The sequence below is a fragment of the Rutidosis leptorrhynchoides genome, chromosome 6, assembly GCF_046630445.1.
Source record: "Rutidosis leptorrhynchoides isolate AG116_Rl617_1_P2 chromosome 6, CSIRO_AGI_Rlap_v1, whole genome shotgun sequence".
NCBI classification, from domain to species: Eukaryota; Viridiplantae; Streptophyta; class Magnoliopsida; order Asterales; family Asteraceae; genus Rutidosis; species Rutidosis leptorrhynchoides.
Window position 1 is genome coordinate 15825835 of NC_092338.1, and position 144179 is coordinate 15970013.

Sequence of the window (144179 nt, forward strand, 5' to 3'; positions counted from 1 at the left end):
ATTTTACTTTTGTTAAAACAAAAGCAGGAAGTTTTATTATTTCTTACGTATTAAACAATCCATACTTGATCTAACAATATTGAAGTTTGAACGGAGTAACATTTTTTTAGTTTTATTTTACTTTTGTTAAAACAAAAGCAGGAAGTTTTATTATTTCTTACGTATTAAACAATCCATACTTGATCTATCATTGTGATTACCATATCAAATTATCCACCAATTAATTAATGTGAAGGAACACGCGATTAGACCTGGTCAACCTCAATTAATTACTTTCATGAATTTTGAATGATCAATAAAGATTAAAAAATTACCTCAAAGTCAGACACATCATCATCCCAATTATATAATGAATCGTCATTCCACTTATAGCGAGTACCAAAAAATGGGAAAACTAATTACTGTAATCTACTTATGCTTCCATGCATTATCTACATGCATCATGGCAGTAGACACCTTAACCATAAACCGGACACTTAAAGATGGCGAAACCATTGTTTCAGCAAACGATTTCTTCGAACTCGGGTTCTTTAGCCCTGGCAACATCACCCAAAACCGATACTTAGGCATATGGTACAAACGGCCAGCAACAGAACCCGTTATTTGGGTTGCCAATAGAGAAACTCCCATTAGTAACAGATCGGGTGAGTTGACTCTAAACCTCGTGGGTTTATTGGAGCTCCATGACTCGACCACCAACCGAACTATCTGGTCATCTGATTTAACAAGGAACACTAGAAACGCGGTTGCTCAGTTATTGGATAATTCAAATTTTGTGATTTTTGATAGTCAACATGGGCCTGGAAATTACATTTGGCAGAGTTTTGATTATCCAACAGATACCATCATGCCGGATATGTTATTCGGATGGAATATTGAAAGAGGTGTAGTCACAAATTATACCTCTTGGAAAAGTGATGAAGACCCTTCTCAAGGCCAGTATACGGTTTACATGGATTTTAATGGGCTCCCACAAATATTTCAAAACATTGGAGACGATATTCAATATAGAGCAGGATCTTGGAATGGACTTCAATATAGTGGCAGCACGAATAACCAGCCAAATCTGATATACAGAAACTGGTTTACGTATGATGAAAATGAAATTTCGGCTGTGTTCGTATTGCAAAACAAGTCGGTTCTTACTAGGGTAACTCTTAGTCCACAGGGACACATGGAACAATGGTATTGGGTCAACCGAAGCCAAGGATGGTTTGTGTATGCACCACTGATAAAGGATAGTTGTGATCGATACGCGTTGTGTGGAGTTTATGGGAGTTGTGACATCGAACAGTCGCCGAATTGTGGGTGTCTAAGTGGGTTTACACCTAAAAGGCCCGATCAATGGGACATAGCGGATTGGTCAAGCGGTTGTGAGAGGAAAATAGCTTTAGATTGTGGTGTTGGGGAAGGGTTTCGGAGGTATTCGTTTATGAAAATACCGGACACCCGAAGAGCGTGGTTCGATAGAAATATGACACTGCAGAATTGCAAAGTGAAATGCACAAATGAATGTAATTGTACGGCTTATGCAACTTTGGACATCAAACTAGGTAGCGGTTGTGTGTTATGGTACGGTGAGTTGATCGATATGAGAATACTTCCTAATAACGGACAGGACATTTTCATAAGGATTTCCGCTAAAGAATTAGGTAAACACGCGTTTCTTCTTATTATTTCACTAGCTAGAGAAAAACATAAAAATGCAAGTTTGATTTATGTGACTCGAAATTCATTTAGATCAAACTATTTTTATATTGTTCACAGAGCAAGATAAGATTGGTTCACAAAGCAAGAAGAAAGTTCGGGCCATTGCCATCCCTGTTGCTTTAGGATTAATCACTGCAGTAGGAATATGTATTTTGATCATTATCAAAAAGAAGACTGCAAGAGGTAAGGTTTTATTCAAAATTCATCATTCCATTTGCAGATTCACGAGTTAAGTTGTAATCATACGTTCTTGTTTTTCTTGGGACACATGGTACAGATGTGGTAACAAATGTTTTCGACCTACCATTGTTCAGTTTCTCCCTATTGCTTACAGCAACCAACAACTTCTCAGAAGAAAATAAGCTTGGTGAGGGTGGTTTTGGACCGGTGTATAAGGTACTACTAGTCTTCAAACACTGAATTTGAATTGTAATTATCGTTTTTGATAAGCTTTTAATGGATATAAAATACTGAAACACAAAGCTCCTATCAGAGAGTTACAAACAGCTGTAATCCTATCTTAGTAGACTAGAGAAGCCTATTTCTAACTACAAAAACACTTTGAATTTCGTTGATAGTTATATGTATTTGAAACAGGTTAATATCTTGTATCTTTTCTTTCTAACAACTAGTACATCTAAAAAGCTTATTGAAATGAGGTTATATACCTGATCTATTGCTTAAAATAATATAAACCTGATCGAAGGGATTTTTGGAAGACGGGCAAGAGGTTGCGGTGAAGAGGCTCTCTAGATGTTCAAATCAGGGAGTTGAAGAGTTCAAGAACGAAATTTTATTCATTTCCAAACTTCAACATCGGAATCTTGTCAAGATACTAGGATATTGCATCGAAGGGGAAGAAAGGATATTGGTTTATGAGTACATGCCCAACAAAGGCCTCGACTTGTATATATACAGTAAGTCTTATAAGATGACATATCATATGTTTTCAGGTTTAGAACAGGGCCTTATGATCGATCTATCCATATATGTTGCAGAAGACAGAAGTAAAAAACTGGATTGGCCCCAACTATTCCATATTATCAATGGTATCGCACGAGGTTTACTTTATCTTCATCAAGATTCTCAACTACGTATCATACACAGAGACCTCAAAGCTGCCAACATATTGCTTGATCATGAGATGAACCCCAAGATATCAGATTTTGGTACTGCAAGAACCTTCATTGAAGATAATGCCAAAACAAAAACGAAACATTTGGTTGGAACATAGTAAGCTCTTTTATAAGGGATTTTAAGTATAATATATTTTTATGAAAATGTTTATATTTTTACATAACTCATACTTTGATACAGTGGATACATGTCCCCAGAATACGCAGGGAATGGGATTATCTCCATAAAGTCAGATATTTTTAGCTTTGGTGTTATATTGTTAGAGGCTGTGAGTGGGATGAAAAATAGAGGATTCTGTCATGAAGCACACAGCCAAAACCTTCTTGGACATGTAATATTAAAGAAGTCCTTGTTTGAATTGTGATAATCCGATTATATATGTTGCTTTTTCGGTTGCCTAAATTTATAACAAATACTATCAAATTTGTAGGCTTGGAAGCTCTATAAAGAAGGGAAGGTGTTGGAACTGTTTAATGTATCTACGCTCCAGTCAAATCAGATATCAGAAGTATTACGGTCGATCCAAGTTGGTTTACTATGTGTTCAGCACAACCCAGATGATCGACCCAACATGTCCGAGGTGATTGCAATGTTGAGTGGCAAAAGCCGACTGGCAGAACCAAAACAGCCTGGTTTCTTTATAGAACAGAGTTGTGAGAGTTCAACTGCAGTAGTAACACCAAGCACGAACAATGATGTCACATTCACAATTTTAGAGGCTAGATAAATACGGAGTATATCAATACACAATCTAGGATTCATAATTCATTCAATTGTAGCATATATGCATAAATACTGGGTAATTAATGTATATACTAGCGAATTTAAGATTGAGAAATGAAATCAATTTGTTTAAATCGAATGTACCTCTATATTCAGTCGCATGATGCTACGGTGTTATTCTTGAATAGAATTTGGATGCAGAGTGGGGCTTCAACCGCACCCCCATTTCACCCCTAGACGCCGTCGCGGCCACTGATGGTCCGCAACTTGCTTTCACCCCCAGCCCCCTATGCTATTTCCTTTTCGTTTTTCCTTTGCATTTTATTGTAGGTCGTTTTGATCCATAGCTCCGAATTTCGAGGCCCAATTGAAGGTCATATTTAGTTTAAAAGTCAAAGTCAAAGTTGAAGGTCTTCGAGTTGAGACAGCAATTCGAAAAAAGAAAAAAAATAGGACAAACCGCTTTTGATTGATTGTTTGTTAACGGATAGACTTCGAAAAAATACATGATTTTAAAAAAAAAAACGGTGACTAAATCGGAACTACGAGTCCAAAGGTACGACCATTCAAAATTCAGTTCTAGTGCATCAAGCACATGCCATCACGCATCATGCGTATTGCGTTATGCGTGAAAAGAGGTTATTTTTGGAATTACAATTTGTAATAGCACACAACAACAACAACAACAACAACAACAAAACTCAATCCCGCACCTGCGAGGTATGGGGAAGGTGAGATGTAGCGTAGAAAAGAAGTCATTTCTCTAACCACGAGTCGACAAAAATTTTCCAACCACATGAAGGGAAAATCATTCCTCTCTCTCTACCCCAGGGTTAAACATTTTTTGGAATTACGGCCTTTTGACCAATTTTCCTTGATTTAACATAGGTTATAAAGTGACATTGGGCTTTTAGAAAAATAATGGACTAAAAATGAGTTTACAAGACATTTAAATCAGTTCTTTTTATTTAAGAACTATGTTGGATGGCAATAATACAATTTTTTTTTAATATTGTTTTTTATTTAAGTTCGATTATTAATATATTTTTTAATGATAATTTTGAGTTATAAATAAGGAACTTAATTATATGTGAAATGATCAAACACATCTATGAGCTACGTTTAACATTATTCTTTATTTAAATATTATTGCTTTTATTGTATACATATTTATGTAAATTGAAATTTTCCAATGACAGTCGGCTATTTTACTTCAATCACATTAATGTATTACTAATTTTTGCATATTTTTTTTTTTAATTATAATCATAAAAGATGTCATTCGAAAACTTCTCATCCATTTACCATATGGTGTTTTAGCAAAATATGGTACGGGCACTGGAGAAGGAGACACCGAGCATAGGGAGAATCAGAATGGGAAGATCGAACCGAACATACGCGCAAAGAAGTCATGAAAACACCATTTACCATAGGAAAACCATTTGAAATCCAACCTTACCACAAAACTTAAAACCAACAGTTGAGTATTGTTTGAGGTTCTAACCACTAATAACCAACCGGCAACGTCGACAAAACACGCAAAACTGTTAAAACTAACATTAGGAAGAACCCAAATTTTCGGAACACGTAAAAGAAATCGTGAAATAATATACTTGAATGTAATTCAACCCCAAAAAGTTAACTCAAGTGGTTGAGGAACCCAAGCTATTCTAAGCAGCATAATATTTAGCTGCATTGTCGATGTGGGATGAGACAATGCCCCCTGATAATACACCCGATCCGTATCAAATACCTCTTTTATTCAGATAAAAGACATATTTTGTGCAAATATTGATAAGAATCGACACCGTCTAGAAGCATGATCCGGGAAGGATGCAAGAACACAGACAACTGGCACTACAATCCGTGAATGAAGGGTGTCTGGAAGATATCCAGATAGAGAACACCTTGAAGGAACACTTGAAAGTCTAGGCAATGTTTACATATAAGCCCTTCAACTTGCTCTAAGGGTCTAGGCTATCCGATAGCCTACATACGGATGCCAACATATCTAAAGCTATGTCTACACATAAGCCCTTCAACTTGGTCAAGTGTGTAGGCTATCTGGTGGCCTGCACACGGACACCAAAATATCAAGGCAATGGCACACAAGTGGAGTGTCAGTGCCACGTCAATCTATAAAATTAAGAAAGTTTGTTACGCCAGTTTGTTACAACCATGAAAGGAACATGTGTCACGTCATCAATTCCTCTCACAAACTTTTTCGTCTATAAATAAGACATCTTATATGACAACCCGGAAATTTCCGACTAAATTTAAACCTAACTTCGACTAGTTCCGCCGACTAACGAACAATTATTTGTAAATAATTACGCATTAATTTGATATATTATTATTATTATAATTAATATCCTTTTTTAAACAATATTATTATTAATATTATTATTATTATCAAAATTATTATTATTATTTATCATTTATTATGATTAATATGATTAGTAATATCATTAACATAATATATATCATTAACATTATTATTATTAGTATTATCATTTAAGTATTATTATTATTATTATTATTATTATTATTATTATTATTATTATTGTTACTAATATTATTATTATTAACATTATATAGTTATCATTATTAATAATGATAATTTAACATTCTTATTAAAATTATTATTGTTATTGATATTAACATATTATTATTAATATCATTATTAAACTTGATTATCATTAAAATTATTATGATTAATATTTATTATTAATTCTATTATTATTATTATTATTAGTATTTTTATTATTAATAGTATTATTATTATTAATTAAAAAATAAATTAAGAAGTAAAAAAAAATGTACTAATCATATATTTTTTCAATCTGCTTTTAAATTTTTTTCTTTCTTTTAATCCAACGTGATCATCCAGCTTTTTATTATTATTATTTTTTTATTATTTTTTCTCCTGATTAAATAAACCTGTCGCCATTTTTTTTTTATTTTTTTTTCAAATCATTGACTGCCTTTATTTATTTATTTGATCGTGATTCATTGTTGACAATGAGTATAACACAAACAAAATATTGTTAGTTGATCATATTATATATATATATATATATATATATATATATATATATATATATATATATATATATATATATATATATCCTACTGCAATTGTTGAATCAAAAACAAAAATATATATTTTTTATCCATCGTTACCTATGTTCTATAACTTTTCAGTCAAAAATCGAATTCGAATCTGAAAAACAAAAATTAATTAATAAAAGAAAAAATTTGGGCTCGATTTGAAGTGATGTAGTTTTGTTAGGAATATTGTAATCAAACTTTCTCCAAAATTTCAGCATTCAATTCCTAAAAACGATTACGAATTTCTGAGTCAAAGGTTCTAATTTCAAAATTCAAACATTTTGTTCTTCGAAAAATTTGAATTCATTTTGATGTTTTATGTTAAATTAATGATTCAGATAGTTTCTAATAATCATTTGCAACTTAATTCATGTTTTAATCGTAATCCAAAACGGTCTAGATTTTAAAATTCAAGTTTTAAGTTCATTCTTTTTTTTTTCAGCGACTGCTGCTCCTTATTTTTTTTCGATTCTGTTATTTAATAACAATCACAGTTGATTGTTTCAAATTCTATATCACATCTTAATTAAATTCTAAAACTTGGTTTTGAACTCCCCTGGTCGAAGTAATCTTGTGAAGAAGAAGAATAAATAGAAACAGATTAATTACTGGTTATAAATAATAAAAGGGAGGTATAAATCAGAAAAACTAAACTGGCGGAGTGGTAAGGGGTGTTAGCGGGTGAGCGAGAGGCACGGGTTCGAGCCCGGCTTGGGGCATTTTTTTAAAAGGATTATTTGAAGGTAGTTTTCTTATTATTATTATTTATTATGATTTTAATTATTATTATTTTATTATTATTATTATTATTATTATTATTATTATTATTATTATTATTATAACTATTATAATTATTATTATTACTAATAAAAGTTACCATGTATTATTAACATAATTTAAATTAATATTATAATTACTATTATTATTGTTACTACTAAAATTATTATTACTAGTATTATTAGTAGTATTATTATTGTATTATTATTATCATTTTAAAATATTATTATCATTATTATGATTAGAATTATTATTATTATTATTATTTTGAAAACAATACAAATTATTATTATTATCATTGTTATTAGTATTAGTATCATTTTATATTTATAAGTATTATTATTAATATTATCATTATTATTACTAATATGACTATCCTTATTAGTATTATTATTATTAAAAGGTATTATCATTATTATTATTATTACAAAAATTAACATTTTTGCTATCATCAAAACTATATTATTATTATTATTATTATTATTATTATTATTATTATTATTATTATTATTATTATTATTATTATTATTATTATTATTATTAAAACCTTATTATGATTATTATCATTTTTACTACTATTGTTATTACAAAATAATACAACTCTTTATTCATTATCAGTATTAAAATTATTTTATCAAACAAATACTTATACATAGAATATATATATATAAGTATATATATATATATAAGTATATAACAAGTGAAATAATATATATAAACTTATTCGATTACAAGTATATGTGTTAATATATATACTTGATATAGGTTCGTGAATCCGAGGTCAACTCTGTACTTGTTCAGTGCCATCCTATGCATATTTACTACAAACTATCATATCGTATCGTGAGTTTTCATAGCTCCCTTTTTATATATATTTTTGGGCTGAGAATACATGCGCAACTTTTATAACTGTTTTTACACGTTAGACACAAGTACCAACTATTAAACTGTGCTATATCTGGCTATGTCCTGCAAGTCCCCACTGTGATATTTTTAATTGCTTTTACATAACGCATTCTTAATTATTGGGGGTAGGCCTATCGGGAGTAACGTCCCCGATACATTTGACCAAGTCATCGTATTACTTAATAATGATTCAAACCGACAAGGACGGTACAATTTGTCACGGGGCAAACTTTGAAACTGTTTAGTCTAAATATCACAAACTTGGCACTACTTTTAGATCCCTGCGAGATCTACTTTTTAAAAATCTTGTGGTCTATATCTATTACTGAAATCATTATTTATGACAAACCTATGAACTCACTCAACATCGTGTTGACTTTTTAAGCATGTTTATTCTCAGGTACTTAAATATTGCTTCCGTTGTATATCTGCTGCTTTGATGATGATTTCTTGCCATGCTTGGAGTCTTCATGCATTACTTACCAATTCATTTAAAAACATTTAATGTTCTAAATACAATGTAATCTATTTATCTTCCATTGCAAAACTCAATAAAACGTCTCATACAGAGTCGTTCTCGTTTTTACAACTGTGATTTGATATAATTAGTCACAAATACCCCATGCCCTATTTGGGGGTGTTAACAGATTGGTATCAGAGCTGGTTTAATGCCGTTTTTGCGGGTTAATCGTAGAGGGGGTTTTCACAGTGTTACCTGTGACGAAGCATTGGCTCTTACTCCTTGCGATCCTTTTATGGTTGGCCAAATAACAGCAGTGACGCGGGCTGTAAAATCAGAGTCTGAGGTACGCTCAGTGGTCACCAAGGTGGTTAGCCGACACGGCACTTTGGGAATAAATCCCCAATCTGTTGTTAACAGATTGGTATCAGAGCAGTATTGTTGTAGAGAACCAGGATTGCATTTTATGTGTGACTTATACAACTAGGTACCTTAGCAATGTAGGACTACAACTTTCCTTAACCATAGTGCCTTTAATTGTTGCCTTTAATTGTTAAATGCTACACTATACCTTAGAAACTTTACTTATTAAATTCTTTAATCTTCCTTAGAATGCCAAGCCAATCTAAGAACTCTGCTCACTTTCCTAAGTACTATCCAATTCCGCCACCACATTTAAATGGGACACCATGATTTCTGAAATTCTCGACATTCCTTTGTCATCTATCATGGTTTTGTGTATCACATACGTATTACATGAAATGCTAACCATGATTCTTGAAATCTCTACTATTCATATTCATTACTTTCAAAATCTTTGCTTTCTCGTTATTTTTGATCATTGAATTTTCTTGACGAGCGGCGTCTACGAAACTCTAGAATGGAAGAGTTTGGATTACCGATTTAAAGGATCCTATAGCTCAAGCCCCTAGACCTGAATAGGCCATTACGAATTGAAAGTCTTTAATCGAATGATTATCTGATTACATACTTATCATTTTTATCTCGACACGTCATACTGCAATTATTGCATAAATGGAGTATAGACACATCATATCTTATCACATTTTATCATATCTATCCCAATAAACTTTGTCTAACACTTTTTCTAAATTTCCTCCGTAAATTACGGAAATATTTTTGCTATATATACGTATTCAAGGAAACGAATATATCATTCAATATTCAACACCCATTTCATATCAAACCGTAATTCCAATAACATAATATGGATTACTCACTTGATTCCTCAAGCTCCACAGGCAGCGTAACCGGAACGAACGAACCAATTAGTCATCATCTTTTCTGGATGAATTGGGGATGGGTTCGTAGTCGACTTAATTAATGGAGAAGAGAAGAAGGAGATCCCTTCCACTCATCAAATTGTCCTATTGGCGAAGAAACTGAAGCGCTTACCAGCGAACCTGTTCGGAACACCATTTTCATCCTCATTTCCAGGATATCCAGCCACGAGTATATAATATCTAGAATTCTAGATCTTATTCATCCTCTTGTCCTAACCGCCAATCATCCCGGAATAATAGCAAAAGTCAACGAGCTTCGCGTTCGAGTGGTGGCTCTAGAGAATATGGTGCAAAATCTAAGAGCATCAGCAGCATAACCAGCACCGACAGCACCACCAGTATCAGCAACAACAACATCAGTACCAACTACAACATTCGTATCCCACGCCTCAACATCACACTCAGTACCTCAAACATCAACATCATAAGCCCCATAGATACCAAGGAATATTAGTAATAATGAGTTAAGATGTATTGACTCATTCTTCGTGAAGAATTATATATGTATACTTTGTATATATATATATATATATATATATATATATATATATATATATATATATATATGATTTGAAACAATAATAAATCTTGTCGTACTAAGCTATTCGTGTGAATCTTAACTAGTAAGTACTACTTGGTTAATTCATATCACTAATATGCTATGATGTACACCCTTCGTTAATGACTTAACAATCGTTAATCACTGCTTCAACACAATAAACTTCATTTCATAATAAATCAAGTGTAACAACGAAGGTATTGATTCATAACTTCATTAGAGAAATATTCCGCGACGATTATGTAATCTCTAAAGTTTTGGAAATTATTTATTCTCATTTCAACCGTAAATCAAATGAGCTTAATATTATATTAACTCATTAAATCCATGATTACATCTGAAGAAAAATATATATGTACGTATATTTTCATAAAGATTGTAATTAAAAATTCTTTTATACAAACTGTTAATTGTGAAAATATTTTAACAGGTAGGTAATACCCGAGAAATATTTATATCTCACATTAATATGTTACATTGTACATTCTTCAATTCTGATTCAACGATCAAATTCAAAATCCTTGAAAACACCTTAGAACCATAACCAACGATTCAGATTCGTTAACATTGATAATGCTGGCGAAGCAGCAAAAGCTATAGATGGTCTTAATGGCCAAAAGCTTGATAATAAATAATTGTGTGTTAGAAAAGCTCAAAAGAAAATCTAGTACTGGAAAGCAGATTGAGCAAACCATGAAGGAGACCGTGGACAAATCACAAGGACTAAACCTGTATTCAAAGAATCCAGACGATTCAGTATCTGCTGAAATCCTTAACGAATACCTTGCTCCTTACTTACCTTAAATTCTTACAGAAGAATTTTCATCATTATCCTTCGACTTTAAATATTTTGGAAATTCTAAGATATCATCGTATCTTTCGTTATAAATATCTTCGATATTTCTGAAGATATCTTCATAACTATTTTTGTCCGCAATTAATTATCTCTTTGCGATATCTTTATCACATCATAAAGAAAACTGTTTTAGTTTCTATATTCTGTAAATTTCAAGTATAAATTATGAATGAATTCTGGAGAAGTGTTGAGAATTGAAGCACGAGTTAGTATAATATAATTATGTCAGGCCAACGTGATTATATTACAGTAAGTCATGCTAAATTTTAATGGAAGATGATGATTCATAGAATTTATAATCATCATTTGCCATGTTACATAACTCTTTCATTCTATTTAACCTCTAAACATATCAAGAAAATATTTTTCTTGATGATTCAGTCTTTTTCGGATATTCTGGTAATTTGACAAATCAAATCGTGCTGTTACCTTTTGTTCTGCTTTGTATATTATGATTATTCGAAACTTCATACCTACGAATTCTGGACCATTATTTGCTTTACAAAAGCATGAAGCTTCGACATATAAGGGAAAATATAAAGTCCGATAACGACATCAAAATTATAAACCGTGTATATCAATGCGTATAGCAATATAAAGACACGGGAGAACTAAAAATACAATAAAACCAAGAGCATAGTAGAAGTAAACCGACTTTTCCAGCGACAGATGAAAAAGAAGCACGATAGATATAAAAGTCAGGACTATATCCAGAATTAGAACTGGATGAAGCATATTGACAAATCTTTTGGAAGTACGAATCGAGAAAGAAAGTATAGAAGTGGTGAAGATAATAAAATGGAAGAAGCTAATTTATAGCAAAATTCCAGACACAGCAATCCAGGCAATTCACCGCATTTAATTAAAGAAAATCTCAAATTCCTTAATTACCGGAGAATCAAATCTTATAAAGAGTACGAAGATTTTCTTTAAATTCCTTGAATTCCGAAAATCAACTTTAGCTATGTCAAAAGTTAAGACGAACATTTAATTTCCTCATTTCACTCTTTTGTGATAGCTTCGCTTATACTCTTCCTATAATCGAATTGTTTTATCCATACTATTCAAAGGTGATAAAACTCTATTTTTCAACTCATATTCATCATTAAATATTCTTGTTGTCAACAATGACGATCTCTATCAAATTTCATGACTATAATTTTCATGAACTCCTCTCTGTTTTGTCTGCCTAAATATTGCGGCATAAACGCTCAACGTTTAAATAAGCTCAATATTATTCATAACACATATCGTGTATCCAATTTACTGAAATGACTTGTAAAATATCATCAATCCTTTTTGAGAAAACCTAATCGATGACACTCTCGTTAATCCTTTAGATAACCTCCGCATTAATGATAAAATGCACTTCATAGAAGAACCTGTAGAAATTATGGTTCGTATGATTTAAACTCTTGAAACAAATCAATATTCTATCCGTTGGAATTCTCGCAAGGCCCCGAGTATACCTGTGAACGTGAAAACCAAATAAAACGAAAATATCCTCACCTGTTTTCAAACAACGCCGACTGATGGCAGCAACTAAATTTCGGGACGAAATTTCTTTTAACGGGTAGGTACTATGACAACCCGAAAATTTCCGACTAAATTTAAACCTAACTTCGACTAGTTCCGCCGACTCACGAACAATTATTTGTAAATAATTACGCATTAATTTGATATATTAATATTATTATTATTATTAATATCCTTTTTTTAAACAATATTATTATTAATATTATTATTATCAAAATTATTATTATTATTTATCATTTATTATGATTAATATGATCAGTAATATCATCAACATAATATATATCATTAACATTATTATTATTAGTATTATCATTTAAGTATTATCATTATTATTATTATTATTATTATTATTATTATTATTATTATTATTATTATTATTATTATTATTATTATTTTTGTTACTATTATTATTATTATTATTATTATTATTAACATTATATAGTTATCATTATTAATAATGTTAATTTAACATTCTTATTGAAATTATTATTTTAATTGATATTAACATATTATTATTAATATCATTATTAAACTTGATTATCATTAAAATTATTATGATTAATATTTATTATTAATTCTATTATTATTATTATTAGTATTTTTATTATTAATAGTATTATTATTATTAATTAAAAAATAAATTAAGAAGTCAAAAACAATGTACTAATCATATATTTTTTCAATCTACTTTTAAATTTTTTTCTTTCTTTTAATCCAACGTGATCATCCAGCTTTTATTTTTTATTTTTTTTATTTATTATTTTTTATTCTGATTAAATAAACCTGTCGCCAATTTTTTTTATTTTTTTATCAAATCATGGACTGCCTTTATTATTATTTTTTTTTATTGTGATTCATTGTTGACAATGAGTATAACACAAACAAAGTATTGTTAGTTGATCACATTATATATATATATATATATATATATATATATATATATATATATATATATATATATATATATATATATATATATATATATATATATATATATATATATATATATATATATCCTGCTGCAATTGTTGAATCAAAAATAGAAATATATTTTTTTTATCCATCGTTACCTCTGTTCTATAACTTTTCAGTCAAAAATTGAATTCGAATCCCATTTCAAAATCCTTTAATGTAGTTTTGTTAGGAATATTGTAAACAAACTTTCTCCAAAATTTCAGCCTTCAATTCCTAAAAACGATTACGAATTTCTGAGTCAAAGGTTCTAATTTCAAAAGTCAAACATTTTGTTCTTTGAAAAATTTGAATTTGTTTTGATGTTTTATGTTAAATTAATGATTCAGATAGTTTCTAATAATCATTTGGAACTTAATTCATGTTTTAATCGTAATCCAAAACGGTCTAGATTTCAAAATTCAAGTTTTAAGTTCATTTTTTTTTTTATTTCAGCGACTGCTGCTGCTTATTTTTTTTTTCGATTCTGTTATTTAATAACAATCACAATTGATTGTTTCAAATTCTATATCACATCTTAATTAAATTCTAAAACTTGGTTTTGAACTCCCCTGGTCGAAGTAATCTTGTGAAGAAGAAGAATAAATAGAAATAGATTAATTACGGGTTATAAATAATAAAAGGAAGTTATAAATCAGAAAAACTAAACTGGCGGAGTGGTAAGGGGTGTTAGCGGGTGAACGAGAGGTCACGGGTTCGAGCCCGACTTGGGGCATTTTTTTAAAAGGATTATTTGAAGGTAGTTTTCTTATTATTATTATTATTATTATTATTATTATTATTATTATTATTATTATTATTATTATTATTATTATTATTATTATTATTATTATTATGATTTTAATTATTTATTATTATTATTAGTATTATAACTATTATAATAATTATTATTACTAATAAAAGTTACCATGTATTATTAACATAATTTAAATTAATATTATAATTACTATTATTATTGTTACTACTAAAATTATTATTACTAGTATGATTAGTAGTATTATTATTGTATTATTATTATCATTTTAAAATATTATTATTATTATCATTATTATGATTAGAATTATTATTATTATTATTATTTTGAAAACAATACAAATTATTATTATTATTATCATTGTTATTAGTATTAGAATCATTTTATATTTATAAGTATTATTATTAATATTATCATTATTATTAGTAATATGACTATCCTTATTAGTTGTATTATTATTAAAAAGTATTATCATTATTATCATTATTACAAAAATTAACATTTTTGCTATCATCAAAACTATATTATTATTATTATTATTATTATTATTATTATTATTATTATTATTATTATTATTATTATTATTATTATTATTATTATTATTATTATTATTATTATTAAAACCTTATTATGATTATTATCATTTTTACTACTATTGTTATTACAAAATAATACAACTCTTTATTCATTATCATTATTAAAATCATTTTATCAAACAAATACTTATACATAGAATATATATATATATATATATATATATATATATATATATATATATATATATATATATATATATATATATATATATATATATATATATATATATATATATATATAACAAGTGAAACAATATATATAAACTTATTCGATTACAAGTATATGTGTTAATATATATACTTGATATAGGTTCGTGAATCCGAGGTCAACTATGTACTTGTTCAGTGCCATCCTATGTATATTTACTACAAACTATCGTATCGTATCGTGAGTTTTCATAGCTCCCTTTTTATATATATTTTTGGGCTGAGAATACATGCGCAACTTTTATAACTGTTTTACACGTTAGACATAAGTACCAACTATTAAACTGTGCTATATCTGGCTATGTCCTGTAAGTCCCCACTGTGATATTTTTAATTGCTTTTACATAACGCATTCTTAATTATTGGGGATAGGCCTATCGGGAGTAACATCCCCGATACATTTGACCAAGTCATTGTATTACTTAATAATGATTCAAACCGACAAGGACAGTACAACTTGTCACGGGGCAAACTTTGAAACTGTTTAGTCTAAATATCACAAACTTGGCACTACTTTTAGATCCCTGCGAGATCTACTTTTTAAAAATCTTGTGATCTATATCTATTACTGAAATCATTATTTATGACAAACCTATGAACTCACTCAACCTCGTGTTTACTTTTTAAGCATGTTTATTCTCAGGTACTTAAATATTGCTTCCGCTGTATATCTGCTGCTTTGATGATGATTTCTTGCCATGCTTGGAGTCTTCATGCATTACTTACCAATTCATTTAAAAACATTTAATGCTCTAAATACAATGTAATCTATTTATCTTCCGCTGCAAAACTCAATAAAACGTTTCATATAGAGTCGTTTTCGTTTATACAACTGTGATTTGATATAATTAGTCACAAATACCCCAGGCCCTATTTGGGGGTGTGACATCTTAGGTCGTTCGTTGGACACAATTCAATCACTACGACATTAGAGTTCAGTCCACTTAGATATTAATCTACTCAGTCCCGTTAGGTTACTCCGATTGATTGTTTTACACCCTCAAGAATCCAACTTCCGATCCTCGGAGTTAAAACAATCAATTAGTCCTATTTTCTCAATTTAAGCAATCAAAGTTGTTACTATAAGTTTTAGGGTTGATCACTTCCCCCTCCCCCTCCCCCTAACGAGGCGTAGATTTACTGAGTAATGTAACCAAATTCAAACTCAAAAGTTAACTCAAGAGGTTGAGGAACTCAAGCTATTATAAGCAACATAATATTTACCCGAGCAACCCGAACCTACAAAACAAAATATATCGACCAGCGGAACACGAAGTAATGTAACCAAAACCAATACAAAAAACCAGCAATCACGGACCGACAACAGGGAGTCTGTAAGACCCAAATATTTATTGCACATAATGTATTTATGGTGTACGATGTGTGTATGAAGTGTACGAAGCATGTACGTGTTGATTGCTCGAACGTCGAAGAAAAACTGGACGTTGTTTGAAGTAACAAGAAGTGTACGTACCTTTTCGACCCCAAATAAAGTTTAAGTTGATGTTTCAAAACCTTACCATTGGAAAGGAAATCTTATTACGTTTCCAACGATATTTGATTCATCGAAAACGGAGCTACGGTCGAAAAGTTATGGCCAAAACGAGTTTCTGAAATCTGACCTGCTTAATGGAGCGGCGCTCCACCATTTGGCGCGGCGCGCCGAATGGGTCTGATGCAATTTTTCAGCCTTTTTTAAAGGGTAAATGAAGGGTACTTTGGTCTTTTCACTTGGGGCCGGTTTGGGGTCATCAAAACTGATCCAAAACCTTATCCTAACTCATTTCCTCCTCTTTTCTTCACTCTCACACATATCAAACCCTAGAGAGAGAGTGAGTGGTTCTAGAGAGGGAATTGGAGGTTTGGGCAAGAAGAAGAGTGATTCGGGCCGGGTCTCAAGAGTTAAAATTGTTCTCCTCGTTCACGGCTACGTTGTAGTAGTGTTGGTATGTTCTAACTCCGAATCTAATTGTTAAAATTCTTGTTCATATTTAGGGATTGAACTAGTTTGAGTTATAAACCCTATTTCTCATGAATTTGGGGGTTTTACTTTATGTATTGTGTATGTAAACCCGATTATTGTGGGTTTAGGGTTTGAGGATGAATTTGGTCATGGTTTGGGTGTTTAATCACTAGTTGGTAAGTGTGTTAGTGTGTAGAAGTTTATAAGAACATGTTTGTATGACAAATGGGTGTTAACCTTGATTTGGTGTCAAACTAAGTTATGAGGTCAAGAATTGATGAACCGAGTATTTAAAAGCTTGATTAAAGTGTTAATTAGTATTTTGGAAAGTAAATCACTAGCCGTTAGTGATTAAAGATGTTTTTGGGACTTATGTCAAAATGGGTTAACTTTGATGGGTCAAAGTTGGTAATGACACTAGTTTTGGTCAAATGAAATGAGATTTGCAAGTGTTAATTGTGTCGTTAAGCACTAAACACTTATTGAATGTTGAAAGAATTGTAAATGGGTTAAGTTGACCAAGTTTGTAAGTTTAAGCGTTGAAATGGGTCAAAATAGTAATGTTGACCTAGTTTGGGTGAAATGGGTATGAATTACCCTATGTTGTGTTGATCTAAGTTAGTAGACTTTAAATCACTAGCTTTGGTGATTTGACATGTGTCTTGGCCAATTTAGGACGGTTTTTGTGTAGTCGAGTTATTTAATACAAATTGGGTCATCAAATGCTCAAGTGTAAGTAATGTGGCTAGTTCCACTAGTTCGTGTATTGAAAGTGTACTTAATGTATTAGGTACATTGCTTTGAAGTTCGGAAGTGCATAATCATCATCCTTGTGTCAAGGTGAGTGGAATAATTATGCGTATGTGTATATAATGTATTTATTTGTGTTGCATGAATGTGGCATTGTCGCGTTGCTTAAGACACCACATTGTAAAGAAGTGGATGTCGCGTTGTTTAAGACACCACACACATGGTAAAGAAGTGGATGTCGCGTTGTTTAAGACACCACAATGTAATGGAGGGGATGTCGCGTTGTTTAAGACACCATCCATCGTATTGAATGGCATGTGGAATCGTCGCGTTGTTTAAGACGCCACATTGTAAAGGGTGAGTGAGTCGCGTTGTTTAAGACATCACCCGGGGGATTAGTGACTACGCGTTGATTAAGTAGCACTAACGGATGTTATGAACTCCAACGGTCTTGTATGTACCGTTTCCCTTGTTCGAATTGGTTAACCAAGGTTATGTGAATTATGTATTGAAGTATTTAATTATGAATCGTATGCTATTGTATTATTAGCTACTTGTGGAATGTGGATATTGGTATATGCATATTATTGTTGCATGATTGTCGAATTATTGATCCCGCGTATGAGGTTGTGTAAGTGATGCAAGTAAGTAGATTATATATGTGTATGTATAATTATTGCATTCACTAAGCGTTAAGCTTACCCCTCTCGTTGTTTACCTTTTTACAGGAATTGTTGTGAAGCTAGCTAGTTGATAGACTAGTTGCGTAGGAGCGCTTGGGCTCGATGGGGGTAGCTTTCGGATATGCGGACGCGGATTGGGGATTTGGTAGTCCCCGCGATTATGCTCTTGGTATCGGGTTGGGTTTTAGAGTCCTAACTCGTCTAAATGTAAATTGGGATAGAAACTTGTATTTTGTACGAAAGTCGTAAAACGGCCAATGTGGGCCCCATTTTGTAAAAACTCGTTTAATGATTGGTTCGTGTTAGTTTTATACATATGAATGTGTGGTGAAAAGCGTTTGGTCTAAATATGTCGGGAAGAGGTCTATCTTTTTCGCATTTAAAACATTTTCGGACAGACTGTTTTGGCGCGCCGCGCGGCCATTATGGCGCGCCGCGCCACTTGCTGAATAAATAATAAATTTTTTTTTTTTGTCGTATTTTTGGTATAACGAAGTCGGGTTGTTACAAGTGGTATCAGAGCATAGTCTAAGGGAATTAGGTGACCTTGGAATAGGTGCCTAGTCTTAGACATTTGACGGATGTGCGTTATTTGCGGGACTTGTCGGAATACGGGTCGGTTTGAGATTTGTTAGTGCCTTAGAGTAGGTGACTAACTAGGACTTGTGATTATCCAAAGCGTGATTATGTGGGGCCTTATTTCGTGTGTAAATTAGTGCCTTAGATAACTAGTGCCTAATGTAAGTAGGCGAACTTGAATGTTGTTAGTGATAGTCACCTAGGTTGTAGGTTGACTTGTGTTGCGGTGTACTTGTGTATATTAATTATTATATTGTATATATGTGTATATATATATACAGGGATCTAGTTGTGCGGTGTCCTAGGGACGAATCTATTGGAGAGATTCGAATAATTGGCGGTTTTGAGTGATCAAGTTCGCGGTAAGGACGTTGGTCATTCGGGTACTAGGAGTTATCGCGTGTTATTTTGTGTGAATGTTGCGTCAGTCCGGGTAAGGTACTTTGCGTGGACATGTGAAAATGGTAAGGTACGCATTTGTAATAATGACCGATCACCATTATTACGAAAGTGTATCTTGACATCAAGCATGACATGACGAGTACCGAACGGAGGAAACGTGGCATGGTTGGGGTAGATTCGGGATAAATGAGGAATCTTTATTGGTTCCTAGTTGATAGTGTCTCGGGTGATGTGCTTGTAGTCACATCGGGTTCGTTGCGAGTCGAGAAGTGTTACGGTGGATTCGGTTAGTTAAGTGAGTGAGCCAACTCACGAGTTTGGTGCGTGCTTAGTCACCCTAAGTAGTGGGTGCACTGTTGAGATTGTTATTGGTTTTAGTTACCCATCGTAACTAGGATGACCGATTTACGTGTGCGTGTGTGCGACGAGGACTTAAATTCCGTAATGGAATACGACAAGTCTAATGATTGTAGTTTGAGTTACACTCGGTAGAGTGTGTGGTTAGAGAATCGCGTTAGGATTCTTGTTGTATGTCGCCTTGGAATTGGCGAATCGATGAATCTTTGGGTCATTAAACTCATGGGAGTGGGACCCGTGTGACGGTGATCATGTAGTGCGTTAGCGTGTTATAGATTATAGGGTAACATTCCTAACGGAATATTCCTTGTTGTAGTGGTTGCGCCGATGTGTGAAAGGGAGTAAGACTTGGTGTTCCCGAGCATCTCTTTAGTGTTAGATGAAAGGTTTCGTTAGGCTATATCGTTTGGCCTTGTGGAAATTGCGGGTAGCATGTGATCGGTAGAAACTTTCTATAAGACAATAAACCGTAAGGTTTTTTTCGGGTAGGTAGGACTTCGGGTCATTGTTGTGGTGAAATGGGTGACGTCGGGTGTATGAAACCCAAAGATCGAGTTTCTAATTTCGGTAGATTGTGGTGGGAGTCTGCATGACACTGCGTCAGGTGCCTCCTTATACCTGCTAGTGTAATGTCAAACTCCGTTAGTGGTGTGATCACTTTGTGCTTAGGGTGACCGTGAGATGCCCTTGGAAGCAGTGGAGATTACAATAGTGATCGACGTGTGATTGTAATTCGACGGTTATGAAAGTCGAAGTTTAAGAGCATTTTGGTAAATACTTCTTGGGAAGTGACGGATGAGCGAAATCTTGTTGCTCTTAAGTGTTAGACAAGTGGAGACGACCGGTGAGCTGGTGACGGACTTAAGGGTCAGTTAAACCGAAGGATTAGGATGAAGTGTTGATATTGCGGTCGATGCAATTATTGTGTCAGATTGGTCACTCTTCTCCATGAGAGTGAACAATTGTCGGTAAAGGTTCGTTGAGTGAATGGTCTGGTGATCTCGACTGAGATGCACGACTGATTTATCGTAGTGACGTATGCTTAGGCATAGAGACGTATGTGGGACTTGGTGGAGTTCGCTTTGCGAACGATTAAGGCAGTCGATTGTGATTTGGGGTATGAAGGCGCGAAGTCGTCGCGTGTACGACATCTCTGGTAATTTTTGTATGACGGCTCTGAGAGCCTAGAGTGAATTTGCAGTGATTCAGTGTTTATGATTAGTGAAGGGAATGATCATGTGTGTTGTGGAATGGCAGTTCCGCGGGATGTTATCATCTTTGCGGTAAGAATGCGGAGCTAAATCCTAAGTGGGGGAGTTTTTACTACCGCCCAAGGAATCTCCGGTGGTGTTAGGTCAAGTGAAGCGTAAGTCTTCTTGTATGAGGTGGTCGTGCAGTACCAAGTGCGGTATGAGACCAAGTGTGAAGCTTGAGATGATGGACGTGGGAGAATGTAACTGTCGTTGCAGGTGCTCTCGTGATATAAACTTGGGTTGGTGCGAAACTTGGATAGTATTGTTGAGTGAGTACGAGTTATGCATGGTGGTGGGTACTGTATTTTCCCTGTCGGGAAACGTGATTGTGGATATTGTCAGTAGATTATTCCACTTTATGGATGATTGTGAGGTGGGGAGTGCCGGTTCCGATTGTCTCACATAGAGACGCGCGGTTGTTGTTTGTTTGCGAGGGTGTTTTCCCTAGTAATGCGACCCGTTAGTTGTATTATAATGTCAAGACCATCCTTAACGGGCGGTTTAGGTAGAAGGGTTCACCCGGCGTTGGTGAATATTTTTGAAGGTCGCGTGACGAATTGCGAATTGTTGGGGTAATAATTCACCGTTGACAGGATTCTAGTACGCAAATAGTTTCCATGCTAGTACTAGGGGCCGTTTTGTGTGGTCGTGTTGAAGGTTTAGGGGAGAAACTCTGTGTCGAGTGTTGATGTTTCGTCTAACTCATGGTGTATTATCGTCGTCCTGGATTAATCCAGTGGCGGATGGTCGTGTGCGGATTAATTTATGGGAAATTCGTGCCCCTAGTGTGATTAGTGGGCGATACCGAGATTTCTTCGTTGAAGGAATGTAGCTTGTTGCGAGTTGTAGCCGAGAGAACTCGAAGGAATGTATGGTGTTTTCAATATTTCCTAAGTGGGTAGTTTGAAAATTGGGCGCGTGGGATATCGCTTGTTGCGGTAATGCACGTTAGTGATTAATAGCGTGTGGTGAAACTTCGGATTAATGGAAATCGTTATTGGAATTATTGCGGACATCGAGTTGGATACATGTCAAAAGACCGTAGAGTGTAGGTCCGGATTGGTTAAGTGGCGAAGATCACGAGGACGTGATCGAGTTTAAGTGGGGGAGAGTTGTAAGACCCAAATATTTATTGCACATAATGTATTTATGGTGTACGATGTGTGTATGAAGTGTACGAAGCATGTACGTGTTGATTGCTCGAACGTCGAAGAAAAACTGGACGTTGTTTGGAGTAACAAGAAGTGTACGTACCTTTTCGACCCCAAATAAAGTTTGAGTTGATGTTTCAAAACCTTACCATTGGAAAGGAAATCTTATTACGTTTCCAACGATATTTGATTCATCGAAAACGGAGCTACGGTCGAAAAGTTATGGCCAAAACGAGTTTCTGAAATCTGACCTGCTTAATGGAGCGGCGCTCCACCATTTGGCGCGGCGCGCCGAATGGGTCTGATGCAATTTTTCAGCCTTTTTTAAAGGGTAAATGAAGGGTACTTTGGTCTTTTCACTTGGGGCCGGTTTGGGGTCATCAAAACTGATCCAAAACCTTATCCTAACTCATTTCCTCCTCTTTTCTTCACTCTCACACATATCAAACCCTAGAGAGAGAGTGAGTGGTTCTAGAGAGGGAATTGGAGGTTTGGGCAAGAAGAAGAGTGATTCGGGCCGGGTCTCAAGAGTTAAAATTGTTCTCCTCGTTCACGGCTACGTTGTAGTAGTGTTGGTATGTTCTAACTCCGAATCTAATTGTTAAAATTCTTGTTCATATTTAGGGATTGAACTAGTTTGGGTTATAAACCCTATTTCTCATGAATTTGGGGGTTTTACTTTATGTATTGTGTATGTAAACCCGATTATTGTGGGTTTAGGGTTTGAGGATGAATTTGGTCATGGTTTGGGTGTTTAATCACTAGTTGGTAAGTGTGTTAGTGTGTAGAAGTTTATAAGAACATGTTTGTATGACAAATGGGTGTTAACCTTGATTTGGTGTCAAACTAAGTTATGAGGTCAAGAATTGATGAACCGAGTATTTAAAAGCTTGATTAAAGTGTTAATTAGTATTTTGGAAAGTAAATCACTAGCCGTTAGTGATTAAAGATGTTTTTGGGACTTATGTCAAAATGGGTTAACTTTGATGGGTCAAAGTTGGTAATGACACTAGTTTTGGTCAAATGAAATGAGATTTGCAAGTGTTAATTGTGTCGTTAAGCACTAAACACTTATTGAATGTTGAAAGAATTGTAAATGGGTTAAGTTGACCAAGTTTGTAAGTTTAAGCGTTGAAATGGGTCAAAATAGTAATGTTGACCTAGTTTGGGTGAAATGGGTATGAATTACCCTATGTTGTGTTGATCTAAGTTAGTAGACTTTAAATCACTAGCTTTGGTGATTTGACATGTGTCTTGGCCAATTTAGGACGGTTTTTGTGTAGTCGAGTTATTTAATACAAATTGGGTCATCAAATGCTCAAGTGTAAGTAATGTGGCTAGTTCCACTAGTTCGTGTATTGAAAGTGTACTTAATGTATTAGGTACATTGCTTTGAAGTTCGGAAGTGCATAATCATCATCCTTGTGTCAAGGTGAGTGGAATAATTATGCGTATGTGTATATAATGTATTTATTTGTGTTGCATGAATGTGGCATTGTCGCGTTGCTTAAGACACCACATTGTAAAGAAGTGGATGTCGCGTTGTTTAAGACACCACATGGTAAAGAAGTGGATGTCGCGTTGTTTAAGACACCACAATGTAATGGAGGGGATGTCGCGTTGTTTAAGACACCATCCATCGTATTGAATGGCATGTGGAATCGTCGCGTTGTTTAAGACGCCACATTGTAAAGGGTGAGTGAGTCGCGTTGTTTAAGACATCACCCGGGGGATTAGTGACTACGCGTTGATTAAGTAGCACTAACGGATGTTATGAACTCCAACGGTCTTGTATGTACCGTTTCCCTTGTTCGAATTGGTTAACCAAGGTTATGTGAATTATGTATTGAAGTATTTAATTATGAATCGTATGCTATTGTATTATTAGCTACTTGTGGAATGTGGATATTGGTATATGCATATTATTGTTGCATGATTGTCGAATTATTGATCCCGCGTATGAGGTTGTGTAAGTGATGCAAGTAAGTAGATTATATATGTGTATGTATAATTATTGCATTCACTAAGCGTTAAGCTTACCCCTCTCGTTGTTTACCTTTTTACAGGAATTGTTGTGAAGCTAGCTAGTTGATAGACTAGTTGCGTAGGAGCGCTTGGGCTCGATGGGGGTAGCTTTCGGATATGCGGACGCGGATTGGGGATTTGGTAGTCCCCGCGATTATGCTCTTGGTATCGGGTTGGGTTTTAGAGTCCTAACTCGTCTAAATGTAAATTGGGATAGAAACTTGTATTTTGTACGAAAGTCGTAAAACGGCCAATGTGGGCCCCATTTTGTAAAAACTCGTTTAATGATTGGTTCGTGTTAGTTTTATACATATGAATGTGTGGTGAAAAGCGTTTGGTCTAAATATGTCGGGAAGAGGTCTATCTTTTTCGCATTTAAAACATTTTCGGACAGACTGTTTTGGCGCGCCGCGCGGCCATTATGGCGCGCCGCGCCACTTGCTGAATAAATAATAAATTTTTTTTTTTTGTCGTATTTTTGGTATAACGAAGTCGGGTTGTTACAGAGTCACTGAAAGATCCCAACTCTCCCTAAAAATACCAATTGTGGGGGACCGACAAAAGCCTCTAACCATATATTTTTTTTTATTATTTTTACGAAAAACGAATACTCATATAGAAACGAGGACGTTTCCAAAAGAAACGTCCTCAACAGAGAATACAAAAGGACTATGGGAAAACGAGAAGGCTCGCGCCTAAAACGCAACTAACTAAATAAAATAACATATATAAGCGAACATCCCTAACATCCCAAAAAATTTTATAAACATATTAACCAAATAAAAAACTAAATAATAGACGAAACTGCAAGGAACGAAACCAACCAAAGAAACACACAACGGACCATAACAATCAACCTCGAAGACCCGCCCTATTCAATTTTTCATTTACGACCGTCTCTTCCAAAGAGTTTTTCCCGAACCGATTCTCAATCTTGTAAGATAACAAGCTAGCGGACCCATCACTAGGTGCGCTTCCTCGACCAACGGTGTCATTATATCTCAGAATGTCGCGAAAACCACCGCGGATATATTTCCTCTCCCAATTGCCTATGAGCCACCATCTCTTCCATTTTGAGGGCCCATTAACAAGTTTTGAATTTCGTCTCGGTAATTCAAGTCGTCGATGTTATCTTTAAGTTTATAAGCATCTGATGTGGAAGCCTCGATCGCCTTCTTTCTTTACCTCAGTTAACCTCGCTAAGTAAACATCTTGGAACATCCGTATTCAAAACATACCACACTTTACAAAAATCACAACACGAGGGAACCTCGCAATCACAATACCATCTACAACTACGACCAATCAAAATCGGTTTTGGCCTTTCAACTTTCGATTCAACCTTTCATTTTGCCGACAATTCTTCATTCTTTCTCTTTTTCCCCTTCTTCAAACAATTCTATCCAACCGCAAACATAATGTTGTTAACATTCGACTCTGACTCATCAAAAGAAACCATTGACTAAATCCTTACTATGTTCACTTGACTTCGAATTAACTTTGGACATTTTTTTCATATCCCCGAAACTAACTCCTTTGTCAATTGCTGAAACTACTTTCGCAACCTTAGATGCATCAATACCACACACTTTAAAAACCCCACTGCCACTTTTAGTTAAAGCCCCAATATTAGTATTCTTAGTCAAAAGAAACCATAATTAGCCACTGACTTACCATATCCATTCACACACTTTACACCACAATTACAACTACAATCAATATAATTACTGGAACCATACATAACAGGAGGGTCACAACTCACAAGAAATACCACAGTTCGATTCAGATACATTCGCAACAAAAACATTTTGAGGGGCGACAACTTCAAACTGTCTTCACCTGATCTGGCCAAAAATACCCCCATCAGAACAGTCATTAAACATTTGCACAGACCCGAATCTCAAACCCTATTTACTTGAACATGGAGAACCTAATTTGTCCAAGACAGTCTTCACCGAAGGTTGTAAAACATGCCGATTCACCAAACTATCTGTTGTCAATCCGCTAGTCATCACAAAGCGATTTGTCGACTCCATCAAGGGTAACCACATCAATGCCTTGTTTGTCTTCATATCATTTAATGCAATACAATAGGATAATAAGATACATAAAATAACATTGTGTTGTAGTTCATGTGGTAGTGGTCTGTCTTTCTTAGCGTAAGGTCAGGAGTTCGACTCCCTTGGGGTGCAGCATTGCCCACAAGGTTGCTCATTTACCCTTGAATTTCACCCAAGCGTGTCTTCCGCACATCGCGTAGGAGATGAACGCGTGGGTGATTAAATTCCCTAGGTGATTCCGTACTGCTGTTAAAAAAAATAAGATACATACAATATAAATACAAAATAAATTATACATACAACGATTTTGACATAATGTTTATCTTCATTTCAATTAATGTAGTAGTTTAATTTAAGATATAAACACAAAATAAATGATATATACAACTATTCTGACGTCAAGGATGTAGACATGTAGGGAAACAAAATAATGCCAGTCAAAGCTAAATCTCAAACTCCACTTAATCAGAAAATGGTTATCCGCTTATGAAACCAAAAAAAGTATATTAAAAAATGTACAAACACATGTATGGAAACTGATATAGCATGAGAGGTTACCACTCAAACTATTTCAGTTTCTCTTAATCCCTTTAATACTTTATCTATCGAATCATCAAATCATATGATTAACTCAAGTCATGAAATACAAATTTATTTCTAACAGTTACTATATGTGCTAACTCGCGAGTCATATCATACGATTGACTAAGTCATTTTATACAAATTTATGTGTTAAAGTTTTTGTAATCCCAAAGACACTATTAAACCGTGGGATATGTGGTTGTTGTACACTAGTATTGGAAAAAAAAAAAAAAATGCCAGTCCATTTGCTCCGTATGCTAAATGAATGCAGTGATAAGATCATTATTACGAAAAAGACATTCAACTATTCAAGTATCACTTTTGTTTTATTACTAGTTAACTGTCACTAGCGCTATAAGAATGTACAAAATCATTTGTTACAAATAACCAACGCGATGATTCCATTTCTCGTGTTTTGTTTACTTTTTTCTACTGACAATAGCTACGCTGCTGAACTCGACACCATTTCAAATTCACGTTTCTTAAGAGATGGAGACACGTTGGTCTCGACAACGGGCATATTCGAACTGGGATTTTTCAAGCCTGATAACTCCGAGAACAGGTATCTCGGTATTTGGTACAAGAACATTTCTGTTAGAACAGTTGTTTGGGTTGCAAACAGAAACCAACCGGTCACACGTGTAGTGACCCGAACTTTTCCATGTTTATATATATTAATTGAGATTGATATTTACATGATTAAATGTTTCCAACATGTTAAGCAATCAAACTTGTTAAGACTTGATTAATTGAAATATGTTTCATATAGACAATTGACCACCCAAGTTGATCGGTGATTCACGAACGTTAAAACTTGTAAAAACTATATGATGACATATATATGGATATATATATAGTTAACATGATACTATGATAAGAAAACATATCATAAAGTATATTAACAATGAACTACATATGTAAAAACAAGACTACTAACTTAATGATTTTTAAACGAGACATATATGTAACGATTATCGTTGTAAAGACATTTAATGTATATATATCATATTAAGAGATATTCATACATGATAATATCATGATAATATCATGATAATATAATAATTTAAAATCTCATTTGATATTATAAACATTGGGTTAACAACATTTAACAAGATTGTTAACCTAAAGGTTTCAAAACAACACTTACATGTAACGACTAACGATGACTTAACGACTCAGTTAAAATGTATATACATGTAGTGTTTTAATATGTATTCATACACTTTTCAAAGACTTCAAGACACTTATCAAAATACTTCTACTTAACAAAAATGCTTACAATTACATCCTCGTTCAGTTTCATCAACAATTCTACTCGTATGCACCCGTATTCGTACTCGTACAATACACAGCTTTTAGATGTATGTACTATTGGTATATACACTCCAATGATCAGCTCTTAGCAGCCCATGTGAGTCACCTAATACATGTGGGAACCATCATTTGGCAACTAGCATGAAATATCTCATAAAATTACAAAAATATGAGTAATCATTCATGACTTATTTACATGAAAACAAAATTACATATCCTTTATATCTAATCCATACACCAACGACCAAAAACACCTACAAACACTTTCATTCTTCAATTTTCTTCATCTAATTGATCTCTCTAAAGTTCTATCTTCAAGTTCTAAGTGTTCTTCATATATTCTACAAGTTCTAGTTACATAAAATCAAGAATACTTTCAAGTTTGCTAGCTCACTTCCAATCTTGTAAGGTGATCATCCAACCTCAAGAAATCTTTGTTTCTTACAGTAGGTTATCATTCCAATACAAGGTAATAATCATATTCAAACTTTGGTTCAATTTCTATAACTATAACAATCTTATTTCAAGTGATAATCTTACTTGAACTTGTTTTCGTGTCATGATTCTGCTTCAAGAACTTCGAGCCATCCAAGGATCCGTTGAAGCTAGATCCATTTTTCTCTTTTCCAGTAGGTTTATCCAAGGAACTTAAGGTAGTAATGATGTTCATAACATCATTCGATTCATACATATAAAGCTATCTTATTCGAAGGTTTAAATTTGTAATCACTAGAACATAGTTTAGTTAATTCTAAACTTGTTCGCAAACAAAAGTTAATCCTTCTAACTTGAATTTTAAAATCAACTAAACACATATTCTATATCTATATGATATGCTAACTTAATGATTTAAAACCTGGAAACACGAAAAACACCGTAAAACCGGATTTACGCCGTCGTAGTAACACCGCGGGCTGTTTTGGGTTAGTTAATTAAAAACTATGATAAACTTTGATTTAAAAGTTGTTATTCTGAGAAAATGATTTTTATTATGAACATGAAACTATATCCAAAAATTATGGTTAAACTCAAAGTGGAAGTGTGTTTTCTAAAATGGTCATCTAGACGTCGTTCTTTCGACTGAAATGACTACATTTACAAAAACGACTTGTAACTTATTTTTCCGACTATAAACCTATACTTTTTCTGTTTAGATTCATAAAATAGAGTTCAATATGAAACCATAGCAATTTGATTCACTCAAAACGGATTTAAAATGAAGAAGTTATGGGTAAAACAAGATTGGATAATTTTTCTCATTTTAGCTACGTGAAAATTGGTAACAAATCTATTCCAACCATAACTTAATCAACTTGTATTGTATATTATGTAATCTTGAGATACCATAGACACGTATACAATGTTTCGACATATCATGTCGACACATCTATATATATTTCGGAACAACCATAGACACTCTATATGTGAATGTTGGAGTTAGCTATACAGGGTTGAGGTTGATTCCAAAATATATATAGTTTGAGTTGTGATCAATACTGAGATACGTATACACTGGGTCGTGGATTGATTCAAGATAATATTTATCGATTTATTTCTGTACATCTAACTGTGGACAACTAGTTGTAGGTTACTAACGAGGACAGCTGACTTAATAAACTTAAAACATCAAAATATATTAAAAGTGTTGTAAATATATTTTGAACATACTTTGATATATATGTATATATTGTTATAGGTTCGTGAATCAACCAGTGGCTAAGTCTTACTTCTCGACGAAGTAAAAATCTGTGAAAGTGAGTTATAGTCCCACTTTTAAAATCTAATATTTTTTGGGATGAGAATACATGCAGGTTTTATAAATGATTTACAAAATAGACACAAGTACGTGAAACTACATTCTATGGTTGAATTATCGAAATCGAATATGCCCCTTTTTATTAAGTCTGGTAATCTAAGAATTAGGGAACAGACACCCTAATTGACGCGAATCCTAAAGATAGATCTATTGGGCCTAACAAACCCCATCCAAAGTACCGGATGCTTTAGTACTTCGAAATTTATATCATATCCGAAGGGTGTCCCGGAATGATGGGGATATTCTTATATATGCATCTTGTTATTGTCGGTTACCAGGTGTTCACCATATGAATGATTTTTATCTCTATGTATGGGATGTGTATTGAAATATGAAATCTTGTGGTCTATTGTTACGATTTGATATATATAGGTTAAACCTATAACTCACCAACATTTTTGTTGACGTTTAAAGCATGTTTATTCTCAGGTGAATATTAAGAGCTTCCGCTGTTGCATACTAAAATAAGGACAAGATTTGGAGTCCATGTTTGTATGATATTGTGTAAAAACTGCATTCAAGAAACTGATTTCGATGTAACATATTTGTATTGTAAACCATTATGTAATGGTCGTGTGTAAACAGGATATTTTAGATTATCATTATTTGATAATCTACGTAAAGTTTTTTTTAAACCTTTATTTATGAAATAAAGGTTATGGTTTGTTTTAAAAATGAATGCAGTCTTTGAAAAACGTCTCATATAGAGGTCAAAACCTCGCAACGAAATCAATTAATATGGAACGTTTTTAATCAATAAGAACGGGACATTTCAACACGTGCATCACCCCTTATGTTAAAGATCACCGATTCCGGAACTTTAGCCCTTTCGAACAATAACAGCATCGTCTTGTCATCAAACACAACTGTCACATCAAAGAATGCAACTGCAAAGCTTCACGATTCCGGAAATCTAATGTTGATGGACGAACGAGAGAAGGTGATGATGTGGCAGAGCTTTGATTATCCAACCGACACTCAATTACCTGGAATGAAGATAGGGAGAGATTATTCGAGAGGTATCGAATGGCGTTTATCGTCATGGAAAGGTAGTCGAGATCCAGGTATAGCCGTATAGGTGAGTTCACTTGGGGAGCCGACACACTCGGTTACCCTGAAAACAAACTAAAACAGCGTTCGTTGGTTAAATACCGAGGCGGACCATGGACTAATCAGCGGTTTACTGGAGTTAACCTGTTCAACAAGACCGTAAACTATTCATGGGTTGTAGTTTTAAACGCTAAGGAGGCGTTGTTTACTTATATCATTGAAAATAGTTCTTTGTTAACTTGGGCAAGCGTAAACACAGCTGGGCAGTTAGAAAATTGGGTGTGGTTAGAAGAAGCTAAAAAATGGCACCTTAGTTTTTCGTTACCTGGTGACGTATGTGATAATTACAACATATGTGGGGCCTACGGAAGCTGCAATTTTAATACGATCAAACAGTCTTGTAGTTGTTTGGATGAAAAAAGATTTGTGCCGAGAAACGAAGAGGGTTGGGACGTTGGTGATTGGTCGGGTGGGTGTGTTAGGCGAATATCGTTGGATTGCAGAAATGGATCAGAAAGGTTTATTAAGTACTCGAATGTAAAACGACCGGACACAGAGAGTACCTGGTATAACATGAGTATGAGTTTGGTTGAATGTGAAGCAAAATGCTTACAGAATTGTAGTTGTACGGCTTATGCGAATCAACAAACTAGTTTGGTAGGGAAAGATTGCTTGATTTGGTTCGATGATCTTATAGATATTCGTGTGTTTGCAGAAGTCAACCGCGGTCAAGATATCTTCGTAAGAATGGCTTCATCTGAATTAGGTAAAAATGTAAAGGAAATTATCTTTTGCAGTCCTGTTTGTTGATTTTTAACCGATTTTGTTGCTTTGTTATATACCATACAGTTGTTGAACCAGTTTCCAAAAAGAATGGAGACACACGCGTTAAAATCGTCTTGCTTGTAATCATTCCCGGGATTGTTCTTATAGTCTGCATCTCTACATGGGTATCGTACGCACGTATAAAAAGAAATCATTTTGAGCGAATAAAGGAAGGTAAAAGATTCTGATCAAGTTAGCTCTAAAACGGTCCTAATTAAGAATATTAGATTATTAAACTTCGTTGCTATTCTACAACATTTGTATCTTTTTTTTTAAATATATGCAGGGGAAATCTTCAACAGCCAAGATTAAGCCATGGAGTTACCATTATTTTGCTTCTCTACGATTGCTAATGCCACTGCTAATGTAGCGACCCCGACAAATCGTCAAGTGACGGCGTCGGCTACGTGGGTCCCATTACCTGATTATAAGTCTTTAAGATAACGTTTGACCAAAATATGTCGCCTTCATTTCAAAATAAAGATTGTTTCAAAGTTTACAAGAATTGTTCAACCAAAGTTAAGTTACAACGTTATAAGTACGATTGAAATCTAGGCGACACGGTTTAAAGTAAAGTCAAAAGACGCTCCATGAAATGCATGTATACTCGACATCGGATGCAAGTATCAAATAGTAAGCGGAAGCATGTTTCACATATCGTGCAAGACCTGAGAAAAACATAGAAATCTGTCAACGAAAACGTTGGTGAAATCATAGGTTTAAGTAAGTAAGTACAAGTGAACCACAAGGTTTGCATCAATGAAATAATAGTAATACATTCCAAAAGTTTATTTCACGAACACCCAATTATCAAAGCTTAACATTCCTTCCATTGTATACCCCATCACTTAGTGCTAGAACAAACACTGATTCTCGAAAATATATTTCATCCGTAGACGGTAGCGAACCGTCAAAGATGAGGGTTGTCAACCCATATGGCAATATAACATAAGTTCTCGCTTACACCCGGCAAGTGTAACTAATGATAATCGAATTGAGGATTTTTGTTCTAAACTCGTATGTAGAATGTTTGTTTTCCCGTTCTTGTGTTCACTTAGTTCAAAAGAATCGTTTATGTTTTCTCATCCCAATATAAGTTCAAAAAGAGTAAAAGTGGGACTATGATCTCAACTCGAGTGCACGAGTATAAAGGTACTTCAACAAGTAAACGTGTGCATGAAAGTTGCTTAGCCTTGACCTAAACAAGTAAGTTATATCAATTAACCGGTTACGACACAAGGTCGGGCGAAATGTGTTCAATTAGTCCTATGGCTCGTTACGACTCGATTAAGTATAGCATGTGAATCACGTTGTCAAGTTTCATACAAGAAACAAGTATAAAAGCATGTTAGAATGATTGTATAAAAGTTTGGTTAAGTTTGACTAAAAGTCAAACTTGGTCAAAGTCAACGAAAAAGTCAACGCGTTCGGGTCGGGTGTCCGACAATTTTCTCATGATGAGAAGTCATATACGAGCATAATAGTCAAGTTTCATGGTAAACGGGGTTATAGTAAAGCGGGAAACATTTTTGTGACATGAAAAACAAAGACAAAATGAGCTGGGCAGTATGCGCGGCGCGCAATGGGTTGCGCGGCGCGCACCCAAGTGTAAATCCTGGTCAGAACTTAACCACGAAGGCAAACATCTGGGATTTCTAATTCTGCGCGGCGCGCGGGTATATGCGCGGCGCGCAATACCTGGGAAACATGCAGTTTGCAGAAAAATGGTCCAAGTCACGAACCAAAACTCAAATTAACATATTTTATGAACCGAAAACATCCAAAATGCATACTATATATCGTTGGAAAGGTAATTTGACAAGGAAAACAACTAAACACGTTTCATCAAACAAAAACACCAATTTCAATAACCGAAAACTCGTCAATTGATCAAGAAAGGTTTATTTTCAAAGTTTCAAGTTCGTAAAACGTATTTTATGATTCGGGAATCCAATTTACACATACGATATGCCGTTTCGAAGGTAATTAAGCATACATTGCATCTAAACACTTACTAACAACATTAACAAGCATTCAACGCATCAAAAGTTCATTTCAAAGTCTAACAAACCCTAACCAAAATTCACAAAAATCAATAATCGGGTTTTTGAAGTTTTCTTAATCAACCTACGCATCAAAACGAAGCTAGTGATACTAGTAACACAATTAAAACATGAACTTTAACAATCAAACAACATTTAATCTTCCAAAATGCAAGATTAAGCAAACCCATTTCAAAAACTCAAACTAGTTACTCCAAACCACAAATCGAGCAAACAAAACATATATTCATGTTACACACTAGCCATAGACACTAACTAACACAATTTCAAGTATATAAAACGAATTTGGAGAAGTTTAGTGTTTTAGAAATGTTACCCAAAATGGATGAAATTGGTACCAAATCGAAGAGGATGATGAGAGGATCACGAATATGTAATTTGTTTTGAAGTTTGATTCCCGATCCGAATTTAGATGATGAATTATGTTTGTGTTCTTGAGAGAAAAAAGAAAGAAAGAGGGAGAGATGGAGGTGGTTGAATGGTGGTGATTGGGGTGGACTAGTTGACCTAGTCAACTAGTTTGCCCCGTGTCAATTTTAGTCCCTCGAGTTTAGAAGCGGGTGCGGGATTTAACCGATCGAATATTTTTAAAACACAAGTTAACGAGAGATGTTATAATTAAATGACGGAATTATTATGAACGTTAGTCGACGGAAACTACGAATTTAAATAACGAAAGGTATTATTAAAAAAAAAAGACGGTGTTAAAAATAAATTTAACGGAAAAAGGCGGGATGTTACATTACCTACACCTTAAAAGAAATTTCGTCCCGAAATTTAGTTGGAAGTAGTAATCGATACCTCTCACTCGAGACCGGAGATGTCAATGCTACGAATAAGTGAAGGTACGTTCTTGAGTGTTCTCATGAATTTGGATTTTTACGATCCCCGGTTTCAACTGGTTTTCCTACGAAGAGAAGTTTGTCTTCAATAGTTGGTGCATTTAGAAGAATTGCACGTTCCTGTTCCGCAGGACACGTTTCTATTTTTGTTACACGAAATGTAAGGTAAACGGAAACTTAATTGAGTCGGAAGTTCTAAACGGTAGGAAGCGGTTCCAATACGCCCCAAGGTTTCAAAAGGTTCAATATTGCGGCTATAGCCTTTCTCGATTCCCAAAATGGATTACACCTTTCCAAGGTGCGGTTTCTCAATATTACGCGGTTACACACTGGGATTTGTGAGGTTTTCATCTAAGTTTGGTATAACTCTTTTGGCGACTACGAATCGTCTCGAGCCCTCCTCGGATTTGAATGATTTCAATTGTTGTTTCTTGATGGAGTTCAGATTTCGGTGGTTGATGCTTTGGTTAAATGAACAGGGGTATGACATTAGCGGTCATATAGGGTTTCGGAAAGTGCTGCGTTAATATACGAGTGATAGCTGTCGTTGTAAGAGGAACTACTGAAGGTGACAATACCAGTCTGTAACATGTCTTTCGAAGACGTAAATCGTTCGCTTGTTCGGTTCGTCTGTTTGTGGGAGATACGCGGTACGTATGTCCAAGTGGGTTTCCAAGGTTTCTTGCAAAACTAGAAGCGATACGAGTATTTTGATCCGAGGTAATTGGCAATGGTACACCGTGTTAGAATAGGATCTCTTAAGATATGTTTGAACAAGTCAGTTAGGGTTCGAAAAAAAAATGTTCGTTAGGACTATTCACCCTCGTGGCGAATACTAAGGTAATATGAGGAATTTCTCTATCCATGGAGAAATGTTACAAGGAGTTTCTTTAAACGGAAATGCGAACGGTAAAGATAGTAGCGAAATGAGGACTTAGAATAGGATGAGTTTACATCTCGAGGTTGCCATAACGTGCCTCTAGTTGTCAAAAGTTGAAGTCTGAAAGAGAAACGAGGTAGTACACGTAGTTGTATAGTTCGGGGTTGAATAATAGTTGACCGATTATCAGAAACACAAGGGCGTTAAGTCAAAGAAGAGTGAAGTATCGTTGGATTGTGTGTTATCTTAAATCCCAGTAATATCAGACGGTGACGGTGAAATAACAGAGGTAGGTAGTGTGGTACGGGATGACGAGAAAATTGATCGGATCCACAATTTAGTATTCGAATTCTTCGTGCAAAATAACGAATTTCAGTTATGTTGATTTTTGAGGCGAGAGAGTATGCCTTTCGGCGTTCAAGTAGAAATATTTCCATGTTTGAGTTCCATCTAGTGCTATACGAATTTAGCTAGGAAGGTTGGTGTGAAGAATCACGTTCAAGGCTCAGACATGAAGAGGTTTAAAGTTTTCCTTAGTGAGTTAACGAGTTTAAAGGTCGTGTAACACGAGAAAAGTCAGAAATGAATCTTCGGTAAAAATAGACGAGATCTAAGATTTTACGAATACAAGTCTGAGTTGGGAGAGTTTCCTGATTACATGTGGCTCGATTTCGAGATTGATTGTAATGCCTTGACCATTAACATCATGGTCAAAAAAATTGGATTTCGTTCAACAGAAATTCTCACTCGGAGAATTTGGTATAAAGTTGCTCTTTTCTCAAAAGTTCGAGCGTAAGATGGTGATGTTGTTCGTTTTCCTTCTTTACTTAAATAAGTTAAGATGTCATCTATAAATACGATAACAGATTTGTCTAGATAAGTTGCATACGTGGTTTAGGAGGTTCATGAATACGGACGGAGTCCTAAATAAATCAAACGGTACTAAGAGAGATTTACAACTAACGTTGTGAGTTCGGAAATGGCTTAGGAGACATCGTCTCCCTTAACCCCCAATTGGTGATAACCGGAACGGAGGTCGATTTGGAATACACACGAGTTTCACGCAAATAATCATGAGGTCATGGATACGAGGAAGTGGGTATCGGTTTCCAACCGAAAATTATTTAGTTCACAAAAATCCATACATAATTGTAGGAAAGAAAGAAAGAAAAAAAAAAATTTTCTCCTTAACGAATAGGTTTTGAGCTCCTTAGTTCTTTAGGTGTCAAGTCATAATTCTTAACGTATATCCTCTGATAAAATTTATAGGCACACAATATATTCCGTTGGTCACTTAAATTGCCTAAGTAGTGTCTAGGGAAAAAGTGGAGTGCGAAGAGCACGAGTCAAAGACTTGGTTATAAAACGTCTAACGGTAATGAAATCGAATAAGTATGAAGTATACGGTTTGTTGTGAAGAAACGTACCCGTTACTAGTCCATCGTCGTTCCGGGCATCCTAGGTGTCGATGTTGAAGGTTCAACGGCGTGCGTTGGGGTTGATTTTCTTATTTGGGCACACATTCCTAAAATGACCCAGTTGGCCACATTCGAAGCAAGCACCCGTTCTGTGTGCGTTGGGCATCTTTCGAGCGACGGGTCCTTGGCGCCGGTGGTGAAACCTGCCACATCCTTCAAAGTGATGCTTGTTGAAATGTCCCGTTCTTATTGATTAAAAACGTTCCATATTAATTGATTTCGTTGCGAGGTTTTGACCTCTATATGAGACGTTTTTCAAAGACTGCATTCATTTTTAAAACAAACCATAACCTTTATTTCATAAATAAAGGTTTAAAAAAAACTTTACGTAGATTATCAAATAATGATAATCTAAAATATCCTGTTTACACACGACCATTACATAATGGTTTACAATACAAATATGTTACATCGAAATCAGTTTCTTGAATGCAGTTTTTACATAATATCATACAAACATGGACTCCAAATCTTGTCCTTATTTTAGTATGCAACAGCGGAAGCTCTTAATATTCACCTGAGAATAAACATGCTTTAAACGTCAACAAAAATGTTGGTGAGTTATAGGTTTAACCTATATATATCAAATCGTAACAATAGACCACAAGATTTCATATTTCAATACACATCCCATACATAGAGATAAAAATCATTCATATGGTGAACACCTGGTAATCGACATTAACAAGATGCATATATAAGAATATCCCCATCATTCCGGGACACCCTTCGGATATGATATAAATTTCGAAGTACTAAAGCATCCGGTACTTTGGATGGGGTTTGTTAGGCCCGATAGATCTATCTTTAGGATTCGCGTCAATTAGGGTGTCTGTTCCCTAATTCTTAGATTACCAGACTTAATATAAAAGGGCATATTCGATTTCGATAATTCAACCATAGAATGTAGTTTCACGTACTTGTGTCTATTTTGTAAATCATTTATAAAACCTGCATGTATTCTCATCCCAAAAATATTAGATTTTAAAAGTGGGACTATAACTCACTTTCACAGATTTTTACTTCGTCGGGAAGTAAGACTTGGCCACTGGTTGATTCACGAACCTATAACAATATATACATATATATCAAAGTATGTTCAAAATATATTTACAACACTTTTAATATATTTTGATGTTTTAAGTTTATTAAGTCAGCTGTCCTCGTTAGTAACCTACAACTAGTTGTCCACAATTAGATGTACAGAAATAAATCGATAAATATTATCTTGAATCAATCCACGACGCAGTGTATACGTATCTCAGTATTGATCACAACTCAAACTATATATATTTTGGAATCAACCTCAACCCTGTATAGCTAACTCCAACATTCACATATAGAGTGTCTATGGTTGTTCCGAAATATATATAGATGTGTCGACATGATAGGTCGAAACATTGTATACGTGTCTATGGTATCTCAAGATTACATAATATACAATACAAGTTGATTAAGTTATGGTTGGAATAGATTTGTTACCAATTTTCACGTAGCTAAAATGAGAAAAATTATCCAATCTTGTTTTACCCATAACTTCTTCATTTTAAATCCGTTTTGAGTGAATCAAATTGCTATGGTTTCATATTGAACTCTATTTTATGAATCTAAACAGAAAAAGTATAGGTTTATAGTCGGAAAAATAAGTTACAAGTCGTTTTTGTAAAGGTAGTCATTTCAGTCGAAAGAACGACGTCTAGATGACCATTTTAGAAAACATACTTCCACTTTGAGTTTAACCATAATTTTTGGATATAGTTTCATGTTCATAATAAAAATCATTTTCTCAGAATAACAACTTTTAAATCAAAGTTTATCATAGTTTTTAATTAACTAACCCAAAACAGCCCGCGGTGTTACTACGACGGCGTAAATCCGGTTTTACGGTGTTTTTCGTGTTTCCAGGTTTTAAATCATTAAGTTAGCATATCATATAGATATAGAACATGTGTTTAGTTGATTTTAAAAGTCAAGTTAGAAGGATTAACTTTTATTTGCGAACAAGTTTAGAATTAACTAAACTATGTTCTAGTGATTACAAGTTTAAACCTTCGAATAAGATAGCTTTATATGTATGAATCGAATGATGTTATGAACATCATTACTACCTTAAGTTCCTTGGATAAACCTACTGGAAAAGATAAAAATGGATCTAGCTTCAACGGATCCTTGGATGGCTCGAAGTTCTTGAAGCAGAATCATGACACGAAAACAAGTTCAAGTAAGATCATCACTTGAAATAAGATTGTTATAGTTATAGAAATTGAACCAAAGTTTGAATATGATTATTACCTTGTATTAGAATGATAACCTACTGTAAGAAACAAAGATTTCTTGAGGTTGGATGATCACCTTACAAGATTGGAAGTGAGCTAGCAAACTTGAAAGTATTCTTGATTTTATGAAACTAGAACTTTTGGAATTTATGAAGAACACTTAGAACTTGAAGATAGAACTTGAGAGAGATCAATTAGATGAAGAAAATTGAAGAATGAAAGTGTTTGTAGGTGTTTTTGGTCGTTGGTGTATGGATTAGATATAAAGGATATGTAATTTTGTTTTCATGTAAATAAGTCATGAATGATTACTCATATTTTTGTAATTTTATGAGATATTTCATGCTAGTTGCCAAATGATGGTTCCCACATGTGTTAGGTGACTCACATGGGCTGCTAAGAGCTGATCATTGGAGTGTATATACCAATAGTACATACATCTAAAAGCTGTGTATTGTACGAGTACGAATACGGGTGCATACGAGTAGAATTGTTGATGAAACTGAACGAGGATGTAATTGTAAGCATTTTTGTTAAGTAGAAGTATTTTGATAAGTGTATTGAAGTCTTTCAAAAGTGTATAAATACATATTAAAACACTACATGTATATACATTTTAACTGAGTCGTTAAGTCATCGTTAGTCGTTACATGTAAGTGTTGTTTTGAAACCTTTAAGTTAACGATCTCAATTAATGTTGTTAACCCATTGTTTATTATATCTAATGAGATGTTAAATTATTATATTATCATGATATTATGATATATTAATATATCTTAATATGATATATATACATTTAAATGTCGTTACAACGATAATCGTTACATATATGTCTCGTTTCGAAATCCTTAAGTTAGTAGTCTTGTTTATATGTATATAACTCATTGTTAATATACTTATGGAGATACTTACTTATCATAATCTCATGTTAACCATATGTATATCCATATATATATATCGTCATGTCGTTTTTACAAGTTTTAACGTTCGTGAATCGCCGGTCAACTTGGGTGGTCAATTGTCTATATGAAACATATTTCAATTAATCAAGTCTTAACAAGTTTGATTGCTTAACATGTTGGAAACATTTAATCATGTAAATATCAATCTCAATTAATATATATAAACATGGAAAAGTTCGGGTCACTACACTTGTGGCATTCGTTACAAAAAGGTAGTTTTCCGGCATAGCTTTTCTTGTCGTTGGAGGTAAAAGGCTTCTTGGCGGGGTTGTTGTTATTGTTGTGGTTGCTTGATTGAGAGGCTTCCCATGTTCTTTTGTTGTTACTCGGGTGGTTCTCGACCATTGGTGCCGGTGCTTCCATTTCATTCACCGTTTCTAAGGCTTGGCGGGCCATTGTTAAAGCCTCTTGTAGGTTAGTGGGTTGAGATGTCATTACCTTGTGTTGAATGCTCTTAGGGAGGCCATCCATGTAAAGTTCGACTCTTAGGGGTTCAGGAGTCATGAGATTTGGACACATCGAGACTAGTTCGGTAAACCGTTGATTATAAGCTTCGAGGTCATTTCCGACTGTTTTTAAATTCCTTAGACCCTGTTCGAGCCTTCGAGTTTCGTCGCGCGGAAAGTATTCGGTGATCATTCTTTCTCTTAATTCGGTCCAAGAGAGTGTGTGGGCTTCATCGCTCCCCACCAATTGTACATACGTGTTCCACCACGAGAGAGCAATGCCGGTGAAGGTGAGGGTGGAAAACTTGACCTTATCTTGGTCTCGACAACCGCTTGTGTTAAAAACGGTCTCCATTTGTTCAAACCATCGGGTGAGAGTAACCGGTCCTCCGGTTCCATCGAAAGTGGGAGGATTGTACTTCATGAAGTTCTTGTAGGAGCAACCCTCGATTGAATTACCGGCTCCATGATTGTTGTTGTTAGAAAAGTGATCGGCCACGGCCGTACCCACGGCGGTGGTTATCATTCGTTGAAGAGCTTGTTCTAGAGTTTCGAGAGGAGTATTGTGTTGACCTTGGTGAGCCATTGTTCCTTCATGAGACAAGAATATCGTTGGTTAGTATTTTCAACAATACTAACCGGAGTATGGAAATAGGATAGAGAGGAAATTTTTCCTTGACTCGCCTTAAATTCTTTACGTCATAATGTCGGAACGTCCATGTGAATCACCGTAATATAATCCCGGAAATTATATTACCCTGATTCTCATGTGCATTTAACATTACTTCATAAAGTCAAGGTGGCGCATCAACAAAATTTATCAACGTAAGATCAAGATCAAATACGAGTTAGATATGATAGAAGAGTTCGAGTATAAATGCACAATTAGTCAAATAATTCCTACTTCAGTCTATATGCCGGTTGTAGTCTAGATTCACCTATGTACCCTATGACTCGGGGTGGACACAAATGAACTCTAAATCCCTACAACCAAGGCTCTGATACCACTTGTAGCGACCCCGACAAATCGTCAAGTGACGGCGTCGGCTACGTGGGTCCCATTACCTGATTATAAGTCTTTAAGATAACGTTTGACCAAAATATGTCGCCTTCATTTCAAAATAAAGATTGTTTCAAAGTTTACAAGAATTGTTCAACCAAAGTTAAGTTACAACGTTATAAGTACGATTGAAATCTAGGCGACACGGTTTAAAGTAAAGTCAAAAGACGCTCCATGAAATGCATGTATACTCGACATCGGATGCAAGTATCAAATAGTAAGCGGAAGCATGTTTCACATATCGTGCAAGACCTGAGAAAAACATAGAAATCTGTCAACGAAAACGTTGGTGAAATCATAGGTTTAAGTAAGTAAGTACAAGTGAACCACAAGGTTTGCATCAATGAAATAATAGTAATACATTCCAAAAGTTTGTTTCACGAGCACCCAATTATCAAAGCTTAACATTCCTTCCATTGTATACCCCATCACTTAGTGCTAGAACAAACACTGATTCTCGAAAATATATTTCATCCGTAGACGGTAGCGAACCGTCAAAGATGAGGGTTGTCAACCCATATGGCCATATAACATAAGTTCTCGCTTACACCCGGCAAGTGTAACTAATGATAATCGAATTGAGGATTTTTGTTCTAAACTCGTATGTAGAATGTTTGTTTTCCCGTTCTTGTGTTCACTTAGTTCAAAAGAATCGTTTATGTTTTCTCATCCCAATATAAGTTCAAAAAGAGTAAAAGTGGGACTATGATCTCACCTCGAGTGCACGAGTATAAAGGTACTTCAACAAGTAAACGTGTGCATGAAAGTTGCTTAGCCTTGACCTAAACAAGTAAGTTATATCAATTAACCGGTTACGACACAAGGTCGGGCGAAATGTGTTCAATTAGTCCTATGGCTCGTTACGACTCGATTAAGTATAGCATGTGAATCACGTTGTCAAGTTTCATACAAGAAACAAGTATAAAAGCATGTTAGAATGATTGTATAAAAGTTTGGTTAAGTTTGACTAAAAGTCAAACTTGGTCAAAGTCAACGAAAAAGTCAACGCGTTCGGGTCGGGTGTCCGACAATTTTCTCATGATGAGAAGTCATATACGAGCATAATAGTCAAGTTTCATGGTAAACGGGGTTATAGTAAAGCGGGAAACATTTTTGTGACATGAAAAACAAAGACAAAATGAGCTGGGCAGTATGCGCGGCGCGCAATGGGTTGCGCGGCGCGCACCCAAGTGTAAATCCTGGTCAGAACTTAACCACGAAGGCAAACATCTGGGATTTCTAATTCTGCGCGGCGCGCGGGTATATGCGCGGCGCGCAATACCTGGGAAACATGCAGTTTGCAGAAAAATGGTCCAAGTCACGAACCAAAACTCAAATTAACATATTTTATGAACCGAAAACATCCAAAATGCATACTATATATCGTTGGAAAGGTAATTTGACAAGGAAAACAACTAAACACGTTTCATCAAACAAAAACACCAATTTCAATAACCGAAAACTCGTCAATTGATCAAGAAAGGTTTATTTTCAAAGTTTCAAGTTCGTAAAACGTATTTTATGATTCGGGAATCCAATTTACACATACGATATGCCGTTTCGAAGGTAATTAAGCATACATTGCATCTAAACACTTACTAACAACATTAACAAGCATTCAACGCATCAAAAGTTCATTTCAAAGTCTAACAAACCCTAACCAAAATTCACAAAAATCAATAATCGGGTTTTTGAAGTTTTCTTAATCAACCTACGCATCAAAACGAAGCTAGTGATACTAGTAACACAATTAAAACATGAACTTTAACAATCAAACAACATTTAATCTTCCAAAATGCAAGATTAAGCAAACCCATTTCAAAAACTCAAACTAGTTACTCCAAACCACAAATCGAGCAAACAAAACATATATTCATGTTACACACGAGCCATAGACACTAACTAACACAATTTCAAGTATATAAAACGAATTTGGAGAAGTTTAGTGTTTTAGAAATGTTACCCAAAATGGATGAAATTGGTACCAAATCGAAGAGGATGATGAGAGGATCACGAATATGTAATTTGTTTTGAAGTTTGATTCCCGATCCGAATTTAGATGATGAATTATGTTTGTGTTCTTGAGAGAAAAAAGAAAGAAAGAGGGAGAGATGGAGGTGGTTGAATGGTGGTGATTGGGGTGGACTAGTTGACCTAGTCAACTAGTTTGCCCCGTGTCAATTTTAGTCCCTCGAGTTTAGAAGCGGGTGCGGGATTTAACCGATCGAATATTTTTAAAACACAAGTTAACGAGAGATGTTATAATTAAATGACGGAATTATTATGAACGTTAGTCGACGGAAACTACGAATTTAAATAACGAAAGGTATTATTAAAAAAAAAAAAGACGGTGTTAAAAATAAATTTAACGGAAAAAGGCGGGATGTTACAGCTAACTTTTCACCTGGCAATAAACTTGGCGAGGGTGGATTTGGACCGGTTTATAAGGTAGTATAAAAAAACTTGCATCTTCATTAATTATGTAGAGAATAAAAAAATGGGTTAAAGGTACTATATATTTTCTCAAATGTCCCGATGTAGCCTATATACCCATTTTTGTCTCACTGTCGGCTATATACTTCAAAAAGTTAATAATATAAACGATTATACTTTTTTAACCTTCAACCAAAAAAGTTGATGTCGTGTCATCATATTTATTAGTTTACATTGGAACAAAAAATGAAACTATATAGGCTACATTGGAACAAAAGAGAAACTATAATACCTTTAAAAAAACAAAAAATGACACGTAATTATTTTGACTGGATGTACCGGTAATTGGTAACCAATTGTTGACATGAGAACACTTTTTGAAAGTATATAGCCGACAGTGAGACGAAGATGGACATATAGCCTACATCGGGACATTTGACAAAGTATATAGCCTATTTGTAGCTTTAACCCTAAAAAATGAAAAGGTAAGTGCAATGTAAGCATGTATCTGTTTACAATGTAAGAAATGGAAGTCACCTTTGCAGTTTCGTATAGTTTTTGACGTTAGAATATGTAAATCTCCAGGGTGTGCTAGAAGAAGGGCAAGAGATTGCAGTTAAGGGTCTTTCTAGAAGTTCGAGTCAAGGACTAGACGAGTTCAAGAATGAAGTCATCTGCATTTCAAAACTACAACATCGAAATCTCGTGAAACTTCTTGGTTGTTGCATACAGGGAGATGAGAAGCTGCTGATCTACGAGTACATGCCAAATAGAAGCTTAGACTCATTTATTTTTTGTCAGAATCAGTTATAAAGATTACATAATTTTGAATATAAGCAATAAATAACAAAACGAGTATGTTGGGCGTGCAGAGAAAACACTCAGTGTACTTCTGGATTGGAGAAAGCGGTACAACATTATTATAGGAATTGCTCGAGGACTTGTTTACCTGCATCAAGATTCGCGATTAAGAATCATCCGTAGAGATCTTAAAGCTAGCAACATTTTACTTGATCAAGATATGAATCCAAAAATATCAGACTTTGGTATAGCTAGAAGGTTTGGAGGAAACGAAATAGAAGCCAACACAGAACGAGTCGTTGGAACATAGTAAACCATATAAACAACCTATTTCTTAATTTATTTTTACTGAATTTATTTATCAGTTCGCTCATATTCGATTACACTGCTTGCAGTGGTTACATGTCTCCAAGAGTACGCACTAGATGGTTTATTCTCAAAAAAATCGGATGTATTCAGCTTTGGCGTGTTGCTGCTAGAAATTGTGAGTGGGAAGAAGAATAGAGGGTTCATCCAACCTGGGCACGACAATAATCTAATTGGACATGTAAGTCCATTATTCAAAAGTATACTTGGCAAACGGGTCAGGTTGGGTCGGTTTAGGTAACGGGTCAAAACAGTTATGGGTTGAAATGGGTCATTGGCCATGTTAAGAAAATAAAGATTGAATGCTGTTAATGAATACTTGATCAGTTTTTATTACTTAACTGAATTGAGATTTTACAATTGCTATTAGCTTTCTTTTATACATCAAATATCTAACAACTAATTCTATATTGAGGTAAGGATCCAAATCACTTTTGGAACCACCTTGATAAAAAAGGAAAGCTGCTTGTTGGTTCTGATCTTTTAGCCGTTTGGATGTGCAGCCTCTATTTCGGGATATGATGAAACTGCTTTCTGATCCCAATAGTAAAATTACCTACAATGGTAATTTGACTTTTGTTTGACTCTGCTTGCTGTATTCTAACAGGCCAAACCGATCAAATTTTTAAAGGGTCCAAATGGTTCGGGTTGGGTAACAGGTCGAAACGGGTCATGGGTCAAATGGGTACACCTAATTACTTTTATACTCCGCGTTGTATTCAGGCGTGGATTCTCTATAACGAAGGAAGGTCAATGGAATTACTCGATGCAGATTTAGTCGAATCGTGTCATCCACCCGAAGTGTTAAGATCAATAGAAGTAGGGTTGTTATGTGTTCAACAAAATGCAGGAGACGGACCAGACATGCCATCTGTAATTATGATGTTGGGCGGTGAAGGTACGTTGCGGCAACCTAAGCAACCAGCGTTTTTTACGGAGAGGGACGAGTTATTTGTTTCTGCATTCTCTTCAAGTAGTCATTCAACAAGTTGGATCAACGAGTTAACTATCACAGATGTGGCTCCTCGATAAAAAGCAAGTATAGTACTTCTACAGTGCAGGATCATTGTTTCAAAAATGGAATTTACAATTCAAAAATGTGTTCAATAAGTATTTTATTTGTAAATTTGACATTTACAAAGAAACATTTAATGGACATTTATTCATATGCTGATATATCCTGTATAAATTGTGTAAAAATATGTATAAATGGGGAAAAAAAAGTCTATCTGGGTTGCAAATATGTGACAGTTAAGTGGTTGGATGAGCTCAAATCGGCATTACTCGATGAAGATTCTGCATCTTGTGGTCGTCTTCGTTCTGTATAAAAACCAGGTTGTCTAGGTTCAGGCAATGGAATATCACTGCTTAGCATCAGAACAACCAACGGCATGTCGGGCCTGTCTTCGGGATACTTTTGCACGCATAACAAACCAATATGAATCGCTCTTTTAACTTCCTGTTGCACATACGAGCTCTCGACAGTTACATCAATCAGTTCCAGTTGCTTCCCCTGTTTGTACAGCCTCCATGCCTGAACAATAGGTGTCATGTTAATACATAATAACAAAAGATATATCAAATTATGAAAATTAAAAGCTTGAAACTTACATGTCCAAGAAGATTGAGATCGTGATTGGCATGGCGAAAACCTCGATTTTTCTTTCCGCTTACTATCTCAAGAACCAATACACCGAAGCTGAAGACATCGGATTTGGTTGAGTAAATTCCATCAATTGTATACTCAGGAGCCATGTAGCCACTGCATGAAATTAATTAATTATTTTAGTGTGATTGAAGTTGAGTTTTTTGGTTAATGTTGAAAAATATATGAGGTGGTAGCCGAGGGCGATTCTGGCTTTCCCACTAGGTAGAACGGAAGGTCAGGAGTCCGAAAAACCATGTTGCATCTAAAAAAAACCTTTGTGGCCACGTAGATTCACCATGCACGACTTTGGGCAGCCTGCAAAGCAGGTTGTTGCCTCGAGATTAGTGAGCTTGCAAAGTGAGTCGAAAACTCGGGCCCGAAAGAGAAGCAAAAGAAAAAATGTTGATATATATGAATGCTTACTAGGTTCCCATTACTCTTCTTGTATTTGCTCTGGTGTCACTTCCTTCCAAACTTCTCGCCAAACCGAAATCCGATATTCTTGGATTCATTTCTTTATCGAGTAATATATTGCTAGCTTTTAGATCTCGATGAATTATTCTTAGTCTCGAGTCTTGATGCAGATATAAAAGCCCCCTTGCGATCCCAATAATAATGTTGGCGCACGTTGACCAGTCAAGTGAATTTCTCTTTTGTTCATCTGCAGATTACTATACGTTAATTCTCAATGATATGTGATAAGTATAGATATATAAAAGGTTTTATTGTGTGATAAGAAACATACCAAAAATGAATGAATTTAAGCTTTTATTGGGCATGTATTCATAGATCAACATTCTCTCATCGTCATCAACACAGCATCCTAAAAGCTTCACAAGGTTTCGGTGCTGAAGTTTAGCAATACATTTAACCTCATTTTGAAACTCACCTATTCCTTGTTTTGATTTTCTCGAGTGCCTCTTCACAGCGATATCTTTGCCTTCCTCCAAAACTCCCTGCAAATTATTAACCATATGTTAATGTTAATAAATATAATATAAGTTTCAATTAGTTTATCATTAATATTAATATTACCTTGTAAACAGGCCCGTAACCACCTTCTCCGAGCTTGCAGTTATCTGAAAAGTTGTTCGTTGCAATGGATATGGTGTTGAAGTCAAACAACGGCAACTCCCAATCTTCATCCCCGTTCTCATTGGCAAATTTATTTTCATGACCAATGCTATTTACTCCTATAATAAACACAGGATGAAAATTGTAACTTAAATTTAAGTACTGATTAATGCATAAAGGTCTTGGATATGGCAGAAGCATTACCATTCTTCTTCTGCCTCCTCCTTCTGCAAACAAACAGCGAAATGCCTACTAATGTAATCACTGCCACCGTTATAGGAATGACTATAGCTATCACTCTTTGCTTTGCTTTAGCTTTATCATCTGTACATAACATTAAAATGAATATACTGTATAACTGGCCCTCTGGCGGCCCCTACTTACCCATCATACGGTCAATAGGGGTGTTTAGGGTTGGGGAAAGACCGAGGAACCTAACCGAAAATGAAGAATCGAACCAAACCCGAACTGAACGATTCCAAACCAAGCAATTTTGGTCCGGTCCTCGGTCCACATGTTTCCAGATTTTCAGTCCGGACTGGACCGAACCCGAAAATAACACTAAAATTACAGTGTTGTATTGTATAACCCGTTAAAGCATGTTTAGTGGTGTATGGATAATTTCTAGTGGTGTACGAATCACTCCCCATTTATTTATTTACTTATTATGAATGGGAGTATTTCTGGTTATGCTGGTCAAATTCAAAACAAATATATTGTTGAAACTAGAAAAAAAATGTTATCTTGTTTGTCACTCTAATTTTAAATTAAAGTTTGAAATTTTGGACAAAAAGTGTTTTGGGTCAACGCGACCCGTTTTACCCAATACAGAAAGTACTGGTTTTAACCCAGTATCCGACCCACCAATTTATTAATCTATTTCTTCAAAATACAATAGAGTTTGATCTTACTCAATTCTGAAGCAGCCATCCTTACAAAGATATCTTGGCCATCTGCAGAATACATCCTAATATCAACCAAATCATCAAACCATATCAAACATCCCCTTCCTGTACTTATATCCAAATTTGTATAAGCTGTACAGTTACACTTCCTCAAACATTCAACCTTACATTCTTCAAGATTCATACTCTCATTAAACCAAGTCTTCCTTGTATCAGGCACCTTCACACCTGATTGCATCACAAACCCGTCTCCACCCGCACAATTCAACTCGGTTTTCCTCACACACCCGTTCGACCAATCAGCTCGTCCCCACTCATCCAGAAACCTCGGTTCAAACCCTCGCAAACACCCACAAGCAGGAGAATCATTAATGTTACAAATACCATACGGACCGCATAATCCAAATCGGTCACAGTTGTCCATCTGTCCAGTCACATAAAGCCTCCATTCTAACGTCCGTTCGATCCAGATAAACCGCTGTATGATGCCATCTGTACTTAAAATCATCCTGGACACAACAGAATTATTAACAAGCTCGTACTTATAATAAAGTTCTTCTTTATTATACTCAAACCCAAATGTATAAATATCATTCGGTTTCAAATTCGGCATCCCGCTAAACCGCAACCCGTTCCATGGCCCAGAACTATACTGCAAGACAGAACCTTTTCTCAACAGAATTTGTGGGTATCCATTAGAATCAAACCGATTTGTATACTCGCCAGGTGTCGGATCATCCGAATGTTTCCATGATGTTAAATACTTATCAAGTCCTTTAACAAAATCCTTCCCAAATTTCATGCTTGGTAAGAATGTATCACCCGGGTAATCGAAACTTTGCCATAAGTAATTATCAAGATCACGATTATTTTCATTTCTAATAACAAGATTCCCTGTATCCAGAAGTTGTGCTACTGGATTATTTTCGCTTATCGATGTGTTAGACGACCAAACTAAGGAATTTGTACCATTAATGAGCATCAAAACTCCTTCATTATCAAGTAATAATACACCTGAAGTGTCGGCAATTGGTGTTTCTCTGTTGGCAACCCATACAACTGTCATAACTGATATTTTGTTGTACCATATTCCAAAATACCGGTTTCTTGAAACAGTACTAGGACTGAAAAAACCCATAACGAAGGTTTCGTCGTCTGAAATAATGGTTTGGCCATCAGTTATGTTTTGGTTTGGTGTAATGGTGCTTATTGCTGTCGAGTTTAAGAAGAAAGAAAAAATGGTGAAGACAAATAGGAACAAGGAAAATATTTTTATTTTCATATTGATTGATAGGCAGGTGATGAAGCATTTGTCACAAATGTTTGTAGCTATGTAGTTTAAAAAGTTGACTCCGTAAGATTAGTTGTTTACCATAATTGCCCCTCAAAATTAAGCAAAAGATTAGTATCCTTATATTCCTTAATCTATCTTTGTTAGTGATTTTAAACCCACGTCGAGTTGTCTTTTATAATTTAATGGAAGGTTTGTATTCCCATGATCAAAGATATGTATACATATATACATGTAATTAACTTATGCTATAATTACGTAAAAGATATTTACAAGATAATCTATAGATATGATATATCTCTAATATATGATATACGATATTTTCCTTTCACGCGTTTTTAAAAGCCCAAAACTGAATTAAGATAGTAGAAAAAATTACGCCATTGGTACCTGTGGTTTGTATTAACTTGCATCACAACACCTAAACTAATTTTTTTGCGTTATTGGTACCCAGGGTTTCATCTTATAACATTCTTGGTACCCATACAAAACGGACGTTAGTATATGGGGTTAACCCCTCACATGTGCCACACATGTGAGGGTATTTTCGTCCAAACAGAAATTGTCTTGTCAAACATTGCCTAACTTGCCAAACATGAGCAGATTCAAAAAACTATTACATTAACTTGAAATTTAACTGCACATGTACAAACATGGCCATTTTACTTGTACCAAAATACATGTACAAATAGTCTTGACTTTAAATCACCAAATGGGTCAGATTGTTAAAGCATACTACAAAGGTAGTAATTTTAACCCATTTTGACTTTAAATCACAAAATGAGTCAGATTGTTAAACTCACTTTCATGATGTTCCGCCCATGGGCTCAGATTATGTGCAAACTAAGATTATGTGGGAGACTAAAAACATAGCACAATATAAAAATCAATTAAACAATCGGATCTTACAAGCGTCCAAAATTCTGTGGGAGGGCCTCACCAATTAAACCAACGAAAATAGACTCAATTATCGCCAAATTTATACTACTGACCTTGAATATAAGGAGGGCCACCGCCCTCTTTTACCTTCATGATGTTCCGCCCATGGGCTCGTGCACTTGCGTTAATCCCCAAGTACAGATGAAGTGGCTGGACACAACGAATTATAGCTGCTCTTCCACAAAAGTGATCAACCTTTGTGACGATATGGGTGTTTAATTTAACTAGAGACTGGTGTGGATTAAATTGAATTAGGGTTTAAGCGAATATGATTTTACATGAATTGGGGACCCAAGCAATTGACTGATATATGAATTTAAATGCAAGACAATTTTTGTTAGGACGAAAATACCCTCACATGCGTGGCACATGTGAGGGGTTAACCCTCATAAACTAACGTCCATTTTGTATGGGTATCAAGAATGTTATAAGATGAAACCCTGGGTACCAACGACGTAAAAAAAATAGTTTAGGTGTTGTGATGCAAGTCAGTACAAACTACAGGTACCAACGGCGTAATTTTTTCTTTCACAAATATGAACATGTCAATTATGAAAGGTACGAGGCTTTGTATATTTTCTCAAATGCTCAAAAATTGAATGATTCAAACTTAATTTAAACCACAAAAGCTCATTTCATTCAAGTCATTTGACTTTTCGGAGTCCACGGTTTGACTTTCACATCAAGCAAAAGGACTTTATGACAATTGTCACAAATAAAATATTGGCACAATAATTTCGCAAAGACTTGTGTAGTATCAGTATTGCATTTTTAAAGTTAACCAGCTTAGCATCACAGTCTCTACTAGTCTTTTTCGTTTCCCTCTAGACGTAAACCTATAATATAAGAGGATCCCTGCAATGTACGCCACATTGTGGTTTTGCATTTAGAGTTACGAGTTAATGACTTAAAAAATCTACATGTCTGTATCACCTTGAATTTTCAAAGATAGCATGTTTGGCAAAATTAACTTGTAGAGTTATATGTTTTAGGTTAGCTTTTTATATGTATGTAGGTGTTTGAAAGATGAGCCGGAACTATTAAAATATAGAGTAAAATAACAAAAAAAAAACTAGTAGTTTTTTCTCAAACGCTACTTCAATTAGCATTTTCGCTCTGTCTAAAAGCTTTAAGCTCTTTAAATCAAATGAAGTTTTTTTTATTAATTGGAGCTTTAATATAAAAGCTAGAAGCTCCTAAAAGATTTAAAAAAATATAAAATTAAAGCAAACACGCCCGGAAATTATAACGAGGAAAACATGTCCAAATCTTGATAGTAAATGGGTGACTGTATGACTTCTAATGATCATATCAATCTTCATTTTTGTGTATAATCTATAATCTATTTGACTACCATATTAGTATTTCCATGTAGTACCATTTCTATTAGAGAAACTTACTGCTACTTGTAATATGCCAGCTCATATTTGACTAAAAACATGGAAAGTTAACACTCTCTACTCTCTAGAGCACGAGTTGTTACGGATCAAATCCGCTACTAGCATTGTAAATGAATATCAAATCTCAACAACCCCAAGGCAATGGTTCATTTCAGTAAGAGATGAACAGGTAACCTAAACAAATAATGAAGAAAATGTCCCAATCATAGAACCCCTCGTCTCTTTTGTGAAGGATTGGATGCATGCAGATTGCAGACTAGTTGAACCGGCATAAGAATTATAAAACGCTTGTGGGGTACATAATTAACACATAGTTATATTACATTATGTCACATTGTCATACAGAATCCAGCTACACAACTGGTAATCACAAGACATGCTGATTATAAAACTAGCGCCAGTTATTCTACCTCAAGACAAATTGCATGTATCATACCCAAATTCAAACAGAGGGGGAAAGAAAAAAAATTGACTACTTAATTTGACACTCTGCAGACTGCCCTTCTGATCATCCTGCATGTTGTAAATAAAAAGAAGTTACTTTTATCCAAAAGATTTAAAATTTTTTAAAATTGGTTAGTGTCAAAGACAAATTTAATAAATTAAAATTTTAAACTATTTTGGATTTTAGCTAGTTGTCCCGTTAGACAAAACATAACTCCTTGAATCGACACATTCATAAAGAAATAGGTCAAATATGCCACTTACAAATGCAATAAACTTCTAGTTGTGTGAATCTCTTACCTTTAAACGGAAAATTCACATGAGACCATTCCATCAATGCTCCTGCAAATACATATAACCAGAAAGTAAGAAAAGCAATCATATAAGGTAACCAAACAGCACCTCCAAACCTGGCTTTCAACAAAATTACAGTAACAGATTGTGTGCATACTTAAACAGAATCTCAATAGCTTTAGAACAAACTTTCTAATCAATGAAAATATGACATCAAGGTAAGCTTCGATATCAAGTTTTGCATGTATATGAACCAGGTAGCTGATTATCACGCTAGCAAAACTATACTCATCAAGAGAAACTAATGACAGCAATGTTAAAAAATTAAAGCTAGACTAGAATGCACATGCTTTTAGTTTTATATAGTAAGTGGCAACTTTGATCAACTAAAATCATTGTTCTTATAGACAGGTGCATACCCAAGTAACGTAAATAGCATTTGATTTCTACTTGTTTCGCCATTCGTGCACATGACATAGTTCCCTTTTCTGTTGCAGAATAAAACACTGGCATACTCTAAATCCATCACCCACAAATTGGAATATATATAATGGTAGCTCAAGTAAACTTAGATAACTAGTAACAAAAAGTACACAAGTGATGACTAATGAGTATAACTAATAAGGCCCCCGAAGCTGAAAATTCAAGAACCAAGCCGCAAAGCAGATAACCGCCTACCACAATCTTTGACACCGACAAGTTGCATTAATAAGTTTCTGACAACTAACCAAACAAATAATTAAACATTTTTTTACCCCTAAAAATGTACCCAAATAAGTATAAATTAAGCATCTCATAAACATCCCAAATGGAATACCTATCTTAAAGCACTAGTCTTAGTTATCCAATTTCAACATAACCTAATTAATTGCATTCAATTACAGTTATGCAAGCTTATAAACACATCTGATTACAACCATAAAGTGAATACTGAAGAAAGAAAAAAAAATAAGCCAAAGTACTAACACTTTTTCTCATCAGTTGCATCATGAAACTCAGATTCATCATCTTCATCATCAGTAGTAGCAACTGAAACAACAGGTTCAACAGCTGCAGCACCAGCATCCTTTTCATCAGGATACCTAACAACAACAACTGGGCATACACAATGACGCACACAGTAATCACTAACACTTCCAAGCCTTCCATCACTCCCTCGTTTCGTCGCACCAAAACCTCGGCTTCCCATAATCACAGCACTTAACCCTAACCTCTCAACTTCCAAACAAAGCCTCTCTTTCATATCATGATCTTTAACGATATGGATTTTATACGGTATATGCGCGTCCACAAGAGGCTGTGCTAAGTCAGCAGATTTAGTAGTTGTGAAAGTATCAAAATCATCTTCTAGTTTCGACTTCGTGTCTTCATTATCAGTGTCAACGATGGAAAGGTCAACGGAACCCCAATCGGCACCATACAAAACGGATGTAGGACGGACGTGGATGAGAATCACGGCGTCGCCGGGACGAAGGTACTGATGGACGGCCCATTTGACGGCGAAAGCGCTTTCGTCGCTGAGATCAACGGCGATTCCGATACGGCGTTGGGCGCCGGCGGTGGGGGTTTCGGTGGTGGAAGGATTGGCAGTTGGGCGGAAACGAGGTGAAGATGATTTGACTTTGATGGCGGCGAGCGATGGTAGGTCGGAATCCGGTAGGGTTTTTGAGGGTTGCATTGTTGTTGAAATTAGGGCTTAGTTGTGATTGTTGACTGTAGGTTATAATTAGAGAATTCTGGGGGGATCGGGTGGTGGTGTTTTTGGGGGTTTTAATTATGCGGAAAAAAGATACGTGAGTTTTCAAAGCAAATCACTTTCTCCTTGCCGATAAGTTTAATTGAACTTTGAACTTAAGAGTTTCTCATACAATATCAGTTTTACCTTAGTTTTTTAACTTTTGAATTTGATTCGGTGAGTTTTTTTGAGCTTTTAATATTCACTTTCCGGTATGATTTTCTGATTTAATTTTTCGGAAAGTTTTTTTTTAACCTTTGAACACGATTTTTTTGTCCGACTTTCTGGTTTAATTCTCTGGTGAGTTTTCTTAAATTTTGAATATGACTTTCCGGTCTGAATCTTCTTGAACTTTTGAACTTGACTTTCCGGTCTAACTTTCCGATTTAACATTTTGGTCTAACTTTTCGAAAGGATCCAGGATTTTATTTCGCCGGGGGCAAAAAAAAAATTAAAACTGTAGCAATTTTTTTGGGCAAAATTTGAAGGTTTGTGGGCAAAATTTAAAGGTTTTGGGGCAAAATTTGGACAAAATTTGAATGATTTGGGGCAAAAAAAATTCACTGGGGGCAAAGTCGAAAAATCTAAAATTTTTACACTATTTCAAATCCACCGGGAGCGACCGCCCCCGGTCCTAATGAATTGGATCCGCCTATGCTTTCTAGTGAGTTTTCTTGAACCTTTAAACTTGACTTGCATGCTTGACTTTCAGGTGAGTTTTATTGAACCTTTAAACTTGACTTTCAGATAGATATCTGACTTTCCGGTGAGTTTTTTTTCTGAATCTTTGAACTTGACTTTTCGATCTGACTTTTCGGTTTGACTTTCCTGTGAGTTTTGTAGAATCTTTGAACTTGACTTTTTCGATCTGACTTTTCAGTGAGTTTTTTAAAACCTTTGAACTTTAATTTCCGGTCTGACTTTTCGATGAGTTTTCTTGAACCTTTGAACTGGAAATTCTCGTCTGACTTTCCGGTTTGACTTTCAGGTGAGTTTTCTTGAACCTTTGAGAGTGACTTTTCGGTCTAACTTTCTGGTGAGTTTTCTTGAACCTTTGAAGTTGACTTTTCGGTCTAACTTTTCAGTTTGAATTTCCGATAAAATTCTTGAACCTTTGAACTTGTCTTTCCGGTATGTCTTCCCAGTTTGACTTTCTGGTAGGTTTACTTGAATCATTGAACTTAACTTTCGGACTTGACTTTCCAGATTGGCTCTCCGGTGAGTTTCTTGAACCTTTGAGCTTGACTTTCTGGTCCGGCATTCTGGTTTGAGTTTTCGATGAGTTTTCTTGAACCTTTGAACTTGACTTTACAGTATGTCTTTCTATTTTTGACTTTCAAGTGAGTTTTCTTGAACCTTTGAACTTGACTTTCTGGTCTGACTTTCTAATTTGACTTTCGGGGAGTTTTCTTGAACATTTGATTTTGACTTTTCGATATGACTTTTCGGTTTGACTTTCCGGTCTGACTTTTCGGTAAGTTTTCTTGAACCTTTGAACTAGTCTGACTTTCTGGTTAGTTTTTGTGAACCTCTGAATTTGACTTTCCGGTCTCACTTTTTTCGGGTTGACTTTCCGGTGAGTTTTCTTGAACCTTTGAACCCGACTTTTTGATCTAACTTTCCGGTGAGTTTTCTTGAACCTTTGAATTTAACTTTTCATTCTGACTTTCGGGTTTGATTTTCCCGTGAGTTTTCTTGAACATTTGAACTTGACTTTCCGATGAGTTTTCTACATCCTTTAAACTTGACTTTCTGGTGAGTTTTCTTGAAACTTTGGACTTGGCATTTCGGTCTGACTTTCCAGTGAGTTTTCTTGAACCTTTGAACTTAACTTTCCAATCTTTCTTTCCTGCTTGACTTTCCGTTGAGGTTTCTTGAACCTCAAAATTTGACTTTCCAATCTAATTTTCCGGTTTGACTTTCTGGTGAGTTTTCTTGAATCTTTGAACTTGACTTTCCAATATGGCTTTCCGGTTTGACTTTCCGGTGAGTTTTCTTGAACCTTTGAACTTGACTTTTCGATCTAACTTTCTGGTTCGACTTTCTTGTGAGTTTTCTTAAACCTTTGAATTTGACTCTCCGGTTTGACTTTCTAGTGAATTTTCTTGAACCTCTGAACTTGACTTTCCGGCATGAGTTTCTTATTTGACTTTCTTTGAACCTTTGAACTTGAATTTCCAATCTGACTTTTCGGATTGACTATCCGGTGAATTTTCTTAAACCTTTAAACTTAACCTTGCGGTATGACTTTCTGGTTTGACTTCCGGGTGAGTTTTGAGTTTTCTTGAACATTTAACTTGACTTTAAAAGCCCTAATTTTTAACAAAAACGATCGCCAATCAAGTCAAAGTACAATCTCAAATAAAATAAGTTTCAAACAAAACCGATCGACCACAATCGTCTATCAAGTCAAGTACAATCTCAAATAGAATACATGTATACGACACTTTAGACGAAAGCAAACAACCAATTCACAGATTTCAGCAACAAATACACTTTATTATTGTTAATAATTCATATAGTAAGAGTAAAATAATTTTGCTATTGACTACGTAAAAGCAAAATAACTTGTTATCGAGACTTGAACAAAAATTCACATGAACTTACATCAAGGAAAAACTAATTAAAACATCAAACCAAAGAAGCATAACATTTATGAGAAATAATTAAAACTTAACCCACACAACACAAGAATTAATAATAAATTGAATCACACATAAGAATACGAGCTAGCTAGCTAGGTAATTAATTAAGGTAGGGTAGGTAGCTAACACCAACTTGGTTGTATCCAAGCATGGCAGTTGAGATGAGATTTGGCTCCCACGAAACCCTGGAAATATCTTTTCATGATTTTCCCATCAGATGAGGCGTGATACGTGTGTGTTTCGAGTGAGTACCACACTAATTGCGGGAAGTAGATCTTGTTCTCCATTTCAGACATTTTGGCATCAACGCAAATAGACGTTGTACCACCAATAAAGATAGTGTGCTTTCCTATACCATCTATTTTCTCCCATTTATCCTCATCATCGTTTCGCTTGAATACCTCAATTTCTCTACACTCATCACCCACAATGACTAGTAAAAGATGTTCATCGTCGCAACTCATCAGGAAATAATTCCGTGTCTCGCGACTGCTACTACTACTTACCATCATCAGTGGTGGTGCATTGGCTAAAACAGTTTTTCGAATCCTTTCTTCACCACCCAAATTCTTGAATACGATAACTTGTCTGCCTTCACCCAATGCGTAAAGATCTCGGCCAATAAATGTTAATAAAGCATATATATGCCAATCATCATTACCAAGAGGGACGAAACGCCACTGATCTCCTCCTACACCTACAGAGTAGATCAAATAGTCCTGTCCTTCGTCATATGCAAATCCAGCGACTATACAATTATTATTATTAGAAGACGAATTAGTAGTAGGTGATGCTGAGAGACATAAGCAAAGTATTTCACCAAAATTTGGAAGCTTGCGAACATCGCTTGTGAATGGGTTAAATAACACCGGGCATTTATATTCTCTGCTCTCAAACAACAACCAACCATACCTCGAACAATACATTCGGTCGTTCACAATCGATAGCACCTGTGAATTCTTTTTCACAAAGTAGTTATCCCCCGACAACGGATCTGTAAAACTGATAGTACCTCCTCGATGTTTATTTGCAACCATCAGCCATGGTAAGGTTAACGAACAATTATGTAATCTGGTACGTGATGTCTCGTTGCTCCACCGTATCGGAGGTAATGCTAGACAACAGAGTTTGCACGTAGCACGCAGGTTCAGATACTCCACACCGACACAATGTTCCAAAAGCATCTCCAACACATCAAGCAGCCTCGACGATTCGTTGTTATTCAAATCCTCGTCTAATGTTACTACTCTCTCATCCTTTTCTTGTTTGATGGAGGTACCCGTCCAGTTTGCTTCTACATGATCGTCTTCTTCTTCTAGCTGCCTGCATAAATGATCAAGCATTATTAGTTTCATCGCCATCACTTTTTTGCAATAAATAATAATAATAATAATAATAATAATAATAATAATAATAATAATAATAATAATAATAATAATAATAATAATAATAATAATAATAATAATAATAATATAATAATAATAATAATAATAATAATAATAATAATAATAATAATAATAATAATTATTATTATTATTATTATTATTATTATTATTATTATTATTATTATTATTAATTACCTTGTTCCTTCCCACATGGACACATGGGTTGTTGAGACCACCCGTGAAGGCATAGGAGATGCCATGATGGTTTTATCTCTGACATGGTACAAGTGTAATATTCCGTCCATTTTGTCACGAATGTATATATAACCACCCCCTAATAACTCGTCGGAGGCAACTGCGGGGTTATGAAATATGGTGCGATCACGACCAAGATCCACATAAAAGATAGCAGTGTCTTTCAAGTTATTCATTTCTTCCCACATATCTCGAGTAATGTCGAAGTCTTTAGTGCAATCAACTTCGTATTCTTCCATATTGAAACCAGTCAGGTCCCATTTCTTGAGGCATTCCAAATCTTCCCACTTTATGCGACCAGTGTCTAATCGAAACAGATACACTTCAGCAGCTTTAAGTTTCTTAGTTCCATTGTGATAACACACGATAACGCAGAACAATAATTCCTTATTTCCGTATCTTCCTCCTATAATAAAACGATCATAGTGAACACAACGATGAATTTCAGGCCAAGGGCAAGCCCCAAACATCAGTAGTTGAATCATAACTTCTCCAACTCTGTCCCACTTTACTACTACCTGTATGACTAAGTACAGAAATAACCATCGGAACTTGAGGCATATATTTTACCATTGCAACAACATAGGTTACGTAGTAATACACCATCATATGTTAATCTCTTGAGCTGTTTAGACTATGACATCTCAGTCCACCTCATCCTCTTCCTTTTACTACGGTTTCTTAGGTGACAAAAGACAAATGCAGGTGCATCACATCTCGTTAACAGGAGGACACAAGTGGGATCATCGGGAGGAGCAGTCAACAAACACTCACGTATACATTTATTACCATCTTCATCTTTCAAGATCAGAGGGGGAAGGTTTACAGTCTTCAAACTCACTGGGTTCCAAAGAGACCACATAACATTATCCGGATGGTTTGATATTATCAACCACCCGTAGAAACAACCTCTGATACGTTTTCTGTTAACTCGGGGATTTGACACTGAAATTTAAGCAACGGGTCATGTAGTGTAGAGAAAAATTCTGTACACATGATGACTTCGTCTTCGAGGTTCTGAACAATAAACCATGGATATTTTTCAGAAGATGATAAAGGAGGCAACTTCTCACATGATGATGCTGATGATGAACCCATACAAACCTGCTGCTGCTGCTCATCGTGCGCCATCTAACAACAAGTTGATAACTATTACTTCAGTCAGTCAGTTTGAATTTAATTTATCATCACAATCATCTAAAAATCAAATCTGTGGGCTGATTTAATACTAATCCGTATTACATTTTTCATCCTTCCTTATTCAGATCAACATACGTCAAAATCTTCACCTATATGTATGGCACATGACACGCAACCCAAAAAGACTATTTTTATTGATATCAGGCCACTAATGTTATCAACGCTGATTAAAGAATAATTTGACTCCAGAAACAAACTTATCAGGATAATTTGACTCTAGATAATAATGTCTTTAGTACACCATCTTATTAAGGGACACTGATATCTAGATATCACACATACTATACACACATCTAACTAATAATCCTCAACTACAAACAAACAAACACTTAGATAAACATGTGAACGTATTTATTGTCTATGATTCATCTTTCACCACTTGTATCACTAAAACTGCAATAAATTTAGTTACCGAGTACAATCCAATAACTATATTATAAGACATCACCAGCACACTCTAGTGAGTTGTGAGCATCTCACTTTGTATGCTACTGACACTCAATATTTGTGAGAACAATGACACATCTATGGAAGAAATGAGGAGCAACCGCAAATTACCGCAATTAGAAATTGACTAAATATACAGTTATACACGTTGATTTAGTACTTGCAACACATAAACTCCAGTTAAGACAACATACAAATTCAAATCCAACCTCTACGTGCATCTAATTTTCCAAGTTATAACTATCATGATACTTATTACTATATTACAATATTATAATTTCAACCAAACAGATTCGCAAATGAGACACCAAACATTTATTATTGGAATAAAATATATGTATATTACCTGTATACACCCCCAACACGCTTGTAACCAAAGCTAAGCATACAACAAATAGATCTACTGATGCACATCAAAGCATTCTACTGTTAAACGAACAGGTCGATTAAAAAAACCTAGAAACTTAATTATAGCTCAAACGGAAATTACGATACCCTAATTTTCAAACAAAAACAATCGGCAATCAAGTCAAGTACAATCTCATCTAGAATAATTTTCAAACAAAACCGATCGACTACAATCGTCCATCAAGTCAAGAACAATATCAGATAGAATACAAGTATAAGACGCTTTAGACGAAAGCAAGCAACCAATTCACAGATTTCAGCAACAAATACACTTTATTATTTAAGATACGAAAATAAAGTGATTAGGCTGCAAGTTCGTAAGAATTTCGAGGTTCGTAGTGACGTACGACAACAAGGTCACCATAGTTTTCACACAAATTGATTGATGAAACCTTTCTTTTCTCCAAGTAAAAATAGGGATCACAACGGGTGGAGAAAGAAAACCCTATTCGCGGATATCCGTATTTGGGATGGATAGGTGAATTAAAAAAATTGATCGGCGGGTACAGGTCGGCTAAAAAGAAGTTTGTGTTATAATTCAGTAAGTGTATAAACTACCTTTAGTGGTGAACGTGTTATAATTCAGTAGGCTTATAACTACCTTTAGTGGTCTGTTTTTTGACTGTAGGCTATTGATAATTAGAAGATAAAAGAGAGGGAGAGAGCATATTGATATTATTCGGTGTACAAAACTTACATACATATGAGGCTTATTTATAGTGCTTAAATCTACTGTACATAGTTGAGAGTTGTTAAATGTATTTGGTCATATGCATAAAAGTTGTCGGCCATACATATTTGTCTTATAACACTCCTCCTTGGACGACAATTTTGTTTCATAAGATTAAATGCAAGTTACTGCCTCGTTAAAAACCTTTCTAAAGAAAATCCAGTGGGAAAAACTTTAGCTAAGGGAAAAAGAGTGCAGCATATAGTTGACTCCCCCTCAAGTAGACATCGTTGATCTTTTACATCTTTTGAACATGCCTCATGCCAATATTGTGAACATACGTTCTAAAAATAGCAGTTGAAAGTGCTTTGGTGAAAAGATCGGCAGAGTTTTTGCTGGATTGAACATATCTCATTTCAATCTGGTTGTCTTTGATGAGATTTTGAGTATATGAGAAGAATCTAGGAGGTATGTGTTTTGTTCGGTCACTTTTGATATACCATTCTTTCATCTGTGCTATGCAAGCTGCATTATCTTCATAGATAGTTGTTGAACTTTTATCGCGTTCTAGTCCACAAGAATCAGTAATGAGTTGTGTCATTGATCTCAATCAAAAACATTCCCGAGTAGCTTCATGTAATGCAATCACTTCTGCATGAATTGATGATGTTGCAACAAGTGTTTGTTTTTGAGAACGTCATGATATTGCAGTACCTCCATTTAGGAATACATATCCATTTTGAGATTTAGCTTTATGTGGATCAGATAAATAACCTGCATCTGCATAACCAACCAAATCTTGTTTTGATTCGTTAGAATAAAATAATCCTAAATCAGTAGTTCCTCGAAGGTATCTAAATATGTGTTTGATCCCATTGCAGTGTCTTTTGGTAAGAGCTGAGCTGAACCTTGCCAACAAATTAACTGCAAAAGAAATGTCAGGTCTTGTACAATTTGTAAGATACATAAGAGCTCCAATTGCACTAATATCTACTAGATGCGTCTATTAGGACCATGTAATATCTAAATGGTCCACATGGTGGATGAATTGGTCCACATATATCACCTTATCTAAATGGTCAAAAGTTTTGCTTATCATTTCTTGTCGGAAATTATCTGCTTATCATCTTAAGTCTAGACGCGTCTTACTGCATTTATTGCATAGATAGTGTATAGACAAATTTCATATCTTAAGCATATCTATTACAGTAAACTCTGCCTTACACCTTCCGTAAAATCCTCCGTAACTTATGGGATTCTGGTATTATAAATACATATGTAAATTATGTATTGAGGAATACCAAACTAGTCCTATAATTTATTTCATTTCAAAAATCTTTTCCCTACTCTGTACGAGATGGATCCTTCAACTGGTTCAAGTTCATCGGATTCCGACAGCTATTCCGATATGGATATTCACCTGAGCTCCGAAAGCAGTGTAACCGAAATGGATCAACCGATTAGCCATCATCTATTCTGGATGGATTGGGGATGGGTTCGTAGCCGACTCAGTCAATGGAGACGAGAAGAAGGCGATCCTTTCCACCCACCAAATTTCCCTCTCGGCGAAGAACCTGAAGCACTTACCGGCGAACCAGTCCGAAACACCATTTTCACCCTCATTTCTAGAGTATCTCGCCACGATTATATATTATCTAAACTTCTAGATCTTATTCATCCGCTCGTTCCAACCGCCAATCATCCCGGTGTACTAGAAGAAGTCGACGAGCTTCGCACTAGAGTGGTGGCTTTGGAGAATATGATGCAGAACTTACAAGCATCACAAGCCCCACAAGCACCAACTGTATCACCCACATCCACACCAACAGTACCATTACCACCACCAACAACATCTGCATCGCAAGCCCCAACATCACAATCTGTCCCACGAGCATCAACGTCATACGCCCTGTAGATACCAAGGAATACCAACAACATCAAACGATGAAATATTGATTCATAACTTCATCAGAGAAATATTCTACGGTGATTATGTAATCTCTAAAGTTTTAGAGATTATTTATTCTAATCATAATCGTAAATCAAGATGAGTGGATAGATAGAGATGATAGAGGGGAGAATAGAAACCCTGACAGGAATGGTGCGTGCGTTACAAAATAGACTTGTTATACAAGCAGCACCAGCAGTACCGACAGCATCACTAGTACCAGCAGCACCTACAACATCACAAGCTCCAACAGTTCCATAATCACCGACATCATCACAAATCAACAACGAGCATATTGTATCAACGAGTTATGAAGTATTAACTCATTCCCTCTGAAAAATTTATATGTATATCTTATATATATATATATATATATATATATATATATATATATATATATATATATATATATATATATATATATGAGTTTTTAAACCACAATATATCTTTTCGTACTAAGCTATTACGTGTGAATGTTAAAGGGTAGATACTACTCGGTTAATTCATATTACTAATATGCTATGATGTACATCATTCGTTAATGACTTAACAATCATTAATTATAATCTCTGCTTCAACTCAATAGATTCCATTTCATAATAAACCAAGTGTATTGTTCGAGTACATGTTAGATTTCACACTTTCATTTTCGATGTACTCGAAACTTTCTAGAAAACGTCATTCGTGTCTTGCGAAGTTTACAAGAATTCTACAAACACCAACATCAATCACCAAGGAAATATCAATAAAAATGAATAATGAAGTATTGATTCATAATTTCATTTACGTTGAAGAAATACTCCGCAAAAATTATGTAATCTCTAAAGTTTTAGGGGTTATTCATTCTAGCTCCATCAAAAATCAAATGAGTTTAACAGTATATTAACTCATTAAATCTATATTACATCTGCAGAAAATATAAAAACATATATTTTCATAAAGACTGTAATAAAAATTTCTTGTACAAAATATTACTTGTGAAACTTTAACGGGTAGGTAATACCCAAGAATTATACAAATTCACAATTAATATGTTATACTGTACATTCTTCAATTCTGATTCAATAATCATTAACCATACTCACTACTTTCTCAACAATATACATTCTTTCATAGAAACCAGAACAACCATTCTCATTCAAATTCAATTACATATTCTAGTTTTGACAGATCAGAATTCAAGTCAAGATTAAACAGATGACATCACTCTTAGATTCCTACATCCTTTAAAATCATACTTTAAATTCAAACCATACTAGAACATCACTTTCATTCACAAAACTCATAAAGATATTCGTATCATTCAAGATTCACGCCGAATTCATTATACGGATATTGACGATGACAACCTATGTCTAAACCCTTCAAAATTCTTGAAAACACCTCAACTAAGGAACAATCGAGAGAATGAACCAATCATACGATACATACGAAGAATATATGCATATAGATATGCATCCGGAGGACACTTGGAACCTAAGCAAAGGTTCAACACATATCAGTGTGAGATCCTTTAGCATTATTATTACCCAAAATAACTTTACAATCCCTTTTCAAAATAGCGAATTTTGTCACAGCTCCAACAAGACAACTTCGACTTTTCATCCGGAGTAGCCTTATTATAACCTTGATATATACGTTGTCTTTTCGCCATCGTTACCGGGGAACCTTTTATATTCCACCACATTAGTAGTAAGCTTGCCAGCAACTTTATTGCTCTTTGACTTAAATCTCTCTGAAAGATCACTATAAAACCTTGTCATGTACCCATCTACATCTTGTAACAATAATTGTCATACCAAACCCCAGGAAGCATCAATAATTATTCTTGAATCTCACATCATTTTTGCATATACATATAACGTTATTTCCTGGAATTATAATTCTGAAATTCAGAATAGCACTTCAGCCTACGAATCAATACTATGAAGTTTTGAAAAAGTTGAATGAAGCAGCAGAACTGTAGACAACCATAACAGTTAAAAGTTGATAAAGAATATTGTGTTAGCAAAGCACAGAAAAAGAGAAGGTTTAGAACTGAAAAACGGATTGAGCAAACCCTGAAGGAGGCTGTGGACAAATCACAAGGACTAAATCTACCTTCAAAGAATCCAAATGATTCAGTGTCTGCTGAAGTCTTTAGCGAATACCTTGCTCCTTACTCTAAACCCTTGCGGACAATATTCTTCATCATCCTCTTATCTTAAATATTCTAAGATATCATCGTATCTTCCATTATAAATATCCTTCATATTTCTGAAGATATTTTTATAACCATTCTTATCTGAAATCATTTATTCCTTCGCGTTATTTGTATCACATCATAAAGAAAACTGTTTTAGTTTCTAAATATCTGAAACCTCTGAGTGTAAAGTATGAATGTTTTTAAGGTAATGTTGGGAACTGATGCATGAGTTAGTATAATATAATGACACTTGATCAACGTGATTATATTACAGTAAGTCATGCTGAGTTTCTAAATGGAACGTAATGATTCACAGACCATAACGTCATCATGTGCCATGTTACATGACTCTTACATTCAATCTAATCTCTAAACATATCAAGAACATATTCTATTGATAGTTCTATCTTTTCTTTTGGATTCTGGTAATTTCACAAGTCAAATTGTGCTATTACAATTTCTCTCTTAGAGCATTAGCTATGTTCATTCCGAATTTCATATCTATGAATTCTAGACCATTATTCGCTTGACTTGAAGTTGGGAAAAGAAGACGGAAGCATGAAACTCCAAAATATAAGGAAAAATATAAGCACGAAGACAACGCAGAAATTACAAACCGTGTATATCGATGCGTATAGCAATATAAAGACACGAGAAAACTAAGAACACTATAAACCCAAGAGCATAGTAGAAATTAACGGATTCCTCTGGTGGAAGATGAAAAAGAAGAATGACATATGTGATTGTCAAGAATATATCAAGAATTAAAACTGGATGGAGCATATTGACTAATGTTTTGGAAGTACGAAGAAAGGAAGAACGTATAAAAGATGGGAGATGTGGAAATAAGGAAACATAGGAGGTTGATTTATAGTAAAATATCCGACAGAGAAATCGAGACAGATTATTGCATTAAATCGAAGAGGATCATAATTTCCTTAATCGCCGAAGAATTAAATCTTATATAGATTACAAAGATTTTCTTTAATCCGGAAATCAACCGTGATGACGTCAAAAGATAAGACGAATCCCTATTTTCTCATTTCACTCTTTTACGATAGCTTCACTCATACGTTTCGAGTAATCGAATTATTTTATCCATATTTCTCAATCATGATAAAACCCTATGAATAAACTTATATTTGTCATAATAACATTCTTAGCCATGACGACCTCGATCAAATTTCGGGACGAAATTTCTTTAACGGGTAGGTACTGTGACGACCCGGAAATTTCCGACCAAATTTAAACTTAATCTTTATATAATTTCGACTTGATAAGCAATGAATTTAAATAAATCTTGAACCTCCGGAAAGAGTTTTACACAAGCTTTTGGTCACCCTTTTATTCCGACGATTCACGAACGTCATAACTTGATTTAATTGTTTAATTGTTTAATTATTGTGTATATATATGGATTTATATATATTTATGATAATTAAATATCTTATTAAGTATATTAACAAAGTATTATATATATATATTTTCATACTACTAATTTAAAGAGTTTTTGAACAATATATATGTTACTATTTAAACGACGTAATTAACTTATGTTAAAATGTATTTACATATAATGTATTATGAGTGTAAATACATCCTTACAAGTGTTGAATACACTTTATAATATACCAATACATATAAAGGATAGCTATACTCGTATTTCCGTTCAATTTTCTCAAGAATTCTACTCGCATTCATACGGTATTTTTACCCGTATTATACACAGCTTCTAGAAGTATTTACTATTGGTATATACCAATAGAAATCTGCAATTATTTGTGTAATATGTCATCCATGACCTAATCAATTTAATATGTCATGCATGACTTAATACAATTTAACTTATCTTAGATATTTTCACTAAAAGCCAAAATTATAAGCTTATAAATAAGGACCATTTTAACTCGTTTTTACTCCACATTTTCTTAAACTAAAAACACACACTTGAATGCTCTCATATCATACTTTAATTTCAGCAACTTTCCTCTTCATAATAAAGGTAAAATACTTCTCAAAATCTTTGTTCAATTCCTTGTATAGTTGCTATCTTATCTTATTATACTTATAAAACTTGTAAAAACTAGAACTTGTTTTGGTGAACACCAAGCTTGTTTGAAAAACTAATCTAATCTTTCTAATTTAACTCTAATAACACTTATTTATATGTATTATAATGTTATATTAAGTTAATATAAGAACTTATAACTTGTACATATGAAGAACACCTTGAAACTTAACATATATCCTTTAATCTCCATTCGGTAAAAAGCGGGCTGTTTTGGGTTGGGAATTAAAAACCTATCTTAGACTTTGAGTTCGAGGCTAAGACTTTGGAAATATGTTAATATATGTAAATAAGACTTCCAGTATTTTTTTCACGATTTTAGACAAAGTGGAAGTATTTTATCAAAAATCATATATTGGGTGGGTGTCAGGATTTTTCCAAATCTGTCCACTGACACAAAAAGAGGGTAAAGCTCTAGAAATTACTACTTGGAATGAACTTTTCGAATTGGTTTTGTAAAATTTACTTCTTAATGAATCCATAGCAATTTGATTCACCTTAAACGGAGTTGTAATGAATATTTGGCGAGCAAAACAAAATCTGCTAAAATTAACATTGTATGGACGAAATTTATATTATAAAAACTATATTAACCATATCCTTGTTAAATTTTCCTATATCCTATATATATTTGGACATGTTATCAGTAGTATAACAAAATATTATAATCTTGGTTAATTATGTGATTGTATATATGTATAATAATATTCTTGGTACGTCCTAACACAATAAGTATACAATACGTTTTGATAAATTCTAAGACAATACGTACACAATACGTCTTAGTTAATTCTAAGACAATACGTATACAATACGTCTCTGGGTTGATGCAAAGACAATACGTATACAATACGTCGTGGGGTAATTCTAAGATTATATATATATATATACCGATTATTGGACTATTGGACTTTTCGGACTATTTTGGACTACTAACAAAGGACTACTAACAATGGACTACTAACATAAAATGTTAAAAATTATTATATAAGTATTCTATGAACTTGCTTTATTTTATTCATATGTCGTATTATTATCAGAATCGTTATTATTGTTATAGGTTCGTGAATCCAAGGACGATGGTCATATTTTTAAAAAGTTGAAAACTTATTATTAATATATTTTTACTACTGTGAGTATATAGTCCCATTTTAAACTCTAAAAATATTTTGGGATGAGAATACATGCATTTTATGTTTTACGCCATGGACACAAGTACTTAAAATATATTCTACGTTGAGTTGTACCACCTTGCATATCTTCCCCAATAGTTTGGTAACTAATATTTACATGTTGTAAGAACATGTATACGCGAATCCTATTTATAGATCTATCGGGTTTGACAACCCCAACCGGGCTAGTCGCTCTAGTATCGTAAACAGTTGCATAGTACTTCGTTTTTACTACACTTGGTACAGTGTAGGGAGATTTCATAATAAAGGGAATATGCCACATTAATGGTTAAGTATGGTTACCGAAGCGCTCAACAACTTATAGAATACTTCTTCATAAAATCTAGAAGTTTAGATAATATATAATCTTGGCGAGGTAATGATACCAACTGAGGTAAGGATACAGGTAAATAATTGCTGATAACATGTTGTAATTTAGTTGTTTATAACAACTCTTAGTATACTAATCTAGATACAAACTTCTTATAATATAAGAGTAGAAATTATATGAGAGAAAGAAATATAATACTTGTATAAGTATATTAGAAAATGGTACACATGATTTACATTCATCGGTGCATATTTATAGCACTTAAAATACTGTACAATCACGAGATAGGCATTACAAGTCAATTTCAATATTGGACTTTTGTGGAGTGTGATATAAATTATCAGCCACCCACTTTTGACTTTAGTTATGACGACCCGGAAATTTTCGACCAAAATTTAAACTTAATCTTTACATGGTAACATTATTCCGACATGATAAGTAATAAATTTTGACAGGTTTTAAAACTTCTTAAATGAGTTTCATACAAACAATTGACCAACCATTTGTTCGACGATTCACGAACGTCATGACTTGTATTAAACATATACTTATGTATATATATGGATATATGGATTATATCTAACTTGAATATGTGATAGTTAAGTACCTCATTAAGTATATTAACAAAGTATTATATATATATATATATATATATATATATATATATATATATATATATATATATATATATATATATATATATTCATACTACTAATTTAAAGAGTTTTTGAACAATATATATGTTACTATTTAAACGACGTAATTAACTTATGTTAAAATGTATTTACATATAATGTATTACGAGTGTAAATACATCCTTACAAGTATTGAATACACTTTATAATATACCAATACATATAAAGGATAGCTATACTCGTATTTTCGTACAATTTTCTCAAGAATTCTACTCGCATTCAAACGGTATTTTTACCCGTATTATACACAGCTTCTAGAAGTATTTACTATTGGTATATACCAATAGAAATCTGCAATTATTTTTGTAATATGTCATCCATGACCTAATCAATTTAATATGTCATCTATGACTTAATACATTTTAACTTATCTTAGATATTTTCACTAAAAACTAAATTTTCAAGCCTATAAATAAGCACCATTTCTAACTCATTTTTACACATTCATTTTCCAAATTTTACTTCCAATTTTCACACATACTTGCAAGAACTCTCTCAAGTTTTGTTCTACTACTTCTTTCTAGCAACTTTACATTCTAAACTTGAGGTAAAAACTCTACTTCAACTCTTGTTCAATTCATATGTTTATAGCTATCTATATAAGAGTTTATAAACTAAAACATAGTTTAGTTGATTCTAAACTTGTTTGAAGAACTAATCTAATCTTTATAACTTAACTCTAATAACACTTATTTATATGTATTATGATGTTATATTAAGTTAATATAAGAACTTATAACTTGTACATATGAAGAACACCTTGAAACTTAACATATATCGTTTAATCTCCATTCGGTAAAAAGCGAGATGTTTTGGGTTGGGAATTAAAAACCTATCTTAGACTTTGAGTTCGAAGCTAAGACTTTGGAAATATGTTAATATATGTAAATAAGACTTCCAGTATTTTTTCATGATTTTAGCCAAAGTGGAAGTATTTTATCAAAAATCATATATTGGGTGGGTGCCGGGATTCTTCCAAATCTGTCCACCGGCATAAAAAGAGAGTAAAACTCTGAATATTAATACATGGGCTGAACTTTTCAAATTGTTTTTGAAAAATTAACTTCTTAAGGAATCCATAGCAATTTGATTCACTTTAAACGGAGTTGTAATGAATATTTGGCGAGCAAAACAAAATCTGCTAAAATTAACGTTGTATGGACGCAATTTATATTGTAAAAACTATATTAACCATATCCTTGCTAACTTTTCCTATATCCTATATATATTTGGACATGTTATCATTAGTATAACAAAATATTATAATCTTAGTTAATTCCGAGATTGTATATATATATATATAATAATCTCGGTACATTCTATGATAATAAGTATACAATACGTTTTGATAAATCCTAAGACAATAAGTATACAATACGTTTTGATAAATTCTAAGATAATACATATATAATACGTCTCTTGGTTGATGCAAAGACAATACGTATACAATACGTCTTGGGGTAATTCTAAGATTATATATATACCGATTATTGGACTGTTGGACATTTCGGACTACTAACAAAGGACTACTAACATAAAAATGTTAAAAAATATTATATAAGTATTCTATGAACTTGTTTTATTTTATTCACATGTCGTATTATTATCTGAATCATTACTATTGTTATAGGTTCGTGAATTCAAGGACGACGGCCATATTTTTAATAAGTTGAAAACTTATTATTAATATACTTTTACTACCGTGAGTATATAGTCCCATTTTTAAACCCTAAAAATATTTTGGGATGAGAATACATGCATTTTATGTTTTATGCCATGGACACAAGTACTTAAAATATATTTTACGTTGAGTTGTACCACCTTGCATATTATCCCTAATAACTTGGTAACTAATATTTACATGTTGTAAGAACATGTAAGCGCGAATCCTATTGATAGATCTATCGGGTTTGACAACCCCAACCGGGCTAGTCGCTCTAATATCGTAAACGGTTGCATAGTACTTCGTTTTTACTACACTTGGTACAGTGTAGGGAGATTTCATAATAAAGAGAATATGCCACATTAATTGTTAAGTATGGTTACTGAAGCGCTCAACAACTTATAGAATACTTTTATACACTTGCGAGTGTACGGATATTTATGGAAACTGAAATCTTGTGGTCTATACTTATATTGATGCTAGCTTTAAACCTATATATCTCACCAACCTTTGTGTTGACTGTTTAAGCATGTTTATTCTTAGGTCCTTAAGAAAGTCTTCCGCTGTTGCATTATCTGAGCAACCTGTGCATGGAGTCTCATGCTTTTGTCTAAATGAAGTGTTGCATTCAATAAAACCTTTGTCATGTATTATATTCGACTATTATGTCACGTGTGTAGTATTTGGAAACCAATGTATTTTGGGAATTATTTCTTAAATAATCGCCCACTTGTTTAAAACATGCATTATGTGTAATAATGGTGTGCTTTTTAAGAAACGAATGCAATATTTTCTAAAACATATCATATTGAGGTCAAATACCTCGCTATGGGACCAATGAATAACGTACTGCATTTATAGTAATATGGACGGGTCCTTTCATTAGTATCACAACACTCTCCCTTGGATGATAATTTATTTTCATTAGAGATCAACTAGTACTGCCTCGCTAAAAACCTTGCTAAAGAAAAACCCAGTGGGATAAAAACTTTAGCCAAGGGAAAAGAGTGTAGCATAGAGTTGACTCCCCCTCAAGTAGACATCGTTGAGTCGTCACATCTTTTGAACTTGCCTCATGCCAATATTGTGAACGTGTGTTCTGAAAACAGCGGCTGATAGTGCTTTGGTATAAAGATCAGTAGAGTTGTTGATTGAACGTATCTCATTTTAATCTGGTTGTCTTTCACGAGATCTTGAGTATATGAGAAGAATCTGAGGTTTTCATCTGAAACTGTATCATCTAAATCTATTATGTACAAGTTTAGAACTTGTGATTTGTCTACAGTATCCTTCATGGTTTGCTCAAACCCGATAGATCTATCAATAGGATTTGCTTTTACATGTTCTTACAATATGTAAATAATAGTTACCAAGCTATTAGGGAAGATATGCAAGGTGGTACAACTCAACGTAGAATATATTTTAAGTACTTGTGTCTATTTCGTCAAACATTTATAAAAGCAGCGCATGTATTCTCAGCCCAAAAATATAAGGAAAGATATAGTAAAGTAGATATGGTATAGATCGTAAATATATATCCATTTAGTTGATATGGACATATAATAGAAAATTTATTCATTAAAGTAGTCACTTGTTGGCTCAGTGATTTTTGTATCAAGGTCATCCACAAGGTTTGCCTCTTTTCCTTTTTCCTTTAGGGATTCTTGATATTGATTAACAGAATATTGATTTGTTCAACATTTCTTAGACCAATGTCCAATTTTACCACATCGATAACAAGAATCTTCAATATTCTTTGAAGAGCTTCCTTCAACATTATGATTTGTGGGATTGTATGGTAGTTGAAATTTATAATTTTGTGGATTATTATTTTTTTGTCCACGACCACGACCACCGTAACCATTACGACCACGACCACCACCACGACCATTACCATAAGGGTGATTTCGAACATAGTTATGATTTTTATTATTGTTATGGTAATTTCCATGATGCTGATTTTGGCCAATATGACCACGACCTTGCCCACGTCCTCGTCCAAGTGCATTTCTTTTTTTATTATTATTATTGTTAATAGCATTAGCTTTAGGGAATGCTAGCGCACCCGTAGGACGAGATTCTTAATTCTTCATCAGTAATTCTTTATTCACTTCTACAACTAAGAGAGAAGTTTGAAGTTTGGAAAAAGTTTTGTAATTCTGCAATCTTAAATTTTCTTGTATAGTTATGTTTGCAGAATGCATTGTGGAGAAAGTTTTCTCCATCATATCAGCATCACTTATTTCTTGACCACAGAATTGAAGCTTTGAACGGATCTTGAACATGGCCGAGCTGTATTCACTTACCTTTTTAAAGTCTTGGAACCTTAGATTTCTCCATTCTTCCCTCGCAGCTGGGAGTAATATTTCCTTTTGATTATCGAATCTACTCTTGATACTTTCTCATAAAACATGTGGATCTTTGATAGTGAGATACATATGTTTTAAGGTGATATCAATATGTTTGCGAATAAAAGCAATTGATTTTAATTTATCTTGATCAGAACAAGAATTGTTTTCTTTTAAAGTTTCTAGAATACCCAATGATCCAAGATTTATTTCTACATCCATGACCCATGATGTGTAGTTTGTTCCTGATACGTCTAGGGCATCAAACTCAAGCTTTGATAAGTTTGACATTTTCTATTTTCAGAAAGATGAACAACATAAATTATAATCATAATCAATTTCTAACAACATGAAATTAGAATCATTTTAAATTCATAAGTAGCAAACAACAAAATAATGATATGATTACAAATAATAAAACCACAAGAGCATGATAGAATATAGGTTCACCCGGTAGTATATTAGCAACACTGATGATAGTTAATATGACCAATACAATAGGAAAAATCATCTTTGTGTGAATCATCTTTACAAAAACTTTTTGAGAGTGGTAATCTGAGAAAATGAAGATTGATTTGTGAAAATGTGAAAACGGAGATGTTTATTTTATATTTGAAAAATATAATCGTTGTAACGTCGTCAGTTGACGTTAACAACCGTTATGTATATATGACCGTTGTAACGTCGTTAGTTGACGTTAACGAATGTTATGTACTCGTTATATTAATAATCATTTTAATAAAAGAATTTTATTAGTATAAATATGATTACTATAAAATATATTTAGTATAAATATGTTTAGTATAAATACGAAGATTAAGAGAATAAACATATTATGCATAAATAATAAATTTAAGAATAAACATTAGTATGCATGAAATAAATAATGATTAATTGCATAAATAATCATAAATGTTAGATAACATAAATATAAATGTTAGTGAAGTTAATAAGAGTTAGATTATAGAAATATAATTCAGGCGGTATAACCGACCATATATAACATAAATATAAATGTTAATGAAGTTAATAAAAGTTAGATTACAGAAATATAATTCAGGCGGTATAACCAACCATATATAACTTAAATAATATAAATATAAATGTTAGTTATGATGATAATAATATTTACCTTACTAATAAATAATAGAAGATATCGTTAAAGAATTTTTTTTTATTACCTTGATTATACGGAGCACTTCGTGCTGATAACGTGTTATAATTCAGTAGGCTTATAACTACCTTTAGTGGTGAACGTGTTATAATTCAGTAGACTTATAACTACCTTTAGTGGTCTATTTCTTGACTGTAGGCTATTGACAATTAGAAGATAAAAGAGAGGGAGAGAGCATATTGATATTATTCGGTGTACAAAACTTACATACATGTGAGGCTTATTTATATTGCTTAAATCTATTGTACATAGTTGAGAGTTGTTAAATGCATTTGGCAATATGCATAAAAGTTGTCGGCCATACAGATTTGTCTTATAACAGTTTGTGTTATTTCAGAGTTTGGAATCATTGATTTTTTTTATTTTTTTTACTTTTTTTCGTAAAATAACGATAACGAATACTATATAAAACAAAGGATAATTATCAAAAGATGAATGGAGTTGTAATCCTTTAAATTCAATAATTTGCATGAAATTCAACGAACCAATCAGAATGCGACATGTGGCGCGACAATCACATGTGATTGAAAAAAAACATTTCAAATTTTTTTTTTAAATTTTTTCAAAAAAAAAAATTAAAAATTTAAAAAAAAAATTTTAATTTTTTTTTAAATTTAGTATGTCAAATATAATCACATGTGATTGTAAAACTCAATCACATATAATTGTAAAACACAATAACATGTGATTCTGCATTTCAAATCCAATCACATGTGATTGAAAAAAAATTCATTTTTTTTTTCAAAAAAATATTTTAACCGAAAACAGACTTTAATTCAGTGATTTGATCAAGTTTGTTAGCGTTTCGTGATCATATTTTCAATATTTCAGACTTTAATTCGGTGATTTGATCAAGTTTTGATCAAAAACTTGGTGTTTAAAGGTTTTCGCACAAACTTACTAAAATTCGTCATTTTACTAAAAAAAACAAATTTCAATCACATGTGATTGGATTTGACATGCAGAATCACATGTGATTGGGATGCAGAATCACATGTGATTTACTGCGTGTCAATCCAATCACATGTGATTGAAAAAAAAAGTTTCGAAAAAAATCGATTTTTTTTTAAAGAACATTTTTTAATTTTTTCTTTTTTGAAAAAAAATTTAATTTTTTTTTCCAATCACATGTGATTATCACTACACGTGTCGCACTCTGATTGATTCCTTGAATCCCAACTTAAAAATTGGTTTCATTTGAATATTTCTCAAGATGAATGACCAGAACAAAGATACAACCGGATAACGGATAGCTCGAAACTAGAAAGCAAAAGCCTAAACCGAAACCTAAGAACGAGCCAACCGTAAAAAGAAACAAAACAACAAAACTAAACAACCAATCAAACACCTAACTAAACTAGCAACTAACTAAAAGATCGCCACAAACGCACGAGATCAAAACATTAAAGGACACGATAAGATAAAATCCTAATAACGAACCTCTACAAGTCACCATAAAATCTTCCAAACAAAAACCTCCTTGCATTCTCACCCTCAATGTTTTTTATTCTGACATGGATCAGAATACTTTGCTAAGACTTCGAAAAATTCTTCGTAACTCCGAGATTCATTTTTTGATTGTTTCGAACCTATTAGCTTACCCTTAACCATTTTAGTCGAAAAATTGGGAGACTCCGTCGAAGAAACGACCACACACTTTGAAAAAGACGTATCATGTATGGATGCCTCACCATTCGCTTCACACCTTGTAGCTTCGGCACGTTGCAAATTCACTTTATATTTAACCTTTTCTAAATGATTATGGACCGACTCAATGTTGACACACGGGATGCAAATTCACTTTATATACCCCTTGGAAATGTATATATTCGTATAAGAGAGCGGGGAAACATGTCAACTTATCACAAGTTGCACAAAGTGTATTTTGTAATGACTTATCATGAAATTCGTAAATTATCATTGGAATGATAAAAAAAAAATTATAAGTTTTATTTGTCATACGAATTAGTTATAAACATGTTAAAGATAAGAGTGTTTTAAATCATCCTAATATAACATATTTACTCGACCCACCCATTTTGTCATCTTTGTTAGCATTCTTCTAATATTTATTCTTTTGTGAAATACCCAGTAATTTTAGTTTGGAGATCTCAATTACAGATTAAACATGGAAATAGATTTAGCTAGGGAACTTATCAAGGGGCAATATTGGACTGCACTTCAAGAGTTTGATCGGCTATGAATAGAATTAAAAGACGGTGTAGTGTTTCAAGGGTAGAGATAAGGGAACATCGAATTCTCACCACTTATAAGCACTCCATATTTAATTGCAACTGATACTCGGGTACCCTTCCTAGCATAACAGGAGAAAAGTCAAGGACACCAGCATGGTATGCACATTATATATATATATATATATATATATATATATATATATATATATATATATATATATATATATATATATATATATATATATATATATATATAGTCAAAAGTTCAAACGAGAACCACAAAAAAGGCGAGAACTGCGAGAACTTATAATTTACATAGATTTTTACATGTAAGTAGATTGAAGCACCCATAAATATTGATGGGGAGTAAGAATGAACATAAAATAAGTTGAAAAAACTTATAATTTACCTATATAATCAAATATATAGCTTCATGTTCACATGTGCATATTTGTTTGTGTAACATGTGAACTTTTCATATAATTAACAATTTAACATGTAATTTGTGGTAATGAACATATGTTTGTTAATAATATGAGCATTAATTAACATTTACATATAATTTGTTGCATTTAAATGCATAAAAACTATTAAATTAAAAAGTTCTCGCCATTTTTGTGGTTCTCGTTTGAACCTTCCCCTATATATATATATATATATATATATATATATATATATATATATATATATATATATATATATATATATATATATATATATATATATATATATATATATATATATATATATACATCATTAATGTCGCTACAGTATTTAGATTCAAACAAATTATGTTTGGCCATCAGATAAGCAATTATGTGAGGAAACTCTTTTAAAAAAAGAAAATAAGTGTTTATTGAAAATGCTTATTAATTTGTGTTTATAGGGTTATTTGGGTGATTAAAAAAGTATTGGTTGTGTTTACTCTTACTACAACTTTAATGTCAGGTATTTTTTGTTGTAACCTATTAGCAATTGTTAACAAATACTCTATCAAACTCTATCATTTCATAAAACCTGCGATATTTGCGGGTCTTTAACTAGTATATATATTTTTTTGAAAGACAAGTCTTTAACTAGTATATATATATGTATACTAAAAAAAAAAAAGTTAAAAAAAAATAAATTGTTTGGGAGAAGATCCACTAGCAATATTAAAATAACATTAATTAATAAGAATAATCAGTGTTAAACCAAAATTTTACTAAATAATATTTAATACTGTTTTAAAAAGTTCACTTAATAGCGAAAAATAAAAAACTAGTTATTTCTAAATTGATTTCAATTCGATTCAATTTTGATATCAGGTTTGATATGTTTTGTTAACGATCTTATTAATTCATAACAAAGTTAAATTAACTAATTGTCACGACATGCATCATGCAAAGCCGGTACTGAAAATCATTCAAAATTGTTAATGCAGTTAATTAAATGATTATTTTGCTGACTCACTCAACTCTCGATGATGGCTGGCAGTAGAAGTGGTGTGCTGTTGGAAGTGTTAACGTAGATAGGCGCCTAAAAATTCAACAAAGTCAAAGTGAAAGTCAAAGTTAAGCTATAACGATGGAAACACGTAGTGTCTATTCATTTGTTGGCCCTCATAGAATTGGGCAGGGGCGGATTTATTAGAGGGTGAGTGGTTGCACATGACACTACTCAAATACGCGATGTAGTGGAATAATTTTTAAGTTTTTAACTAGACACCACTAGAAAAGGACGGATTCAACTTGGGCAACCGAGATCGGGTGCCTTAGTGGCCAAATTTTTGTTTTGGTGAAATTTTATGTGTTTTTATGGAAGAAATTGATGGAAGATGCAAGGTTTGAAGTTTTGAAGGTTTTAAAAAGATAGGTTGCAGGTATTGAAGAAAATAAGAGGTAAGAGAAAGAGTTTAATTAGTGATGAGCCCCTTTGCTTACTTTCAATATTTTAATTTTATTATTATTATTATTTATAGAAGCCCATGTGAAGTTCACAGAAAATATTGGTACTTTATTTATATTAATAATCAAAATTCATAATAAAAATAATATGGAGTAATACAGAGAAGGTATAGTAGGTAACTTTTAGTAATTTATGTTTATTACTGTGTATAAAGATGAATTGATTTATATTGAGAATTACTATGTTAACGTTGTTTAATGTAAATTTTTAATCATAATATTTTGTCTTCATAAAAAAAAAAGTTTTTGAATCCGCCGTTTGACAATGAATAGTGTAATTTTTTTTATGGATGGTACTATTAAAATAATCTATCTAGAAGATTTTTTTTTTGAATTTATAATCAGTGACACCACTGACTGACATTCCTAGATCCGCCACTGGAATTGGGTTCTATATTTGGGGAAAAAAAAACTGTGTTACTAGTTCGCAATACTCAGTTTTATTATAACAAGTAGATAAATAAATTAACAAGACAAGAATTTACTGAAAATTGTTACAATAACCACAAAGATCACACTTCATTTTTCTCTTCGACTTCCTCCTCACTTTTATTACATTTTCTACTACATTTTTAACGCTCTAAGATTAGCATAATTAATGGCTAGTATTTTTTATTTTTTTTTTTGATATAACATAATCAACATCCATTAATCATTCAACACAAAATAACATAGAAATATAAGAAAGATTATCCAGAATTCATAGAACAAACACACCACTGGAACAATGTTCCTTACACATTTGTTAGTTTAGTTTTATTCAATCACGAATTCGTTGGACATTCTCATGCAGTATGCTCTGGCTCTCCACACATGTAACACTTCCCACCACCACCTGACGGATAACTGCCGCCGCCGCCGCCACCAGACCTGTGGCCACCACGTCTACACTTTCTAGCCAAATGTCCAAACTCACCACAAGTAAAACATCTATATCCGCCGCCGCCTCCGCCACTGTTACGGTAGCGGTATCCATCACCACCGCCACTACGACGGCCATTGTAACCACCGTCACGGTTACCATCACGATTACGACTTCTTTCAATTTTAGATCCATCTAAAGCAGTAACATTAACAGCTTGTTGCTTATCGTTTTTATCAACAACCAAAAATTTAACTTTCTGACCTTCCTGAAGAGTGCGGTAACCATCCGATTGAATCTCGGATTGATGAACGAAAAGCTCGTCACCGCCTTCATCTGATTTGATGAATCCGAAACCCTTGCTGAAGGTGAATATTTTAAACAAGATCAGATATGAATGTGAGAAAGTAGAATGAACAAGGTAATATGGGGCAATTTTCTGACTTTATTCTCTTCTGAAAAAACGGAAATTACAATACAAAATGTAAATGGAACACATCTATTTATTTGCAGAAAGTAAATAACTACTGTCCTAAAAACTTGGACTATCACTCCACATATCCCACGTTTAGCAAATGACGTGCAATTGGCTTCCCACTTCCTGTATACTCGGTCAAACAAAGACTTAGACCAAAATTGTACTAACACTTGCTATCGTGAAATCGAATCACAACACCTATTGATGCAGCTTCCGCCATTGATTAAACTTGATCTAGGGTTCGTAGAGAGTACGTATGAGTGAACCCTAATTGATATTGGCGCTTAAGATTTTTTCTTCTGTATTAATGGCTAGTATTTATATTTATAGTCAACCTTTAATTTGTAAATCGAGTTAAACTTAGCCACCAAGCTTAACTTGTGCACAGAGTTTATATTGCCCACCGAGTTACATTTTTTTTTTTTTGAAAAGCAAGAGATAATTTGATTAATTCATCACGAGTTTAGTACATCAAAGTTGGCTAGATGTTGCCAACACTCACGAAACAGAAATACAGCATGATACAGGTTTGCGAGCAAGCAAACGCCTAAGAAGTTCGACTTTTACACAATTATGATAGATTAAGGTGAACACTAGGATTGTAAAGCCGAGTGCCATTCAATCTTCTTCCCTTTAATCCTTTGCGAGATCCATTCGAACGATTTGCTTTGAATTTCATTTAGAGCCACCGGGGCGTTCCACGAGTTACCACGAAACACTTTATTGTTCCGATTTTTTCAAATGAAATACGCACAAACCCACTAGACCGCTCGCCAAATCTTTTTCCCGAGCAATGACATAGGAACCGAAGAATTTCCTTTTAGAATTTCGTTGGCGCTTAAGTTTGTAAAGTTACCAAAACCCCACTAACCGAATACCCGATTCCATATTTCCATGGCGTGAACGCAAAAGATTAGAGAGTGGTCAACCGTCTCTAAATCATCGTCGCATAGCGGGCAACGGACACTATTTAAATCGATACCTCTTTTATCAAGCTCGATTCTAACCGGAAGACGTTTTTTACCGACCCGCCACACGAAGATCTCTAGTTTTTTTGGAACTAAGTTGTTTCGAAGTGTTTCTTGATCCGTGAAGCTCCTGGACAGAATATGTTCATCGATTAATTTTGCTAGTTGCTTAACCGTAAAATCTGTAGTGACCCGAACTTTTCCGAACCTTTTTATGATTATATGTTTAATGAAAACTATATTTACATGATTAAATGTTTCCAACATGTTAAGCAATCAAACTTGTTAAGACTTGGTTAATTGAAACGAAAATTTTGTAAACGTCTGATTACCCAGTTTGACCAATGATTCACGAACGCTATAAGTTGTATATGACATGATGATACACAAATGAATAAATATATATGTTTAACATGATATAATGATCATCAAGTATCTCATTAAAAATAGTAACAATAAGTTATATACTTAAAAAGGAGACTATTAACGTATGAAACTCGAAACGATACATATAACGATTATCGTTATAACCACGTCTTACTAAATATATATGAAGCATATTAATACATTGTTATATTATATATAACATGATAATATGATAATTAAATATATCATTAAGTGTATTAACAATGAACTACATAAGTAAAAACAAGACTACTAACTTAAGGAATTCGAAACGAGACATATATGTAACGATTATCGTTGTAACGACATTTAAATGTATATATCATATTAAGATATATTAATATATCATAATATCATGATAATATAATAATTTAAAATCTCATTTGATATTATAAACTTTGGGTTAACAACATTTAACAAGATCGTTAACCTAAAGGTCTCAAAACAACACTTACATGTAATGACTAACGATGACTTAACGACTCAGTTAAAATGTATATACATGTAGTGTTTTAATATGTATTCATACACTTTTGAAAGACTTCAAGACACTTATCAAAATACTTCTACTTAACAAAAATGCTTACAATTACATCCTCGTTCAGTTTCATCAACAATTCTACTCATATGCTCCCGTATTCGTACTCGTACAATACACAACTTTTAGATGTATGTACTATTGGTATATACACTCCAATGATCAGCTCTTAGCAGCCCATGTGAGTCACCTAACACATGTAGGAACCATCATTTGGCAACTAGCATGAAATATCTCATAAAATTACAAAAATATGAGTAATCATTCATGATTTATTTATATGAAAGCAAAATTACATATCCTTTATATCTAATCCATACACCAACGACCAAAAACGCCTACAAACACTTTCATTCTTCAATTTTCTTCATCTAATTGATCTCTCTCAAGTTCTATCTTCAAGTTCTAAGTGTTCTTCATAAATTCTACAAGTTCTAGTTTCATAAAATCAAGAATACTTTCAAGTTTGCTAGCTCACTTTCAATCTTGTAAGGTGATCATCCAACCTCAAGAAATCTTTGTTTCTTACAGTAGGTTATCATTCTAATACAAGGTAATAATCATATTCAAACTTTGGTTCAATTTCTATAACTATAACAATCTTATTTCAAGTGATGATCTTACTTGAACTTGTTTTCGTGTCATGATTCTGCTTCAAGAACTTCGAGCCATCCAAGGATCCGTTGAAGCTAGATCCATTTTTCTCTTTTTCAGTAGGTTTATCCAAGGAACTTAAGGTAGTAATGATGTTCATAACATCATTCGATTCATACATAAAAAGCTATCATATTCGAAGTGGTAAACTAGTAATCACTAGAACATAGTTTAGTTAATTCTAAACTTGTTCGCAAATAAAGTTAATCCTTCTAACTATACTTTTAAAATCAACTATACACATGATCTATATCTATATGATATGCTAACTTAATGATTTAAAACCCGGAAACACGATAAACACCATAAAATCGGATTTACGTCGTCGTAGTTACAACCGGGGGCTGTTTTGGTTTGGATAATTAAAAACTATGAAAAACTTTGATTTAAAAGCTATACTTCTGGGAAAATGATTTTTCTTATGAACATGAAACCATATCCAAAAATCATGGTTAAACTCACAGTGAAAGTATGTTTTTCAAAACAGTCATCAAGATGTCGTTCTTTCGACGGAAATGACTACCTCTTTCAAAAATGACTTGTAACTTGTATTTCCGACTATAAACCTATACCTTTTCTGTTTAGTTTCATAAATTCAAGTTCAATACGAAACCGTGGCCGCTTAAATCACTCAAAACGGATTAGAAACGAAGAAATGGCGAGCAAAACAAAATTGGTAAAAACTACCCATTTTAGCTACGTGAAAATTGGTAACAAATCTATTCCAACCATAACTTAATCAACTTGTATTGTATATTATGTAATCTTGAGATACCATAGACACGTATACAATGTTTCGACCTATCATGTCGACACATCTATATATATTTCGGAACAACCATAGACACTCTATATGTGAATGTTGGAGTTAGCTATACAGGGTTGAGGTTGATTCCAAAATATATATAGTTTGAGTTGTGATCAATACTGAGATATGTATACACTGGGTCGTGGATTGATTCAAGATAATATATATCGATTTATTTCTATACATCTAACTGTGGACAACTAGTTGTAGGTTACTAACGAGGACAGCTGACTTAATAAACTTAAAACATCAAAATGTATTAAAAGTGTTGTAAATATATTTTGAACATACTTTGATATATATGTACATATTTGTTATAGGTTTGTGAATCGACCAGTGGCCAAGTCTTACTTCCCGACGAAGTAAAAAAATCTGTGAAAGTGAGTTATAGTCCCACTTTTAAAATCTAATATTTTTGGGATGAGAATACATGCAGGTTTTATAAATGATTTACAAAATAGACACAAGTACGTGAAACTACATTCTATGGTTGAATTATCGAAATCGAATATGCCCCTTTTTATTAAGTCTGGTAATCTAAGAATTAGGGAACAGACACCCTAATTGACGCGAATCCTAAAGATAGATCTATTGGGCCTAACAAACCCCATCCAAAGTACCGGATGCTTTAGTACTTTGAAATTTATATCATATCCGAAGGGTGTCCCGGAATGATGGGGATATTCTTAAATATGCATCTTGTTAATGTCGGTTACCAGGTGTTCACCATATGAATGATTTTTATCTCTATGTATGGGATGTGTATTGAAATATGAAATCTTGTGGTCTATTATTATGATTTGATAATATATAGGTTAAACCTATAACTCACCAACATTTTTGTTGACGTTTTAAGCATGTTTATTCTTAGGTGAATACTAAGAGCTTCCGCTGTTGCATACTAAAATAAGGATAAGATTTGGAGTCCATGTTTGTATGATATTGTGTAAAAACTGCATTCAAGAAACTGATTTCGATGTAACATATTTTTATTGTAAACCATTATGTAATGGTCGTGTGTAAACAGGATATTTTAGATTATCATTATTTGATAATCTACGTAAAGCTTTTTAAACCTTTATTGATGAAATAAAGGTTATGGTTTGTTTTAAAATGAATGCAGTCTTTGTAAAACGTCTCATATAGAGGTCAAAACCTCGCAACGAAATCAATTAATATGGAACGTTTTTAATCAATAAGAACGGGACATTTCAGTTGGTATCCGAGCGTTGGTCTTAGAGAACCAGAATTTTGCATTAGTGTGTCTTATCAAGTTTGTTAGGATGCATTAGTGAGTCTGGACTTCGACCGTGTTTACTTGAAAAATGATTGCTTAACAAATTTTGTTGGAAACTATATATTTTTAACATGTGAATATTATGTGATATATTAATCTCTTAACGTGTTTGATATTATGTGATAGATGTCTACCTCTAGAACAAGTCCCATTGACTCACCTAATAATAATGAAGAATCAAATGTAAATTGGAATGATTCGTGGACTGATTCACAAGTTCCCGAAGAGGAACCGGAAGAAGAGTCGGAACCGGAAGAAGAATCGGAACCGGAAGAAGAATCGGAACCGGAAGAAGAAATAGAACCAGTGGGGGAAATAATAAAATGGTTAAGTAGAAGAAAATCCTCAACCAACCGACCAAAGTTAATTATGGTCAATGGTGTTTCCGCCAAGGAAGCAAAGTATTGGGAGGATTACCAATTCTCCGATGAATCGGATCCCGACAAGGATTCCGATGATGTTATAGAAATTACCCCAACACAATTTAATAAGGCAAAAGAGAACAATAAGAGAAAGGGCATAAAAATAGAGAAATTTGATTCCAAACCCGATGAACTTTATATGTATCGTCAACACCCGTATTTCTTAAGTTGTGACAATAACTCAGGAACCTCTAAACCACCAGGTTTTTCTAAACCAATGTGGAAAATGACGGCTCGTATTAGGGGAACATCATATATCCCTAGAAACTTGGCAAAACGAACCAAAACCGAAGAAGAAGAAACGAGCGAGTCGGAATAAGATAGTTGTATTCGTGTGGTGTAATATATGTAATATAGTGTGCTTATGCTTTATGATATATGTAAAAATTGCTTGTATTAATAAGTATTTTTTTTTATGAATCTAACTCTTGTCTATTTTACAGTATAAAAACACAAAATGGATAGACAACCCAATATTTTAAGAGACTTACACGGAGACATGATTGATGAAATCTTGTCTAGAGTCGGTCAGAATTCCTCGGCACAACTATTTAAGGCGAGATCAGTTTGTAAGACATTCGAAGAACGTTCCAAGAATGCCTTGGTTTATAAAAGGCTTTCGTTCGAAAGATGGGGGATATCACATTGGGAAATTCATAAGTTACGATGTGTTTACTTTGACGCATATATTGCGGGGAACCCAAATGCTATTTTACGCAACGGGTTAAGAAATTATTTTGACTCAATATATCCGAATATAGGACTTCGTGATTTAGAAAAAGCGGCTAACATGCAACATAAAGAAGCATGTTATGCTTACGGGTTAGTAATGTTCGCTTCTCACCAAAGTGAGAACAAGAACATTGGGCTACAACTATTAAACAAAACGTTCCCACAAGTGACGGAGTCGGTAATTGGGGTAAGAAATGAGGTTTTTAGATTGTTACAGGACTGTTGGACATTACGTAACCCTCGTCCCTTTGACGAAGTTACAACACGCTGTCTTATCAACGGCCATAACGGTTATGTTCCACAAGACCAAGTATGGGAAGTGGTATTAGTAAAACTAGAATGTATGACTTGTTTCTGGATGTATGAATTACGCGTCTTTGTTACCTTTGCTGAACGACTTATTTATTAACTAGAATTATCTTCGCAACTACTTTGTATCAAAGTTTTATGTGCTATATTTCATGCTATATGTAAAATAGCGGTATTGTAAGTTTGCAAGTTATTGTATAAAGGTTTGAATATGATATATATTTTTTTGTGATTAGTTTTTCATATAGAATTGTAGTAGTTGAAATGGTATGTTAGCTACTAAGTATGAACTTAACGGGTAGGTACTACCCGAATTAAAGAGTATAAAACGCTAATATGAAGAAAGAGCTTTTATAAATAAGTTCATATTATGCTACGAAATACTATTGACTACTCTTGATATTCTATATGATTAACTCATTTCATTTAACTATTTTGAAAGAAATGGCACCGACTACTAGACACACCTTGAATATGAGTGAAGAGGAATTTCATGCCTTTCTTGCTTCAAACATAGCCGCAGTACAGGCCGCGCTACATACCAACAATAACCATGGATCTAGCAATACAGGAAATCGTGTAGGATGCACCTACAAAGAATTCACTGCCTGCAAACCTTTGGAATTTGATGGAACCGAAGGACCGATCGGATTGAAACGGTGGACCGAGAAGGTCGAATCGGTGTTTGCCATAAGTAAGTGTACTGAAGAGGACAAAGTGAAGTACGCTACGCATACCTTCACAGGTTCTGCGTTAACATGGTGGAATACCTATCTAGAGCAAGTGGGACAAGATGATGCTTACGCACTACCGTGGTCAGCATTCAAGCACTTGATGAACGAGAAGTACCGTCCCAGAACCGAGGTCAATAAGCTCAAGACAGAACTTAGAGGGTTACGAACCCAAGGATTTGATATTACCACGTACGAAAGACGATTCACAGAATTATGCCTATTGTGTCCGGGAGCGTTCGAAGATGAGGAAGAGAAGATCGACGCGTTTGTGAAAGGATTACCGGAAAGAATCCAAGAAGATATAAGTTCACACGAGCCCGCCTCCATACAACAGGCATGTAGAATGGCTTACAAACTAGTGAACCAGATTGAAGAAAGAATTAAAGAACAGACTACTGAAGAGGCCAATGTGAAGCAAGTCAAAAGAAAGTGGGAGGAAAACGGTGATAAGAATCACCAATACAACAACAACAACAATTACAACAATAATCGCAACAACTATCCTAACAATCGCAATATCAATCGCAACTACAACAAACGACCCAACAACAACAACAACAACAATCATCTTAACAACAATAATAACCGCAACAACAACAACAATCAGAAGCAGCTATGCCAAAGGTGTGAAAAGTATCACTCGGGGTTCTGCACCAAATTTTGCAACAAGTGTAAAAGAAATGGTCATAGCATGGCGAAGTGTGAGGTCTACGGACCAGGGGTTAACAGAACGAAAGTAACAAATGGTGTCGGAACGAGTAATGGTGGAGCAAGTAGTGTCGGAGCAAGTTATGCCAATGTAGTTTGTTATAAATGTGGAAAACCGGGCCACATTATTAGAAATTGCCCGAACCAGGAGAACACGAATGGACAAGGCCGTGGAAGAGTTTTCAATATTAATGCGGTAGAGGCACAGGAAGACCCGGAGCTTGTTACGGGTACGTTTCTTATTGACAATAAATCTGCTTACGTTTAATTTGATTCGGGTGCGGATAGAAGCTATATGAGTAGAGATTTTTGTGCTAAATTAAGTTGTCCATTGACGCCGTTGGATAGTAAATTTTTACTCGAATTAGCAAACGGTAAATTAATTTCAGCAGATTATATATGTCGGAATCGAGAAATTAAACTGGGTAGCGAAATATTTAAGATTGATTTGATACCAGTAGAGTTAGGGAGTTTTGATGTAATAGTTGGCATGGACTGGCTAAAGAAGGTGAAAGCAGAGATCGTATGTTATAAAAATGCAATTCGCATTGTACGAGAAGAAGGAGAACCCTTAATGGTGTACGGAGAAAAGGGCAACACGAAGCTACATCTTATTAGTAATTTGAAGGCACAAAAACTAATAAGAAAAGGTTGCTATGCCGTTCTAGCACATGTCGAGAAAGTACAAACTGAAGAAAAGAGCATCAATGATGTTTTTGTCGCAAAAGAATTTCCCGATGTATTTCTGAAAGAATTACCGGGACTACCTCCACATCGATCTATTGAATTTCAAATAGATCTTGTACCAGGAGCTGCGCCAATAGCTCGTGCTCCTTACAGACTCGCACCCAGCGAGATGAAAGAACTGCAAAGCCAACTGCAAGAACTATTAGAACGTGGTTTCATTCGACCAAGCACATCACCATGGGGAGCTCCTGTTTTGTTTGTCAAGAAGAAAGATGGTACATTTAGGTTGTATATTGACTACAGAGAGTTGAACAAACTTACCATCAAAAACCGTTATCCACTGCCGAGAATTGACGACTTATTTGATCAACTACAAGGCTCGTCAGTTTATTCGAAGATCGATTTACGTTCTGGATATCATCAAATGCGAGTAAAGGAGGATGATATTCCAAAAACTGCTTTTAGGACGCGTTATGGTCATTACGAGTTTATGGTTATACCGTTTGGATTGACTAACGCACCAGCTGTGTTTATGGACCTTATGAACTGAGTGTGTGGGCCATATCTTGACAAGTTTGTCATTGTTTTCATCGATGACATACTTATTTACTCAAAGAATGATCAGGAGCACGAAGAACATTTGAGAAAAGTGCTAGAAGTATTGAGGAAAGAAAAATTGTACGCTAAGTTTTCAAAGTGTGCATTTTGGTTGGAAGAAGTTCAATTCCTCGGTCACATAGTGAACAAAGAAGGTATCCAGGTGGACCCGGCAAAGATTGAAACTGTTGAAAAGTGGGAAACCCCAAAAAACTCCGAAGCATATACGTCAATTTTTAGGATTGGCTGGTTACTACAGAAGATTCATCCAAGATTTCTCCAAAATAGCAAAACCCTTGACTGCATTAACGCATAAAGGGAAGAAATTTGAATGGAAGGATGAACAAGTGAAGGCTTTTCAATTATTGAAGAAAAAGCTAACTACGGCACCTATATTGTCATTGCCTGAAGGGAATGATGATTTTGTGATTTATTGTGACGCATCAAAGCAAGGTCTCGGTTGTGTATTAATGCAACGGACGAAGGTGATTGCTTATGCGTCTAGACAATTGAAGATTCACGAGCAAAATTATACGACGCATGATTTGGAATTAGGCGCGGTTGTTTTTGCATTAAAGACTTGGAGGCACTACTTATATGGGGTCAAAAGTATTATATATACCGACCACAAAAGTCTTCAACACATATTTAATCAGAAACAACTGAATATGAGGCAGCGTAGGTGGATTGAATTGTTGAATGATTACGACTTTGAGATTCGTTACCACCCGGGGAAGGCAAATGTGGTAGCCGACGCCTTGAGCAGAAAGGAAAGAGAAACCATTCGAGTAAAATCTATGAATATAATGATTCACACTAACCTTACTACTCAAATAAAGGAGGCGCAACAAGGAGTTTTAAAAGAGGGAAATTTAAAGGATGAAATACCCAAAGGATCGGAGAAGCATTTTAATATTCGGGAAGACGGAACCCGGTATAGGGATGAAAGGATTTGGGTACCAAAATTTGGAGATATGAGAGAAATGGTACTTAGAGAAGCTCATAAAACCAGATACTCAATACATCCTGGAACGGGGAAGATGTACAAGGATCTCAAGAAACATTTTTGGTGGCCGGGTATGAAAGCCGATGTTGCTAAATACGTAGGAGAATGTTTGACGTGTTCTAAGGTCAAAGCTGAGCATCATAAACCATCAGGTCTACTTCAACAACTCGAAATCCCGGAATGGAAATGGGAAAACATTACCATGGATTTCATTACTAAATTGCCAAGGACTGCAAGTGGTTTTGATACTATTTGGGTAATAGTTGATCGTCTCACCAAATCAGCACACTTCCTGCCAATAAGAGAAGATGACAAGATGGAGAAGTTAGCACGCCTGTATTTGAAGGAAGTCGTCTCCAGACATGGAATACCAATCTCTATTATCTCTGATAGGGATGGCAGATTTATTTCAAGATTCTGGCAGACATTACAGCAAGCATTAGGAACTCGTCTAGACATGAGAACTGCCTATCATCCACAAACTGATGGGCAGAGTGAAAGGACGATACAAACGCTTGAAGACATGCTACGAGCATGTGTTATTGATTTCGGAAACAGTTGGGATCGACATCTACCGTTAGCAGAATTTTCCTACAACAATAGCTACCATTCAAGCATTGAGATGGCTCCGTTTGAAGCACTTTATGGTAGAAAGTGCAGGTCTCCAATTTGTTGGAGTGAAGTGGGGGATAGACAGATTACGGGTCCGGAGATAATACAATAAACTACTGAGAAGATCATCCAAATTCAACAACGGTTGAAAACCGCACAAAGTCGACAAAAGAGCTACGCCGACATTAAAAGAAAAGATATAGAATTTGAAATTGGAGAGATGGTCATGCTTAAGGTTGCACCTTGGAAAGGTGTTGTTCGATTTGGTAAACGAGGGAAATTAAATCCAAGGTATATTGGACCATTCAAGATTATTGATCGTGTCGGACCAGTAGCTTACCGACTTGAGTTACCTCAACAACTCGCGGCTGTACATAACACTTTCCACGTTTCGAATTTGAAGAAATGTTTTGCTAAATAAGATCTCACTATTCCGTTGGACGAAATTCAAATCAATGAAAAACTTCAATTCATTGAAGAACCCGTTGAAATAATGGATCGTGAGGTTAAGAGACTTAAACAAAACAAGATACCGATTGTTAAGGTTCGATGGAATGCTCGTAGAGGACCCGAGTTCACCTGGGAATGAGAAAATTAGATGAAGAAGAAGTACCCGCACTTATTTCCAGAAGATGAGCCAACACCTCCAATCGCTTAAAATTTCGGGACGAAATTTATTTAACGGGTAGGTACTGTAGTGACCCGAACTTTTCCGAACCTTTCTATGATTATATGTTTAATATAAACTATATTTACATGATTAAATGTTTCCAACATGTTAAGCAATCAAACTTGTTAAGACTTGGTTAATTGAAACGAAAATTTTGTAAACGTCTGATTACCCAGTTTGACCAATGATTCACGAACGCTATAAGTTGTATATGACATGATGATACACAAATGAATAAATATATATGTTTAACATGATATAATGATCATCAAGTATCTCATTAAAAATAGTAACAATAAGTTATATACTTAAAAAGGAGACTATTGACGTATGAAACTCGAAACGATACATATAACGATTATCGTTATAACCACGTCTTACTAAATATATATGAAGCATATTAATACATTGTTATATTATATATAACATGATAATATGATAATTAAATATATCATTAAGTGTATTAACAATGAACTACATAAGTAAAAACAAGACTACTAACTTAAGGAATTCGAAACGAGACATATATGTAACGATTATCGTTGTAACGACATTTAAATATATATATATCATATTAAGATATATTAATATATCATAATATCATGATAATATAATAATTTAAAATCTCATTTGATATTATAAACTTTGGGTTAACAACATTTAACAAGATCGTTAACCGAAAGGTCTCAAAACAACACTTACATGTAACGACTAACGATGACTTAACGACTCAGTTAAAATGTATATACATGTAGTGTTTTAATATGTATTCATACACTTTTGAAAGACTTCAAGACACTTATCAAAATACTTCTACTTAACAAAAATGCTTACAATTACATCCTCGTTCAGTTTCATCAACAATTCTACTCGTATGCTCCCGTATTCGTACTCGTACAATACACAGCTTTTAGATGTATGTACTATTGGTATATACACTCCAATGATCAGCTCTTAGCAGCCCATGTGAGTCACCTAACACATGTGGGAACCATCATTTGGCAACTAGCATGAAATATCTCATAAAATTACAAAAATATGAGTAATCATTCATGACTTATTTACATGAAAACAAAATTACATATCCTTTATATCTAATCCATACACCAACGACCAAAAACACCTACAAACACTTTAATTCTTCAATTTTCTTCATCTAATTGATCTCTCTCAAGTTCTATCTTCAAGTTCTAAGTGTTCTTCATAAATTCTACAAGTTCTAGTTTCATAAAATCAAGAATACTTTCAAGTTTGCTAGCTCACTTCCAATCTTGTAAGGTGATCATCCAACCTCAAGAAATATTTGTTTCTTACAGTAGGTTATCATTATAATACAAGGTAATAATCATATTCAAACTTTGGTTCAATTTCTATAACTATAACAATCTTATTTCAAGTGATGATCTTACTTGAACTTGTTTTCGTGTCATGATTCTGCTTCAAGAACTTCGAGCCATCCAAGGATCCGTTGAAGCTAGATCCATTTTTCTCTTTTCCAGTAGGTTTATCCAAGGAACTTAAGGTAGTAATAATGTTCATAACATCATTCGATTCATACATAAAAAGCTATCATATTCGAAGTGGTAAACTAGTAATCACTAGAACATAGTTTAGTTAATTCTAAACTTGTTCGCAAATAAAGTTAATCCTTCTAAATACACTTTTAAAATCAACTATACACATGATCTATATCTATATGATATGCTAACTTAATGATTTAAAACCCGGAAACACGATAAACACCATAAAACCGGATTTACGCCGTCGTAGTTACAACCGGGGGCTGTTTTGGTTTGGATAATTAAAAACTATGAAAAACTTTGATTTAAAAGCTATACTTCTGGGAAAATGATTTTTCTTATGAACATGAAACCATATCCAAAAATCATGGTTAAACTCACAGTGAAAGTATGTTTTTCAAAACAGTCATCAAGATGTCGTTCTTTCGACGGAAATGACTACCTCTTTCAAAAACGACTTGTAACTTGTATTTCGGACTATAAACATATACCTTTTCTGTTTAGTTTAATAAAGTCAAATTCAATACGAAACCGTGGCCGCTTAAATCACTCAAAACGGATTAGAAACGAAGAAATGGCGAGCAAAACAAAATTGGTAAAAACTACTCATTTTAGCTACGTGAAAATTGGTAACAAATCTATTTCAACCATAACTTAATCAACTTGTATTGTATATTATGTAATCTTGAGATGCCATAGACACGTATACAATGTTTCGACCTATCATGTCGACACATCTATATATATTTTGGAACAACCATAGACACTCTATATGTGAATGTTGGAGTTAGCTATACAGGGTTGAGGTTGATTCCAAAATATATATAGTTTGAGTTGTGATCAATACTGAGATATGTATACACTGGGTCGTGGATTGATTCAAGATAATATATATCGATTTATTTCTGTACATCTAACTGTGGACAACTAGTTGTAGGTTACTAACGAGGACAGCTGACTTAATAAACTTAAAACATCAAAATGTATTAAAAGTGTTGTAAATATATTTTGAACATACTTTGATATATATGTACATATTTGTTATAGGTTTGTGAATCGACCAGTGGCCAAGTCTTACTTCCCGGCGAAGTAAAAAAATCTGTGAAAGTGAGTTATAGTCCCACTTTTAAAATCTAATATTTTTGAGATGAGAATACATGCAGGTTTTATAAATGATTTACAAAATAGACACAAGTACGTGAAACTACATTCTATGGTTGAATTATCGAAATCGAATATGCCCCTTTTTATTAAGTCTGGTAATCTAAGAATTAGGGAACAGATACCCTAATTGATGCGAATCCTAAAGATAGATCAATTGGGCCTAACAAACCCCATCCAAAGTACCGGATGCTTTAGTACTTCGAAATTTATATCATATCCGAAGGGTGTCCCGGAATGATGGGGATATTCTTAAATATGCATCTTGTTAATGTCGATTACCAGGTGTTCACCATATGAATGATTTTTATCTCTATGTATGGGATGTGTATTGAAATATGAAATCTTGTGGTCTATTATTATGATTTGATAATATATAGGTTAAACCTATAACTCACCAACATTTTTGTTGACGTTTTAAGCATGTTTATTCTCAGGTGAATACTAAGAGCTTCCGCTGTTGCATACTAAAATAAGGACAAGATTTGGAGTCCATGTTTGTATGATATTGTGTAAAAACTGCATTCAAGAAACTGATTTCGATGTAACATATTTGTATTGTAAACCATTATGTAATGGTCGTGTGTAAACAGGATATTTTAGATTATCATTATTTGATAATCTACGTAAAGCTTTTTAAACCTTTATTGATGAAATAAAGGTTATGGTTTGTTTTAAAATGAATGCAGTCTTTGAAAAACGTCTCATATAGAGGTCAAAACCTCGCAACGAAATCAATTAATATGGAACGTTTTTAATCAATAAGAACGGGACATTTCAAAATCTCCATTAGAAGATAACGACCAAGACCAACAGTCTTTTTTGCCCATTTCGAATCTGTGACCTGCAATAAGCTGCACAAGCATATCCAATTCAGTTTTCGTACGCCTAGTAGGTTCCCTGCACCATTCAAATATTGTTGACGAGCATGCTGCACCCACTTCCACTCGATCTTTCACTAGCGCATCCTTGAATTTTTCAAGTTTGTAAAGCCTTGGAAATCTTTGACTTAGCTTTACACCATCTAGCCAGACATCATCCCAAAATGTTGTTGCAGACCCATCTCTCACCACCTTGTTGAACGAAGCTCGAAAAGGAATATCCATAGACTCCAGCATGTTTCCAACCGAGGGCTTGGGATCGAAGGGAATTTCCTTCCAACCCCAATCCCCCGTCCGGGCCATGAATGCTACGTATGATTTTGGCCCAAAAGGAGTTGGTTTCGGTTTTAAACCTCCACCACCATTTGCCCAATAAAGCTAAATTTTTACTTTTTAAAGACCCCAAGTTTAGCCCCCCGTGCCTGAAAGGTGAAATAACACAATCCCATTTTACCCAAGCCAATTTAGACCCCAAATCGGACCCGCCCCCAAAAAAATGCACGCTTCACACTCTCAAGTGTTTGTATCACACATTGGGGAGCACGAAAAAGCGAGAACAAAATACAAAGGAAGACTATTTAAAACCGATTTGATAAGGGTTACTCTTCCTCCAAAAGACAACGTTCGCATCCTCCAATCCGATAATCTCGATTTTATTTTGTCGATCACTGCTTGTCCTCAAGCAAGTGAATCCTCCACAAGCTCTCGTACTCTTTATCTTTTCACGAATAAGCTTATTTCTCACAAAACAATTTCTCGCATTCCTGTCACTTATAAAACAACATACAAACCATCAAACGCACCCCCCTTCTTCCCCCCATTTTCATTCAAACACATTTCAAAAACAATATCCTAAGTGGCCATTATCGCAAACAAATTTTCATAAAACATTTTTTTTCTAGGTCATGAATTGAGATGTAAAGACAATTTGGGTTGAGAACTCAAACTTCAAAAATTTCCACAACTTTACTTCTTAACTCAAACCTTTCATCTCAAAGCCTAAATTCTTTTCACTTAGCTTCCCCTAAAAATCACATTACTAGGCTTTCAATATCCTTCTTTTCTTTGCATCAATCAACCCTTAAGACTTAACTTTCCAACCTCAATAACTAATCACCAATAAACATTCAAATACAATTGGTGTAAAATGATTACAAATGATAAAAACAATCTTACGTTATAAGGTTTAGTATTTGTAACATGACTCTTATTCGCATCAAGATAGCCTACTAACAATATTTAAGGCACTATTGCAAATACCAATACTTCACAATTTAATCAAAGATCCAGTTATAAACAGATTCATACCTGTGTTTATGTAGAGAAACCCGTTTAACTTTTTAACTCTCTTGATTCCATTTCATGCTTATAATTTCTAAATATGCAAGCTATCCACATACTGGTCACATCTCTCTTATCCAAAGTACCCCGCAAAGGTAACTCTCCCCAAGGTCTAGTCTTACTAGGTATTTCCCACATCATGAGCCAAAGGTGATCACTGCTGCATAAGTATGAGACGAGTACTTACAACCAAAACTACCTAAGATGATCACCTTGCCTTGAGATAGTAGCGTCCTTGACCCGTGTAGCGAACCTTCAACCAACCGATCCCAAACCGGAAAAAGGTCTTAGGTGGTTAGGTGATCTAGCACCCCAAAGGATCTATCAGTTCGAGTCTTAGAAACTACTACTTAAGCTCGGATCTCATAAGCATTCTTTTTTTTCTTTTTTCTCCTTTTTTTTTTTCAAGCATAATACTCTCTTTGAATGTCTTCCTCGTCTTCAATTTGTGACTTTGTAGGACCCGCAATGTACGATGTAGCGGATGGATAATGATGTGATCGATGATGAATGATTTGTTGTAGGAAGTCTTTAACTCATGACATAAAGCAATACCATTCTCACCATAGTCAGCAACAGCCACCCCTTAAAGGGTCCATTGGAGTCAGAGATTTGTGATTTTTCCTCTTCAAGCTTACATACCTAGCACTTATGAGTATAACACTTCTTTAAGAGAGTCAAAAAGCCATAAACACAAAATATGAAGCCATTTATATCCTAATCTCTAATTAAACCATTTTTCTCGCATTTTACCCTAAAGCCCTAAATACCGTTATTCTTCATCTCTTGACACAAATAAGTTGCATTGTCATTTTCAAAACAAATACTAAACTAGATAAAATAAGATTAAATTTTTAACATTTTTAACCAAATTTATCCAACATTTATCCCTTTTTACTTTTCACCTTTCATCAATTATCTTTCCTCAAGCACTTATACACTCAAAATTCCTAAGTCATGGTCAAAAAGTTCATTCATAATTAACAAACCACTAACAATTTGCTTAAAACTAATAAACCTCACCGGCCAAAACCAAACATTCCAAGTCAATCCCTAATCACTACGGGTGCTCTCATGGGTAAACATCTCAATCATAACCTTAAAAAGTTTAAAAATTCCAAAAATTTTGACCACTAGGCAATTAAAACATGCAAAAATTTCAAAATCCGCGAGAATTTATCTCTCCCCCCACACTTAAGATCATGTAATTCCCTCATTTACATGAAATCAGATAAACAAAAATAAATTCGAGAGGACAAAATAGTGAAAAAGGGAAAAGAAAAGAAAAGAAAAACCCGGATTTTTAGATCCGTAGATCGCGGAAACACGGTGCACGATGGCGCTGAACTTAATGCCAGACTTTGAAAAACAATAAAGCACAACCACCGTGGAACCTGAAACGAAAACATACATACCACAACCATAACTAATGGGGTGGTACCACCACGGTACCGAAACGCCCCATTTAAAATCCAACGTATTAAGTTTAAGACTAACAATTACCATCATCCTAATTAAGATTATAGTCATCAAAAATAAAAACTAATAAACGAAATTAAAAAGTTTTGTTTTTCTTGTCACCACACGATCACCCCCGCATCCAATCACCAAGGGTTATACCCTCCATAAGATCCATCATACTGCCCACCATAAGGACCTCCACCACCTGACTGACCTCCCTGGTTACCTTCATCATACTGAGAACTAGAACCTTCTCCTCTTCGTCGGACCATATCCTCCCAAACTTCCTGAGCTGCTGTGCGATCATACACCCGATAAGGACCTGTCGACTCCGGAGTCCATGGAATACGAGTGCCATAAGGAGTAAAGATGGTATTAGGAGAAACAAGCTCCATGTTGTGTCGATGCCCATCGTGATGATACGTAACCTCACTAATGCCATATGCAATCTGACTTTCCGAGCGTGCTCGGGTTTCCTCATTATAAAGCTGCATATTACGCATCTGTTCCATTAAATCCCGGTTTGTAAAATGTTGACCCCCTACACCTTGACCCGCATCCTGACCACCCTCGGCCATCTCTTCATCCTCCTCCTGTGCCCCCTGTGCATCTCGGGGACGACGAAGACGAACCCTATACAGAATAACCAGACCGTGCTCAATAGATATTACTCTTGCCCCTCGAAAAACATTTTCTCCTAACACAACCGCCTCAGTAACAATTCGCTCCATATCCGATCTATCAATCTCAAAAACCGACGCAATCCTCGTGATAAAATGACCACCTCGAATCGGGCTTCCCGCAGAACGAAGTCCACTACCCTGATGTTTTAGAAAATAAGCCACTCCATAAGCAACCGAAGTAGGTGTTTTGGTTCGGAATTGGTTTACATACCAAAGGTCCGGTAAAGAGACCTTCTCGTTCCCACTTCTTCGATGTGTAATAGTATGCGAAACCATTCTTTGAATTGCACGTAGAGCGAGATCCATGATATTAACACAAGGACAGTTACTCGGGCTCCATTCAGAATCAGAAGCAATCTCCCCCCAAACTCTAGCTGCATCAAATTCACGAGGATCAATCATATCAATTACCCTTTCAGCACCCCAAAGATAATCTCGAAAACTAACTCGTGTGCATTCTTCATCGGTATAAATTCCCAAACAAGTAGCCAACTGAAATAATGACATAGAGCGGTTAACCCCACCCAATCGAAAAGTCATAAACGTTGGATCATCAACGTTTTCAGGGTGAAGGTTCATCACATATGTAGCGTAAAATTCAATAACCAACTCCCGGTAAACTACTTCATGAATACCAAAGAAAGCAACCCAATCATTATACACAGAACTATGCCATTTCAACTGCAAATACTCCATAACCGTAGCATGTAAACCACCTCGGTGCAAAACATTCCAATCAACCACCCGATGCGGTTCAAATTCTTTCCGAATCAATTCTTGAACATCTGCCTTTCTTTGCTTAATAACCTCCGATCGACCATTAAACCTTAAATTCACATGTAATTCTGTTTGAGGAATTGGAGGTTGCGGTTGAACCTCCTGAGCTGCACCGGCTGCAGTACCGGAACTTGAAGCATCCCTAGCACTACCAAGTCCTCCTGTCTGAAAAACAAACACAATGACAAACAAAAAGATATATCCCAAAGGAGATGTTAGCGTTAGCGATAACCTGCATTCTTTCAAACATATACCTAAGGCACACAATGTTAATGGTCACTTAAAAACACTCCAAAAGCATAAATCATATAAGACTCCAACAACTATCATGCACTTATAACAACTTCCCAAGTATCATCCTCAATCATCATGAAAATCCACACAGTTATAAACAATTCAAAGCATGGATGTCGAATTAAATCAACACAAATCAATCTACTGACGTCATCCTCTCAGTAACATATGCACCTTTAACTAAGTAAATCAACAATCCAAACACGTAATCAAAGCATACATATCATCAGCACATGTTAAACACAATCCAAAAGTCAAACTGAGTCAAACCCAGTCAACCAAGTCAAAATCCCCAATTACACATGAACCCTGGAAATCAAAATCAAAATCTAGACAATTCAAGCATGAATTCATGGTATTTATACTCAACTAACAATCATACAACATTCAAAACATATCAATTTAACTCACAAATTCAAAACCCCCAATTAATCATACCTAAGAACCCTAGAAATCAAAGAATGAAATTATAGAACAATAGGCATGAACATCGAAGTATTTACATGTTAAGCATACATAATCTCCAATAAAAATCAAACAATAACACATAAACACACCCCCACACTTGTTTTTCTCATAAACCCTAGTGAAATTCGAAATTAAGCATGAGAAAAAGATGAAAACAAGCAATAAGATGTTAGATCATACCCTAGCCATGTTGTTATTGTGGATTAGATGAAGATTTGTGAGTAAATTGAAGGTTTAATTGATGGGTTATGGCCAATTGAGAGCAAAAAAATCGAGATAGATATGAAAAAATAAGAGTGGTGGTGATGAAAAACTGGAAACAGCGTATTTAACCCAACTGCTGGAACGTGTCGCGTTTCGCGACAGGTTGTCGCGTTCCGCGACAAGTGTTTTTCTAACGCGATAAAATAGGTTCAAACGCGACAACATATGGGGGTCTGGACTGATCAATCTATCGCGTTTTGATGAGGTATGTCGCGTTTCGTGACAAATTTTTTTTTTTTTTATATTGTTTTTGGATTTTTCATTATATCAATCAAACAAATAAAAAAAAAAATCACACGAATACCTACAAAAACAAATACAAAACTCTACAAGAATTGATTTTTTAACGAGTCGTTTTCTCGACTCATCCCCATGCTCATGTGTCTTTCGGGTAGAGGGTGAGGTCCTCCCTCTCGGTGTTATCGAATGCCTCGTGATACAATTTTAACCTATGACCATTCACCTTAAAGCTTCTACCCTCGTTATCTAACAATTCCACGTGCCCGGCCGGAAAAGCTTTCTTTACCACGAATGGACCGGACCATCGTGACCTAAGCTTTCCAGCGGAGAATTTGAACTTAGATTGAAATAACAAAACTTTATCGCCCGGTTCAAATTCTTTTCTCATCTTCAAAAGCGCATCATGCCATAACTTCGTCTTCTCCTTATAAATGCGTGAATTCTCATAAGCATGGTTTCGCAATTTCTCAAGTTCATGAATTTGCAAAAACAGATGTTCTCCCGCTTCCTTAAGGTCCGTATTACACTGTTTAAGTGCCCAATACGCCTTATGCTCCACTTCAATTGGCAAATGACACGCTTTTCCATAAATGAGACGGAATGGTGTAGTACCAATGGGCGTTTTATACGCAGTTCGAAATGCCCATAGCGCGTCATTCAACTTCCGGTTCCAAATCTTAGGATTGTTTTTCACCGTTCTTTCAAGAATGCGTTTTAGTGCGCGGTTAGTATTCTCAACTTGGCCACTCGTTTGAGGGTGGTAAGCCATGGAGAAACGGTGGGTTACTCCATACTTCTTGAGCACCTTCTCGAGTAGTTAATTTGCAAAGTGCGTACCGCGATCACTAATCAAGGCCTTTGGAAGCCCGAAACGCGAAAAGATATTTTTAAAGAAGTCAACAATGACTCTTGCGTCATTAGTAGGCAAAGCTTTGGCCTCGGCCCACTTTGACACGTAGTCAACCGCCACAAGGATGTATTTGCATTTGTTGGATGCGGGAAAAGGTCCCATGAAGTCTATCCCCCAAATGTCAAATATCTCACAAACTTGAATACTCGTTTGGGGCATCTCATCTCTTTTGGAGATGTTTCCCGCCCTTTGGCAAGCGTCACAAGTTTTGATAAAGGCACTAGCATCTTTGAAAATGGTAGGCTAATAGAATCCCGAATCGAAGATTTTCTTAGCCGTATAATTAGCTCCAAGATGCCCACCCGTGGGTCCTTGGTGACAATGCTCTAGAATTTGTTGAGCTTCCTTCCCATAAACACAACGACAAATCACTTGATCCGCCCTAATTCGAAAAAGATGCAGGGCATCCCAAAAGTAAAACTTAATGTCCGCAAAGAATTTCTTCTTTTTTTGGTAAGTTAAACCTTTGGAAAGAATGCCCGCGGCTAGATAATTAGCAATATCGGCGAACCAAGGAGTTTCGGATTCAATTTCGATACCCATAAGGGACTCATCGGGGAATGTATCATGAATGTCCGATTCATTGAGTTCCTCTAGGTTTGGATTTTCAAGACGAGATAAATGATCCGCGGCTAAATTTTCGGCACCCTTTTTATCCTTGATCTCAATGTCAAATTCTTGGAGAAGAAGAATCCAACGAATGAGTCTAGGCTTAGCATCTTGTTTAGAGAACAAGTACTTAAGGGCCGAATGGTCGATGTAAACGACAGTTTTAGACAACACCAAATATGACCTAAATTTATCAAACGCAAAGACGACCACAAGGAGCTCCTTTTCCGTGGTGGTATAATTTAATTGAGCCCCCGTAAGTGTCTTACTCGCGTAATAAATAGGTTTAAAGTGATTAACGTGGCATTGACCTAAAACCGCGCCTAGCGCGAAATCACTAGCGTCACACATAAGCTCGAAAGGTTGAGACCAATCGGGGGATACCATGATAGGAGTGTGTGTGAGCTTCTCTTTTAAGAAGTTGAAAGCGTTCTCACATTCGATATTAAAGTCGAAAGGAACGTCCTTCTCAAGGAGTTTAGTCAATGGTCGGACAATCTTAGAAAAGTCCTTAATGAACCGTCTATAGAATCCCGCATGACCAAGAAAACTACGAATGGCTTTAACGTTTGTAGGTTTGGGAAGGCCTGAAATAACATCAATTTTGGCCTTATCAACCTCAATACCTGCACGAGAGATTTTGTGCCCTAAGACAATGCCTTCCTTCACCATGAAGTGGCATTTTTCCCAGTTAAGTACAAGGTTTGATTCCTCGCACCTTTTGAGCACTTTTTCAAGATTAGCAAGAAACGAATCGAAAGAGTCTCCAAAGATAGAAAAATCGTCCATGAAAACTTCTATGAAGTCGTCGATCATGTCATGAAAGATGGCAACCATACACCTTTGAAAGGTGCTCGGGGCATTGCATAGCCCGAATGGCATTCGTCGATAAGCAAAGGTACCGAAAGGACAAGTAAATGTGGTTTTATCTTGGTCCTTCGGATCAATGGGGATTTGGAAGTAGCCTGAAAATCCATCTAGGAAGCAATAGAACTCCCTTCCCACTAAACGCTCAAGCATTTGATCAATAAATGGAAGCGGGAAGTGGTCCTTCCTAGTGGCGTCGTTCAAACGACGATAATCTATACAAACTCTCCATCCCGTGACGGTACGAGTAGGGACAAGTTCGTCCTTCTCGTTGAGAACAACAGTCGTGCCTCCCTTTTTGGGCACAACTTAAACAGGGCTTACCCACGGGCTGTCCGAGATGGGATAAATTAACCCGGCATCGAGCAATTTAACCACCTCTTTTTTAACGACCTCTTTCATATTCGGGTTTAGACGACACTGCCTTTATACCACGGGTTTAAAATCATCTTCCATTAGGATCCGATGGGTACAAAAGGCCGGATTGATGCCCGGTATGTCCGAGGTTTTCCAAGATATAGCCCTTTTGTGGGATTTAAGAACGGAAACCAACCGACCCTTTTGGTCGCCGGTAAGTGTCGAAGAAATAATAACCGGCAATTGGGACGTACCTTGAAGATAAGCATATTCCATGTGAGGTGGAAGCTCCTTAAGCTCCAAGGTGGGCGGTTCTTCGAGAGATGTTTTGATACGGAATTCATTTTTCAACCGGATAGTTTCAAATGATTCCGATTCTTTAAGCTCATCCTCTTTAAGTAATTCCTCCAACTCAACTTCCGGGTCGAAGTCACCATTGACTTCACCCATCATGATTACATCCGACGTGTCTACACTTAAAAATTCCTGCAAATCATGCTCAACACAATCGTCAATAACATCAATAGCAAAACATTCATCATCGGTTGAAATAGGGTGTCTCATGGCTTTATTAATGTGACAAATCACCCTCTCATTCCCAACACCTAAGCTAAGTTGTTCTTTTTAAACGTGGATGATAGCATCCGCGGTGTTAAGGAATGGTCGACCTAGAATAATGGGCACCTTAGTGTCCTCTCTCATATCTAAGATCACGAAATCAACTGGGAATACAAGTGACTCAACCTTTACCAATATGTCCTCGCTATTCCAATGGGGGTATCAAAAGAGTGGTTTGCTAAGCGAATCCCCATTCTTGTAGGTTTCAAGTCTCCTAAGCCAAGTTTAAGATATAACGAATATGGCATAAGGTTAACACTAGCACCTAAGTCGGCAAGTGCATCATACACTTCCGAATTACCCATAGCGCAAGGAATAAGAAAACTACCCGGGTCGCTCAATTTTGGAGGCATCTTGCTCTTTTTCAAGATGGCCGAACATTCCTTATGGAGGAATGCGGCGGATACCTCATGGTACTTACCTTTCTTGGAGATAAGATCTTTGAGAAACTTCCAATAGTTAGGCATCCCCTGGAGTACTTCCGCGAGTGGCATGTTCACGCTAATCTGTTTAATCATGTTTGCAAATTTCTGATATTGACTAGCGAGCTTATCCTTTTTCAACGCTTTCGGGTAAGGAATTGGTGCTTTGTATTCCTTCAACGACGGTGATTTAGTTATGATCTCCGGCGGATCATCTTGCTTTTTCTCTTCTTCAGGCGACTTTTCTAACTCGGGCTCTTCCTCCTTTTGCTCCTCATTAATAGGTACCTGCAAAACATTAGAAGAAACAATAGGAGAAGACTTCGGAGTCTCCTTGTTAATAACCAAACCACTTCGAGTGGTTATAGCATTCACGTGCTCATTCCTAGCCGGCATCTTGTTGTTGGGATTAGATTGCGTATTAGCTAGGAGAGCACCCGGTGGTCTCTCCGATAAAGATTGAGCAATACGCCCCACATCCCGTTCCAAGTTCTGAATCGAAGCCTGCTGATTTCTAACTTGCTGTTTTGTAGATTCCCCATCTTGCCTCAAAGCAGTGATACTTTCGTCCGTTTTCATAATAAAACCCCGTAGCAACTCTTCCAAAGGAGGCATCTTATTCTCTGGCTGCTGAACTGGTGGCACAGGCTGCTGGAAATTCCTAGGTGGCGCTTGCTAATTTCTGTTATTAAACCCAGGCGGCCTGTACGAATATACCTTCTGATTGCCCTGATAAACCGGATTACCACTCTGATAATTGTTACCGCCCATGTTATTCACCTGATTGAAAAACTGTCTCCCACCCGAAAATTCACTAAGGGCAAAATCACCCTTCTTAACGTAACCCAGATAATTAGCCTGTTCCTCCATTGATGCTTGATCACAATCTTTGGTAAGATGCGGTCCTTGGCATAATTCACAACCCACTTTCATAGCGTGCATCTCTTTAGTCATTGACTCCATCTGTCTCTTAAAAGTCGCAAGTTGAGCCTTAACTGCAGCAAGCTCGTCACTAGTTTCGGTACTAGCAACATAAGAAGAGCGAGAAAGATCTAATTCTTGATGCCAATCATACGAATGCGTGGCAGTATCTGAGATGATTTCATAAGCGTCATCCGGAGTCTTTTTCATCAAAGAACCACCTGCAACAATATCAAGTTCTTTCCTTGTCGGTACATTAACACCTTTGTAGAAAATTTGGACCTTATTGAAGTTGTTCAACCCGTGTTGAGGACAATTTCGTAACATTTTTCCAAACCGTGTCCAAGCATCATAAAGTGTCTCACATGGCTTCTGAACAAAGTGATTAATGTCACTCTGAAGTTGAGCGGCCTTTGCAGCTGGAAAGAAACATTGCAAAAATTTATCTTCCATTGTAGTCCAACTATCAATTTCACCTGCAGGAAATGAGTCTAACCAATCCTTGGCATCATCTTTCAAAGACCAAGGAAAAACCCTCAAATAGATAACTGTGTCCGCGATATTTACAATCTTGAACAAGTTGCAAATGCTTTTGAAGGAACGGAGATGCTCGAATGCATCCTCCTTCGGTGTACCTCTGAATTGGCATTGGTGAGTTATCATATTAAGAATCTGTCCCTTGACTTCAAAATCTGTAGTGACTGGTGGTTTCCTGATAGCGTGTCCGTTGCCAGCCCTTGTGGCTTTCATCAATGCTTCCATAGTCTGTCCTGCTGCTCCTTCAGCCACGTTAACTTCTTCCTTAATATACTCAAAATCCGGAATATAAAAAGGTAACTCAGCGAAATCCTCGGCAATTTCCTGTTCTTCTTTAGCTTTGCTGCGTGTGTAGTAAACTCTAGACGGTTCCAGAGTTATTGGTACCTAACCTGCGATCACACCACAACAAAACCGCGCGTAAATCCAAACAAAAATAATAAAAAAGGAACTTTTGCAAGAATTGCTTCTCACAAAAGGATCGAATAATCAAAAGCTTAACCAAATTTCCAATAATTACACCGCTCCCCGGCAGCGGCGCCAAAAAGTTAATGTGTAATTTCGTACTCTAAATTATTAGCTAAATACCTATCGATTATCACACAATACAGGCAACTATAACCAGTTCGTGTAGTAATTAAACAAGTATTTGACTAATTCGTTCCACAGAGAGCAGGTAATTGAAAACTTGAACTATTAATTATTCTAAGATTTAAAAAGGGGAGTTTTGTTGTAAAACTGATTAAACGCGAAAGTAAATTAAACTTAACTCAATAAGAAGCAAACGTATCCACTTAGATTCAATTCCCTAGGCTAGGATTGCTCGTTTAAACCCGTTAATTAAACAATTACAATGATGTGACGCTGTATTTATCTGTCGATTCCTACAGTTTAAGACTAGCAACCTAAGTATAACTGTCGTTAACCTAGAGTTACTAACCAATTCACAATGATATTACTCAAGATTATAATCTAACTTAGGTTGGTTTGGTGTCCCTTACAACCTCACAATTATTGCAACTAATTTCAAGCTCAACCACTATACGATTAATTTTATTATCGGTGTCCCTCATAAAATCTCACGTATTCCTAAATTATTCACGTTCAATAATCTAGTAAAAGCTATTAATCAATTTAACTGTCGTTAGTTAATCAATAACTTCCGTGATCTAACAATCAATAAGCTTTAATAACGGTGGATCTTAGCTAGACATAAAATTATGTAATTTTAATTAATTATTGTTAACTAAAAGATCGCAATCTATCACCTAGGTTCATGCATCTAAGCGAATACTAAATATTTAGCTACTCATGGTAAAGCAAAGAACAAATAAATAAGAAGAACAATTAAACATAATCATTGAATTGAATGAAGAACAAATTAATAAAAGTAATAAGAGTTAATATAAAGATTAAACTAACCAAGAATGATATTGTAGCTTAAACCCTTGTAAAATAATGAAGAAAGACAAAGAAATTCGTAACTAATGTTGCTGTAGGCTAAAGTTCGGAATAAAAACTGCATACCCTAAATTGGGGCAAAATTCGTCTATTTATAGGAGCTGGAAAAACAGCTGGAACCGACCCAAGTCGCGATCCGCGACAACCCATCGCGATCCGCGATGACCAGGACGCGACAAAGTCACTTGAAACGTGACAAAATGGTCAGAATGCCTTTTTTCCATGTCGTGTTCTGATGCACTTCATCACGTATCATGATGACCAAAACGCGATAAACTTCATCCTGAAGCGATGGAAACTGACTTTTTCACCCGAGGCACGTTTATCTTCAACTCTAACTTCGTTTTGGCTATGTCTTCAATAAAATCAACAATAATGAGCCAACGAACCATATCTTGACACTTTCTTTATTTTGAACTCAAATAACTCGATATCTTAATCAAAGTCTTCAAAATACCAGCAAATGGAACAAGATAACGCCCAAAATATATGTATGAAAATGGCGTTATCAATCATTACATCCCATTCTTTCTTTTTATTCATCTTTGACCCGATAGGAATTCCGAGGTAAGTGAACGGGAATTTCCCTATTTGGCATCCAATAAGATTAGCCACATGACTTAACTCTTCAGACCCGACACCCACACCGTATAAAAAGCTTTTTTGGAAGTTGACTTTCAAGCCCGAAGCAAGTTCAAAACACTTGAGCAATTTTTGTAAATTATACACATTTTGCTTACTCCACTCCCCGATAAAGATGGTGTCGTCCGCGTATTGTAGATGTGAAACTAACACTCTGTCGTTACCAATCTCGACCCCATTGAAACCACCGTTTACTGTAGCAGCTTTCGTCATGATGTTCAAACCTTCGGCCGCAAGTATGAATAAGAACGGGGACAATGGATCGCCTTGACGAATGCCCCTTCCTGGAGTAAACTCACTTGTTGGCGAGCCGTTGACGAGAATAGAGATAGACGCTGACTTTATACAATTAATAATCCAATCCCTCCATTTATTCCGGAAGCCCATACTCTTCATAACCTCCATCAAAAATTCCCAATTGATGCAATCAAACGCTTTCTCGAAGTCCACTTTAAAGATATAACCTTTTTGCTTCTTAGCCTTTAAGTAATCAATGGATTCATTTACGATCAATGCACCGTCAAGGATGAACCTACCTTTTAGGAATGCGCTTTGCTCGGGCCCCACAAGATGAGGGACAACTTTTCTAAGCCTATTCGAGAGCATTTTGGCTATTATTTTGTAATAGCTTCCAATAAGACTAATCGGCCGGAAATCACCAAGACCCATCCGGGAATTCTTCTTTGGAATTAGTGTAACAAAAGATGCATTGCACCCCTTCAAGAAATCGGCCTTTTCCCAAAACCAAACAATAGCTTCAATGAGTTCCACTTTGATTATTTCCCAGAATTTCTTGAAGAAACGCATGTTGAAACCGTCCGGTCCCGACGCTTTAGTACTACCACATTCTAAGATAGCGTCATGGATTTCTTTCTCGTTAAACGGTAGCTCAAGAGACTCTGCTTCTACACTCGATAATGTGGGATAATTGAGGTCCTCAAGACTCGGTCTATCAATGTTAGTCATCAAATTTAACTTGTCATCAATGTTAAATAATCAAAGTTAAATTTGATTATTAATTTGATGACTAACAAATTAGTCATCAATTTAACTTGTCATCAATGTTAGTCACCAATTCAATTAGTTCGTTCCAAATTCACAAAGTTAAATTTGTAATGTTACTTCTCAGATCACCCTTAACTTGTCGACCAAGTTTATGTTATCAACCAAGTTTATACTTGGTACACCAAGTTCAACTCGCTCTCAAGTTTTACTTGGTTATCAAGTATTCACAACCAAAACCTTCCACGTGTAGGAAATTACCATACCCGTGATTATTCGAAGTTATTCTTCTACTTTGTGTATATATATAAGGCCGTGTAATTTGTATAAACATAAACCCATAACATCGTCTTAAACCCCAAACATCATCGTACATATTCCGAATCTTTCGACCTTCAATTTGAATGTTGCGTCAAATGGCAGCTATTGTTCATACAATTGTTTTACTTCTCGCTTTATCAGGTATTTCATCTTTTTTCATAAATTTTGAAATTATGGTTTCTGGGTTCTTAACAAAATATTAAATTTAATGTTTTGGTTTCTGGGTTTTTGATCATCAATAGTTACTATTGATTTGGGTTATGTATTAATAATAATTTCGTTACACTTATAATTCTTAATGCATCGTTGAGTATTTATTATGCTATAAATTGGTAGAAGTAAATAATACTACACTAATTACGTTTTTATGTAGTAACTACTTATTTGAATAATCATTTGTTTTTGTGCTAATTTGTAGGATTATTTGTTGGCACATATACACTTGAAATTGGAGTAAATTATGGACAAATAGCCAACAATCTCCCACAACCATCACAAGTATTGGCTCTCTTGGAAACTTTAAACATTAGTCGAGTTAAGCTCTATGATGCCGACCCGAAAGTCTTAATTTCGTTCGCGAATTCAAATGTTGAATTCATCATAGGATTAAGAAACGAGTACCTTCCTAGAATGCAAGATCCTGAAGAAGCTCAAACATGGATTCAACAAAACGTACAACCTTATCTTTCTCAAACGAAAATCACTTGTATCACCGTTGGGAACGAAATCTTAGAAGGGCAAGATAGTCAATTACCACAATATCTATATCCAGCCATGCAAGGAATGTATCAAGCTTTAGTTAATCTTGGATTAGACAAACAAGTTTTCATAACCACGGCTCATTCACTTCAAATATTAGCAACTTCATTCCCACCGTCCCTAGGGGCGTTTAGGGAAGATTTGGTCCAATATTTGCAACCTATTCTTGCCTTCCATTCGCAAACCAATTCGCCTTTTTTGATCAATGCGTATCCATACTTTGCATACAAGAATGACCCAAATAATGTACGTTTGGAGTACGTACTTTTTGAGCCAAATGAGGGGGTTATTGATCCTAACACGAATTTGAGATACGACAACATGTTATATGCTCAAATTGATGCGGTTTATTCAGCTATAAAAAGATTAGGTTATGGTAATATTCAAGTTCAAATATCTGAGACAGGATGGCCTTCAAAGGGAGACGAAGATGAACTTGGAGCTACCGTTGAAAATGCAGGGATTTATCATAAGAATTTGATTCAAAGAATGCAACAACCACAAGGGACGCCTGCAAACCCTTCACAACCAATTAATATTTATGTTTTTGCCCTTTTTAATGAGAACTTGAAGCCTGGTCCGACGTCGGAAAGGAACTACGGATTGTATTATCCTGACGGTACTCCGGTATATGACCTTGGAGTAATAAATGATCTTCCTCGTATGGAATTTTCAGCTTCATGGAAAAATGTGTGAAAATGTTCATTCTTGCTCCCGTTCTTTCTCACAGTTTTAATATGAGATATAGTGTTTTAATCGTTTTTTACCGTGTTTTTGTAGGGCTTCTTTATCTTCAACATCGTAATTTTGCTCATTGGATCCTTGATGTTAGCTTAGAGATTGAGAATTATACTAACATATTGTTAGCAACTAATCCAAACTTCCTCAGGAGAGTAATCCTTAGAGGTAATAATGTCTTGTACTCTCTACCTTTCAACTATTTTGTTACAAGGGTATATCTGTCATTTTAGTGGGCAGTTTAACTGATCACATATCCTAGATATTCAAGTTCCAAAAGCATATATGTAGACCAAATATATCGTGTTGTCCATTTTCAGTAGTAGTCACTTATATCCTGCATGAAATAGTTGAACTAAAAAGGACCTAAGCACTATTTTCCAAAAATACATATGATATTTGATATTTATAATTCCAACTTTTTATCCCTAAAACATTAGATACTGGATTTGGATTAAGAAGTTATGTTAACTTGGTTCGAGCTTGTAAAAGTTGCTAGTTGAGGGTGTGGATTAGTCTGTTGAGACCTTTTAGGGATTAATCAGCCAAGTCACACGTTTAACGACTTTGACTGTTTGACGTACTTTGACCGAATAAAACCGAATTTGAACCGAAAAATTTGACTTTGACTGTCTAAATTAGACTTTTGATTACTTTCATCGAAAAAATCAGCTAAGTAGAAGACTTGTTAGACTACATCAAAATCACGACTAGTCTGGAGACTTTTACAACAGTGCTTGATTTACTTCACGAATTTAACTGACTCTACCAACATTGTTTACTTGTGTTCTCGTGAATTTCATTAACTTTTCAAGTATGGCGGTTAGATTGTAAAGATCGCTTATGTAATTTAATGGAGCTAACGATATTATTTTATATTGATTTGCAGGTAGAGTCAGCAATTAGATAAGCTTCAATTTCACCTTCATCCGTCGTTAAAGACCAGCACTGTTTTTAGATTGGCGTTTGGACCTGTCTTCTATACTGTCGTTCTCGTGATAATGTGAACTCAATTGTCACATTTCTTTTTATACGTTGGCAATTCTTTTAAATAAAGTAGTCATTTCAAATTGCTCTCCATGTTAAGTATAAGATTCTAGATTTATTTAGGTTTCACTTTGTTTGATTATGTTGAGTATATATATTCATTATGTTGAGGATCCATTATTTGTATTTTCTATTATTATTAATGTAAGGAAGTTGGCCATTTTTGTAAAGACAAAATTGTGTGGATGTTCCATCATGTTTGTATCAAAATGCACGGTTAACCTTTATCTTTTTTTTTCCGACTTAGATGACCCTGAACTATCACTTTTCGACATAGATGACCCAGCCACTAACACCCGTAAATTTTTTGACGTTAAGTATGCTCATGTGCCAAGCACACGAGGGCAATTTAGTCCACACATGTTTTTCAAGTAGCAGCTTGTTGAGCTATAAGCTCTTGAAACATTCCAGCCGTTTATCTCACTTTACACTTCATTTTAATTGGTATAATACATACATATTTCGTCTCTGTTTGTTATTTGATTTTTTTTTAATGTAACAACTTGACATCCATTAATCGAAGATCAGTTGTTCTTAAAAATGCTGGCCATGTGAACAGATGCAAATAATAACCTGCTGTATACAACTAGATTATGAACTAACTTCGACCTCATTAATATCATCATTAGATACAAGAAAACTAACTGTTAAGGGTTGAAACACCCGTGTCTATAGAACTTACAACATAAATAAAAAGAACAATATTCGAGTGGTAACTTATACATGAGCCTTACGTTCGCATATGTAGAAGCGCGCACATATAACATATCTTGTGCAAGCATCATCAACTGTACGCTCCTAAAAATGAATCGAAACATAAAGCGACTCAAAAATCCGCACAAGTTAAAAGTCAAAGTATAATCGCAAGAAAGAATAAATTACCATGGCTTGATTTAGTACGTTGATTTTGGTGAATCATGTGCTTCAACGATTCATAGAAGATATGGTTTTCTTGACTACCGGTCTCGCATGTAGTGAGCCACTCATATCTCTTCCTTCTTGAGTCATATGTTTTGTTCATGACCACAGATTAACCACCCTGTGTGTTTATGCATTTTTGAAAGGACCCGTCCTAATCCATCTGGACGAATACATTACATTTGGTTACAACGCGAGGTACTTGACCTCTATATGATACATTTTACAAACATTGCATTCGTTTTTAAAAGATAAACTTTCATTTCATCTAAAGTTGACGGCATGCATACCATTTCATAATATATCCAACTATAATTGACTTAATAATAATCTTGATGAACTCAACGACTCGAATGCAACTTCTTTTAAAATATGTCATGAATGACTCCAAGTAATATCTCTAAAATGAGCCAATGCACAGCGGAAGATTTCTTTCATACCTGAGAATAAACATGTTTTCAAGTGTCAACCAAAAGGTTAGTGAGTTCATTAGTTTATCATAAACAATCATTTTCAATAATATAATAGACCACAAGATTTCATATATTGTCACGCGTAACTCGCGAATTAAAATTCATTCATATGGTGAACATCTGGTAACCGACCTTAACAGGATGCATGTAGAATATCCCCATCATTCCGAGACTCACATCGGACATGATAAATCGAAGTACTAAAGCAGTTCAAATTCCCTGACTAGGGCTTGTTAGTGCCCATAGATCTATCTTTAGGATTCGCGTTAATTGGTGGCAATTATAATAAACACCAATTCTTAGGCTACCAAACTAAAAAGAGGGCGTATTCGGTTTGATAATCCAACCATAGAATGTAGTTTCGATCACTTGTGTCTATTTCGTAAAGCATTTATAAAAGCAGTGCATGTATTCTCAGTCCCAAAAATATATATTGCAAAATCATTTAAAAAGGGAGCAAATGAAACTCACTATACTGTATTTTGTAGTAAAAATACATAAGGCTAATTCGAATGGAAGTCGAAGTTGATTTGCTGAAGCTGTGACAAAATTGGCTAATTTGAAAAAGAGTTGCAATGTTATTTTCGGTAATAACAATGCCAAAGGAGCTAGCACAGACACGTGTTAAACGTTTACTCAGGTTCCGAGTGTTTTCAGGTGCATAACTATATGCATCAATCTCTTCTTCCGTAGATGAAGTGCGGTTGGTTCATCCTATCGATTGAAGTGTTTTCAAGAATTATGAAAGGTTTGAATCGCAGATTGTAATCGTCAAGATACAAATGAGGTTTAAGATGAAATCAAGTGGCAAACTTGAAGAATTGTTTAGTTTCATATGTTATAATCAATATTTTAATTCATTTTAATTGTCCAATGTTGGCAGTCCACAGTTAGCAGTCCACAATTAGTAATCCAATAATTCATATATAGTTTAATATATAATATTCGAATTAATTAATACGTATTCGTGACCCATTGTATACATGTCTCAGACTCGATCACAACTCAAAGTATATATATTATTGTAGAATCAACCTCAACCCTGTATAGCTAACTCGAACATTACTGCATATAGAGTGTCTATGGTTATTTCAAATAATATATATAGATGCGTCGATATGATATGTCAAAACCTTGTATACGTGTCCCGATATTTAAAGTGCGTAAAATAAATGACAGAAATTAAATGACAATAAATAAATTTGAGAGAATTTAAATTGCGATAAATAAATTGCGATAATTAAATTGCGATAATTAAATTGCGATAAATAAATGAATAAGGAATTAACAATTAGCTAGGACTTTGTTAGCGTGGATTCTTAACAGAATTTCTCATAGTTAATTTGTTTGTTTCTAACAAATTTTATTTTGTCCAATGTTTTCTTCATTATGCCACTTGTTGGATTCTGATAGATCAAAATCCAAATATGAAATTGAATGAAAATGGTTATTTTGCGGTGAACGGATACGTATATCGGTGGTTATAAATAGGATAGTAAATAACTGTTGAATTAGATTTGAAAGAATGTACAGTGTACTTATTAATGTGAAATCTAGATATTCCTCGGGTATTACCTACCCGTTATATTTTCACCATTAACAGTTTGTACGAAAAAATTTTTAATTACAATCTTTATGAAAATATATATACATATATATTTTCTTCAGATGTAATCATGGATTTAATGAGTCAATATGATATTAAATTCATTTGATTTACCGTTAGAACAAGAATATATAATCTCTAGAACATTAGAGATTACATAATCGTCATGTCGTACGAAGATAAATGATGTAGAACGTCATGTAGAACTATGATTATGCTCGAGGTACAGATTGTGATGTTGAGGCGTGTGTTGTTGTGGTTTGTGTTGTTGCTGGTGGTACTGTTGATACTGGTGATGTTGCTGAAGCTGGTAAATTTTGCACCATATTCTCCAAATTGATTACTCGAGCGCGAAGTTTGTTGACTTCTTCTATTATTCCGGGATGATTATCGATCGGAACGAGCGGATGAATAAGGTTTAGAATTGTGGATAGAATATAATCGTGTCGAGCTACTCTAGAAATGAGGCTGAAAATGGTGTTTCGGATAGGTTCGCCGGTAAGTGCTTCAAGTTCTTCACCAAGAGCTGTATTTGGTTGGTGGAAGGGATCTCCTTCTTCACGTCTCCATTGATTAAGTCGGCTACGAACCCATCAGATGAATTGATGATGGCTAATTGGTTGATCCATTCCGGTTACGCTTCCTTCGGAGCTCAAGTGGATATCCATATCGGAATAGCTGTCGAAATAGCTATCGGAATCCGAGGGACTTGAACTAGTTGCGAGTTCCATCTGGTACGGTCAGATGAAGGATTTTCGATACGAAATAGATTTATAGGATGTAGATTAGTACCCTGCAATACATAATTTACATATGCATATATAATACCAAAATCCCATAAGTTACGGGGGAATCTTCGGAAGTTGTCAGGCAAAGTTTACAGTAACAGATGCGCTAAGATATGAGTTTTGTCTATACACTATCTATGCAGTAAGTGCAGTAAGACGTGTCTAGACTTAAGAATGATAAGCATATAATTTTCGACACGAAATGATAAGCAAAACTTTTGACATGCAGACACGGTCGAAGTCCAAACTCACTAATGCATCCTAACGACTATCAGTTAGACACACTAATGCATACCTGGTTTGCTAAGACCACCGCTCTGATACAAACTAAAAGGACCCGTCCTAATCCATCTGGACGAATACATTACATTTGGTTACATCGCGAGGTACTTGACCTCTATATGATACATTTTACAAACATTGCATTCGTTTTTAAAAGACAAACTTTTATTTCATCGAAAGTTGACGGCATGCATACCATTTCATAATATATCCAACTATAATTGACTTAATAATAATCTTGATGAACTCAACAACTCTAATGTAACGTCTTTTGAAATATATCATGAATGACTCCAAGTAATATCTCTAAAATGAGCCAATGCACAGCGGAAGATTTCTTTCATACCTGAGAATAAACATGTTTTCAAGTGTCAATCAAAAGGTTGGTGAGTTCATTAGTTTATCATAAACAATCATTTTCAATAATATAATAGACCACAAGATTTCATATATTGTCACGCGTAACTCGCGAATTAAAATTCATTCATATGGTGAACATCTGGTAACCGACCTTAACAGGATGCATGTAGAATATCCCCATCATTCCGAGACTCACATCGGACATGATAAATCGAAGTACTAAAGCAGTTCAAATTCTCTGACTGGGGCTTGTTAGTGCCCATAGATCTATCTTTAGGATTCGTGTCAATTGGTGGCAATTATTAATCTAATAAGTTTTATTATATAAATTTTCATTTCTATATATAGAAATATTTATATAGTAGATTATGTGTAGTAAATATATTTTTATATATTATCATGATAATAATACTATTACTTAGATTTAATAATGATGTTGAAAATAATTATCTTGATAATATCATTAGTCACTTTGTTAGTAAAGATATTGATAATGATAATATTAATATTAATAATAATAATAAAAATGTAAATTTTTAAATTGATAGGTTTTTTAATAAAACTGATAATGATAATTCCTAATAAAAGTGTTAATTTTAATAACAATACTAATTATTAATGAAAAGTTTGATAATAACAATAATCTTAATACTAATGATAATAATACTTAAATAATAATTTGATCATAATGATATTATATTTTAACCTTAATGATAATACTAATAATAATGATACTAATAATAATAATAGTACTGATAATAATAATAACTAGCATAATAATTTTCCTGGTAGTGAAAGTTATGATAATAATGTTAGTAATAACAATAATAATAACAATCACAATTGTAATCATGATAATAATAATAATTGATAACTAATACTTATTTTAGTAATAATATTTATAATACTAGACGATATTACTGGTAATAATAATAATATTAGTAATAAAAATATTAACAATAATCATGCCTACTATAATAATAATAATAATAATAATAATAATAATAATAATAATAATAATAATAATAAGAATAATAATAATAATAATAATAATAATAATAATAATAATAATAATAATAAGTGATAAATAATAATATTAATTATATTATAATACTAATAAAAATAACAATAATAATGATAATAAAATTTTTGTTATAAAACTACCTCAAAAAGAATTTGTTCCAAAAATAACAGCCCATGCCCGGGCTCGAACCCGAGACCTCTCGGTTAAACACCACACTCTCAAACTAGCTGTTCTATTCTGTCTTTCTGATTAAACCTAAATTTAAATTTATATAACCCGTATATATTATCTTCCTTTTTCTTCATTATCATCACCAAATTTGAATCGACCAAGAATGAAACCAAACATAACATCAGAGTAACGAATTGGTTTTAGGATTTATAAACACAACAGAAATGATTTATTTGTGTGATTGAAATTAATCAGTAACAGAAAAATAAAATAAATAACAACAGCAATCGCTGTTACTCATTTTCTAAAAAAAACTCAACTCGACCATGGATACTTTCATATCAGTGAATCAATTATAAAAAAAAAATTCGGCTCATCAAAAAAATTAAACAACATCAATGTTTAGTGGTTGTATTATTTAGAAAACGAAAATAAATAAATAAAAAAAATTTAGAAAGTACATGCTGTATGTCGCGGTTCAAAACAAGAAAATTGATTATGAATTTGGGAACGTTTTAGCTCATGAATCCTACATGAAATATGTTGCAAATCTTTTATAGAAACTATTTGAATCATTAATTGATCCATAAACTCAAAAACAAATTCGAATTTTGTCAAGAACGATTCGTTTAACTTTTGAAATTTTAACTTTGACTCTATAATTAGAACTCGATAAAAGGATTTGGGAGCTGTGACTTTGCAGATAGTTTCACTAACGAATTCCCAACAAAACTGCACTTATAGATTTTGACTTTCGATTTGAATTCGAAATATGAGTAAAAAGTGAAAAGAACAGAGTTTCGAGCCTCAATATTTAATTTTCTGTTTAATCGCCCAATTAATAGAAATTAGAAAGGGTTATAATTGATACTGAGAGTGTATTGTTGATCAAATTTGACACTGTTTTTGAGCAATACATTTGGTTTCTTGCAATTGATGGTCGAGCTGTATTTTATCAGAAAACAATAAGAACAGACAAAACTAAGACTTTGATGTGTAACGGAATTTGGATTGATCTAATAATTGATATCGACTTTTAAGCAATTAAGCAGACAAATTAAACAGAAGGATAACGATATGAAGCAGAATTACGTATTTATCTTATATTTATTTATGCATATACCGTAGTTATATATACTTATTTATATATAAACATAAATCTGTATTTTGTATTGTATATGTAATTATATATATATCAGTTTATATATATTTGATTATATATATATATATATATATATATATATATATATATATAAAATTCATAAATTAAAATATTAATATTAATAATACTATAAAAATATTAATAATAATACTAGTAATAATAATAATATCAAAATAATAATAATACAACTCAAATTTATATATATATATATATATATTTTTTCTTTTAGAAGTAATAGTATTACCAATACAAATATTAATGTTAATATTAATAATAATAATGAAAGTAATGATAATAATATTAATATATCAATTATATTCAAGCTTGTAATTTAATATAATATCATTATTATTTATGTAATATTATATTAGATGATGACATTTACTGATTATTTACATAACAATATTTTATATATATATATTTTATGACAACATATATATTTATATATAATAACAGTAAATTAATTATTCTAATTGTTATTTTACATTTTAATTCTAATGATTCATTTATATTTTATTATTTCCAATACATACATTTATATTTATTTATATATGTGTGTGTGTGTATATATATATATATATATATATATATATATATATATATATATATATATATATATATATATATATATATATATATATATTTATTTATTTAAAACAATTGTTCATGAATCGTCGAAAATAGTCGAAGGTTATCTGAAACTATGTTAACAGTTCAAAAGTTTTGAGACTCAACATTACAAACTTTGCTTATCGTATCGAAATCATATAAAGATTAAGTTTAAATTTGGTCAAAAATTTCTGGGTCGTCACAGTACCTACCCGTTAAAGAAATTTAGTCCCGAAATTTGATCTAGGTCGTCATGGCTAACAATAAAGATGTTTTTATGACGAATATGAGTTGATAAATAAAGTTTTATCACCGTTGTGTAATATGAATAAACAATTCAATTATTCGAAGAGTACAAATGAAGCTATCACGAAAGAGTGAAATGAGAGAAATAAAGTTTCGTCATATCTTTTGATGCAGATAGGGTTGATTTCCGGAGTTTAAGGGATTTAGAGGAAATCTTCGAAATCTAAAAGATTTGATTCTTCAACGAATAAGAGAATTAAGATCTCTATAATTAAATACGGTGATCTGCCTCGATTACTCTGTCTGATATTTCCATTATAAATTAAACTCTTCCGTTCCATTATTCTCACCATTCCTATACTTTCTTTCTTAGTTCATACATCCAAAAGATTGTGAAAATGCTTAATCTAGTTCTGATCCTTGTCCTTATTCTTGCTATCGCAACAATCATTCTCCTTTTTCAACTTCTACCGGAGGAATCTGTTTTCTTCTACTTCGCCCTTGGGGTTATAGTGTTTTTAATTCTCCCGTGTCTTTATGTTGCGATAAATATTGACATACACGGTTTGTAATTTATGTGTTGTTATCGAGCTTTATATTTTCCTTTATATTTCAAAGTTCCATCTTCTGTCTTCTATAATCATTGTCATCCACAGTTAATGCTCTTTTTTATTTGCTGCGATTTATACCCCCTTTCAATTTCGGAGCTTCATGCTTTTGTTTTCTTTTCGCAAGTAATAGTTCGGAATTCGTATCTATGAAGTTTCGAATTATCATAATATACAAAGTAGAAATGAAAGGTAGTAGCATGATTTGATTTGTCAAATTACCAGAATATCCGGAAAAAGAGAACTATCAATAAGATATGTTCTTAATATGTTTGAAGATTAGGTAAATGTAAGAGTCGTGTAACATGGCACATGATGATGGTAGGGTCTGTGAATCATCATGTTTCATTAGAAACTTAGCATGACTTACTGTAATATAATCACGTTGATCAAGTGTCATTATATTATACTAATTCATGCATCAATTTCTTTACATTTCTCTAGAATTCATTCATAAATTAAACTTAAATTTTACAGAAGTTTCCAATATAATGAAACACAGGAAGCACGAAGAGGTATATAATTCCAGAGGAGAATATTTATGAAAATATCCTCAGAAATATCGAAGATATTTATGATGATATTTTGGAATTTCCAAGTTCGAAGGTTGATTAAGAAAAATTTTTCGCAAGATTTTAACATGACTTCGGAGCAAGATATTCTCTAAAGATTTCAACGGATCCAGAATTACCTGGATTCTTTGAATATAGGGTATGGTCCTTGTATTTGTCCTTGGTCTCCTTCGTGGTTAGCTCAATCCATTTTCCATTTCCAACTTTTCTGAGCTTTTCCAACATACTATTCTTTATCATCAAACTTCCGATGATTAAGGTTGTTTACGGTTGCCTACAGTTTCTGCTGCTTCATTCAGCTTTTTCAAAGTTCAATGTATTGATTCGTAGGCTGGGTGCTTTTCAAAATTTCAGAATTGAAGATCGTAATTCTAGGAGCTAATTATTATATGTATACATATGACTATTGATGTAGAAATGCTACGAGATTCGAAATACTGATTGCTGATTATCGGTAATTGGTATGGCAATTATTATTATAGGGTATAGATGAATACACGATGGGGTTTCAATGAATATAATGATTTTTCAAAAAGTTCAAATTCATTGAAGTTGCTGGTAAGTTTACTGCTAATGTGGTGGAATATAAACGGTAACGATGACGACATGCAAACTTATATATCGAGGTTAAAATAAGGCTAATTCGAATGGAAGTCAAAGTTGATTTGCTGAAGCTGTGATAAAATTGGCTAATTTGAAAAAGAGTTGCAATGTTATTTTCGGTAATAACAATGCCAAAGGAGCTAGTACAGACATGTGTTAAATGTTTACTCAGGTTCTGAGTGTTTTCAGGTGCATAACTATATGCATCAATCTCTTCTTCCGTAGATGAAGTGCAGTTGGTTCATCCTATCGATTGAAGTGTTTTCAAGAATTATGAAAGGTTTGAATTGAAATGTCCCGTTCATATTGATTATAAACGTTCCATATTTATTGATTTCGTCGCGAGGTTTTGACCTCTATATGAGACGTTTTTCAAAGACTGCATTCATTTTTAAAAAAAAACCATAACCTTTATTTTATCGATAAAGGTTTAAAAAGTATTACGTAGATTATTAAATAATGATAATCTAAAATATACCGTTTACACACGACCATTACATAATGGTTTACAATAAGAATATATTACATCAAAAATAAGTTTCTTGAATGCAGTTTTTACACAATATCATACAAGCATGGACTCCAAATCTTGTCCTTATTTTAGTATGCAACAGCGGAAGCTCTTAATAATCACCTGAGAATAAACATGCTTAAAACGTCAACAAAAATGTTGGTGAGTTATAGGTTTAACCTATATATTATCAAATCATAATAATAGACCACAAGATTTCATATTTCAATATACATCCCATACATAGAGATAAAATTCATTCATATAGCGAACACCTGGTAACCGACATTAACAAGATGCATATAGAATATCCCCATCATTCCGGGACACCCATCGGACATGATAATTTCGAAGTACTAAAGCATTCCAAATTCCAGAATGGGGCTTTTTGGGCCCGATAGATCTATCTTTAGGATTCGCGTCAATTTGGGGGTCTGTTCCCAAATTCTTAGGCTACCAAGCTAAAAAGGGGCATATCCAGCTTCGATCATTCACCCATATAATGTAGTTTCATTTACTTGTGTCTATTTCGTAAAACATTTATAAAATTGCATGTATTCTCATCCCAAAATATTAGATTTTAAAAGTGGGACTATAACTCACTTTCACAGATTTTTACTTCGTCGGGAAGTAAGACTTGGCCACTGGTTGATTCACGAACCTATAACAAATATGTACATATATATCAAAGTATGTTCAAAATATATTTACAACATTTTTTATTACGTTTTAATGATTTGAGTTTGTTAAGTCAGCAGTCCTCGTTAGTAACCTACAGCTAGTTGTCCACAGTTAGATGTACAGAAATAAATTAATATAAATTATCTTGGATCAATCCACGACCCAGTGTATACAAGCCTCAAGCTAGATCACAACTCAAATTATATATATTATTTTGGAATCAACCTCAACCCTGTATAGCTAACTCCAACATTACTGCATATAGAGTGTCTATAGTTGTTCCAAAATATATTATATAGATGGGTCGATATGATATGTCAAAATATTGTATACGTGTCTATGGTATCCCAAGATTACATAATATATATTAGAATACATGAATAATACAATATAAGTTTGTTAAGTTATGATTTGTATAGAATTGTTACAATATTTCCCGTAGCTACAACAATCAAAAATATCCAATCTTGTTTTACCCATAACTTCTTCGTTTTAAATCCGTTTTGAGTGAATCAAATTGCTATGGTTTCATATTGAACTCTATTTTATGAATCTAAACAGAAAAAGTATAGGTTTATAGTCGGAAATATAAGTTACAAGTCATTTTTGTAAGAGGTAGTCATTTCAGTCGAAAGAACGACGTCTTGATGACCATTTTGAAAAACATACTTCCACTTTGAGTTTAACCATGATTTTTGGATATAGTATCATGTTCATAAGAAAAATTATTTTCCCAGAAGAACAACTTTTAAATCAAAGTTTATCATAGTTTTTAATTATCAAACCCAAAACAGCCCGCGGTGTTACTACGACGGCGTATATCCGGTTTTACGGTGTTTTTCGTGTTTCCAGGTTTTAAATCATTAAGTTAGCATATCATATAGATATAGAACATGTGTTTAGTTGATTTTAAAAGTCAAGTTAGAAGGATTAACTTTTGTTTGCGAACAAGTTTAGAATTAACTAAACTATGTTCTAGTGATTACGAGTTTAAACCTTCGAATAAGATAGTTTTATATATATGAATCGAATGATGTTATGAACATCATTACTACCTAAAGTTTAGTAGGTAAAGCTACTAGAAGTGACAAGAAATGATCTAGCTTCAAAGGATCTTGGATGGCTTGAAAGTTCTTGAAGTAGGATCATGACACAAAAACAAGTTCAAGTAAGATTTTTTACTCGAATTAAGATAGTTTATAGTTATAGAAATTGAATCAAAGTTTGAATATGAATATTACCTTGAATAAGAAAGATAACCTACTATAAATAACAAAGGTTTCTTAATCTTAGATGATTACTTGGAATGGATTAGAAAGCTTGGATGTAAACTAGTAAACTTGAAAGGATTTTCGAAGTGTTCTTGAAGTGTTCTTCCTAAGATGATTATAGCTTGATTCTTGAAGTAAATTTTGATGACGATGATGATTAGCTACTGGTAAAATTCGTTCATAAGTGTGTGTGTGTGTGTGTGTGTGTTGAGAGAGAATTAGAAAGTGAATTGGAAGTGAAATGGAGTGAATGATGAGTGGTAAGTGGTGAGTGGTGAGTGGGATTAAAAGGAGTTCTAGTTAGTTGACTAGTTCATGGTAGAAGTTAAAATTGATTAGTCATACATGACATAATCAAGAGTGGAATCCCATGCTAGTTCCTATTGGTATATACCCACAGTAAGTACGTCTAGAAGCTGTGTATAATACGGGTATGAATACGACTAGAATTCTTGATGGAAAAAGAATGGGAATGTAACTGTACCCATTTTCGTTAAGTATGAGTGTTTTGATATATGTCTTGAAGTCTTCCAAAAGTATATTAATACATCTAAATACACTACATGTATATACATTTTAACTGAGTCGTTAAGTCATCGTTAGTCGTTACATGTAAGTGTTGTTTTGAAACCTTTAAGTTAACGATCTCATTTAATGTTGTTAACCCATTGTTTATTATATCTAATGAGATGTTAAATTATTATATTATCATGATATTATGATATATTAATATATCTTAATATGATATATATATACATTTAAATGTCGTTACAACGATAATCGTTACATATATGTCTCGTTTCGAAATCCTTAAGTTAGTAGTCTTGTTTTTATGCATATAACTCATTGTTAATATACTTATGGAGATAATTACTTATCATAATCTCATGTTAACTATATGTATATCCATATATATATCGTCATGTCGTTTTTACAAGTTTTAACGTTCGTGAATCGCCGGTCAACTTGGGTGGTCAATTGTCTATATGAAACCTATTTCAGTTAATCAAGTCTTAACAAGTTTGATTGCTTAACATGTTGGAAACACTTAATCATGTAAATATCAATTTCATCTAATATATATAAACATGGAAAAGTTTTGGTCACTACAGTACCTACCCGTTAAATAAATTTCGTCCCGAAATTTTAAACAGTTGGAGGTGTTGACGTATCTTCTGGAAATAAGTGCAGGTATTTCTTCTTCATCTGATCTTCTCGTTCCCAGGTGAACTCGGGTCCTCAACGAGCATTCCATCGAACCTTAACAATTGGTATCTTGTTTTGCTTAAGTCTTTTAACCTCACGATCCATTATTTCGACGGGTTCTTCGATGAATTGAAGTTTTTCGTTGATTTGAATTTCGTCTAATGGAATAGTGAGATCTTCTTTAGCAAAACATTTCTTCAAATTCGAGACGTGGAAAGTGTTATGTACAGCCGTGAGTTGTTGAGGTAACTTAAGTCGGTAAGCTACTGGTCCGACACGATCAATAATCTTGAATGGTCCAATATACCTTGGATTTAATTTCCCTCGTTTACCAAATCGAACAACGCCTTTCCAAGGTGCAACTTTAAGCATGACCATCTCTCCAATTTCAAATTCTATATCTTTTCTTTTAATGTCAGCATAACTCTTTTGTCGACTTTGGGCAGTTTTCAACCGTTGTTGAATTTGGTTGATCTTCTCGGTAGTTTCTTGTATCATCTCCGGAACCGTAATCTGTCTATCCCCCACTTCACTCCAACAAATCGGAGACCTGCACTTTCTATCATAAAGTGCTTCAAACGGTGCCATCTCAATGCTTGAATGGTAGCTGTTGTTGTAGAAAAATTCTGCTAACGGTAGATGTCGATCCCAACTGTTTCCGAAATCAGTAACACATGCTCGTAGCATGTCTTCAAGCATTTGTATCGTCCTTTCGCTCTGCCCATCAGTTTGTGGATGATAGGCAGTACTCATGTCTAGACGAGTTCCTAATGCTTGCTGTAATGTCTGCCAGAATCTTGAAATAAATCTGCCATCCCTATCAGAGATAATAGAGATTGGTATTCCATGTCTGGAGACGACTTCCTTCAAATACAGTCCTGCTAACTTCTCCATCTTGTCATCTTCTCTTATTGGCAGGAAGTGTGCTGATTTAGTGAGACGATCAACTATTACCCAAATAGTATCAAAACCACTTGCAGTCCTTGGCAATTTAGTGATGAAATCCATGGTAATGTTTTCCCATTTCCATTCCGGGATTTTGGGTTGTTGAAGTAAACCTGATGGTTTCTGATGCTCCGCTTTGACCTTAGAACACGTCAAACATTCTCCTACGTATTTAGCAACATCGGCTTTCATACCCGGCTAACAAAAATGTTTCTTGAGATCCTTGTACATCTTTCCCGTTCCAGGATGTATTGAGTATATGGTTTTATGAGCTTCTCTAAGTACCATTTCTCTCATATCTCCAAATTTTGGTACCCAGATTCTTTCAGCCCTATACTGGGTTCTGTCTTCCCGAATATTAAGATGCTTCTCTGATCCTTTGGGTATTTCATCCTTTAAATTTGCCTCTTTTAAAACTTCTTATTGCACCTCCTTTATTTGAGTAGTAAGGTTAGTGTGAATCATTATATTCATAGATTTTACTCGAATGGGTTCTCTGTCCTTTCTTCTCAAGGCGTCGGTTACCACATTTGCCTTCCCCGGGTGGTAACGAATCTCAAAGTCGTAATCATTCAACAATTCAATCCACCTACGCTGCCTCATATTCAGTTGTTTCTGATTAAATATGTGTTGAAGACTTTTGTGGTCGGTATATATAATACTTTTGACCCCATATAAGTAGTGCCTCCAAGTCTTTAATGCAAAAACAACCGCGCCTAATTCCAAATCATGCGTCGTATAATTCTGCTCGTGAATCTTCAATTGTCTAGACGCATAAGCAATTACCTTCGTTCGTTGCATTAATACACAACCGAGACCTTGCTTTAAGGCGTCACAATATATCACAAAATCATCATTCCCTTCAGGTAATGACAATATAGGTGCCGTAGTTAACTTTTTCTTCAATAATTGAAACGCTTTCTTTTGTTCATCCTTCCATTCAAATTTCTTCCCTTTATGCGTTAATGCAGTCAAGGGTTTTGCTAGTTTGGAAAAATTTTGGATGAATCTCCTGTAATAACCAGCCAGCCCTAAAAATTGGCGTATGTGCTTCGGAGTTTTCGGGGTTTCCTACTTTTCAACGGTTTCAATCTTTGCTGGATCCACCTGAATACCTTCTTTGTTCACTATGTGACCGAGGAATTGAACTTCTTCCAACCAAAATGCACACTTTGAAAACTTAGCGTATAGTTTTTCTTTCCTCAACAACTCTAGCACTTTTCTCAAATGTTCTTCGTGCTCTTGGTCATTCTTTGAGTAAATAAGTATGTCATCGATGAAAACAATGACAAACTTGTCAAGGTATGGTCCACACACTCGGTTCATAAGGTCCATGAACACAGCTGGTGCGTTAGTCAACCCAAATGGCACAACCATAAACTCGTAATGACCGTAACGCGTCCTAAAAGCAGTCTTTGGAATATCATCCTCCTTCACCAGCATTTGATGATACCCAGAACGTAAATCAATCTTCGAATAAACCGAAGAGCCTTGTAGTTGATCAAATAAGTCGTCGATTCTCGGTAGTGGGTAGCGGTTCTTGATGGTAAGTTTGTTCAACTCTCGGTAGTCGATACATAACCTAAATGTACCATCCTTCTTCTTGACAAACAAAACAGGAGCTCCCCATGGTGATGGGCTTGGTCGAATGAAACCACGCTCTAAAAGTTCCTGTAAATGACTTTGTAATTCTTTCATTTCTCTGGGTGCGAGTCTGTATGGAGCACGAGCTATTGGTGTAGCTCCTGGTACAAGGTCTATTTGAAATTCAACGGATCGATGTGGGGGTAATCCCGGTAATTCTTTCATAAATACATCGGGAAATTCTTTTACGACGGGAACATCACTGATGTTCTTTTCTTCAGGTTTAACTTCCTCGATGTGTGATAGAATGACATAACAACCTTTTCTTATTAGTTTTTGCGCCTTCAAACTACTAATAAGATTTAATTTCGCATTGTTCTTTTCTCTGTACACCATTAAAGGTTTTCCTTTTTCACGCATAATACGAATCGCATTTTTGTAACAAACGACCTCTGCTCTCACCTTCTTCAACCAGTCCATGCCAATTATTACATCAAAACTCCCTAACTCGACTGGTATTAAATCAATCTTACACGTTTCATCACCCAGTTTAATTTCTCTATCCCGACATATATTATCTGCTGAAATTAATTTACCATTTCCTAATTCGAGTAAAAATTTACTATCCAAAGGCGTCAATGGGAAACTTAACTTAGCACAAAAATCTCTACTCATATAGCTTCTATCCGCACCCGAATCAAATAAAACATAAGCATATTTATTATCAATAAGAAACGTACCCGTAACAAGCTCCGGGTCTTCCTGCGCTTCTGCCGTATTAATATTGAAAACTCTTCCGCGGCCCTGCCCATTAGTATTCCCCTGATTCGGGCAATTACTTCTAATGTGGCCCGGTTTTGCACATCCATAACAAACAAAGGCGGCATTACTTGTTTCGCCACTATTTGTTCCTTTAGTTCTGTTAAATTTTGGTCCGTAGACCTCACACTTTTTCGCACCATGGCCAGTTCTTTTACACTTGGTGCAAAATATCGTGCAGAACCCATTCTGGTGGTACTTTTCACACCTTTGGCATTTTTGGTTTTTGTTGCCGTTGTTGTTATTGAGGTTGTTGTTGAGATTGTTATTGTTGTTGGAATGATTGTTGTAGTTGTTGTTGTTGTTGGGATGTTTGTTGTAGTTATAGTTAGGATTGCGTTTATTGTTGCGATTGTTGTTGCGGTTGTGGTTGTAATTGTTGTTGTTGTTGTTGTTGTTGTTGTATTGGTGACCCTTGTCACTGGTTTCTTCCCACTTTCTCTTGAGTTGTTTCGTGTTGGCTTCTTTGGCCGCCTGCTCTTTAATTCTTCCTTCAATCTGATTTATGAGTTTATGAGCCATTCTACTTGCCTTTTGTATGGAAGTGGGCTCGTGTGAACTCACATCTTCTTCAATCCTTATTGGTAACCCTTTTACAAATGTCTCGATCTTCTCTTCTTCATCTTCGAACGCACCCGGACACAATAGGCACAACTCTGTAAATCGTCGTTCATACGTGGTAACGTCGAACCCTTGTGTTCGTAACTCTCTAAGTTCTGCCTTGAGCTTATTGACTTGCTCGTTCATCAATTGCTTGAATGTCGACCACGGTAGTGCGTAAGCAGCATTTTGTCCTACCTGTTCAAGATAGGTATTCCACCACGTTAACGCAGTACTTGTGAAGGTATGCGTAGCGTACTAAACTTTATCCTCTTCAGTACACTTACTTATGGCAAACACCGATTCGACTTTCTCGGTCCACCGTTTCAATCCAATTGGTCCTTCGGTTCCATCAAATTTCAAAGGTTTGTAGGCAGTGAATTCTTTGTAGGTGCATCCTACACGATTTCTTGTGGAATTAGTTCCACTGCTAGATCCAGAGTTATTGTTATTTTGTATTGCAGCATGTACTGCGGCTATGTTCGCAGTAAGGAAAACACGGAAGTCTTCCTCTCTCATGTTCAAATTCTGACGAGTCGCAGGTGCCATTTCCTTCAAAAATAGCCAAAAGAATTGAGTTAATCATATAGAATTTAAGAGTAGTCAATAGTATCTAGTAGCATTATATGAACTTATTTATAAAAGCTTTTTCTTCATATTAGCGTTTTATAAGTTTAAATTCGGGTACTACCTACCCGTTAAGTTCATACTTAGTAGCTAATATACAATTCAACTACTACAATTCCATATGAAAAACTGATTTTAATAATATATCACATACAAATATTCTGCAAACTTACAACTTCGCTATATTACATATAACATGAAATATAGTACACTTTGATACAGAACAGTTTTGAAGATAAAACTAGTTAATACGCAAGTTGTTCAGCAAAGGAAATAAAGACACGTAATTCATAAGTCCAGAAACAAGTCATGCATTCAGGTTTTACTAAGACGACTTCCCATCCTTGGTCTTGTGAAAAGTAACCGTTATGACCATTGGCTAGGCAGCATGTTGTAATGTCGTCAAAAGGACGAGGGTTTCGTAATGCCCAACAGCCTCGTAGTAATCTAAAAACCTTGTTTCTTACCCCAACTACTGAGTCCGTCACTTGTGGGAAGGTTTTATTTAAAAGTTGTAACCCGATATTCTTTTTCTCACTTTGATAAGAAGTGAACATCACTAACCCGTAAGTATAACATGCTTCTTTATGTTGCATGTTAGAAGCTCTTTCTAACTCACGAAATCCTATATTGGGATATGTTGAGTCAAAATAGGTTCGTAACCCGTAGCGTAAAATTGCATTTGGGTTCCCCGCATTTAATGCTTTAAAGAAAACACGGCGTAGCTTACGGTCTCCCCAATGTGATATACCCCACCTATTAAAGGAAAGCCTTTTATAAACTAAGGCATTTCTGGAAAGTCTTTCAAATGTTTGACAAGTTAATTTCGCCATAACTAAATGTGCTGATGAACTCTGACCAACTCTAGACAAGATTTCCTCAATCATATCCTCTGGTAGGTCTTCTAAAATATTCGGTTGTCTACCCTTAACGTCCATTTTGTTTTTATACTGTAAAATAGACAAGGATTATATTCGTAAAAGATAATTAACAAACAATACAAGCAATTTTTACATAGAACATAAAAGTACAAGCACACTACAATACATATAATACACAACATGATTACAACCCTCTAATATGAATCACTGGTTTCTTCTTCTTCGGACTTGGTTCGTTTTCCTAATTTTCTAGGAATATATGGTGTTCCTCTAATACGAGCCGTCGTTTTCCACAATGGTTTAGAAAAACCTGGTGGTTTAGAGGTTCCCAGGTCATTGTTACACTTTAGGAAATACGGATGTTGCCGATACATATAAAGCTCATCGGGGTTGGAATCAGGTTTCTCTATTTTTATACCTTTTCCCTTATTATTTTCTTTTGCTATATTAAATTGGGTCGAGGTAATTTCTATAACATCATCGGAATCCTCATCGGGATCCGATTCATCGGAAAATTGGTAATCTTCCCAATATTTTGCTTCCTCGGCGGAAACACCATTGACCATTTTTAACTTTGGTCCGTTGGTTGAGGATTTTCTTTTATTTAAACGAATTACTGTAGGTATCGATATTTCTTCCTCCGGAACCTCTTCTTCTTCCGGTTCCTCCTCTTCCGGTTCCTCTTCTTCCGGTTCTTCTTCTTCCGGTTCCTCCTCTTCCGATTCCTCCTCTTCCGGTTCTTCTTCGGGAATTTGTGAATCTTCCCAAAATATATTTGACTCTTCATTATTATTAGGTGAATCGATGGGATTTGTACTAGTGGTAGACATCTATCACACAATATCAAACACATCAAGAGGTTAATATATCACATAATATTTACATGTTAATAATATATAGTTTCCAACAAAAGTGTTAAGCAATCGTTTTTAAAGAAAACACGGTCGAAGTCCAGACTCACTAATGTATCCTAACAAACTCGATAAGACACACTAATGCAAATTTCTGGTTCTCTAATACCAACGCTCGGATACCAACTGAAATGTCCCGTTCATATTGATTATAAACGTTCCATATTTATTGATTTCGTCGCGAGATTTTGACCTCTATATGAGATGTTTTTCAAAGACTGCATTCATTTTTAAAAAAAACCATAACCTTTATTTTATCGATAAAGGTTTAAAAAGCATTACGTAGATTATCAAATAATGATAATCTAAAATATACCATTTACACACGACCATTACTTAATAGTTTACAATAAGAATATATTACATCAAAAATAAGTTTCTTGAATGCAGTTTTTACACAATATCATACAAGCATGGACTCCAAATCTTGTCCTTATTTTAGTATGCAACAGCGGAAGCTCTTAATAATCACCTGAGAAAAAACATGTTTAAAACGTCAACAAAAATGTTGGTGAGTTATAGGTTTAACCTATATATTATCAAATCATAATAATAGACCACAAGATTTCATATTTCAATATACATCCCATACATAGAGATAAAATTCATTCATATGGCGAACACCTGGTAACCGACATTAACAAGATACATATAGAATATCCCCATCATTCCGGGACACCCATCGGACATGATAATTTTGAAGTACTAAAGCATTCCGAATTTCAGAATGGGGCTTGTTGTGCCCGATAGATCTATCTTTAGGATTCGGGTCAATTTGGGGGTCTGTTCCCAAATTCTTAGGCTACCAAGCTAAAAAGGGGCATATCCGGCTTCGATCATTCACCCATATAATGTAGTTTCATTTACTTGTGTCTATTTCGTAAAACATTTATAAAATTGCATGTATTCTCATCCCAAAATATTAGATTTTAAAAGTGGGACTATAACTCACTTTCACAGATTTTTACTTCGTCGGGAAGTAAGACTTGGCCACTGGTCGATTCACGAACCTATAACAAATATGTACATATATATCAAAGTATGTTCAAAATATATTTACAATATTTTTTATTACGTTTTAATGATTTGAGTTTGTTAAGTCAGCAGTCCTCGTTAGTAACCTACAGCTAGTTGTCCACAGTTAGATGTACAGAAATAAATTAATATAAATTATCTTGGATCAATCCACGACCCAGTGTATACAAGCCTCAGGCTAGATCACAACTCAAACTATATATATTATTTTGGAATCAACCTCAACCCTGTATAGCTAACTCCAACATTACTGCATATAGAGTGTCTATGGTTGTTCCAAAATATATTATATAGATGGGTCGATATGATATGTCAAAACATTGTATACGTGTCTATGGTATCCCAAGATTACATAATATATATTAGAATACATGAATAATACAATATAAGTTTGTTAAGTTATGATTTGTATAGAATTGTTACAATATTTCCCGTAGCTACAACAATAAAAAATATCCAATCTTGATTTACCCATAACTTCTTCGTTTTAAATCCATTTTGAGTGAATCAAATTGCTATGGTTTCATATTGAACTCTATTTTATGAATCTAAATAAAAAAAGTATAGGTTTATAGTCAGAAATATAAGTTACAAGTCATTTTTGTAAGAAGTAGTCATTTCAGTCGAAAGAACGACGTCTTGATGACCATTTTGAAAAACATACTTCCACTTTGAGTTTAACCATAATTTTTGGATATAGTTTCATGTTCATAAGAAAAAATATTTTCCCAGAAGAACAACTTTTAAATCAAAGTTTATCATAGTTTTTAATTATCAAACCCAAAACAGCCCGCGGTGTTACTACGACGGCGTATATCCGGTTTTACGGTGTTTTTCGTGTTTCCAGGTTTTAAATCATTAATTTAGCATATCATATAGATATATAACATGTGTTTAGTTGATTTTAAAAGTCAAGTTAGAAGGATTAACTTTTGTTTGCGAACAAGTTTAGAATTAACTAAACTATGTTCTAGTGATTACGAGTTTAAACCTTCGAATAAGATAGTTTTATATATATAAATCAAATGATGTTATGAACATCATTACTACCTCAAGTTTAGTAGTTAAACCTACTAGAAGTGACAAGAAATGATCTAGCTTCAAAGGATCTTGGATGGCTTGAAAGTTCTTGAAGTAGGATCATGACACAAAAACAAGTTCAAGTAAGATTTTTTACTCGAATTAAGATAGTTTATAGTTATAGAAATTGAATCAAAGTTTGAATATGAATATTACCTTGAATAAGAAAGATAACCTACTGTAAATAACAAAGGTTTCTTGATCATAGATGATTACTTGGAATGGATTAGAAAGCTTGGATGTAAACTAGTAAACTTGAAAGGATTTTCGAAGTGTTCTTGAAGTGTTCTTCCTAAGATGATTATAGCTTGATTCTTGAAGTAATTTTTAATGAAGATGATGATTAGCAAATGGAAAAATTCGTTCATAAGTGTGTGTGTGTGTGTGTGTCTGTGTGTGTGTTGAGAGAGAATTAGAAAGAGAATTGGAAGTGAAATGGAGTGAATGATGAGTGGTAAGTGGTGTGTGGGGTTAAAAGGAGTTCTAGTTAGTTGACTAGTTTATGGTAGAAGTTAAAATTGATTAGTCATACATGACATAATCAAGAGTGGAATCCCATGCTAGTTCCTATTGGTATATACCCACAGTAAGTACGTCTAGAAGCTGTGTATAATACGGGTATGAATACGACTAGAATTCTTGATGGAAAAAGAATGGGAATGTAATTGTACCCATTTTCGTTAAGTATGAGTGTTTTGATATATGTCTTGAAGTCTTCCAAAAGTATATTAATACATCTAAATACACTACATGTATATACATTTTAACTGAGTCGTTAAGTCATCGTTAGTCGTTACATGTAAGTGTTGTTTTGAAACCTTTAAGTTAACGATTTCATTTAATGTTGTTAACCCATTGTTTATTATATCTAATGAGATGTTAAATTATTATATTATCATGATATTATGATATATTAATATATCTTAATATGATATATTGATGTCGTGCGAGGTGTATATAAAATAGCTTTATATTTTACAAGGAAATACTATTAAATACGATACAATTTTACACAAGATATTTATTTATTTATAGAATGGATATACTTAAACCTTGCTACAACACTTATAGGCAGTGTACCTAATCGTACAGTAGTGTAGTTTTTAGTAAGTCTGGTTCGTTCCACAGGAAAAATCTTTAAACAAAGCTTAACGCTATATTAGTTTACTTTTATAAAAATACAAATATATATAAGTAATATTATTATTATAAAAGGGGGGTTTTTACCGTTTAATGACCGGTTTGTCGATTTTAAAACTTTAGTCGTAGTTAAAAGCAAATGTAAAATATAAATAAAAGACTTAATTTAAAGCGTAAAGTAAATAACGATAATGAAATTGCGAATAATAAAAGTGCGATAAAATAAACTTGCGATAATTAAAAAGTGCAATCAAATACAATAACAATAAAAGTGCGATAATTAGAAGTGCAATTAAATATAAAATAAAGGAAATTAAATATGAAATAAAAGAATTATGCTTATTTAAACTTCCGTAATCATGATGTTTGACGTGTTGATTTTAGTTTTATGCCCATGGGTTAATTATTCTTTGTCCTGGATTATTTAATATGTCCATACGGATTTGTCCATAATAGTCCATCAGTCATAAATATAAAGAGCGAAAGCCTTCGTCAAATTATTCTTATTCCCGAAGTCAAATATTCCAACTAATTGGGGATTCGAATTGTAACAAGGTTTTAATACTTTGTTTAATGAATACACCAGGTTATCGACTGCGTGTAAACCAAGGTTTTACTACTTTGTTAACAATTACACCAATTACCCTTGAATGTAATTCACCCCTGTTTCAACAAGTCTATTAACTATTAATCCAGTTCCGTGTCCAGTAAAATGAATAATTATTGGTATTTATAGATATCCCGCCCACCGTACCCAGTCAAGCGTATGTGGTTATATATAAATACGTCGAATTATAAGTTTGTATATTAAATTAACAAGGTATTGTTTAGTTAATATAAAACCCATTAATAGCCCATAGTCTAATTTCCACAAGTGTCGTTCTTTTATCCAAACCCCAATTATGGTACAAAGCCCAATTACCCAATTTTAGTAATTAACCCAACATCATGATTACTTCGGTATTAAATAAGCATAATAATAACTTAGCTACGAGACATTAAATTAAAAAGGTTGAACATAACTTACAATGATTAAAAATAGCGTAGAGTTACACGGACATAATTTCGACTTACACCATTACAACATTCGCTAACATACCCTTATTATTAGGATTAAAATTAAAATTAAAATTAAAATATAAATTATAAATATAAATATTACGTATATAGATAGAGAGATTGATATATTGGATGGTTTTTGCGATCAAACTGCGTTTGCTTTTATTGGGAATTGAGTCCAGGGGAACTCCGCGACTCGCGGCATTTTTTGCCTTCAAACTCCGCGAGTCGCGGAGTTTGAAATTCCAGCTCACCAGCTTTGGCTTCTTTCTTGCCGACGATTTTAAATATTAATATAATATATATATATAATTTTTAAGAATTATTTATATATTATATTATATTCATGTGCATAGTTGACTTGTAATTTTTAGTCCGTTGCGTCGAGCGTTGAGAGTTGACTCTGGTCCCGGTTCCGGATTTTCGAACGTCCTTGCGTACAATTTAATATCTAGTACTTTGCATTTTGAATCTTGTACTCTTGTAATTTCGAGACGTTTCTTATCAATAATTGGAACCTCTTTGATTGTATTTTGTACTTTTGAGCTTTTTGGTCGTTTGCGTCTTCAATTGGTCGAATCTGTCTTTTGTCTTCACCTTTTAATATTTAAACGAATATCACTTGTAAATAGAACATTTGCAAATAAAAGCTTATCTTTCTTGGGGAATAATGCTATGAAATATATGTTGGTTTTTAGCATTATCGAATATTCCCACACTTGAGCGTTGCTTGTCCTCAAGCAATATAGTCTTGAAATACTAGAATCACTTCTTTATTCTTCACACTTTGTACATCAGTGATTTCTATACGGCGGTATAAACAATGGTAGTAACGATATGGTTTACAGTCCCACATGACTATAAAAATTTAGATCCATTAAGGAAATTGGATCTTTATGAAAACATTTGATCTTTTGAAAATTAAATCTAGTTTTTACCCTAGATAAGTTTTCCGGAATAACCCTTCACCGGTGTTTGCAAATTATTTTTGTGGGTTTGGTGGGTTTCAGATTTGAAAATTTTAGCTCAAAACTTGCGGTTTTGTGTCACCCACTTGCTAACCTTGTATTAGGAAAGCAACACGTCCAGTTTACTTGTCCCGTATATTACCTTTCGGTAAACTACCATCCGGTTGTAAAGGAAAGCGTTGAACAAGCAACTGTTAAGGCAATGTCCCCTGACATGCTTTTAATTATGGTCTATAACATGTCGGACGCAATTACTATCCTTTGTAGGAGCAATAGTAAAGCTCACCCTTTTAATTTGTCGGTCTGGCACAAGGTCCTGTCTTTGACCATGCTATGCAACCACCGTTCTTACGGTTGACACCCGATTTGGTTCAGGTGACCTAATGAATTCCAGGTGAATTCCTAGGATTTTACGTTCAATGGTAATGAACGCATTGAAAATGGGTTTTTAGAAAACAATTCGGTTTGTAATTTTGATCAAAATATTTTCTCGTTCAAGCTCGAGTTTAGATATCATCGAATTCCATGAGTTTGTAATTCTCAATCTTTAAGGTCAATCTCTAGGATTGAGTAATATCAGTCTTAAAAGCTGATTTTTGATCTTTAAGGAGATTATCCTTTCTGGAGATCTGATTCATTAGTCTTATCAAGCTAATTTGCACGGTGCCCCCCCCATTTTACGAGATAAATCCTTCTCATGGTTAGGATAAATATGACCACTTGGTGACCCTGTTTAATGCTGAGGTCCGTGGATTTCCTGCTGATTTTAGTGATGACTTTTCTAGATTTTTCGTCAACCTACAGCTGATCTGAACGACAACTTCCTGACCTAAATCAAGAAGCGCGTTTCTTTTTCGGAAGACTTTACTTCCTTTTAATGATGGAATTGATTCATCGTGTAGATCCATCTCTTCTTTTCTTTCATCGGATAAAACAGTTTAGTTTAGTCCAAAGCAAAAGTATTTTCAGTTATTTGTTACAGAAATATGTGACATATGTTTAAAATATCTTGGTAAATTTTTCCACACTTGGCTTTTATTTTCCTTTTTATTGTCCTCTATTCCATTTTAAATGAATTTTAACATTTTGGTTTGTTTCTTAATTTATGTCCTTTCCGAGGTAACAATAATTTCGGTGTTAAAACCTAGTTTTATCATTCATAAATATGTATAAACATGATTTTGAGTTCATTTAGTTGAAAATTTTTAAAAATTTTACTAGAATTGGGTAGTCAGTATATAAGACTATGGCTGTTCTTTATTATCAGAGAGCACTAGATTCTAATACAACTACTACTTTACTAGTATTTCTAATGGTAACCAAGTGTATAAAGTAAAAATTTTAAAATTCGAAAGAATTTAACCCCTTCCCACACTTAAGATCTTGCAATGCCCTCATTTGCAAGAAATCAGTAACAATTTAAATTATTGAGGGTGATTTGTGTGAAAATGATTAAATTTTACCAAAGTTTCCAAACATATTTGTGTTTGCTTGCTGAATGATAAATGGTGCATATCATTTGTTCATTCCGTCTTGCTGTTATTTCACATATATTTTGCATCTTGTCGTCAAAATTAGTTGCTTTTGCTGAACTTAATGCCAGTCTTTGAAAATGCGTTGTTTTACCCTGTTGTGTACATAAAATAAACTGCAAACATATATACATATTTTTGAAGTTTGGTATATTACCCCACATTCAAAAATTATTAAAATCTAATAATAAAAGTTAGAAAATTTAAAAACTATTACAATATTAACATAAGTATTAAATGTATTAACATTACAAATAATAAAATAAATAAAAAAACTAAGTAGACTAGGGATGATACTGATACCAGTAGGGGTTCCATGCATAACCATAGGTGCTATAAAATGCTTCGGCTGGGTTATACGTAGGATACGGTGGTTGGATCTCTATAGACCAGGGAGAGAATATGGGCGATGGAGTAGGAATATAGTTTCTACCTATATGTTGGCAATAAGCTATGATTTGGTTTTGATGAACTTGCCAATCTTCAAATGCTCTTTGTCTAGCATTTTCATACTCTTGTGAAGCTATAAACCTTTGCATTTCTGCCATTTCATTTCCCCCTCCTACATTACCTTGCTGTTGGTTTCTCTCAACCTGTGGATGTCTACCATTATATCGTACTGCGGCGTTATTTCGCCTCTTCAAAACTTTCGCACCATGGTATACATTTAAACCTATTGTATCTCGGGGTTCTGGTTCTTCGATTAGTAATCCCCCCCGACTTACATCCACACCGAGATATTCAGCAATCAAAGTAATAAATATACCACCTCCTATTATGCTATGCGGTCTCATCCCCCTAACCATAGCTGATAAATAATAACCCACACAATAAGGTATACTTACAGCGCTTTGTGGGTCTCGAATACACATATGGTAAAACAAATCCTGTTCATTTACCTTTTCCTTATTCTTACCTCTTTGTGTAATCGAATTAGCTAAAAACCTATGAATTACTCTTAACTCTGCTCTATCTATATCCAAATAAGAGTAATTTCCCCCTTTGAATCGGTGATGGCTTGTCATTTGACTCCATACACCATGCGTATCAAAATTTTCGTCTATCTTCCTACCGTTCAATATCAACCCTCTACAATCGGCAGATGCTAACTCCTCAGGCGTATATATACGTAAAGCCTGAGCCATGTCTAGTAAAGACATGTGGCGCATCGAACCTCCTAACAAAAATCTAATAAAAGATCGATCGGTTAAACTAGCTACCCGATCATTTAATTCTATACTACACAACAATTCTTCACACCATACTTTATATACAGGTCTACGCATGTTGAATAACCGTACCCAATCATTAAAAGTAGAATTACCATACCTCTGTGCAAGTAATTTCCTAATTGGCCCGGCCAATTCTACAGCTTCTAATGGTCCCCATTCTATGACCCTAGGTACTTTAACAGCTTTAGAATGAAGAGTATGCAAACCCCTTTGGTATTTTGGATAATCTATCCAAAGTCTGTCAAATCTCAGGTTCGGGTGCAAATCTTCCAAGTGCATATCAGAAAATGTCATGACTGGATGAGGTATACCTTGTTTGTAGTAGTTATCCACCTCCTGTTGTTCCGCATTTTCAGTAGGAGCATTGCGAGCTTGGGATGAAGATTCACCCCTTTCAGTCTGCAAAACACATCAAACACAATTTTTGTGCATCCAAATATGCATTAGTGTCAGCAAAATCATCAATCAAAATAATTACAATGACATGATCAATTTATATCAAACTTAAGCTCATTTTCATATTTTCATCAAATCTACACTTTTTCAAATAAGCATATACGAAAATGTTTGCCAAGTTCATAAGTATTCAACTCAAATAACATGTCAAAATAATCATTACTAGCAATTAAACACGTTTCAAATGGCATTATCTCTCAAAAATCAAGTTCATGAATTTTAGACTTGAAAAAGTCCACTTTAATTCTCAAAATCATGCTTAGGCTCAAAGTTTGGATCATTTAACTACCTAAACATGTTACACTACTTAATTTAGCAACAATTCATGACAAAAATCGGCCATAACCTGTTTATATCAAAAAGCCCCAAATTGCTCAAGAACACAAACCCTAGATTACTCAAAATTTGAAGTTTAAGGCTTCTAATCATGTTAAATAGCATCAATCTAGGTTATACAAGCATAATACATAAACAATTTAAGCATAATTACACTAAAAAGCATCAAAATCAAATTGAGTATAAAATTGCTCAAGAACACTAATTTTCGGATTAAATGGTGTTTAGGTGTAGAAATTTACCGTTTTTCTTGAGTAATTCCTTGATAGCATCCTTCTTAACATGATTTTAGTAAAAGATTTGATGATTAACGGTCAAAAATTGTGAATTTGGGGGTGTTTTTTTGAGTTTTTTCGTGTGTTATTTCGCAGTTTTGTGGTGTGGGGAGTGAGGATACTGATCTGATTACGTTTTTATTTTTTTCTGAGTTTTGGTCCCTCCGCGAGTCGCGGTGTTTGACCCTTCAAACTCCGCGAGTCGCAGAGTTTGTATTTTTTTTTTATATCTTATACTAATTAAAACAATTAAGTAATTAATTTTAAAATTTTGTTTCCCTTATTATTTAGGACGAGGTCGTTTCGGATCGATGTCCTAGTCCGTCCTTCAACAAAATTTTAAAATTTGTCTTTTTGTAGCGATTGTTTTAAAAGCTTAGATTTTTTTAGTTTTTTAATGTTTTTGTCATACTTTAATTCAATAAGATTAAAAATAATGATAATAAAAGTTCTCGTCCCTCCTCGGGTAAAGCAATTTCGGTTCAAAGACCTAGTCTTCAACTTACGACGAATTTTAAAAATCATATTTTTAACTTAATGAGATAAAGTAAATTTTTGTTTTTAAATTCACACCAACTTAAATTAAAAATACATAAAATTCAAAATTAATATTAAAAATTCACACTAAACTTAAAATTTGAAATGCATAAAATTAAAAATTCATATTTTAAAAATTAAAAATTCACACCAAACTTAATTTTAAAAATTCATATTATAAATTCACACCAAACTTATATTAATTTTTCAAATATTTACAATTTTAAATATATTGATTTTACAAAGTTTACAATATTAATTTAAGATTTATATATTAATTTTAAAAACATGGTAAAAATAAAATTAAAAATCTTTTTGGCTTTTATCCCACTTTAATCAATCAAATATTATCAAAAATATGCGCCCCTCTTTTCGGTAAAGTAATTTCGGTTCCAAGACCTAATTTAACTCATGACGAATTTTTGAAATATTTTAGGTTGATTGATTAAAGATATTTATACCTTAAGAATAAACGTTAAATTTCGCAGTGATGTAATAAATTTTTGTATGATATCAATAATTTCGGTCGCCAAACCTAATTTTATTCAATACCAATTTAATACTTTATAGCGAACAAATTAGCGTTTATTATCAAAAGGTTAAAAATAAAAATAAAAATAAAAACTGTACAGACTTACCTGTGAGATAGTATTCTTAGTTATACGATCTATCCCATTCATAAGATAGTCGGTTTAATTGGTTTTCCATAGCCACATAGGCGTAACCTCGAGCATTCAGTGTTTTTTCTTCTAAACATATGAACGGTCCGTCTCTGCATAAAGTAACAAATTCGGTATTTGAATAGGTTTGATTATTTGAACATTTACCTCCATGTGACCATTTTTCGCATTTGTGACATCTTTCTAGGTGTCGTGCTCTTCTTTTCGCTGCGGATTTTGATTTTCTTTTACCAAATTGTAACTTATTATCTTCGCATCTGGATTCTTTTCTTACTCCGTCCAATCTTTCTCTGATTACTGATACTATTTCACTCGGAAGTGTGTCATTATTACGTTTAGTGATCAAATCGTGTAGCATTAGACCATGGTTTAGTTCACAGGCAGTCTTCATATCGTAAAAACCTAAAAAAATAAAAATTTAGAATGGGGGGAGAAGACTAGTTCTTTAAGGTCTGCTAGGGAAAGACCATTCGAGTTCCATTTTCGAGAACTACACGAAAACAGAAAATCTAATTCTAACAGAAATACATAAACCCCCTATACTTAGTTGAAATTGTGATTAACATTATTTTCAATTGAATCATCAACAACTTGTATATCTTTGACTTTTACTTCAATCCATTTGTTGATTTCCTCCGTAACTTTCACAAATTCAACTAACATTGCCTTTTATTTTGACGATAAATTGGATATTAATCGGTTATATAACTTAAAGTTTCCTTTAATCTTAGCATCGTGAATCCGTTTATAAAGTTTCTTCGTTGAACTGTTAAAAATGGGTTCATCTAATTTCGTATCATCAACGGCATTCTTTGTGATTGGATCATCATTAAGTGTTTCTTCATCTTACCCACACTTATGCGTTTTTATTAGTCTAACAGTTTTGGTTTGTGGAGATCTAAACTTTCGGTTCACAAAGGTGATCGATGTATCACCATCCCTAAGTGTCATTCTACCTTCTCTTACATCAATTAATGCCTCGGTGGTTGCTAAAAATGGGCGACCTAGAATTAGAGGAATATCAAGGTTTTCCTCCATATTAATCACTATGAAGTTTACAACAAAGGTCAAACTTCCCACGTTAACAAGTAAATTATTTGCTATTCCAACCGG

The 144179-nt window shown here is 34.3% G+C and overlaps 6 protein-coding genes and 1 pseudogene across 10 annotated transcripts; 3 read left to right on the forward strand and 4 right to left on the reverse strand.

Annotated features, from left to right (window-relative positions):
• Positions 1-442: 442 nt before the first annotated feature.
• Positions 443-3574, forward strand: LOC139853426 (G-type lectin S-receptor-like serine/threonine-protein kinase At4g27290). Its single transcript, XM_071842819.1, has 7 exons — positions 443-1652; positions 1768-1893; positions 1988-2106; positions 2417-2627; positions 2709-2943; positions 3028-3178; positions 3278-3574. Exons 1-7 carry the CDS (start codon positions 443-445, stop codon positions 3572-3574), a joined length of 2349 nt encoding a protein of 782 aa, XP_071698920.1.
• Positions 3575-26432: 22858 nt separating this feature from the next.
• On the forward strand, positions 26433-47085 carry LOC139851751 (G-type lectin S-receptor-like serine/threonine-protein kinase At4g27290; annotated as a pseudogene).
• Positions 47086-47123: 38 nt separating this feature from the next.
• Positions 47124-52127, reverse strand: LOC139851749 (G-type lectin S-receptor-like serine/threonine-protein kinase At4g27290). 4 transcript variants are annotated; one of them, XM_071840912.1, is made up of 8 exons: positions 51936-52127; positions 49659-50807; positions 48952-49071; positions 48709-48866; positions 48419-48629; positions 48097-48334; positions 47637-47787; positions 47124-47559 (listed from the first exon to the last, which is right to left on the reverse strand). In XM_071840912.1, exons 1-8 carry the CDS (start codon positions 51973-51975, stop codon positions 47251-47253), a joined length of 2376 nt encoding a protein of 791 aa, XP_071697013.1. In that variant the 5' UTR covers positions 51976-52127; the 3' UTR covers positions 47124-47250. The 4 variants fall into 4 exon arrangements, with proteins under 4 accessions (XP_071697013.1, XP_071697012.1, XP_071697015.1 ...); XM_071840911.1 differs by lacking the exon at positions 51936-52127 and having other exon boundaries at positions 49659-51140; XM_071840913.1 differs by lacking the exons at positions 47124-47559; positions 51936-52127 and adding an exon at positions 47947-47988 and having other exon boundaries at positions 47690-47787; positions 49659-51140.
• A 1451-nt stretch (positions 52128-53578) lies between these two features.
• On the reverse strand, positions 53579-55835 carry LOC139851752 (universal stress protein PHOS34-like). The gene is made up of 3 exons (XM_071840916.1): positions 54987-55835; positions 54027-54068; positions 53579-53795 (listed from the first exon to the last, which is right to left on the reverse strand). Coding segments are annotated over exons 1-2 (714 nt in total). The 5' UTR covers positions 55699-55835; the 3' UTR covers positions 53579-53795; positions 54027-54066.
• Positions 55836-58267: 2432 nt separating this feature from the next.
• Positions 58268-62567, reverse strand: LOC139852103 (uncharacterized). 2 transcript variants are annotated; one of them, XM_071841328.1, is made up of 3 exons: positions 62443-62567; positions 59981-61171; positions 58268-59723 (listed from the first exon to the last, which is right to left on the reverse strand). In XM_071841328.1, the coding sequence occupies exons 2-3, from the start codon at positions 60523-60525 to the stop codon at positions 58523-58525; spliced, it is 1746 nt and encodes a 581-aa protein (XP_071697429.1). In that variant the 5' UTR covers positions 60526-61171; positions 62443-62567; the 3' UTR covers positions 58268-58522. The 2 variants fall into 2 exon arrangements, with proteins under 2 accessions (XP_071697429.1, XP_071697430.1); XM_071841329.1 differs by lacking the exon at positions 62443-62567 and adding an exon at positions 62034-62150.
• Positions 62568-81275: 18708 nt separating this feature from the next.
• LOC139853427 (cold shock protein 2-like) lies at positions 81276-82050 on the reverse strand. The gene is made up of 2 exons (XM_071842820.1): positions 82001-82050; positions 81276-81714 (listed from the first exon to the last, which is right to left on the reverse strand). Exons 1-2 carry the CDS (start codon positions 82048-82050, stop codon positions 81276-81278), a joined length of 489 nt encoding a protein of 162 aa, XP_071698921.1.
• Positions 82051-110829: 28779 nt separating this feature from the next.
• Positions 110830-112398, forward strand: LOC139855737 (glucan endo-1,3-beta-glucosidase 14-like). Its single transcript, XM_071844989.1, has 3 exons — positions 110830-110875; positions 111153-112183; positions 112274-112398. The coding sequence occupies exons 1-3, from the start codon at positions 110830-110832 to the stop codon at positions 112328-112330; spliced, it is 1134 nt and encodes a 377-aa protein (XP_071701090.1). The 3' UTR covers positions 112331-112398.
• The last annotated feature ends 31781 nt before the right edge of the window (positions 112399-144179 follow it).

Excerpts from the sequence above, each read along its gene's own strand:
- LOC139853426 (XM_071842819.1), top strand. The coding sequence starts at position 443 with ATGGCAGTAGACACCTTAACCATAAACCGGACACTTAAAGATGGCGAA. Across the intron at positions 2,628-2,708 it reads CCTCGACTTGTATATATACA|AAGACAGAAGTAAAAAACTG; the intron begins GTAAGTCTTATA and ends TATATGTTGCAG. Across the intron at positions 3,179-3,277 it reads GCCAAAACCTTCTTGGACAT|GCTTGGAAGCTCTATAAAGA; the intron begins GTAATATTAAAG and ends TCAAATTTGTAG.
- LOC139851749 (XM_071840911.1), bottom strand. The coding sequence starts at position 50,934 with ATGAAAATAAAAATATTTTCCTTGTTCCTATTTGTCTTCACCATTTTT. Across the intron at positions 48,630-48,708 it reads GTTACGGGCCTGTTTACAAG|GGAGTTTTGGAGGAAGGCAA; the intron begins GTAATATTAATA and ends AATAATTTGCAG. Across the intron at positions 47,560-47,636 it reads ATCTCAATCTTCTTGGACAT|GCATGGAGGCTGTACAAACA; the intron begins GTAAGTTTCAAG and ends CCTATTGTTCAG.
- LOC139851752 (XM_071840916.1), bottom strand. The coding sequence starts at position 55,698 with ATGCAACCCTCAAAAACCCTACCGGATTCCGACCTACCATCGCTCGCC.
- LOC139852103 (XM_071841328.1), bottom strand. The coding sequence starts at position 60,525 with ATGATTCAACTACTGATGTTTGGGGCTTGCCCTTGGCCTGAAATTCAT. Across the intron at positions 59,724-59,980 it reads TCCATGTGGGAAGGAACAAG|GCAGCTAGAAGAAGAAGACG; the intron begins GTAATTAATAAT and ends TCATTTATGCAG.
- LOC139853427 (XM_071842820.1), bottom strand. The coding sequence starts at position 82,050 with ATGGCGGAAGCTGCATCAATAGGTGTTGTGATTCGATTTCACGATAGC. Across the intron at positions 81,715-82,000 it reads ATTCGATTTCACGATAGCAA|CAAGGGTTTCGGATTCATCA; the intron begins GTGTTAGTACAA and ends ATTCACCTTCAG.
- LOC139855737 (XM_071844989.1), top strand. The coding sequence starts at position 110,830 with ATGGCAGCTATTGTTCATACAATTGTTTTACTTCTCGCTTTATCAG. Across the intron at positions 110,876-111,152 it reads TTTACTTCTCGCTTTATCAG|GATTATTTGTTGGCACATAT; the intron begins GTATTTCATCTT and ends GCTAATTTGTAG. Across the intron at positions 112,184-112,273 it reads TTTCAGCTTCATGGAAAAAT|GGCTTCTTTATCTTCAACAT; the intron begins GTGTGAAAATGT and ends GTGTTTTTGTAG.